This window comes from Spinacia oleracea, chromosome 1, assembly GCF_020520425.1.
Source record: "Spinacia oleracea cultivar Varoflay chromosome 1, BTI_SOV_V1, whole genome shotgun sequence".
NCBI lineage: Eukaryota > Viridiplantae > Streptophyta > Magnoliopsida > Caryophyllales > Amaranthaceae > Spinacia > Spinacia oleracea.
Window position 1 is genome coordinate 125,411,764 of NC_079487.1, and position 141,942 is coordinate 125,553,705.

The 141,942-nt window shown below is 35.4% G+C and overlaps 15 protein-coding genes and 1 long non-coding RNA gene across 29 annotated transcripts; 10 read left to right on the forward strand and 6 right to left on the reverse strand.

Annotated features, from left to right (window-relative positions):
* Positions 1-1,477: 1,477 nt before the first annotated feature.
* On the forward strand, positions 1,478-5,928 carry LOC130459219 (serine/threonine-protein phosphatase 7 long form homolog). Of its 2 annotated transcripts, none has more exons than XM_056826456.1 (5): positions 1,478-2,108; positions 2,792-3,707; positions 3,805-3,892; positions 4,733-5,164; positions 5,256-5,928. In XM_056826456.1, exons 2-5 carry the CDS (start codon positions 2,797-2,799, stop codon positions 5,793-5,795), a joined length of 1,971 nt encoding a protein of 656 aa, XP_056682434.1. In that variant the 5' UTR covers positions 1,478-2,108; positions 2,792-2,796; the 3' UTR covers positions 5,796-5,928. The 2 variants fall into 2 exon arrangements, with proteins under 2 accessions (XP_056682434.1, XP_056682429.1); XM_056826451.1 differs by lacking the exon at positions 1,478-2,108 and adding an exon at positions 2,159-2,681.
* Positions 5,929-7,446: 1,518 nt separating this feature from the next.
* Positions 7,447-15,597, reverse strand: LOC130459226 (uncharacterized). The gene is made up of 3 exons (XR_008918467.1): positions 14,785-15,597; positions 12,237-12,421; positions 7,447-8,746 (listed from the first exon to the last, which is right to left on the reverse strand). It is a non-coding gene; the product is annotated as an uncharacterized lncRNA (long non-coding RNA).
* On the forward strand, positions 7,531-10,643 carry LOC110789539 (formin-like protein 4). Its single transcript, XM_021994232.2, has 2 exons — positions 7,531-8,876; positions 8,974-10,643. The coding sequence occupies exons 1-2, from the start codon at positions 7,531-7,533 to the stop codon at positions 10,325-10,327; spliced, it is 2,700 nt and encodes an 899-aa protein (XP_021849924.2). The 3' UTR covers positions 10,328-10,643.
* Positions 15,598-19,170: 3,573 nt separating the features above from the next.
* LOC110789538 (RING-H2 finger protein ATL2-like) lies at positions 19,171-20,795 on the forward strand. Its single transcript, XM_021994231.2, has one exon. The coding sequence runs from the start codon at positions 19,417-19,419 to the stop codon at positions 20,383-20,385; it is 969 nt and encodes a 322-aa protein (XP_021849923.2). The 5' UTR covers positions 19,171-19,416; the 3' UTR covers positions 20,386-20,795.
* A 1,879-nt stretch (positions 20,796-22,674) lies between these two features.
* Positions 22,675-27,093, forward strand: LOC110789537 (uncharacterized protein At4g14342). 3 transcript variants are annotated; one of them, XR_002533612.2, is made up of 5 exons: positions 22,684-22,833; positions 25,690-25,775; positions 25,880-26,003; positions 26,376-26,594; positions 26,729-27,093. XR_002533612.2 is itself a non-coding variant. In XM_021994230.2 (4 exons), the coding sequence occupies exons 1-4, from the start codon at positions 22,828-22,830 to the stop codon at positions 26,125-26,127; spliced, it is 234 nt and encodes a 77-aa protein (XP_021849922.1). In that variant the 5' UTR covers positions 22,675-22,827; the 3' UTR covers positions 26,128-26,369. The 3 variants fall into 3 exon arrangements, 2 of the variants coding, with proteins under 2 accessions (XP_021849922.1, XP_021849921.1); XM_021994230.2 differs by lacking the exons at positions 26,376-26,594; positions 26,729-27,093 and adding an exon at positions 26,110-26,369 and having other exon boundaries at positions 22,675-22,833; XM_021994229.2 differs by lacking the exon at positions 26,729-27,093 and having other exon boundaries at positions 26,376-26,658.
* Positions 27,094-28,401: 1,308 nt separating this feature from the next.
* On the reverse strand, positions 28,402-35,751 carry LOC110789536 (sister chromatid cohesion protein PDS5 homolog C). 3 transcript variants are annotated; one of them, XM_021994228.2, is made up of 10 exons: positions 35,511-35,751; positions 34,900-34,970; positions 33,474-34,667; positions 32,915-33,376; positions 32,754-32,818; positions 32,494-32,568; positions 31,591-31,723; positions 31,401-31,472; positions 30,923-31,033; positions 28,402-28,711 (listed from the first exon to the last, which is right to left on the reverse strand). In XM_021994228.2, the coding sequence occupies exons 2-10, from the start codon at positions 34,939-34,941 to the stop codon at positions 28,694-28,696; spliced, it is 2,172 nt and encodes a 723-aa protein (XP_021849920.1). In that variant the 5' UTR covers positions 34,942-34,970; positions 35,511-35,751; the 3' UTR covers positions 28,402-28,693. The 3 variants fall into 3 exon arrangements, with proteins under 3 accessions (XP_021849920.1, XP_021849919.1, XP_056682445.1); XM_021994227.2 differs by lacking the exon at positions 35,511-35,751 and adding an exon at positions 35,172-35,479; XM_056826467.1 differs by lacking the exon at positions 35,511-35,751 and having other exon boundaries at positions 34,900-35,479.
* A 4,237-nt stretch (positions 35,752-39,988) lies between these two features.
* LOC110789507 (germin-like protein subfamily 1 member 1) lies at positions 39,989-40,789 on the forward strand. The gene has a single exon (XM_021994186.2). It carries the CDS (start codon positions 40,033-40,035, stop codon positions 40,693-40,695), a length of 663 nt encoding a protein of 220 aa, XP_021849878.1. The 5' UTR covers positions 39,989-40,032; the 3' UTR covers positions 40,696-40,789.
* A 719-nt stretch (positions 40,790-41,508) lies between these two features.
* On the forward strand, positions 41,509-43,247 carry LOC110789513 (UDP-glycosyltransferase 79B9-like). The gene has a single exon (XM_021994193.2). It carries the CDS (start codon positions 41,820-41,822, stop codon positions 43,197-43,199), a length of 1,380 nt encoding a protein of 459 aa, XP_021849885.2. The 5' UTR covers positions 41,509-41,819; the 3' UTR covers positions 43,200-43,247.
* A 2,764-nt stretch (positions 43,248-46,011) lies between these two features.
* On the forward strand, positions 46,012-47,631 carry LOC110789535 (UDP-glycosyltransferase 79B2-like). The gene has a single exon (XM_021994226.2). The coding sequence runs from the start codon at positions 46,073-46,075 to the stop codon at positions 47,453-47,455; it is 1,383 nt and encodes a 460-aa protein (XP_021849918.2). The 5' UTR covers positions 46,012-46,072; the 3' UTR covers positions 47,456-47,631.
* A 15,331-nt stretch (positions 47,632-62,962) lies between these two features.
* LOC110778720 (probable galacturonosyltransferase-like 9) lies at positions 62,963-64,738 on the reverse strand. Its single transcript, XM_021983277.2, has one exon. It carries the CDS (start codon positions 64,479-64,481, stop codon positions 63,309-63,311), a length of 1,173 nt encoding a protein of 390 aa, XP_021838969.1. The 5' UTR covers positions 64,482-64,738; the 3' UTR covers positions 62,963-63,308.
* A 14,843-nt stretch (positions 64,739-79,581) lies between these two features.
* On the reverse strand, positions 79,582-81,536 carry LOC110789506 (berberine bridge enzyme-like 8). Its single transcript, XM_021994185.2, has one exon. The coding sequence runs from the start codon at positions 81,426-81,428 to the stop codon at positions 79,809-79,811; it is 1,620 nt and encodes a 539-aa protein (XP_021849877.2). The 5' UTR covers positions 81,429-81,536; the 3' UTR covers positions 79,582-79,808.
* A 2,840-nt stretch (positions 81,537-84,376) lies between these two features.
* Positions 84,377-89,860, reverse strand: LOC110789533 (pyruvate dehydrogenase E1 component subunit alpha, mitochondrial). Its single transcript, XM_021994223.2, has 8 exons — positions 89,051-89,860; positions 88,354-88,433; positions 87,813-87,890; positions 87,581-87,676; positions 87,425-87,496; positions 87,173-87,226; positions 87,000-87,065; positions 84,377-84,722 (listed from the first exon to the last, which is right to left on the reverse strand). The coding sequence occupies exons 1-8, from the start codon at positions 89,748-89,750 to the stop codon at positions 84,678-84,680; spliced, it is 1,191 nt and encodes a 396-aa protein (XP_021849915.1). The 5' UTR covers positions 89,751-89,860; the 3' UTR covers positions 84,377-84,677.
* Positions 89,861-91,633: 1,773 nt separating this feature from the next.
* On the forward strand, positions 91,634-103,360 carry LOC110789532 (DExH-box ATP-dependent RNA helicase DExH15 chloroplastic). 2 transcript variants are annotated; one of them, XM_021994221.2, is made up of 18 exons: positions 91,634-92,172; positions 92,306-92,481; positions 92,603-92,716; positions 93,548-93,656; positions 93,761-93,847; positions 95,146-95,264; positions 95,683-95,869; positions 96,012-96,611; positions 96,689-96,967; positions 97,610-97,816; positions 98,552-98,917; positions 99,092-99,328; positions 99,811-100,031; positions 100,462-100,561; positions 101,071-101,217; positions 101,341-101,453; positions 101,702-101,779; positions 102,913-103,360. In XM_021994221.2, exons 1-16 carry the CDS (start codon positions 91,714-91,716, stop codon positions 101,437-101,439), a joined length of 3,507 nt encoding a protein of 1,168 aa, XP_021849913.1. In that variant the 5' UTR covers positions 91,634-91,713; the 3' UTR covers positions 101,440-101,453; positions 101,702-101,779; positions 102,913-103,360. The 2 variants fall into 2 exon arrangements, with proteins under 2 accessions (XP_021849913.1, XP_021849914.1); XM_021994222.2 differs by having other exon boundaries at positions 101,709-101,779.
* A 1,092-nt stretch (positions 103,361-104,452) lies between these two features.
* On the reverse strand, positions 104,453-113,970 carry LOC110789529 (paired amphipathic helix protein Sin3-like 4). 3 transcript variants are annotated; one of them, XM_056826520.1, is made up of 24 exons: positions 113,787-113,970; positions 113,248-113,417; positions 112,692-112,862; positions 112,410-112,596; positions 112,225-112,323; positions 111,736-111,903; positions 111,535-111,653; positions 111,369-111,457; positions 110,742-110,878; positions 110,400-110,475; positions 110,283-110,312; positions 109,825-110,111; positions 109,581-109,735; positions 109,243-109,370; positions 108,904-109,158; positions 107,865-108,467; positions 107,510-107,601; positions 106,566-107,186; positions 106,376-106,476; positions 106,140-106,278; positions 105,896-106,048; positions 105,630-105,793; positions 105,441-105,552; positions 104,453-104,994 (listed from the first exon to the last, which is right to left on the reverse strand). In XM_056826520.1, exons 2-24 carry the CDS (start codon positions 113,325-113,327, stop codon positions 104,971-104,973), a joined length of 3,990 nt encoding a protein of 1,329 aa, XP_056682498.1. In that variant the 5' UTR covers positions 113,328-113,417; positions 113,787-113,970; the 3' UTR covers positions 104,453-104,970. The 3 variants fall into 3 exon arrangements, with proteins under 3 accessions (XP_056682498.1, XP_056682489.1, XP_056682492.1); XM_056826511.1 differs by having other exon boundaries at positions 104,453-105,309; positions 105,441-105,555; positions 113,697-113,970; XM_056826514.1 differs by having other exon boundaries at positions 104,453-105,309; positions 113,787-113,969.
* A 2,054-nt stretch (positions 113,971-116,024) lies between these two features.
* On the forward strand, positions 116,025-127,127 carry LOC110789530 (uncharacterized). 2 transcript variants are annotated; one of them, XM_021994219.2, is made up of 21 exons: positions 116,027-116,476; positions 117,411-117,543; positions 119,066-119,202; positions 119,306-119,351; positions 122,053-122,265; positions 122,384-122,887; positions 122,960-123,094; positions 123,202-123,417; positions 123,494-123,583; positions 123,673-123,920; positions 124,025-124,113; positions 124,300-124,340; positions 124,704-124,734; positions 124,840-124,962; positions 125,059-125,276; positions 125,355-125,450; positions 125,623-125,735; positions 125,912-126,047; positions 126,145-126,249; positions 126,351-126,694; positions 126,819-127,127. In XM_021994219.2, the coding sequence occupies exons 1-20, from the start codon at positions 116,202-116,204 to the stop codon at positions 126,549-126,551; spliced, it is 3,150 nt and encodes a 1,049-aa protein (XP_021849911.1). In that variant the 5' UTR covers positions 116,027-116,201; the 3' UTR covers positions 126,552-126,694; positions 126,819-127,127. The 2 variants fall into 2 exon arrangements, with proteins under 2 accessions (XP_021849912.1, XP_021849911.1); XM_021994220.2 differs by lacking the exons at positions 126,145-126,249; positions 126,351-126,694; positions 126,819-127,127 and having other exon boundaries at positions 116,025-116,476; positions 125,355-125,424.
* Positions 127,128-129,168: 2,041 nt separating this feature from the next.
* On the forward strand, positions 129,169-136,570 carry LOC110789528 (vacuolar protein sorting 38-like). Of its 5 annotated transcripts, none has more exons than XR_008918548.1 (10): positions 129,169-129,377; positions 129,503-129,624; positions 131,332-131,499; positions 132,498-132,704; positions 133,327-133,507; positions 134,008-134,168; positions 134,462-134,689; positions 135,603-135,704; positions 135,812-136,085; positions 136,188-136,570. XR_008918548.1 is itself a non-coding variant. In XM_021994214.2 (8 exons), exons 3-8 carry the CDS (start codon positions 131,338-131,340, stop codon positions 135,197-135,199), a joined length of 1,059 nt encoding a protein of 352 aa, XP_021849906.1. In that variant the 5' UTR covers positions 129,169-129,377; positions 129,503-129,624; positions 131,332-131,337; the 3' UTR covers positions 135,200-135,382. The 5 variants fall into 5 exon arrangements, 1 of the variants encoding a protein (XP_021849906.1); XR_008918543.1 differs by having other exon boundaries at positions 136,204-136,570; XR_008918542.1 differs by having other exon boundaries at positions 136,265-136,570.
* The last annotated feature ends 5,372 nt before the right edge of the window (positions 136,571-141,942 follow it).

Sequence of the window (141,942 nt, forward strand, 5' to 3'; positions counted from 1 at the left end):
TAAATGACCAAATTGAAATATAACTTAAAATATCATCTAAATTACTGTACACTATGTATGTACATGTAGATTATTTCCTTTGGGTACTTTTAGTCTTTTCTCACGTATGCTTATAATCATACCGATTATTTAGATATCTTTTTCAAGGTCAAACAAACCAAAATTTCGACGACATAGGACTTTGAGAGGGGTTATTATTGGGAATAGTCAATTCATTTAAATTTGAATGATCTTATTCAAATAACAAAAGAATAAAATTTGTTACATTCAACACTTAATGAACACACAATCACTTCATGAAAGAAAATATTTACAATTAAAGTTTTTACTAATTAAACGTGGAACCTCCTTGGGTACATTACGCGTATAAATGTCTACTAGTAGTATTTGTTAAAAGAAAATACTAAATGAAGCGTATGTATACAAGTTTCGATTTAAAATACGTAACATATACTGTAGTAAAACTGAACGAATACGGAGTTGTATAATACAGAATTTTGTAGTACAACTTCATGGTCATTGTAGTGACCACTATTATACACCAGCCAATCTTTATAAGAACAATCATACATCCCATATTTTATAGAGTTAATATCCTTCTAGAATTTTTTATTAAAGAAATATAGAACAATCTTCTACTTCACACAGACATTTAAAAGTAATTTCCGAATAATTTAGAGAGTTTTTAGTGTTCTAAAGAGTGCGTTCTATTCACCCGATTTTCACTTATTTTTCATGAACTTATCTTATCTGAGGTTATCTGGACTTAACTGATCTTATGTGATTTTATTAGAACTTATCAAAACTTATTTTAGTTACGGAGTATAAATCATATTTGGCCAATCTTATTTTTCCTAAACTTATCTTATCTGAACTCAACTGAACTTATCGGAACTTATTTTTCCTGAAAAAAGTGGAAATAAGGTGATTCCTTCCCTTCTTAATTATTGTTTTCTTTCTTTTATTGAAAAGATAACTAGGTAGAACCTACGCAAGAAGCGCTGCCTTACTCCCTACGATCATCGACTTCTTGTTACTGTTCTTGGTTCTTACTTCTTGTGTACACGAAATGTTTTAAACCCCCAAAAAAAACGCGCATTGAGAAAGGCGGGTATTATTGAAAAGTAAAAAGAATGAGAAAGCCGCATAATTTAGGGAAGAAAAGAGGGGCCCAAAAGGGAAAGAATCGGATCATGCTTATAAATGGAATATGAACTCACTCATTAAAAGTCGGGTTGACAATGAGTTAAATAACCAAATAAATACAAAAAAGTTGATTCACAAATAAATTAATGACATAATCACTGTAGAAACTAGAAAGTTTAAAATGGCATACCAAAAAAAAATTACTACGTACATACGTGGTTCTTAAATTCAATTAGAAAGATTGAAAGAGTAATACATGGTACTCCCTCTGTCTCTTTTTGTTTTTTACGTTTTTCTTTTTGGATATTTCAAAGAGCGATTTCCGTCAATAATGCACAAAGATAAGTTAATTCCCAAAATACGTTACTTTTTTTGTTAATTCCCACCATACCGTCCACGTCAGCATAGTGAACCGGTCTTTTTTTTTTTAAATAAGCAGCGCAAAACCGCTATCTGAGATAGCGGTTTATGGGGGTTAACCGCTATCTGAGATAGCGGTTCCTGTTTAATGAACCGCCATCTCAGATAGCGGTTCCTGTTTAATGAACCGCCATCTCAGATAGCGGTTTACCACTTATCACTTACCTCCAGGAAGCAAATTCAAAAAATCAAAAGCACAAAAAAAAACCCCGCTTTGTTCTGCGTCTCTCTCTCTGTCTCCGTCGTCCTGCGGTTAACCCGCCGTCGTCCCTGTTTCTCTCTCCACCGGCCGGCTCGCCGTTAGCCGACCTCATTCCTCGCCCTACCTCCGGCCGTCGCGTCGAGCCTCCTCACCCACAACGGATTCTCGAGTCTCTTTCTCACCCTTCTCCATCGTTCCTCCGTTTCGAAATTGTTCCTCAGCCCTTGCCGGCTGTCGGACCTCTTCCTCACCACCACTAGCCGTCGAGCCTCCTCATCAGCCACCAAAGCCGTCGAGCTTCTTTCTCACCCACCACCGGTCGTCGGTGGTTCGAAATCAGGTAAGCCCTAATTTTTTTTTGAATTAATATATTTGAAGCTAATTATTAATTCAGTAATAATCGTTGCTATGTTTAGGTTTGTTTGATGATGTTATTAGGAAGATCATGCTTATGTTTGATTGATGAGTTTATGATATGATTACCCTGAATTAATTGTAATTTTTTTTATTGTTAACGTATATCTAACCGCTATTTGAGATAGCGATGTTATGAATTATATTATTTTAAAGTGATTATGCTGTGATTTTTATTTTTTTGAATTATTTCTGATCTTTGATTCGTTTTAAGCTCTTGAGTTTTTCAATTTGGAATTTTAGTCTTCAATTTTTCAAGTTCAATTGAATTGAAATCAGATTATGATGGCCCAAATTAGGGATTTCATATTATTAATCATATTATTTTTTGTTTAGAATATGGAGTTGCCAGACTATCCTATTTATTGTCATTGGGGAGGGGAAATGAGATGGATTCGAGTGCTCGACGCAGTGTCAATGTAAAATCATGTAGCATTTGTCGACGTCAAGGGCATAATAAGAAAACTTGTGCAGCTAGGGGTGGTGTTGGATCATCGGGGTAATAAACTCAGTTTATATTTCTCTTGATGTGTGATTCTAAGTTTAATTTTTGTGCATATATTTCTTTTGACGTGTGATTTTACGATTTCTAATAAACTTCTTTTTCAGGTCTCATGGAGCCGACGATCCATCCCGGCCCACGTGATACTTCGGTTTTGACGTTGCAGGCGGAGCATAGGAGTGAGGATGTTTGGGGAGGGGGTATGGACAGGCTTTTGACGTGTCGGGAGCACGTGCTTGGTTTAGGAGAGTGGGTGATACATGATCGAGTCTTGGAGTTTGTTAGATTAGCAGGGTTCTATGGTGTACATAGATTGGTTGGTGGTGGATTAGCCTTAGATAGGTCTTTGATCACAGCATTGATTGAGAGATGGAGACAGGAGACGCACACTTTTCATTTGGCTGTTGGTGAGGCTACTATTACTCTGCAGGATGTCGCTGTTTTGTTGGGGCTCAGAGTTCATGGGGCTCCTGTCACAGGGGATGGTACTGGGGTGTGGTCAGCTTTAGTCGAGGAGTTGTTAGGGATACGACCAGAGCCTGGTGATGATGGAAAACCTGTTCTCCAGGGTTCATCATTGAGGATGACTTGGTTGAGGCGACACTTCAGTCAGGGCCCCCCTGATGACGCTGCTGATATTGTTTATGAGAGGTTTAGCCGAGCATATATTCTTGCACTTATGGGGTCCATTTTGTTTGCTGATAAGAGCGGTGATGCCGTGCAGCTCGTCTACTTGCCATTGATACGCGACTTGCGTAGAGCTGGGACATACAGCTGGGGGAGTGCGACCCTTGCTTATTTGTATCGACAGATGTGTCGAGCCGCTCGTAGACGATCCCGTGACATTGGTGGTCCACTTATACTTCTGCAGTTATGGTCATGGGAGCATATTCACATTGGTCGTCCGAGGATTTCGAGAGTTCGCGATGCTCCACCTCCTGACCCAGAGCATCCTATTGAGGTCGACGATCCATCTATTCTTGGTACTCAGCATCAGCGTGGAGTGGACCCCTTAGCATGCAGGTAACTTATTTGTTTAACTACTCATTACTACTTCGATAAATCAAGTAATTTGTTAACACTTTACTTTACTAACACTTTACTTTACTTGTTTTGTTAGTTGGCTTAGGGTTCACTTTTCATGTGGCCATACAGCTAGTGGACTCTCTTTCTTTAGGGATGCACTTGACCATCAAAAGGAGACACAGGTATTTAATATCTCACCTTACTAATTACTCAAATGCTTCTTTTGTTTCAAGTTAGGTCAACTTTGGTCAATTTTTGTCAATGTAGGTGCATTAAAGTCAACTAGTTCAACTTTGGTCTAAATTGTCAATTTAAGTCAACTTTGGTCTAAATTGTCAATTTAAGTCAACTTTGGTCTAAATTGTGATTAATTCAAGTTAAAAGCATAAAATGACCTAAATTCAACTAAAATAGCATAAATTGACCTAAATTCAACTAAAATAGCCTAAATTCAATTAGTTAGGTCAACTTTGGTCAATTTAAGTCAACTTTGGTAAACTTGTGTTATTTTTGTCTTAAATAGCCTACATTCACCAAAAATTGTCTAAAAATTCCCTTAATTCACCAAAAATTGCCTAAAAAGGCTAAAATCGCATAAAATAGCTTCAATTCACCTTAATTAGCCTAAATCCACCAAACATAGCATAAAAAGGCCTAAACTAGCTTAAATTCACCTAACATAGTCTAGAATAGCTTGGATTCACCTAAAATAGGCTAAAATAGCTTAAATTCACCTAAAATGGCATATAATAGCTTAAATTCACCAAAGATTGCCTAAAAAGGCTTAAGTTCGCCTAAAATGGCCTAAAATCGCCTTAAATAGCTTCAATTCACCTTAATTAGCCTAAATCCACCAAAAATAGCCTAAATACACCTAAACACGCTTAAGTTCACCTAACATAGTCTATAATAGCTTAAAATCACACCTAAAGGCTTAAATTCACCTAGAATTGTCCAAAATAGCCTAAAATTGCTTAATTTCACCTAAAATTGCCTAAATACTCACTTTTTACTTATTGTAGATGACTTGGCAGCCATATTCAGAGACGGTACTTGGTTTACTACCCGAGATTTGTAGATGTGATAGAGATATATGGCGCTCAGTTGTACCGTTGATTTGCTTTGACATTGTTGAGTACCACTACCCAAATCGAGTGATGCGTCAGTTTGGATTGGAACAGTCAGTTCCCGTTGCGTGTGACACGAGTGTTGATCTTCATAATGTGGATCGACGGCATAAAAACAAGAAGTTTGAAGAGATGCATCGCAAATATGTGGAGGAGTGGCGTGATCGTGAGAGTCGGATTGTTCAAGGCACTCCTTTTGCCGGTCATCGTGAGAGGATGAAGGAGTATATGGATTGGTATTGTAGCATCACGAGACTCCTCATTACTCCTGTTACACGATCACCCCCCACCACTCATTATCAGCCGTCTTCCTCTGATATTATTTTGGTAAATTAATCCTTGTTCCATTTTCATGTATAATGTTTATATTCATAACTAATGTTGAATTCTAATTATTGTTTCACATTCTTTTTTGTAGTCACATGCATTGGCTGATCTTGCCTCAAGATGCACTCGAGCTGTGGATTCTGCGTTAGAGTTACCTCCCAGTTTGGCCCTTCCTCTCACTCTTGATACGTTACGCAATTTGAGTTCCTCTTGCATTGAGACCTTATCAAGAGTGGGGCAAGAACATATCCTCCAACAATATGATTTAGCCTCGTCTCAGTGTACACCCGACACCTCCACCTCACATGTTTCTCGAGGGCGTGGTTTTCGACCACCACGTGCACGCCCTCCACCACTTACTCCTCCTCTACGCCCTCTAGCACTTACTTCTCCACACCCTCCACCACCACCTTCTCCACGCCCTCCACCACCACCTTCTCCACGCCCTCCACCTCTTACTCCTCCTGCATCTCCGCCAGCATCACAAGTTATTTCATCTCCTCCTTTGCAGCTTCTCACTTACCGGCGACAAAAGGGTTGCTCTCCTAGTCAACGTCCCGAGCCAATTGCCGAGGAGGATGAGTCCTCATTTTCATCGTCCGAGCATTCAAAGAAACAACGTAGAACTTAGATTTGAGCTACATTAGAAATTTTGTGTAATCTTTTGTTCTTTTTGCTAGTATTGGAACTTTTAGAACTTTTAGAAACTCATGTGTCATTATTGGAACGATTGAACTTTTGGAAATTTTTTGTTTGCACTCTTCTATTTTGTTGCATAAGTGTTATGGTTTGGTTGGTTGGTATGATTTGTGGAGGTTATTGGAGTTGGATTACAAACGTTGGAGTTGGATTATAGACGTTGTTGGAGATCTTGGATTTGTTTACAGGTTGTTGGAGTTGGACTATTTGGCAGAAGATCTCAGCCCATTTTCAGGCTGAACACTGGAAACTGCAAGTTTGGAGCAGGGGGCATTATGAACCGCTATCTGAGATAGCGGTTTGGTTTTGAACTAAACCGCTATCTCAGAATGCGGCTAAGTAGTATAAACCGCATTCTGAGATAGCGGTTTAGTTCTAAATCAAACCGCTATCTCAGATAGCGGTTTAGTGTTGAACCGGAAAAAAAAAAATTAGTTTTCTCTCTCCCTTGCTGACGTGGACGGTATGGTGGGAATTAACAAAAAAAGTAACGTATTTTGGGAATTAACTTATCTTTGTGCAATATTGACGGAAATCGCTTACGTTTCCTTTTATATTACCACATAAATAACTTAATATTGTATCAAAATTTGTGTCCAATTATTATTTTAACCAATCAAATTCATTGGGTCATTTAATCTCTCACACTTTTCCATTGGGACATTAAATTTTTCTCATTTCCCAATATCATAATTTTGATAAAAGTGAAAACATTATAAATAAAAGTAATTTATCTCGTTTAAAGAAAAAAAATTGAGGGATTTCAATGCAAATTAATTATTCGTTAAAACGCGTGAAAAATAACAAACGTAAAAAACAAAAAGAGACGGAGGGAGTACGTTTTATTAACCTTATTTCTGTTTTTTTTTTATAGATAAAATGAGTTCGTAATATAAGGGTATACTCAAGAATGGAGTAATTTATATGAGTACTTCATAACTATAAGTCCTAATAGGTGAAAATAAGATGAATAAAACGTATCTTTAATTATAAATTTTTAACTTTATTTTGGTATTATAAAAAATAAAATAAAATTAGTTGGTTACATAGTCGGATTGAGTAGTTTCTACTCCATGTCAAATTTCTCTAACAATATCCTAATAGAGTAGGCCAAATTTTCATTCTAATGACAAAGATTGACACTAATTTCACAACCAGAAGATCCAGCCAACAGAAAAAATAAAAAAAATAACACCCAAAAAAATTAAATTAATTTATTATTATTAGTATTGTATGCAACAAGGTCATAAGAGCAATACAAATTACATATGAGGAACCGTAGATTCGAACCCATATAAGGAGTCACAAATCCTCAATTATAACCAATCACTAGGCCAAGAAATAGAATCAGTGAATCACACTACCTTATCTTAATCACTAGTACTTCGTACAAGAGATCATCGACAACTTAGTTAAATACTTCATACATTCCAATATTATTGCACCATTTTCATTTTAGGAAAAAAAAGAAGTTGCTTTCACCCTACAAATAACCAATAAATCATTGGTTGATTTATGTATTTTTGGTTTTTTTTTTTTTTTGACTCGCTATTATATGCGCAATAGTATTGGAACGGAGAAAGTATAAATAAATATAAATTACTCATAGTCAGCAACCTGCTTAGTTTGACAATGTCTGCAAAAGCTAGCAGGAAAAAAGACCCAACATGGGAACAGCTCAACACCATCTTAATACAACAAAACCAACCCCCCCAAAAATATTACTAGAACTAATCAACAAACTTATTAGTTCCCCCTCTATCTTTCCCTCTTTCTCTCTCCTCCCTTTTTTGTTGTACAGATCAAAGGGGATGGCATTTCTAACAAAATCACAACATTTGTTTCTTACCAACATTTCGTTCTTCATCATCTTTGTTTTTCTTAATTCCTTCATTAATGTTTCATTATGTCAATCTAATCCTCCTCAGAACATTGAAACTTTCTATCCTTCTTCACCACCACCACGACCACCACCACCTCCTGCTGTTCCCCCTGGAGTAGTAGTAGTCCCTCCTATTCCGTCATCCCCAACACCGCCCACGCCACTGCTGTCGCCGCCACAGGATACGACACAGCAGGATCAGCAATCATCACGAGGGGGGACGTCTCATAGGGCGATATATACAGCTGTTGGTGTGACAGCTGCGAGTACTTTGGTGGTGGCTGCAGCAGTTTTCTTCTTCTGTACGAAATATACCCAGCGAAAGAAGAAGGAAAATGGGGGACAGGTTTGTGTTATGCCAGCAGCCATTCCTGCTTCTGGTGGAGGTGGTGGTGGTGTTGGTGGTGGAGGAAGGTTGCAGGCGTTGCCGCAATCAGAGTTTACGAGGTTTGATGGGAATATTAAAGGGTTGATAGTTGATGAAGATGGTTTGGACGTGTTGTATTGGAGGAAGCTTGAAGGGAGCCAAAGGAAGAGTGGACCTTTTCATAAGGATGCCTTTAGCAAAGGGAGCAATGGTAGGAGGACATATTCTCGAGGGAAATCGTCGTCTTCGTATAATCAAATACATCCTAAGGAGGAGCAAACAGCTAGGCTTCTTGGTTCTAAACCACCACAAAATGAAGCCACTTTTCAGGCTGTTGGTAGAGGAGAAGAGGCGGCGGTGGCTGAAAAAGTGGTTGTTGCTAAGGAAGGAATCACTCCTACTCCGCCTTTACCGCCTTCTATGGCTGCTAAGTCAGAACCAGCACCAGCACCAGCACCAGCACCAGCACCGCCACCAATGGCAGTCAAGAAAGCACCAGCTCCACCACCACCAGCACCACCAATGGCAGCCAAGAAAGGTCCAGCACCACCACCTCCACCGCTCAAGATGGGCGGATCATTAAAACCACCAGCAGCACCGAGGCGTACACCAAGTGGAAATATTCAGGAATCATCTGCAATTGGGGAAGAGGCATCAGGGAGCAAGAATGATCAGGTGAAACTGAAGCCATTACATTGGGAAAAAGTCAACGTTAATACTAATCATTCCATGGTGTGGGACAAAATTGAGCGCGGTTCATTCCAGTAAGTATCAGCATTTAATTTTGATAATTACCAGCTTAATAAATCTAATAATCTTACTTGAATTGAAAGCTGATTAGTACTTTTTTGGGTGCAACAGATACAATGGTGACATGATGGAAGCTCTTTTCGGGTGTGTTGCAACGAACCGCAAATCACCAAAGGGGGACACTTCTACAGCTCAAGGCAATGTCAATGCAAATGCAGCAGCCAAGATTTTCATTTTAGATGCACGACGTTCTCAGAACATCGCCATCGTGATTCGCTCGTTGGGGATAACTCGCAACGAGTTGATCGAGGGTCTCCAAGAAGGAAAGGGATTGAATGTTGAAATACTTGAGAAATTGACTAGGATGACTCCTTCACGAGAAGAGAAAATCCAAATCCTTGCATTTGAGGGAGATGCTGGAAGGCTTGCTGATGCAGAATCCTTCCTTTATCACTTGCTCAAGGCTGTTCCCTCGGCTTTTACTCGGGTTAGCACCATGCTCTTTAGATTCAATTATGGGTCAGAAATCCATCAGTTGAAGGAATCACTTCAAACACTTGACTCTGCTTGTTCTGAGCTTCGAAATCGTGGAGTGTTCTTGAAGCTTCTAGAAGCAATCCTAAAAGCAGGGAATCGCCTTAATGCTGGGACTGCAAGAGGGGATGCAAAGGCTTTTAATCTTACAGCTTTAAGGAAGCTATCTGATTACAAAAGCAGTGATGGGAAGACAACTCTACTTCACTTTGTGGTTCATGAGGTTGTTAGGAATGAGGGGAGACGGTGTGTTATGAACCGGAACAACAGTTTAGCTAGAACTAACAGTCACAGAAATTCAACCTCAAACCCAAACCCAAACCCGGATGAATCCAAGTCAAAAGAGGAACAAGAAAAAGAGTTCTTACAGCTAGGGTTACCTGTTGTAGGGGGGTTAAGCTCTGAGTTCTCAAATGTTAAGAAAGCAGCCACCCTTGACTATGACACCATATTGAGTGTCGGCACATCAGTGGGAGCTCGTATAGCTGAAACCAGACAACTTGTCCTGCAGTGTGGTGCAGATGAAGAAGGACGAGACTTTGTTAAGGAGATGAAAGAGTTTTTGGCAGCAGCTGAAGGAGAGATTAAGGTGGTACAAGAAGAGCAGACTAGGGTCATGGAATTTGTAACCAAAACAGCACAGTATTATCAAGCAGGTGGTTTCAAAGACAAACAGCCATTACAGCTGTTTGTCATTGTAAAGGATTTCCTGAATACAGTTGATCAAGCTTGTATAGAAATTGCTCGGAGTTTGCAACATAAGAAACCACCAACTACTGCTGGCTCCTCCTCCTCATCGTTATCATCATCATCACCTCCTTCATCACCCCCGAGCCCTGATATCTTAAGGACCCGTGTGACATTCCCGCGGTTACCGAAACATTTCTTGTCAGACAGATCGAGTGGAAGTGATTCTGATGATGATAGCTGACAAATACAAGATCAATCTCAAGTCTGACAAGGTTGCAGACTTCCACGTGATGTAAATAGAAGACGAGGAAAGTTACACAAGGTCCTTTTTTTCACTCAATCTGAAAGGGAAAGAAACAAAAGATTGATGATATTGAGTGATTCAGGATTTTTTCATTTGATTTTTTGAACAGGAAATGAGTGATCATTGTATTGTAATGTGATTATATCCCCAACACAACCATCCCCCTCCCCTCTTCCCATGATACAGAATGAAGGAATCAGTCTTAGAATTCTCTAATTGCACAAAAGAAAAAGAAATATTTGATATTCTGTAACTATAGCCCAGCATTTTAGGATATGTATTCACTATGAGATCGAGTTTTAGGTATCAATAAAATTGTGCTAGTTCAGGGCACAGGAGATTGCAGTCGTTGAGAAAACATATTTCCTATATGTTACGGTACATACTTGCATATGTGAGCTAGCTGGGAACCTATGCTGTTTCATCACCAGAATTCTGGTTACATTTCGAACAGACTATGTCCTGATTCTGAAGATTCGAAGTCATAAGCACTTACACTGTTACACACTTACACCAACAAATATGGCTTATTCTTCGGTCTAGTCACTAACTCACTATATTCCCTTGTTTGAGTCTGCAGGCAGGTATGTTTGCCTTTGTTTAATTTTAGTTGGAAGAAAATTTTGTATATCGTTACTGATTTTTCTCAGACTACAAGTCTGTAACGCATGTACAGAAGATTGAGAACGTATTAGGAAGATGTAAGGAGAAGAGAAGGGAACGCAATTGTTAATTAGCGATAGTATATAAATTTTCGTAGTAAGATAGAAAAACATACTATCACTGAAACATTTGTATTGTTTTAATACAAGAAGATTGAAATTTAAAAGGAATACATATGTGAAAAACTCCCAAAACACCCCGAATTAGGTAATAAATCATCCTTCCATAAAGGAAAACCCTTGATAAACCCCAGCTACAACTCCAGTACCACCAAACTAACAACACCATGTTCCAAATTCAATCACTGAAACACAAAATCAGCCTCATATAGAGCTTTAAACTTGGTGGATTCCCAGATGTATGGACGGTGTCCATTTCTTAGAATGACGATTGGGAATGCATGGAGAGGGAAATCCAGGGCTTTTTCCGAATTTTAGTTTTTGTTAGTGTAGAAGTCATAATTTGAAGATAGGAAACGGGTTGGAAAAAGGTAAAGGATCCTATTCCTAATACATACATACAGTGCTGAACAAACTAGTGGCCAACTTATCCGAGGTAGGGTTTCCTGAAGATAATGGAAGTTGAATTATTTTTTCTTTATCCACATAGTAACAGATTCTGTGTGTTAGATTAATAAGGATAGGATTTTGACATAAAATGATCCAAAATCATCTATCTTAGCATAAAAACACCATTGTGAGACTTAAGCCCTTAGCATGGTGCCTTAAGATTTGTTACTAGGCACACAAATTTTTATGTTAGATTATCTAGGGATTGCTTGAGTAATGTAATTGATGCATTTTTTACTCCCATAGTAATATTTTCTTTTTCTTTTGAGGGGAAGAGAAGGGGAATTAAGTAAGAGGAATGTAGGGTTTCAAAAGTCCCTGTGCAGCTCAATAGCTTTGCATTACCAATTTGTTTATGTGTACTCTTTGTTTTATATCCAGAAAAAGGGTTCTGAAGGTAAGAATTAAAACTGGAGTGGCAATGAAGGGAGTGCCCATCTGCAGACTGTCATATTACCAGATTAATCCTACCACAGTTTTTGATAGTTATTGTCATCAAACCAATGGATGACTGATGCATAAATTTCTCTAAATATATCATCAATAGTTCCGCAGAATACAACATCAGTATTGAGAATAACTAATTGATTAGAAATAGTTGGCCGGGGTTTTACCTGCTAAAGCCTTAATCCCTATGCATCACCGGCATCCTCCTCCCTGCGCATGCATTATCCCGGCTCTGTTGTGTTTCGCCCATTGGAGGCTTGAATGGTAGGGCTCCGTGGTTTTGATGTGGCCTGCAAATGCTTTTTTCCAGTTCCCAGAGCCATCTCTGGCACTCTGCTAATAATAGCAAAACCTGCAAACATAAATTTATGACACTAATTAGCATTTACTGATACATAACTTATGCCAAGGTACTTAATTACAATTGAACATGTTATTCTTGTACAATTCTGTATCTATATGTTAGTACTTGGAAAGTTGTATTCATGCTAGCTACAAAAGCACAAGTGCTGAGAGGAGCTTTATCATCATGTTGTGCTCGCAAGATGTTCCGTGTTGGTTATTGAATCTTAAAAAGCTTAGTTAGCAATTTATCTATACCTGATCCTGACCCTATACAATGAATATAAGTAAACAGATTTGCATTTATTCGCCATAAGCTTCCTTTTCTTGTATTTGTTCAAATCGATTGCAGGGGGCATATAACTTGTTTTTATTTCCCATGATTATGAAACAAGTGTAGATCTCTCTTTGTCTTGGAAGGAAAGTCTTAAACTTGTTATTCAGCCCTCTTTCTACAATGTATAATCTAACCTACTATTCTTCATTCTCGAAAGATAGCTGGTATACTGTGTTCTTTAATCTTTATCTTCACACTAGACGACTTATGTTTAGGCGTTTAGCTGCATATTATAGGACTTTCCTTCCAGCTTCTCTTTAGCATTAGGTCTAAATCTTTCCCCTCCTCGTCCTCTCTTTAAAACTCTTACGTTCTGTCTCTGGACATGTGTGCATAAATCTCTCTTTTATCCCTTCCTTCATGTGCTCTTTTGGGCTTGCTCCTTCTAATACCAGCTCTTAAATGGTTTTGACAGAAATGAATCAAATAACTATCTCATGGGCGGTCATGGGCCTCACTCTTGACTGTATAATTTTCAATTTTGGTTTCTAAAAATTGAGACCTCGAACTTCCTAGTTATATAAGCAGGCGATTAATGATCATAAATCCTTCTAGAAGAGACCAAATCCATATTCCAACGGCTATTGATGAATCTCTCTGCCTACTATGGAGTCTGTGGCTGCTGAAAGTTTTTTACAGTATCCCAGGGTAGATTTGTAAAGGTAGTTGTTAACCCTCCGAGAACAGTATAGTAGCATATAAAGAATTAACGAATTTTGTCAAAAGGAAATCCAAGATAATAAAAACCCAAATCACCATTACTATCTGTCTCCCCTAAACCCCCTTCTCTTCTTCCTCTGTACTTAAGAAGAACTGACGAAGTGCTGCTCCATTCCTCTTGATTTTCGATATGGAATCACATGTAAAATCTTAAAACAAACAGGCTGCAAAATTGAGCTACTAAATCAAAAATATTCAGCTCAACAATACTTGCAGGGAACAGCCAAAACATGAGGTTGCTGCATGTAGTATACTGAACTAGGATCCGACACTTTCGAAGTTGCCATGACTTTTACAGCACCCTGGAGTGTGACATCGTTAGTCGAAGCACAAGTGTTTTGCATCTCAACATACTGCTGCATATTTTTTTCTCCAAGCCATTCTTCTGTTTTCAGCCAGCTTTTTTGGCAGCCTATTGAGATTCAATCAAGAATCAACAACATTACAGACATCATATTCACCAAAATTAATACTTCCTACTAAATTTACCAATTATGACCAGACAAATGACAATTCACATGCAATTTTAAACAGGTTTATCAGCAAACATTCACAGCTTTATTCAAAGCAAAAGGATTTATTTTGAAGATTCTCAACTACTTAGTCATCAACTTAAACATCTAACGAACCAATGAGGTTTTGACCTAGAGATTGACTTAGGGTCTGTCTATAACAGGTTTCAAGTTCGAATCACCCTTCCCTATTTTATAATTTATATTGTACTTGATCAGTATTTACCTAATTCTCTAATCACCCCACGAATCGCGAACCGAAAAAACGAATTATAACATAAAAATGGTACAATTTTGGTCTAATTTAGCAAATTAGGTAGCAAATTGCGTACCCGTACCCATTCTCGTACTAGCGAACCAGGTAACAGTGTACTTGACACTCATTGGCACCCAAAAAAAAAAACTTAAACATCTACTCATATTTGCAAATTAGTATACAACCCCATGAAGCCTATTTGATTAGAAAAATGGTATAGTGGCCCAAAGCACGGAGCATATTAAGCATTTAAGCTATTTATACGGTAATACCGGTGAAAGCCTGATTTTGTGGTGAATTGCTTAACTAAGTGCTTCATGTATTTACTTAACTAAGTGCTTCGAGGAGAGGAAATGCGGAGACTAAGAGAATTATATAAAATTGCAAAAAGTGCAGAACCCTTTAACATTTGGTAAAATTTTCGAATATTAAAACCCAGATTTAGTGCTATTACGAAAAGTCGAAAACCCTGATTTGGGAAAACTCAAACCCAATTAATTGATTAAGAGTACTACCAAAAAAAAAAAAAAAAGAGGAGAGAGACTAACGGGGGTGGTAGAATGGTAAGCAAGGACGGAAACGACGCCGTTGCCATGGAGGGAGGCAGCTCGGAAAATGGAGTGGGAATGGTGATCGTAATCGGAGGCCCGCGACTGATAAGAATAAAACCAAGAGCCTTCATCTTCAAATGTTGATCTGGTTGAAGTTGATAATCTCCGTAGTTTTTGATTTGGAGCTTAATCTGGCTATCCGCCATTGCCACATTGAGTATGAACCTCAAGTCCTCATCATTCTCTCACTTGATAATTGTTTGCTACGGCTACTTCTCCCTAAAACCGCAACCAAAACCTTTGGCACTTCCAAACTCTTTTTGGTTGTGTGACTAAACTATAGTCAAACAGGTTGCACGAGTACAATTTGAGTATGACCCGTCTCAATTTTTTGAAGGCGAACTGGCCACAACAACACCAATTGTGACTTGGATAGTTGGGTGTAAAAATTGTTGTATGTTAAGCCGGCCCGAGGCCCGCCCGGATCTGGCACGAAAAACTCGATCCGGCACAGACACGAAAAAAAGCACAGTTCGAGAAGAGCGTGGGCCAAAGTTGGAGCATAATTTTTTGGAAAAGTACGGCACGACAAAACACCAAAATTTAGTAAAATTAGGTTTAGGCACGACGATTCGTGGGCCTAGGCCCTATTTTAAAATTTTGGACCTGGCACGACCAGACTTGTTGAAGAGTAGGCTTTGTGTGGGCGGGCCCATGGGCTCGGCTCTAAGCCAGACCCGCCTCACAACCATCTTTAGTTGGGTGCATCCAACGACACGAGTGCACGACTTTTTTTTTCTTTTTCTTTTTTGCAGGGGGTGAACTATATTTTTATTCTAGTTTCTTTTTTAATAATCCGTATGAGTTATAAATTGTATGGTTAATCATTTGACTGAAGCTTTCTATTGCAAAATAAAAACAATATACGGAGTATATAGTAAGTTAATAATATAATAACAAAATTTAAGTGGTTCTAAATTTCCCCAATTTATTTTAACAGTTTTGAAATTTTATTTTGAAATAGTCAAAGATTATGTTTTTGTTATTTAAGTTTCCTTTATCAATTTTAGATTGACTTAAACACTTCACCTTTTAATTACAGAGGGTTTTCATAAGTTGTGAGTTTTTTTTTTTTTTTTTAATATATTGAATTTCCTTTTTAACCGGCATGAGAGGTGAGAATTGAGTATTTAGATGTCTCACGAGTCACATTCACCAACACTCTTTAATAATATAAACTATTGTGTGCCCGTGCTAATGCACTGGATATGTATAAACGTATAAAGTTGATAAAGAAATATAAACAATCACAATGTTTACTTATAGACATCAAATTGGACATGATCTGAATACCATGTGTTGGACTTGTAGTACATTTAGTACCCGAAATACGGACTAATCAGTAACATTAATATTCAATAAAAATCATGATGATCAACAAATGGATGTAGCAAAAATGACTGAATGTTTAAATCTGCAGATGTCTTGTTGCAAATAATAAGTAAAAATTTCATCTCTGACTTCTTTCTCCATTCTCTACATACATGGTTTAAGCAAACGGTCGACTTAATTAGACGCTAATTTAAATTTTACTTGAAATATATGTCGTGTCTAATTATGCATAAAATATAATTATTAGTTCGTTCTGTGATAACAACACCATCAAATTCATCTGTATACTATAAACATACATGTACATGTGATGCAAAGTCTTTAATATTTAACCAGAGATCGAGCCGATAGTTAATATTAACAACATGTCTGAATAGTAATAGAAATTGTAGCATTTTGGATATCCTCATTGGACTTTGTTAGGTTGGATAACTTCATTCGTGTGTTTGTTGATATTTGTTTCGATGTTCCAACCACAAAATTGTTATTCTCAAAGGCAAGTTCAACAATTAAGGGGAGTCATGGAAGAGCCTATTACCATTTCGTCTATAGATTTTTTCAGTTTGTTTTGTAATATGTATAATGGTCTATAAAGATCTAGTGTTTTTTTAGTTTACTTCGCAAAATGTAAACCTTTTTTTTTATGTAAATTTCAACCTCTAGCCCAAATTAGTTGTACACCTCAAGGATACAAATGTTGAACTACATTTTTTAATAACGGATAAATTCAGTCGCACCCTCTGAGTATGGAATAAATCAATGTTTGGGGGTAGATATGTGTATTAGCCAACACGTGTCAAAGACGCATGATGATGAAATATGAAACTATTTGAGAAAATTGAAAAATCTTCTAGCAGAAATTCTTACAGTAAGGAGTATAATTCTCTGCTATTTTGAGAGTTGAAACTACAATCTGAATCCCATTTGATTATGTATGTATATATATATGTTCCATTGTTTTTTTTCAATTGATTGCATTACATTCAGGTTGGATTTTTCAATCGTAGAATTTTAAAAAATAAAGTAATGAATGATGAAATATTTAGTTATTAGGCTCATCCTTGACATTCAACTAATGTTTAAACAACATTTGCTAGATGGACAGAGGTAAAATGACTGAACAAATTGCTCAAAAGAAGAGGGAAAAAGTTGTTGCAAGAAGAGGGAAGATGTTGCTGCAAAGAATAGAAAAAGAGCTGACGAAAATGAGAGGAAAGATGATAACAGACAGAAGCGAATCGCCGAGAAGAAGTATAAGAAGGAAGAATAATATGATATGCTGAATCGAGAGAGCAGAAGATAATCCGTCTGCTATGTTCAAGAGGAGTAATGTGATTCTTTTTTTAAAAAAAAAGTAATTTTGATTCAGCCTCGTCCAAAGTGACATCGACACTTCTGATTGATTTATATGTGTTTAATGTCTTCGAGTTTCCTGTAGAGAGGTTACATAGTGGGTAGATTTGTTTACGAAGTGTTATTAATTACTCGTAAATAATATTATAAATAAGAAATATTTTTAATGAACTAATATTTTGTTACGATGTAGTAAAATTTTGAATTTGTATAAAACACAATTAGTTCAAAGTGATTAATTAAATATATTAATAAAATTCATAAATTTCCTTTAAATATAAATAACTATACTTTAAAATATTTTAATAAACTTTATAAATTTACGTGGGATTACATGCCGTCCCTTAATAAACTTTATAAATTTACGTGGTTTTTGGTCTTTTTTCCTTTTTTTTTGGTTAGATTAATGTATTAATTATGTGATAATTTTAATCCATGTTCATAACTCCTTCTGTATGTACTACACTACTTAAAAAAAAATTAACAACTTAATTAACCGGGTATCCTGTGACCCGACCCGGAATTATCGGGTACCCGATAAGCGGGTTCCCGGTTTTCCCGGGTCGGGTCATGGGCCGATGTTTTCACTACCCGCAAATGCGGGTACCCGCTACTTCGGGTACCCGATAAGCCGGGTACCCGCTAATGAACACCCCTAATAGTGCAATGTATAATTTGTAATTTTTTCCATGTTAAGTGATTAATATCTTTCATATTAATATCAACATATTATTTTTTATTCTTGCCATAATAAATGAACTCGTAATATTTCTTGTAGTATACTCCGTATATTTTTCTATAGTATTGAAGGAAACAAATTAGAAAATATATAATAGTTTTTAAAGCTTATTTTAATGGAGTAGATAGTATAAAATAAAATAAAAAAGTCAAAGATACACCAAGAGATGATATGTGTCAATCCAGAAATTAAAAAAATCTGAGAAAATACAAAATAAAACCTACGCATTTGGCACTGATAAAAAAAAGTTATCAAAAATGATTTACCTAATAAAAATGATACTGTAAAAGTTTTGGTTTGCAATTATAAAATGATAATATTATTTTCTTACTCTCTAACTTCCTTGTGAAAAGCCAAAGAAAGATAAAGTAAACTGCTACTCATTTTATTAACACTTAATAAGATTTTCAACGAATTAGGGGTCCTTTCCAATTTGAGTTTATGTTCCGTGTCCCATTTTAGACCGGTGCAAAACCGGGCCTGTATACATTTTAACTTTATGTTAGAAATCCTGAAAAAAATATAAAAAATAGGGAGTATATATGAAAGATCAAAATAGTACTCCACTTATAAAATAGTAATCACTCACTATCACAATAGAGAAGTAGCTAACATTAATGGATGCACGTCTTGAAATTATAGAGCAAGTATTTGCCTATTTGGTCATGGAACTAAACTCTAAAGTCTAAAGCAAGTAAAACGAGCAATTTTAGCAAAATTGCAATGCCAAGTAATTTCCCAAACCCAAAAAGTCACAAATTCACATTGACAACTTCCATCTCTAAATTTCATACTCATCAACAACTCCTACCAACTTGGCTTCTTTTTTCTCCATTTTTTTTTTTTCATCATTGAATTTCTAAATTACTTTTTTTTACTAAAAACAAAACAAAATACGGAAGTAAAGAATTGTCAAATTAGGGTGTCTGCCGTCTCTTTTCCTTCCCTTCGTGGACTCCCAATACGCTCACATTTTCCCACTTTTACCCTTGACTCCATTTCCTACTTGCGAAACCTTCATGAACTTTCCTTCTTTTCTCCTCCCTCATTAAACTTTAAACCCCATTTCCCCTCCTTACACCCATAACAATTTACAACCACCATACCAACAACAAACAAATTCATTTGCCGATTAATAATAAAAAATGGATCATGTTGATAAACAGAGAGGTTCTCAGGATTATGTTCCCCATGAATCCAAGGGATACGCGCTTAGCGGCAGGATAATGTTGAGCGCCATCGTCATCCTCTTCGCCGTCGTTGTTATTATGGTGTGTCTCCATGTCTATGCGCGTTGGTATATTTTACGAGCTCGCCGCCGTCAGATCCGTCGTGCGCGCCGTCGTACTCACCTTGTTTTCTACATCGAGCCTGATAACCCCACTGAGAATGCTCCTAACAGAACGCGCGGCCTTGACGCGGCGGTGCTGAAATCTTTGCCGACTTTTACGTTTGGTAAGGCGGGGGCGGTGGATGGAGGAGAGGGAGATGAGGAGGTGCTGGAATGCGCTGTTTGCTTGTCTGAATTTGAGGAGAAAGAAAAGGGGCGTTTATTGCCTAAATGTAACCACTCTTTCCATGTCGAGTGCATTGACATGTGGTTCCATTCTCACTCCACGTGTCCCCTCTGCCGCTCCCCGGTAGACGCCGGCGATCTTCCACCGTTGGTGGAGGCTCCGGCGGGTGAAGGCGAGGTGGTCATCGAGTTGGGCGAGTTGACTCAGAGTCAACCCGAAGAAGTATCCGAATTAAGCCAGGATGTGAGGCCGAGTCAAGGTGAATCCGCTGTGGCAGCAGGCTTTACTGCTCCTTCCTTATCATCGTCGCTGTCTTTTGCGGGGAGGAGAAAAGGGCTGGATTTGGCTGGGGTGTCAATTGAGGTTCCGAAGAGAAGCCACAGTTTTTGTTTCCCCGGGTCTAACTCGGACGAGTCAGGATCGAGTCGTTCGCCGTTTAAATCGCCAACGAGTCGAATGTTATCATTGAAGAGAATATTAAGCAGGGACAAAAGATCCCCACTCCCCTCGCCCTCCCCCTCGGGTGGCGGGCCGAGTAGTTACGAGTTGGATATCGAGTCAGGACGAGTTGAATCGTCGAGTCAAGCCTTAACCTAACAACAAGGTGATTGATTAACCAAAGATGTGTATATTCAACGAAGTCAAAGATTTATTTGTTGACTTTTGGACCACTAAAATGTCCGTTTTACTTGCTTGTTGTGAAACGGGGTTGGTGATGGGCCTGATGGCCGCAAATCAGATCAAAGGTGAAATGTAAATACTGTATATCACAGGGGTAAAGATGTCTTTTTCCAGCCGCCTCTTACCCTAGGGAGCAGGGATGGGGTCTCTTTTTAGACATTGAGGATAATTTTGATGTTGATATTAGTTCACTCAATGTAAATGTTTCTGATTTTGCTTTTGAAACATTCTTAGAACTTGATGTTTGTAAACCAATAGTCAAACATATTTCCTTCATTTATTGGGGAGAACAGAAATACTAAAGGATAAAGAGATTTCCTTCATTATTTTTGGGAGTTGCAAGATGAAATTGAAGAAAAATTGCATATTTTCTCAAATAAAAGAAGCAATGCTCCAAGCTCTTGATCAAAACACCCAGCTTTCTGGGACGAAGCTGAAGTCAAACTTATTATTTGTATCTGTTATTAGTTTTAGTGTTTTGATGCCTGTGTACAGGTACTTAGAATGTAGTCAGGGGAGAGGAATTGTAAAGCGAGAAAAGAAGCTGAAATGTGATGTTATATTAATAAAATTTATCCACATGATCAGAAAAATGACAGGCAATTTTGTATTTCTTTTTATGTTTGTATTCTTGGGCATCAAATTCATGACCTTGTGTAATAAATCACTTTTCAAGTGATTTTGATTGATGGTGTTCATCTATCTCAATACCCATAAGAAGAGAAGTGGATCAAAGAATTGTGTCAAATGTATGGTTTGCAGTCCCTATTTTCTTCAATCATTATGATATTGATTTGAATATGCATGTATTTAACTTTCAGGTTATTAGGAGTGTGAGTCAATCGTCTGCTGGGACTAGCCGAACTGAACAAAGTATCCCACAACTCCACAAGGCTTATTGCAAAGCATTTCATCTACATTGAGGTAATCTTTTTATTTTGCCAATTATGTTTGACCAAAATTCTCTAACAATATGTTCATGCACGGTCCCTTACTTATTTCAAGCACGAGCCGCTAGTGTGATTTGTGGGCTGCACAACCTTATATGCGCCCGACTCTAATACTTAATTGAGAGGGTAGTAGTGTAGTACTAGGGGGGAGGAATTGAAATGATTTAGTGTGACATTATTTGCAATGAAGTTTAACAATCAACAACAAATTCAAAAAACAACAATAAAGAAATTGTTTGGGCTCACAATTGACATTCAATTGGGCCATTAAGTCCAAAGCCCAATGGTTCAAAACAGCAACATCAAACCTGCCACAAACCAACATGGCTATTCAGCCATCCACTAAGGCCCAAGGCCCAATAGCAATAAATGACCTATGGGCATTTATTATGCAAACACTATAAATAGGCCGTCAAGGCTCACACCTCAAGGTACGTCCAATTTATCGCCTTAAGACTACTCTTCTAGAGAACTTCTCTCTAGAATCCGAGCATCGTTCTTACTTAGGCATCGGAGGGGCTTTTCTCGGAAACACCCCCGAGGCTAGTGATTTTACTCTTGTGCAGGTGAATTCGGACTCGACTCATTCAAGCAAGCAAGATCTTCGACACACACGAAAGGGCCTTCATTCGAAGCCCATTGTTTCCACCTTTACAACACCGGAACAGAAATTAAAACAAAAGTGGAGACGATGTTATGGAAAAGCCGAAAACTAAGAGTAAAACTCACCCTATGCACTAATATGATGAATGAAGATTATAAGAGCATCCTACTTCTAACTGGTTGATTATGTGTATATCTCATAAAAATAGAGTACACCAACTCAACAAATACATATGTGATGTAGCTAAAGAGTTAATCTAACGCTCCACAATAAGCCATGTAACTAGCCTTGAAAAGTTGGCAGAGAAAATAGGCGGCAACCATCAACTGATTACTGATATATTTATATGAACAAAATTTCTTTCGCACTTCTTTGCTGCCTCTTTAATTAGCCAAATGAAAACCTAAGCTTCTCGAAGAACGTAACCAATCATCGGATCACAACAATAAGGGGAGTAATCAGTTTCTCATTAATAATGACAATTACTTGTACATGAGTGGGTCTACCCACAACAAAAGGGACTATCGTATTAAAAAATCAAATCAGACAAAGAGAACATAAACCTAGTCATTTAGACCGTTTTCAGTTGTTTAATCTGTTTTGGTTTGGGCAAATTTACAGGGGTCGAATGAAGCCCATTAAGATTTAAGACACACATGCCCCATATAGCTGAAAACCGACCCGTACCCTGTTACCCGAGTAATCGAGAGAAAAATTGATACGGAGGGAGTAGTACTTCATAAGGACTCAATTTTGAAAACAGTATGAAATTCAATAGCTGGGAAATTCGGCAAATTCCTCAAGATGCAGGTATCCCCCTCTCTCAATCTTTAATCTTGTTGATTATTTTGATTAACTTTCATTCTTTTGTGTGTTGATTATCTTCTCTACAAATCAATCGCTAAATTAGTCATCCCGATTGAAAGGAGAATTTCATGTTACAGTAACCCTAATTTTTACTTGTTTTGATGTTCATTATTAATTTAATAGCTTCATTTATTCCGTGTTCTCTTTTTAGTAATATTTTGAACTTTGTTTTTAATTTCTCGTACCGCCTTTTGTTGAACCTGGGATGTGTATGAATTTATGTTGTTGCTTTTTCTACATAGAGAATGAACACTGAATATGCACTTTTTTTGTGCATTGTTTGGATGTTGAGTTTGTATTCGTAAATGAATGTTGACATCAGTCGAAATTGGTAAGATAAACTATAGTCCACGGCTGTAGGGCTGGTGATTGTGAGGGTAAAGACGAAGACGACGGATTTTAGGGGTTTGACCATGACGATGATTGAGTGAATTGGGTTATATATGTTTTTTTATTTGCTAATAGTTTATGTAACACGCTCTTAAGTTTAACTTTTTTCATTTACGAGGTTGACGGTTTGAACATTGATAGGCTACCTTATAATCTTATGTAGAAAATAAGGAAATGGCAATTTTGTTCATCATGTTTCTATCTTATGTGGTATTCTTCTTGGAGGGTGAGTTTCCGATAGATACAAGGTTCAACGTCGCGGGTTGACATGAGAGCCAACTCCTTTTGATAAAATAGTTTAGATTTAGGGATGGGGTTGAAATGCCATGTATCTTTGAGCATCTACTTCAACTTCTCCATCAGTTTGTTAAGTGTACCAATAACCAACCCAATTAAACAAGTTCAAGCTCTTACCATCACTACTGGGTACCTTTACTTTGGCCACTGCCTACACTTCTAAATTGAAATGGAAGAGTGCACCTTTTGTTCTAGACATTTATAATTTATTAGTTGCTATCTCAATATTGGCCAACCATACAAGAATTTGTGCTATTAACTACTGTTGTCACGAATCCCAGCCTGACATTGTCACTTTCACTTCTCACATTAAAGCTGCTACTTCTCTCATCTTCCCGGGCTGCTTGTATATAGGCAAAGCCTTTCACTCTCATGTCGTGAAACATGGTGTTATGTTTGGTTCCGTCTTTTAAAGGCCTCATTCTTTATCTTTTTTGGTCAAAACGTCACCCTTTGTGAGGCCTAGACACCTTGTAGAACTTCAAGGAAATTTCTGAACCATGTGTTGCCTTATACAATGCAATGCTCAATCTTTTTGCTAAAAAAGGACATGGTATCAACTATATTACTATATGAGCAGATGCAAATTTTGACGTTTTTATTGGACTATTTTGTTTAATGGGTTTGGGAGCATGGATATTAAAGGATGCAATTAGATTTTTTTTGAGTAAGTGATGACATGCACAGATGTAATTAGTATTGTTATGAAGCCTAATAAAGTTACTCTTGTAGGCATCCTTTCCTCCTGTTTTAATTTAGATGCCGGAGGAGCTCTGTGTCTAGGCAAGCAATTGCATGGGTTCTCATCAACAATGAGATTGTGCTTACTGTTCCTATAGAAACTGCAGTACTGCACTAATCTCATGTTATTGAAAACTAGGTTGTTTGGCTAGTGAAATATAACTATATAAGTGTTTAGCTGAGAAGTGACCAAGCAAGTAAGCACCTGGGATGCTATAACTTTTTCGTTCTCTTTGAATGGCAAGGGCTGAGGAGCAGTCCAAGCAACTTTCTCTGAATATGTTGGAGAGGATGAAGTTAGAGAAATTTTGGCCAATTTAAGGGACTTATGTTGCTGTTCTTACAGCTTGTTCTTTTATAATGTTTGTGAATTTAGGATTGGAGTTATTTTGTTCCATGTCCCTATGTGAAATGTGATATAGATAGAAAGATAAGAGGGGAAAGGTGGTGGTGAGAAAAGCCATATGACAAAATCACCATATGCAACCACTCCATAATTATGATTTTCCATCATGGGGCGGTCCATGTCCCTATAGTATAACAGTTTCCCTTGAATTTTCCCTTTGAGCTTGATGGCACTGTTTGATGAGAACTTTTGGAGGCTTTAGATACATGGAGCGATTGTGGAGGATAATGAAGTAGGATGAACTCGGAAGATTGCTTGGCTTGCGTCCATGACGCTATGCCATTGTGAAACGTTAGTGCATCTGCAGAAAATTGGGACCCTGCTGCCAATTTTATAATGAAATATGTGCGTTAGTTTTGCAGTCTTGTAGAAAATCAATCTTTGAGCATTAGTTTTGTGGACATTTCATAGGCCTCAGCATATGTATGTTGGTTTACACAGCTGTAGGAGGAACTTAATAGGCAGGTGGTTACTTGGTTTGTGTAATTTTTCAAGTTGCTTATATTGTGCAACTGGAAGGCAAGTGTTATCAGCAATCTCCACCCCCCTTGCTTTTTCAATGGGAAGTGTTATCTGAGACATCATACGGAGGCAAAGCGCTATTCAAAATGGAATATTGGAGATACTAAGTCATGCGTTTTCTGTATATTTTCTGTTGAATGACACAGTAACCTTGGGTTTGTACTGCTGCAGTGTAGAACCTTATTGGTATTTTGCCAATATAATACCCAGACTAGAACCCTTTCTGCAGAGACGAGTGATTGACTTTTTTCTTTCATTTTTACTACGTATTAGTTTTAACTTTTAAGTGAGGGAAAAAAGGTGAAAAGAATCCAGCCCTCAAACTTGAGGTTCACTACTCCAAACATTTGTATGATGAGTTTTAGGTTAATGAAATCCTTAATGTTGGGTTCCTATTCTGCTAATTCGGTTCAAGTTTTGATATTTTTATTTTTTGTCTGTAGGCAAGTGATAGATTTAACATCAATTCCCAACTTGAGCATCTTCAAGCAAAGTATGTTGGGACTGGGCATGCAGATTTGAACAGATTGTAAGCTTTACTTCTGCTAGATCTGTTTGGATATTTTTTGAGCCGAATGTTGTCTGTTGGTTATTAGGTTCTAATTCTAATTTTGTTTCTATTGAACCAAACAGTGAATGGGCTGTTAACATCCAACGTGATAGTTATGCTTCCTACGTTGGGCATTACCCTATGCTTGCCTACTTTGCAGTTGCAGAAAATGAATCTATTGGAAGAGAGCGCTACAACTTCATGCAGGTTTGTGTGTCCAGGCCTCTCTTTTTGATCACTTATGTAAGCTTTATTTGTGCTGAATATCTTAAAAGGATTAAGTTGAACTTAATTGATTGTATATCTCTGACAGTACAAAGAAAAGGTCTAAGCAGTTTTCTCTATTGGGTGGGAACTGGGAAGTACCTAATAATGTAAGAGATTTTGAACAAAACCACTTGGAGACGGACATTGGTGGAAATTGCGAGTTTTGCTACAAGTTCCCTGCAAACGCTCAAGTTTTGTAGTTTACCCGAGGCTGATATTTTCATTTTGGCCATATTAGCCCCTTCCTCACTGCATCTCTCTTTCTTTATATGCTGCCATCTCAATCGTTGTTATATGTTGTTTTTCTTGCAGAAAATGCTGTTGCCTTGTGGCCTTCCTCCCGAAAGAGAAGATGATTGAGAGTTTCCAGTGGACAGAATAGTTAGAAAGTGGTGTTTACATCTTGCTTCTCTTTCATTTTTTCCAAAAATTGTGATGTGCTTCAGAGAAACCATGTTGATTTTGCTTGTCAGAGTGGACAAATGTTTTACACTTTAGATGGATGGAACAGAATCTAGTCTTGGAAGCAAGGTGATTAATGACTTAATGTTCTCTGTTGTAATCCCTCTTTAGTGAAACCGGAATTACACTTTCAGTCCAGACTTCATAACTTAGGCTTGCAGAATTTGATGCGCCATTTGCTACTTCTGCATGCTGTTTTACAGGTTTTATGCGAAACTTGAAGAACGTGTTGGCTTGATCTCTTTGCGGATCGTTAGTTTAGCAAGAGTTATCACCGTGTTTAATCTCCATTCTGCTTTAGTTCTTTGTTCCAGTTTTTTGGTGTCGTTTGCAGGGGTAAGCTCAAATTGTCAAATATTTCCTTTATTAGTTTTCTTTTTAGGGAAAGAAGGGTGACAGTGTGACACTATCTACAAGCTCAGATATAACGGGACTGATGATTCAGTAGTCTCAAGTTTTGATTTGCTTATATTTTTAGAGGTCGAAAGTCATTTTAACACTCTGACAAAAAAAAAACTAAAAGGAAGAAAATCTAGAATATTTTATATACGGAAATATTTTGTTTTCACTTGTTTGGTTTGTTAGTATAGAAATCTATTAATGCATTTTAATTTCCTTAGATTTTCTCTAATTTTACCGATATTTGCATATTAATGTAACTAACATGTACATGAAAATATATTACGTAGAATATTGTACGAGAACCACACGATGACACGAGTATATATTTAAGGAACGGAAATGGGAGTAGTATCTTTCACATTAAAAGTTTGGTTTTCCAACACATCGTACTCGTTTGGAGTATAAATTTAAAGAACATTAGCTTTGATAAAAAGTACATAGGCATTTGTGGTTGTACTTACCAACGCGTATCAGTAATCAGATCCAAGAAATGAAATGTAAGGTTGTACTTTCAAAACTCCAGACATTCAGTATCTGACTATCTGTAGATAATTATATACTCCCTCCGTTCCGGAATACTCGCAAGTCGCAACGGTTCGACTGGACACGCTTGTAAAACTTACTCCCTCCGTCCCGGAATACTCGATCCGGTTTGACCGGCACAAAGTTTAAGGGACGTGAATTGACTTATTTAATTTAATAGGTATTAGTTGATAATGGGGTATTATTTTAATGTAGTTAGTGGGAGGTGGGTTAAGAGGTGGGGTTGGGGGAGAGTAGGGGTTGAATTTTTAATTATTTTTTGTATGGAGTAGGGGGTAGGTGGGTTAATAGGGGTGGAGTGAGAAATAATATAATATTGTTAGAATATTTCCATTTTTAGAATCAGGTCAAGTATTAAGGGACGACCCGATAAGGAAAACATGTCAAGTATTCCGGGACGGAGTGAGTATATATTATAAAAACTTATAAAATATTAATATTTTGAAAATATATATTAAGATGAAGTCAACATTAATAATTTTCATATACTATAAATAAAATAAGGTCAAAGTGAATTATGTGAATAGTACAAAAAGTCAAACCGTTGCGAATATTCCGAAACGGAGGGAGTATCAAGGAAATACCGAGTATTGATCTCGTAAAATAATTTGATAAAGTAAATCCGATGTATGATTCGCCCATATTTTGATTCCGTGTTTGGCGATATTTATTCGATTAGTAGATTACATAACACCACAGTTAACAAGACTTGTAGATTACATTTTAACTACGTCCTAAGATAATTGGTATCCACTCGAATTTTCAAGAGTAGGTGGGTAAATTATAAGACGAGAAAGTTACATGCCTTCTCTTCCAAAATGTGACAGAGACTAACAACTTAAATATAAATCACAGGCCAACATCATACCTAATAAGTACTACTAACAAGAGTAGTGAAAACAATAAATGTAAATCTATCGATGGACCCAAATTAGAAAAAGGGACAATTCTATATTTATATTCTTGATGAAATTGAAATAATTCAGATTTACAACTTCTGCCCTCATATTTTCCAGGTTACATAAAACTAAAACTTATTACTATGCAACTGCTCCTTTATACATCTAAGCTTTCTCGATGATAAACCTATTTACTACGTACCAAAATGATGAACTTTTGTGTGATACCACCACTTTTGACTATTGAAAGATTGAAACTTGTCCTGAACCATGCTTACAAAAACTATCTGTTTTTAATTATCATAACTCCAATCAACCAGTAGCTTATATCTTGGCTTCTACCTGCATGAATTGTGATGGAAACATTACTATAACAGTATAATAATAACTTCTTAACCATATGATGAAAGATAATTATCAAAGGGCAAAAGAAAAATCACACGTTATAACAAACAATAAAAACTCGGTTGGTTAAGCTAGCTCTCAAGTATATGCTGATGGCTGACATTCATGTCGCATGTTCGAATCTTGTCTTATTTAAGCTTCTTTAACAAGCTAGTCTTGGTCTACTGACAGGAACGCGAGTTCCCGTTACATTACTATCCAAAACAAAACAAAAACGTAATAGCAGAAGACAACCTACTATGCTCTCCTGGTGTAAAGCTTAGACCTTGATCGGTCTTGATCAAGAAGCCAGGTATTGGGTTAACTGCCCGACCACCTTTTACTTCGGTCAATATAATCTAAATTAATGACAACAATACCCTGGTATGAAAAGCGATCAAAAGCACAGCAGTATGTTCTTCTCCTTACTTTCTCTTCTGTTGGAAGCTAAAAATATCTCATACAGGGTACTCTTTTCTGTCTACTCCTTAACTCTCAACCTTTTTCACCTTTTGGCTTCCCTTTTCCTGAGGAAAAGGAAGGGGGGTGGGAACTTGGGGTGGTGGGTAGGGACAAATATAATTAATGATCAACCCTAACTTTTGGGGAAAATCATGTTCATAATATCTCCACGAGGCCCTTTTGATTATTCTTTGAATAAAAGTGTACTAATAATTTGAATGAACTAAAGTTTAGAGAGGTTGCACGAGTCTTCCAAGTCAATATCTATTTCAAGTCCTCTCACAACCTCTCACACAAGAAAACTATTATAGTTTTGCAGGGCCGTCCCTGACTTTTTGATGGCCCTTGGGCGAAATAAAAAATTGAGGCCTATGCTTCTAAAGGTGCAGGGACAAAAAAGTTGTTCTTAGATATAATGTACTCCCTCCGTCCCGGAATACTCGACCCGGTTTGACCGGCACAGAGTTTAAAGGACTTGAATTGACTTATTTAATTTAATAGGTATTAGTTGATAGTGAGGTATTATTTTAATGTAGTTAGTGGGAAATGTGTAAAGAGGTGGGGTTGGGGGAGAGTAGGGGTTGAATTTTTAATTATTTTTTGTATGGAGTAGGGTGTAGGTGGGTTAATAGGGGTAGAGTGAGAAATAATATAATATTGTTAGAATATTTCCATTTTTAGAAACAGGTCAAGTATTAAGGGACGACCCAATAAGGAAAACAGGTCAAGTATTCCGGGACGGAGGGAGTACTTTTTATATTGAAAAATGAAGTAAATCATTCGCATTCACTTTTTAAAACTTAATACTACTCTCTATAACTAACTAAACTAGGCAAGAAAATTTTACTCTATTATAAAATAGGAAGGGATACTTAAATTTATAATTGAAACAACAATGATGTAGTAGCAGACCATCTAAGAGTTTTGGCAAGTCGGTTGAAATAAAATAAAAACTCAATATTTTTCTTCTAAATCATATTCCAAATTAAAACAAAAAAATGTGATTTACATTAACAAAAAAAATTAAAACATCAGGATTGTAAGGATTTTACATGGCTCTACTTTTGGTGATCATCTTGATTCAAATTGGGTAATATAATATAATTGCAGTAGTTAACAATGAAAAATAACAAAAACGGAAAAAAAATTCACGAGGTGGAAGAAGTATGAAACAAATAAATTAGAGAAAAAATTATAATATTGCTATATTGCTGGAAGTCGAACCAACGTTTAAGGCTTAGGCCTCTAATGTATTTCGTCGTTCTTGCGCAAAAAAGAAATAAAGTAAGAAATTGTTTAGAGAAAAATAAAATATTGGTCATTTGGTGAGATTCGAACCCGCGCTCCAATTTGGTGGGATTACTTAGTACGGGAACAAACCACTGAGCTATAATGTTGATCATGTACAATTGTGCATGGTATATTTATTTTGTAACTTAATTGGCTTAAGGGATATTTGGGCTTTTTCCATGGGGCCTAGGGCGACGGCCCCTTATGCCCTGCCCTAGGGCCGACCCTGTAGTTTTGCTATATGAATTATTATTATTATTGCAAAGAATCGTAAAGCGAGTCGTTTTTACTATATGGTCCACACTAGGTACGAGCAGGACGGGCTGATAGGACAAGAATGTTGTCTTGAGTGGTATGTGAATAGTTAGATTATCATGGATCCGACTAACTTCAATAAGAAAGATCTTATAAGCATACCTTACGAACAGAACCTCTCAAGAATCCATGTCCCTGATTACAGCTTGATGATAGATTGGGTTTAGAATTAATGCTTCGAGTTGGTTTTCCACTATCTGCTGCTTTCTCTGCCTGTATCAAGCATGGATTTTAAGTTCAGTATTCTATAAAATCAATTACAACCTCTTAAATCCTAGGTGAAACAATAAGAATAAATTGTAGAGAAAACTAAACCAAAAGCAATGACACATCATGAAAATGCAAGACCCACTAAACTAATGTAACCATTTTAGATGAATACCCACAATAAACAGAAATGCAATCACATAGCTTGAAGTACCGCATGTATAATTCTTGAAAGAACACCGAGAGAAAAAATTACAGCGATTACGCGTCAGCTAGTCCAAAATTAACCACTGTTTTATAGAAAATTTTCCCATTATGATGGTTAAGATTCTGGATGACGGAACATAATCTAACTAGCACTAAGGATACACACCTTTAATTTCGACTGAAGCTGGGTCTTCACAGAATCTTTAGTGTTGGTTTTTGGCTCTAGCTTCTTTGGAACCTTGACAAGAAATTGCATTAGAGCATGTGAGCTATCAGGGAATAAAGCAAGATAAGCATTCCAAACAAAAAGACTTGGTTTCTTTTTATCATTTTGATGGGTCTTCCAGAATACGTACCTCTCTCTGTAGCCTTCCTTGATCTAAGCTTCTCGAGCCAAACGAAGCAGGTACATATTTACCATTTCGTGAGCCAAAGGAAGCAGGTATAGCTTTACCATTTCTTTGATCCACACCAATGTTTTTCTTTAATCTATTTTGCAAACATACAAATATTTCAGATGTCTTGGAATTCAAAGGTTAAAGAAAAGAAAATAAGTTAGTAGTCAGTTTCTCAGATCAGATGGTAAATAAAGCCAAAACACCTAATCAGGACATGTTAATCTTTCTCCATCGTGATGCTCCACCCCTTCCCCTCAAGAAAGGCCTACCAGTCTACCACCTCCGTGGGGTGGCAAAAAGGGTAATACAGATTTAGAAAGAGAAAAAAGGAAAAGAGCGTCACAAATGGATATTACGTGTGCTGAGGCAAACCAGAAACCATATTCAGACAGCAATTTCACTAATTTGGAAAAACATTATGGGAAACATGGCCCACCAACTTCTTTTGATAAACATAGGTAAAAATAATCAATTTCACTCATTCAAGTTCCTAATTACCTTATCTGTAAAAACAAGGTACCATAATCTAGTTGAATTGCAATACATGAAAGTTCCCATCCATCCTATGTATCCATCTCGACAGACCTTGGTTATACACTACTTAAGTATCTTCAAGTTCATAAATGTTTTTCCATCAAAAGAAAGAATCTGTGATCCATCAATTTCTAATTTTCAACAGTTCAATTCTGTCATGTTGGCATATTGTATATTGTTTCTGGCACATCGTACATTAAAGCTAAGCTTCTGCATACTATCTTAGTTTCAAATTCTTAAACCACTTAATATGAGCATTATCTATTGAAATTGGCAAAATTAAGCACGCAAACAAAGAGCTGTTAGGTCAATCAGTAAATATCATACCCAGGTGATTGTGATAACTTTTTTGTTCCTTGTAGACCAGTTATTGGATTTGTTACCTTCCCTGCCCTGGAAATCCTGCCATTCATGAAAAGGGAAAGAAAGAGTAACTGTAAGTCTAAATATCAGCCAATCTTAGCAATCCACTTATTAAGAAACCATGTTAATACACATATACCGCAGCAATGACTGGGTAAGCACTTATTTAGCTATTAAGCGTAAATGCCATTGAGTTGTATGGTGGGCTAAATTTAAGACATTACCCTTCTTTTCTCTTTTGAAGGGCGTCAGGCGCAGTACCCTTCACTTCAATCCTTTTGTTTGTTGGCTGCAAAGATTCAACTTCCAAAAGTAAGCTTGGTGATAAAATATAAGAGATCAAAAACAATTTCAGTAAATGTAAAAAATAAAAAGAAATAATCACCTCATTTGTTGTAGTTGGTTTCACTAAACTAGTGGGGGAAAGTTGATTGACGTTTTGGAATGCCTTAAATGCTCTTTTTACAATATCTTTATCTCCCATACTCTCCATGATCGATGACTTTCTCATTGCTGTAAGTGATGCCGGATCTGAATTAACTGCCGCAGAATTAACTGGCTCAGAATTAGCCGGTCCAAAACTTAGAGACATGTGCAAGGATGTTGGCAGTACTCTCTTGTTTTCAGGTTTAGTTGTTTTCTTGCTTGTCAGTGGAGTGTTACCACTTTCCTTCCTGGTTGAGGGGCGTGAGGTAGACTTAACAGTTTTGGTCAACTCAGGCTTCAATGACTTGGGAGTAGATATTATCGGTGATTTTGCCATTGATGCAGCAGGTTTTTTGGCAATTGTTGATGCTGGTTTTTTCTTAGAATTTGGTGTATCGACTGTCCTCTTCGCCAAAGTTGTCTAACATTACAAGTTTTCAGGAACATGAGAAAATAGCTGGTAAGTGTCTAACATTTACTCAAAGAAAACACAAACTAGACTCGAATAACAACAATACCTTCTTTATCTTCACTGGATCAACCAATTTTATTGGGTTTTTTGTTTCTTTCTGAACTTTTTTCCTTTCTTCAACCTTTTCTTGAGGCAATACCTCCTTGTCTTGCCACACTCGTGCAGAAGCGGTATCTTCTTTCACCAAAACAGGTTTGTCGGGTTTCTCTACATGAGGGATCTCCATGTTTAGATGCAAATCTTCATCACCATCTTCTAGATGCGGCTGTATATCCTGGTTTTCTTCGCTCACATCAGTGCCACTATTTGACCCATCAATATGCTCTGGCAGAATATCCATCTTTTCTCCGGGCACATCAAAATGCTCCGGCTGTATACTCTTGTTTTCTTCCCTTATATCAGTGGTACTATTTGACTCATCAATATGCTCTAGCTGAATATTCATCTTCTCTTCGGCCACACCAGCCTCATCAAAATGCTCCGGTTGTATATCCTTGTTTTCTTTTATCAAATCAGTGCCATTGTTAAGCTCCTCAACATACACAGGTTGTATATCCTTGTTTTCTTTTATCAAATCAGCGCCATTGTTAAGCTCCTCAACATACACAGGTTGTATATCCTTGTTTTCTGTTATCAAATCAGCGGCACTGTTCAGCTCCTCAACATACACAGGTTGTATATCCTTGTTTTCTTCGGCCAGTTGATCAACATGTTCTCTTACTTCAACCGTGAGATCTACCACTTCATCAATGACATCAAAATCATCACTCAGTTCATCAATATGCTCAGTCACCTCAACCTCAGTTGTGAGATCCGAAACTCCATCTTCTTCTTCAATCATGATATCAGCATTATGGCCTAAAATATCAATATGCTTATCACTCATTTCACCACTGAATTCACCAACTTCATTTAGCACCTGAGTTCCATCAACATCAAACTCTTCCTCACTGGTGTTGCACATCGAACCCTGATCTTCTGAATCGACAGACTCGCCTTCCTCCCTCTTCATTTCCTGATCCAACAACTCCGCCTTCCGAGCAGCAATCCTCTTATAATGAGCTTCAAAATAAGCCTTCTTTTGCGCTACCGACCCTGGTGTAGAACACTTCTCAACTTCCTCCAAATACTTGTTTGTTGGGAAAGCAGACCATCTCTCCCAACAAAGAGAATCATGCTCAAATCTACCAAAAGACACCGATTCTTGAAGACACGGTACATGTGTAAATGACTCACCCATCTGTTTAAAAGCACAAAAGCAACAAAATCTCCCTACTCAAAACCCACTAATAAACAAAATTCCAATCACCACTTTCCCAATTCAACATCTAAAATCTCATACTTAATCAACATTAATGCCAAAAAAAAACCCAAATAATTAAACAGAATCCATAAAGCAAAACTCTAATAATTGCAAAACCATAAAATTAAAAAAACACAAAAAGGGTAATCATAAAATTAATGGGGTTTACCTTGTTATCAACTTTTGGAGCCTCAACTAATGATTCACCCATAGGTTTTGTAAGATCTTATCAAATAAAACCTAAAACGCACAAAAACACAATCAAAAAGGTTAAGCAACCAATAGCTGGAAGTAGGACTATCACTCCATTATTATTCAGGATTGGATCACACAGTACCAAGATCACATATATGAAGATAAACAGAAAATTAAAAAACAATAAAAACAGTAAAATTATTTAATTATGATATGATGAAGAACAAATCTAAGGCCACACCATACCCCATGTGATTATGTTTCTTTCTTGTGCAATGATTTCAACCTTTCTGAAAAATAATTTTGTTTTTCTTTTTAATGTCTGCTCTTTTTGGCAGTTCACTACTTCCAGAAGTTACTAAGCTGTAAGCCAAACCCCACATGTAATCATCACATGGGAAAGAAACCCAGATCAAATCAACACAACATCAGTGAAAAATCAAGCAAAAAAACACCCGAATTAAGTAAAAAATTAAGCAAATTAAGAACAAAATTGACAGAATGGTGAAAAGGGTGTAATTTTATCAATTAGCATGAATAAAGCAGTTAAATATTAGGATTAGAGCAAGAAAAGATGGAACCCACCAAAGTTGGCAAATAAAAATGACAGATAATTTGGAAAGAAGACCATGAGAATGACGACAACAAGTACTAGAAGTAGATAAGCATTTCTGCTAAATCAAGATAATTGACAACGAGAGAAAATTGAGCCCACTTTGGAAGATTAGTAGCGGAGAAAGAGGAGAGAGAAAATGGGGGGAACTGAGGAGGATTGAGGGAGGAGGGTGGTGGGAAAGATGCGCAAGAACGGTTAGCACGTGATAGGTCTCTGATTTTTCACTGTTTTGAATTTGTTTGCATTTATTTCTCAAAAGACAATTACGGAGTATTAATTAAGGTCTATAATTGATGGAGTAAAAGTTATGCTAATAAGTAATGAAATGTACTCAATCTAGCAATCTAGATCGATTTTGATACTTTTATTGGTAGGAAAGAGAAGATCGGTGTGGATTTGATTTGCTATGGTGAAATTGACGCTATTGTGGTGACTATGATTTGATATCTGTTGTCGATTGAGTTTTATATTTTGTATTATAGGAGTAGCTACGCAAAAAACAAAATGGTTTTACTAGAAAAGATAAATGAATGTAGTTGAACTAATGAGATATTATCCGTCTCAAACTTACAGGAGATATATTGTGGAGTTGTGATATAATGAAGATAGAGATGAATAGATGTGACTCATTTTCCTTCGCGCATTTAATAATTTATTAAAAATATATAAATCTTTAAATGGATTAATAAAAATTTAGATTTTGACAAATTAAAAAGATAAAGGTAAAAGAAAATGACGGATCAAGAAAGAATTATGGTTGACGTGATATAGAAAGACAAGTAATAAAACAGTTGTTTAAAGTGTTGTTTTGAACTTTAAAAAAAGTACTCTGTAATTAATTTTAAAGAAAATATAGGTAATAATTAACCTCCTACAAATATAGTTAAATAAAAATCACCAAACACAATGTAATCTCTTATGGAAAATAAACTCAAATTTCTCTCTCGTATAAAGGTGAATATAAGTTGTGGATACAAATTATGTCAGTTAATTAAGGTCTTTGAGCGCAATTTCGATGGTGCAGGCGTGTGCACGTAACTCTAGGTGCACCGAGATTAAAACGCGCGTTTTCATTAAATACCGAGAAAAAAAAAGAACAATTCCCTTGAATAAAAGAACAATCCCCTTGAACAAAATAACATTAAAGGCTCTGTTCTTTTCAGCTATGTTTTCGCGTTTTTATTTGATTCGCTGTTATTTTGCGATATATATTCTTCTGGGTTTTATGTTTTGAATTCAAACTGTGAAGAGCAGAGAGAAAATGTGAACTAGGTTTTCTTAAATGGTTTTTAGAGAGAGAAAGTAATGCAAATTCTCAAAAATCGTTGATTTTTCTCCTTCAACATCAAATTAAATTGATTCTTCTTCTTCAAATCTGAATGTTGCAGGTGATAATCAGATTTTGGGATGTAATTTTTCAATTTTGTAATAATAAATTGTATGTTTTGATGATTTTGATTTTGTAATAATCGTATTTTTGATGAATTTGACTATTTTGATGATTTTGATTTTGTAATGGTTGTGTTTTGATGAATTTGATGATTTTAATGAATCAAATTATGTAATAACACGCTGATTTCGTTGAAATTGTTGCTTTTGAAGATTTTGATTATGTAATTACGATTTTTTTTCCCCAGAAAAGAACAGTTTAACGTATTTAAAGAACATATGCTCGTATTAAAAGAACACTTTCATTATAGTAGAAAAATAGACCATTCGACTTGTTCTTTTAGTCTCTATATTTGTTCTTTTAGTCTTTTCATTTGTTCTTTTTATAATACGCTATTAAAAATAACAATTTTTTTCCTTATGCACTCTTTAACAAAAATAACAAAATAACACGTGCACAGTTCTCATTATGCACTCTTTAAGAATTTTTTCTTTCTCCTTCTCTTTTCTTCTTTGATTCTACTTCCTATTGTTTCATTTTCTATTTTTCAGCAACTATATATATAATAATTATACTTATGAATCATAACCATTAGTCATGCTAAAATTTTAGAAATACATTTTAGAGAGAGAAAGAGGAGAGGATTCATATTCTCTCAACATAAGAGAGATTTTTTGAGAGAGGAAGAGTGAGATGGTGAGGAAAGAGTAAAAAATACATTTTCTCCTTATTCTCTTTTTAAAATTCTTTCTAAATGTTTGTCGTTTGTTGAAAATGAGTGAATTAAGAAAAACACTAGTTCAATTTGGCTAGTTTTCGAAGCAATAGATATTTTTCGAGTATTGAGATCAGTTTTTGAAGATTTATTAAAAGATATTGATGCTCTTGATAAATGTTGATCAAGTGTTTAAGGTACGTTTCCTTGTTCTTTCCTCTAATGTTCTTTTCAAATTGTAATGTTTTTTTCACAACTTTACTTTTACTGTGTCATCAACATAGTTTGTTCTTTTATATCAACGTACATAGATTGTTAAAAAAGAACATCTGAACTTAACTGAACTTATCTGAACTTATTTTTCCTGAAATAAGTGAAAATAAGGTGAACAGAACATGGCCTGACTCCTAATAAAATACGGCCGGAAATGATAGTTGTGAATCATAATAAAATACGAAGGGAGTAGTAAATAACAATAATATTTCCATAAAAGTACGTAGTTAATATAGAAAGAAGTGGAAATAAGGTGAACAGAGTCTGGCAGGTACCTTGGGAAATTAGTGGCCTCATTGAGGATACATCGGCGGACCTAGCCAAGGTCGAATGTTTTAGGATCAACCATTGTTACCGGGAATCTAATCAAGCGGCGTATTTTATGGCGGCAAAAGGAACTTCTTGTAATTCTATGTCGTTGTGGTTTTCGTCTTTTGACCATTCCCTTTCCCTCATCATCCGTAAGGATGCTTTAGGTTGGCCCATTCAAAAGGTTTAACCTGGTTTTTCTTTCCTTATAAAATATATATATATATATATATATATATATATAGAAATCATGTATTTTTTAAGATAGTTAATAAAAAAAAGTGGTATAAATACCAAAATTTCCAATTTTTAGCTCGAAATTTGAAAATGACCACTTGTTAATCGAACTCCAGTGTGATATCATTCAACCTATTTCTCTTACCTTTTTAATGACCATGACTAACACTCTTTGTTTCGTAATTTCAGAGCCACTAACTCACTAAGTACTTACTTACCTCGGAGATGCAAAAAACCATTGCATCATCAAGGCCTCTGCCAAGCACGCCCTGAGATCCATAGATCAATTAAAATGTATTAACTTATTCTTTAACATAGTTACTTTTTTTTGTTTGATAGATGAGAAAAAAATATATTAAGAGACCTTACACGCGAGAAGAATTCCTAAGTAACCCACATTTACAATTGAAAGTAAGTGATTATTATTACAAGAATGAATATACATAGATTTTGTAATTAAATGTCCTACATTAGCTATCAAATCTGCATCTCTGTTTGCTTCATTGTAGTCATGCTGGATATGAACCGTAGTGAAATGACGAAGTGGAAACTTAATGTCATTGATATTCAGTCTTCCATGAACCGCAGTGAAATTATAGAGTGGAACTTCCATGGAATGTTCCAGATACCTTTAAGTGCATTGATAACCAAAAGATTGTTGCCTTCAATATGATATTATTGATCTTGAGTCAAATCACCTCTTGAAGTCCTTTATGAAGAGCCATTGCTTCTGTCATAAAAATTTGAGTGGTGTCGAGGTTGAAAGTGATTGCTAAATAGGTTTTGTTCGTACTATCTCTAATGATAATGCATGTTGCCACGACGGTTAACTTGTATGAACAGTCGAACTTGAATTCAAAGGCGCTCGGTGGAGGCAGAAACCACCTCACCATTATAGGTGGGGAGGTGGTTGGTGGAGAAGGATGAGGATGGTGGTGAGAATTGATGCTACCTCTTAGTTGTTGGTTGTCGAGAAGGAGACGAAACACCTTTCCACACACAGTTACGTAAGATTGAATTTTTGTATTAATTATACGGTTCTTATACATTTCCTTATTAATAAATGTAAAATTGCATCTCAAAGACTCAAACTTTGTACTATATGCTTATTATATTTTATCGAATGGAGAATCAATAAGTATCACATTGATATAATAACAATAAATACAACTTGATCTACTACCTTATACGGAATATAAACTCCAAGATTACATGTACACTCAAATAAATACGAGCATGTGTAGACTATTTTATTAATGAATTAGTTTTACCTTCAAATAAAAGAAAGTCTAAGTACGAGAATAAATCTATGATTTGTACAAGGATGTTTACTTCGATTACAAACTTCCCTTTCTACTATGTTTTGCCTTCCAAGTCTCTCTACTCTTTTTAATTGCTCCTTAAGCTACTCAATTTCCCTCTAATTTCTTCTTACGTCTTTTTATATTATTATTTTTAAAACATCTTCACATAACTCTCTCACTCTATATTCTAGCTTCTTATAAATATGATGTTCTCCAAAACTCAGAACAAAATAACCTCTTTCCAATTCCAAACACCTTAAACCATGAATTACAATCTTAACCTTAAACTCATTTTAATCATTCCTTTGTTATTAGGCTTGGTCCGACCCGATCCGGAACCACTTCAAGATTATTGCATTGCCGACACAACGGCCCAACACTCTCTCTTCATGAATGGGCAACCTTGCTTGAATCCGGAACTAGCAAGCCCAACCCACTTTTCAACCTCGGCTTTATCAAAACCCGGTAACACAAGCGGGAACGCCTATGGATTTAGTGTGATCCTTACCACTAACCAAAACCTCCCGGGTCACCGTACCCAAGGCCTATCCATGGCCCGAGTTGATATCGCCCCTGATGGGCTGGTCCCACCGCACGCCCACCCACGGGCGTCGGAGGTGACCACTTGCATCAAGGGGGATATCTTAGTGGGCTTTGTCGACACTACGAATACGATGTATACACAACGATTGAGGCCCGGTGAGTCATTTGTTTTCCCAAAGGGGCTGATCCATTTTCTTTACAATGTGGATCAAAGAAGCCCAGCATTGGCTATTTCTGGGCTTAGTAGTGAAAACCCAGGAACCCAAGTGGTTCCAATTGCTACGTTTACTTCTAAGCCAACTATGCCAGATATAGTGTTGGAAAAGGCTTTTAAAATTGATGGACAAGAAGTGGCTCGAATCAGAAATCACCTCAAAGGTTAATCACAATTCGTGTAATTAATTTGTATAATTAATTATCTCATGTAATTAATTACTCAATTAAATATATTTTGAGAGGTTTGATTTTTCCTTTGCTCTTAATCGTTTTTCAAAAGTAAAGAATGACTAATTTACGAATTAATGACATGTATTGTCGTGGCCCTATCTTCCTTGCATTTTGTTATACTCCATATGTCATAGGAAGACATGAATAAGGTGTAACCTCACCGTAAACAAGCTCATATATTCAATTATTCATGTGGATATAGCATTTGAGTGGAGAATATGAGGTGCACCAAGTGCATAATCAACAAAACCCTACTATTTATACTCTGTTTCATATGAATGTTGAAACCAATCACCGTTGTACGTTGACCTTTCTTAACCAAACTTAACTCTTTTTTTTTTGGTTCATTTTTAATCAACAAAACCTTATTATTTATCAAATTTGGATTCATTTTCTGCAATTTATCGTTATCGGAAAGCAAATCAAGTTGTGGATTTTCTGGCAGCTAAATGAAGCTCCTATTATGTCGTTATGGTTTTCGTCATCTGATCATTACTTCTTCTCGCTCATCATCTAAAAGAATGAGTTATGTTTTCACTCTTAAATGAGTTAACCTTGTTTTTTCCTTATATATAAAAAACAACTGAGTATGTTAGTACAACATAAGGATCCATAATGAGAAATCGCCAATACTTTTAAAACACCAAAAATCTCACAACAATTGTATGAATGAGGTGTTGGCCTAATAATTAATATTGATTGTGTATGTATGAGATCCCAAGTTCAAATCTTCCTCTTCCCATTTGCAATTTATAATATCCATGCATGTGTCTCATATGCAAATATGCAGCAAAACAACAACAACAAGAACAACAATAAAAACAAAAAAAAACAATTTGAAAAAAAAGGGTGACAAATGGATGGAGCATGCATTCATACATCTTAATTACTGCCTCCTAATTTAATTTCCAACATGCAAATAAAAGACATGCAAACCAGTAGGCCACAATACAAGCATCACAAAATACAGATACGATAATATATATACATCGATCAAGTATGTAATTAATTAACATGAACCGAAACAGATTGAGCTCTTACAGTACATTAAGCCAAAAATATGAGTGAAAGACAGTTAAAAGTATTGATGTACCCATGGTTAGCCATGGGCCATATAACTCCATATTTTCATCTTGCTAACAAACTTGCCCAAAGAGGCCATATGGTCACAATCTTGATCCCTAACAAAGCCAAGTTTTTGGTTCAATCTTCAAACCACCATCCATCAAATATAACCCTCCATACAATCACCATCCCTCATGTTCATCCACTCCCTCCGGGGACGGAAACCGCCTCGGACATTCCCTTCCACCTTCAAACCCACCTCGCCACCGCTCAAGATCTCACCCGTCCTCAATTTGAGTCTATCCTTGATACATTCCAACCTCACCTTGTCTTTTATGACTTCACCTACTGGGTCCCGGAGGCAGTATCTGCCTCCGGGTCTCAGGCCAAATGTGTGGCTTACTATATAGTCTCTGCCGCGGCCTTAGCCTTTAGGATGGTCCCATTTCGGGACCCACCAAAGGGTAAGGCCGCGGTCAATGATGATGACCCGTGCGTAGCTTGTGCTCCGCCTGGGTATCCATCGACCACGATTATCCTCAAGCCAAAGAGAATGCTAGGTTTGTACGTACCATTCGGCGAAGGGGTTACATTCTACCAACGGATCACCACCTCGCTCAAGTGTAGCGACGCCATTGCTATGAAGACATGCCGAGAGATAGAAGGCAAGTATTGTGACTACTTGTCAAGCCAGTATAATAAGCCCGTCCTACTCTCGGGCCTAGACCTTCCCAAGCCCGATGAGTTGGAGCTGAAGGCCTGTTGGGCCGAGTGGCTGAACAAATTTCACCCTGGGTCGGTTATATTCTGCGCCTTCGGGAGTCAAGTCATGCTTGACTTGTCTCAATTCCAAGAGCTATTACTCGGGTTTGAAATGACAAAACTACCCTTCTTAGTCGCATTCAAGCCCCCCACGGGGTGCGCAACCGTAGAGGAAGCGTTCCCCGAGGGGTTTGTGGATAGAGTCAGGGAGTTCGGGTTAGTGACGGGTGAGTGGGTTCAACAACCTCAAATACTCGCGCACCCGTCGGTCGGGTGCTTCGTGAGCCATTGTGGATCCGGTAGTATATGGGAGTCTATGTTGAGTAAAAACCAGATGGTGTTGATACCACAGTTGCAAGATCAAGTTTTGTTTACTAAAATATTTACAAAGGAGTTGAAAGTGGCTGTTGAGGTACAAAGAGGAGAGGATGAGTTGTGGGTGTCAAAGGAGAGTTTGTGTAAAGCTGTCAAATCTGTGATGGATGATAATTCTGAAATTGGTGGTTTGGTCAAGAAGAATCATGAATTTTGGAGGCACAAATTAGTCCAACCTCAGTTTATGAGTGGTTATATTGATCATTTCATCAAGGATTTGCATGCACTTGTTAATTAAGAGGAATTTTGAGATGTTATATATACTGGCTCGGTCTAGCTAGGCCCAATATGAGGTTTAATTTGACATTTTTATTATGTCACAAAGTCATCTTCTTATTAAGGCTATAATGGCAACGGGTAGGATCTGGAGCGGATCCTCTAGGATTAAGATCCAGATCCGTATCCGTTTTTTAGGCAAGGATTCAGATCCTATCCGGATCCGCTGGGTAATGAAATTGAGGATCCAGATCCTATAGATCCTAACTTATTTTTTTATCAAACGACCCTAATTTTCATTTTAACCTTAAAACATAATCTAATAACTTCAATAACAACGCTATTTGTCCATACAAGCATTCACTAAAATTAAATTTTACAAATCAAACATAAATAATATTAAAAGTTCAACAAACTTCAATAATGCTACAATTCTTAAGTCTTTATTTTTATATTTTAATTTTTTTTTTATAAAAACGGGTAAACGGGTCCGGATCCGTGTAATGACTTAGGACCCGATCCAGATCCGTTTTTAAAACCAAGGATCCAAATCCTACCCGGATCCATCGGGTCCAAAAATTGAGGATCCAGATCCATTGAAAACGGATTGGGATCCACGGATCCGGGTCGGGTCCATTACCCACTGCCATCCCTAGCTATCACTGATTCACTAGTGTATGGCTGTTTCTTAGCTTGTAATGTAATAAATGACGGGAAAATTAAACTTTGTGTAATTTGACTAGGAGAGTAACATAACAATGTCCATAGCTAAGCAATCTAAGATTCTAATCCCAAACATGTACATCTAATCCCCACGCATGGTGTTACTAAGGCCAGATTATTTCTTTTTAAGTAAAAGGCCCTATTGGGCCAAAACCAATCCTAGGCTATCCTGGCATGGATATAGCAACTAGACATTTTGAGAGCAAGGGAAGATAATGAATTCTCCTCCCCCTGATAGTGGGAATTGAACCTCCAACTAAGAAAGGTGAATATCTTTTTATTAGGTCAAATTTTACTTGATAAATCATTTTTCAAAATAGGTTCAGTTGTGAAAGAACTAAAACATGATTTGTCCAGATTAAGTATTAGACTTATGTTAAGGCAGGATCTGACTTGAGTATCATCCCCAATACTTTAGCCACTTAAAATTGTTGTCTTTCATAATATTAACTTATTTAATGACTAATAAGTTAGGATAAGTGATAGTAATCCGTATTAATATGTTCATAATAGTATAATATAGTTAAATTTAGGAAAAATAAGAACACGTCTATACATAGTATTTAGAAAAGGATAATCATAGATAGTTAGATGACACGTGTCACACCCATTTTTCTCCCATAAATTTATTTTTTGTTTTTTAATTTTTCTTTTTGTTGTTTGTTATACGAAGCACTCCGTATTTTACATCTTCAACACTACTTTATCTTCCTCATTCAACACTAATTTTAACATCATTTAATTCATATATTCATTCAACATCTTCTAATCCATCTCTCTCTTTAACGCTCAATTTTAATTCACCATCTAATTTATATATTTTTCTTAACTTTCAAATTAATTTCATCTATATATAATAAAATCATATATTCCCACTAAAATCACAAACCATCAATAGAATTAGCAGTTTAAAAGACGGATTAACAACACTATATAATTAACCCGTTCATTAAACGGGTCAAAAGCTAGTAAATATCAAAACCCACGTCGGATATATAGTTAAAATCCATAAAAACAAAAGTAAATTAGCAATGGTGACATCTTAGCTTGCATTACATTGCGTGGCAAGGAGAGAGCCATAGAAGTTCGATCATGACCCGCAATATGCACATTAATTTAGTCGCCCCACCTCTAAATACTTTGAGCAAAATTATTAATCGGAACAAATATTACATACTAAGTTAAAAAAAATGGTTAACTGACTTAAGTTGTATTCTATTCACCTGATTTTAATTAACTTAGTTTTCTAAATTCATATTACTCCATATTTAAAGTTATGATATTTATTCTTCTTAAAAAAGTAAAAATAAAGCGAATAGAACAAAGTCTTAACTAGCTATGTTCGACATAAGGAAAAGGAAAACATCTTAATTATTTTACCACAAATTCTTATTTACAAGGGGTGTACAATAAATATTGTACACCATTGTAAAAGTTAACCCAAAATGTTTAAAAGTTAAGCTTATATATGTAAAAGTTATCTATTTTTTAGTAATAAATTTTTTCGTTTTAGTAAAAGTTATTTCTTCAAAATAACTAATAACGTATAATATTAATCATTTAACCCTTTAAAATGCTTATCTATCAACTTTTTATTTACTAATATAAAAGTTATTCAAAATTAGGTTAAAGTTACAAAAAAAATGGGTAAAAATTATATTGGTGTACAATAAATTTATTGTACACCTTGTGCGCGCAAGACCTTTTGTTATTTTACTGGTTAAGGCCTTTGGGGGCTCAAATGTTCACTTCATTAGTTAATTACTCCAATCCTTTCGGCCAGATTCTAGTTTGTCCTTTAACACCTCATAATTAAACATATACTTCGTATACGACACAATTTGTAACATGAGATACATATTAATAGGAAGTCTTCAACAGCAAAATAAAACCATATTAATAGGAGTATTAGTACGTACGTTAATTAATCCCTCCATTCACAGATCGTTTTATCTTGAAAAGAGGTTTTTGTTTACCTATTCACAAGAGGTTAGTTGTAGATTGTAATTGATGGTCCTACACTCCAAATGAATTCATAATTCTTACCAAGAAAAGTACAGTTACTGCTACTACTTATTACAGAGTGGTAGGTAGGAGGTATATATGTAATATGGATCGAGTACCATGGATTGAAACAGAGGCATTTCTTTCATTTTTTAAAAAAAATTAAAAATGAGTGAGAAACAGTTAAGAGTAGTGATGTATCCATGGTTTGCCATAGGGCATGCAACACCATTTCTTCACCTTGCTAACAAACTTGCTGAAAAAGGCCACATTGTCACTCTTTTACTCCCTAACAAAGCCAAGCTTTTGTTACAATCTTCAAATCTCTATCCAACCCTTTTAAACGTTCAAACCATCGTCGTCCCCCACGTCGATCCACTCCCACCGGGCACGGAAACTCTTTCCGATATCCCCTCCAACCTCGAAACTCACCTCGCCACCGCTTTAGACCTTTTTCGTCCTGATTTTGAGTCTATCCTTAATAAACTCCAACCTAACCTCGTGATCTACGACTTTGCCTATTGGGTCCCAGAGGCCGTGTTGGCCTCTGGGTCCAAGGCCAAATGTGTGGTCTATTGTGTAACCTATGCCTCAATCCTGGCCTTAGAAATGGTCCCATTTCGGGACCCACCTAAGGACAGGCCCGTGGTCGCAGAGGATCCATGTGTTGCATGTAGTACTCCCCCCGGCTACCCTTCGAACATGGTCATGCCGTTTGAGGACAAGAATAGGATCTTCTTGCACTCACCATATGGAGAGGGGGTCACCTTTCACCACCGTGTCTCCACCGCAATCAAGTGTTCCGACGCTATTGCGATCAAGACATCTAGAGAGATAGAAGGCAAGTATTGCGACTACTTATCTAGCCAGTACAACAACAAGCCCGTCCTTACGGTCCTAGACATGCCCGAACCTAAGGAAGTAGCCCTAGAAGCCCGTTGGGCCGAGTGGTTGGACAAGTTCACAAAAGCGTCGGTCATATTTTGTGCCTTCGGGAGTCAAGTCATTCTTGAGGTGGCCCAATTTCAAGAAATCCTCCTCGGGTTTGAAATGACAAATTTACCCTTCTTAGTCGCGTTCAAGCCCCCCACAGGGTGCGCAACCGTAGAGGAAGCGTTTCCCAAGGGGTTTGTTAATAGAGTTGGGGAGCGAGGGGTGGTGACTGGTGAGTGGGTTCAACAACCTCAAATACTGGCGCACCCGTCGGTCGGGTGCTTCGTGAGCCATTGTGGGTCCGGTAGTATATGGGAGTCAATGTTGAGTAAGAATCAGATAGTGTTGATCCCACAATTACCGGATCAAAAGTTATTTAGTAAAATAATAGCTGAGGAAGTACAAGTTGGTGTACAAGTGGAAAGAGGTGAAGATGGATCGTGGGTTTCAAAAGAGAGTTTGTGTAATGCCGTTAAATCTGTTATGGATGAGGAAAGTGTGGTTGGTAAATTGGTCAAGAAAAACCATCAAATTTGGAGGCAGAAATTAGTAGATCCGGGATATATGCGTGATAATATTGATGGTTTCATCAAGAATTTGCAAGCCCTTGTCGGTTGAATTTTATTTTAATTTTTAATTGTTAGCTCTCATTAATAGAATTCAGCAATCTATATCTTTAAGGATAATCTTGTTTTTTTTTTCTTTTTTTTCTTTTATGAGAATAAGGGATAATACTGTTAATTGTACCTTATTATGGCTATTTTAAGTTGATGAATAAAAACAAGATTTGTTTATTAGCAATTCCTAAATACTACAACGTACTCCCTCCGTCCCGGAATACTCGATCCGGTTTGACCGGCACAGAGTTTAAGGGACTTGAATTGAATTATTTAATTTAATAGGTAGTAGTTGATAGTGGGGTATTATTTTAATGTAGTTAGTGATGTGTAAAGGGGTTGGGTTGGGGGAGAGTAGGGGTTGAATTTTTAATTATTTTTTGTATGGAGTAGGGGGTAGGTGGTTTAATAGGGGTGGAGTGAGAAATAATATAATATTGTTAGAATATTTCCATTTTTAGAAACAGGTCAAGTATTAAGGGACGGCCCGATAAGGAAAACAGGTCAAGTATTCCGGGACGGAGGAAGTAGTGCACAACAGGGGCGGACCCGGAAATTTATATATGAGGGTCCAAAAAAAATTGTATTGGTTTTTTCCTTTTAGTGAGTTAAAGTTGAAAGGTAAATAATAAATATTATAAACGTCGTAATAAAATACGTGAATAATTTAATAACTTTAATTTTGGATTTTCATAACAATAGTCCAAATTATAACAATAACTTGGCGCGATTCAATTTAAAACGGAAAACCAACTTTTCATACGGAAAACCAGTACTTTATTACAATAGTTGTTTCTGAACAAATAGCACATACAAACACTAATAAAAAGAAAAAGGAACATCATTTTCAACGCTTGTGGGGCATTATAGATCTATACACGAAGTAATTATATTAAATAGATCTCTAAAAACATCAGGGTAACATGCAACTATATGTCTATAAAAATGAATTATAAATATTCATTACTAGAATTAATATTTTATGGAAATTATAAAATATGTTTGAAGAAAAAATAAACTACACTTTTTTGTGTTTTTGTAAATCAAATTTAGTTATGGATCGTTTTAGAAATAAAAAATAAAAAGTGATAAGAAAAGATGACTTACAGAGGGAAAAGGAAAAAAACAAAAAATACATGAAGAATTTAGAGGAACAACAAACGACAAGTAAAAAATAAAATAAAATTTTTAAAAAACCTTATAATGTCTCTTACAAGAATTCGAACCTAAGTGGCCTAGGTAAAAATTTAGACTAACAACCATCATGCCAAAGGTGTTTCATTAAGATTATTGTAAGTTAATTATATATATTTTAATTAATTTAGGTGCAATTAATTACTTCAAAATCAGTTTAGCAACTTTTTTTTGAAAATAATGGGGGTCCCTTTGGAACCCTCCAGGGCTTAATAGGTCCGCCCATGGTACGTAGTATCGTAAGATAATCTCTATTACATAAGGGAAGAAGGAAGGGGGAAGGGGCATTTCGGTAATCCCACTTTTGATGTCCCCCATGTAAAAGACTAACATGTCTCTATTAACCATAAATTATATTAACAATAAGTATTAACTACAATAAAAAGAAAAAGAAAAAGAAAATCAATCTATAGCCACAATAAATAACGTCATAAAGGAAAAAGTCAGAAATAAATAAGGAAAACTACAAAAAAATAAAAATAAAAATAATCACAGTAATGATTACGTAGGCCCAATCACAAATTACTCTACTAATGAAACAACAAGTAACAACTGGTAAAAAGTCAAAATTTAAAAGAGAATTTTTTTGTACCAAATACTTAAATATAACTAACTTAACCCACCAAAATCGGGGCCATAAATTGAAAAGGAATTTTATTTTACCAAATAATTAATTACAACCAACTAACCCACCAACACAGAAATTTTAAAAGAAACAAAAATAAAAAGTCAAAAAGTCAATCAAGAACCCCTTAATTTTCTCCTCCATAATGTATGTTTGTTAATGTTAAACTAGTTTTTGGCCCGTTCGACGAACGGGCTGGTTATATGTTGGTCGGGTAATGGAATTTAGAAGTTATGTTGTTCTTAAGTAGGTGTTAGAAGATGTTTAAACCAAATGACAATAATTAAAACTTTAACATATCAAGTCTTGTCTTTTTAATCATTACATTTTTTTTGCTTATGTTCATCTTCCCCGAAAAAATAGATCCGCTTTAAATCACTTATTACCACCAATAACATATCATTTGTACAAAGACCAAACAAATTTGCAACTGCTACAGTTTACGACTATACTCATGTAATCCAATTAAGGGAAAGACTTAACAAAGTCTAACTATTGAACTATACAGACAAAACTTTTCTTATAAAAGAACTAAAACTAATTGTAAGTTCCCCTAACAACAAAAATATACATATAAAACCCACCTAAAAGTCTCAAAATGTCAATGACGATTTACCCACCTTTAATCATTTGCATGGAAACCATACATTATGAGATTATCCTTCTCTGCAAAATGAATTGCAACTAATTAAGCACGAAAAATAAACAACATACTTCCAATGTGCTTAAGAAAAATCAAGAACAACGTGCTTAGAGAGAAGATAGGGGGAGGGGGGGAGGTGGTATTACGGCTTGAATTGCATGCATGAAAATAAACAATAGAAATGTTGAATTAAAGCACCCTATAATCTCCTACCGTTTCAAAATGGATCAGTCAAAAAGTCTATTAGTGAGGTTAAATTTTGAATTAATGCTACAGGAGAAGGGGAGAAGATTCGGGGATTGAATTAAATTGACATTGAAAATAATTAAGCTTGGAGAGTTAATGGGAAGGTGAAGAATGGGGAAGATGAAGTAGGGGACAATAGTTTAGGCATCAAGTTGAGTATCGATCCTAATTTTTGGTAGTCCCTCCGTCCCGTTTTTGTAGTCCTGATTCTATTGTAAGCGTCCCAAAATTATAATCATGTTTCTATTTCGGCCATTGAGTTTTCCACTTTCTCGTGTACTATATTAATTAAAAATGCACTGAAAACCCAACACAACTTCTCCATGTACTATATTCCTTTATCCATGTATTATATTTCACTTTCTCATAAAAATCAATTATCAATGTACTATATTCTAAATTTCCGTGTACTATATTACACATCTCTTAAAACCCGTGTTTTTAGTCAAGTAATATTATAAATATGGGATGGATGCAGTACAATTCTAGTAAATTAAAGAGACGGGGATTAGTAGTATACTATATAATAACTAATGACGGTAAAGTAGAATAATGAATGACCATTATTTTTTTTATAACAAAAAGTAAATAGAAAGATTAATAAGATTGAGACATGTGTCATCAAAATAGTATTGCTTATGTGTCATTGAAATGGTGATGGTTATGCTATTTAAATACTAGGTATTGATTGTTAATAACTTGGGAAAAGATGACAAAATCATTTATTTCTCTCCATTTTAATTCATAACCCCTTAATTCTCTCCATTTTAATTCATAAAAAAAAAAAAAAAAAAAAAAAAAACAACTACTATGATGCAGTCCAAATGGTGGAATGACGCTCAATGCTGCAGTTTAAATAATCCACTCAACGGCAATCTTTCCCTGCTCGCTATCAAAACTTAATTTCCGAAATCATTTTTTTCAATTTCTCTAAGAAAAAATTCAATCAATTTTCGAAATCATTTTATCCACTTTCTCTAAGACACACACTATTTATATGTTAAATTTTCTTTACTTTAGTACTACAACTTAGATTTGTCGTCGTATAATATGTGTATTACATTGTTTAACTATGTAAATGCTAGAGACTACTCTCTTTGTCCCTTAATACTCGCACCGTTTTGACTTTTCGTACTATTCACATAATTCACTTTGACCCTACGTTATTTCTAATATATGAAAACAAATGTTAGTATATAATATATTGTTGGCTTCATCTTAATATATATTTTCAAAATATTAATATTTTTACAAGTTTTTATAATATGTAGTTAAAGATATTGGTGGTCAAAGTTGTGCATTGGCAAGCGTGTCAAGTAGAAACGGTGCGAGTATTAAGGGACGGAGGGAGTATATCTATTTTTTCTTCATATGAACTTTTTGAACAGTTTTTCTAGCATTAGTTGCCATAACGCGATTTTTAGTTTTTATATAACCTCGCACGCATAGCGTGCATATAAGACTAGTTCCTAAATACTACATAAGATATGTACGGAAAAAATATATCACATTGTTATATTTTCTATACATTTAATATATCCTTTTATATATATATATATATATATATATATATATATATATATATATATATATATATATATATATATATATATATATATATATATATATATATATATATATATATATATATATATATATATATATATATATATATAACATACATTTAATATATCCTTAATCAACGCTCAGATTGTGCAGGGGTGTGCATGGTGCTCTTGGTGCACCTGTTCCAAAACGCACATAAATAACAATAAAACGCAACAAAAATAAAAACCGCAAAAAAAAAGAACATTAACAAAAGAACATTAACAAAAAGAACATTAACAAAAAGAACACTAACAAAAAGAACACTAATATTGACAAATCAGACAAAAAGTACAAATATAAAAGGCAGTTATATTTTTTCTTGTTCTTTTAAGTTCTAAAAATGTTCTTTTCCAACCAATTTACAGTATGTTCTAATTAAAAAATAAAACGACGAACCTTTGATGAACTTTAAAACCAGATTTATAATTTTTCTTGTTCTTTTAAGTTCTGGAAATTTTCTTTTCCAACCAATGTATGTTCTAATTAAAAAATAAAACGACGAACCTTTGATGAACTTTAAAACCAGATCTATATTTTTTCTTGTTCTTTTAAGTTCTGGAAATGTTCTTTTTCAACCAATTTATGTTCTAATTCCGTTATTTTATTTATCAAAAGATATCTGAAAACAACACTGTAAATATGTAAAAAGAACAATTGCTGATTCTAAAAAAGAACACACTGTTTTGATGCCACAAAAATAGAAAGTTATAAGAAAAGAACATTAAAATTTAAAAAGAACATAGAATTAAGAACGAGAAAATTTACCTTAATCACCCGATGCACCTTCATCAACAGCATAAACCTCTTTGAATGAATAAAAAAAATTCAAAAAATAGCGAAATTGAAATAGTGTTTCGCTTAATAAACTAGTTTTTTGTAAACGTAATTCAATTAAAATCACATTTCAGAGAAAGAAGGAGGAGAAAATTTGTTTTGAACTTTCTCTCTCATAAAATCTCTCTTTTGTTGGGAGAAACTAAAAGCTCTCCTCTTTCTCTCTCAAGAATGTGTTTCTAAAATGAGAAGTTATGAATCCAATAGGAGAAATATTATATATATAGAAAATGAAAAATAAAATAAAAAACAAAAACAAAAGAGGGGGAAGGAGAAGAAATACAAGCCATGTTCATGATAAGAACGGTGCACTTGTTTTTTTTTTTTTTTTTGGGTTTTGTTGTTCTGTTCTTTTATGTTTATTAGATATAAATCTTAATGTTCTTTTATTTTTGTTCTTTTTTCAAAAAGTACAGTATTGAAGAGCAAAGGAAGCTTTTACTTGACCAGCAACAAATGATGTTAAATCTTCAAAAACAGCTGAAAGAACAAGAAGAGAGGCTGAATAAACAGAGCAATTCCTCAAAAGAACAAAAAGAGGATGAACCTAAAAGAACATTATAAATAAAGAAAAAGAATATTATAAATACAGAAAAGAACATATCATGTAGAACACTTATTTTAACCATGTAAAACAACATTACCAATAAAAAAACGAACAACAATAGAGCATAAAAGAACATAATAAAGTAAAGAAAAAGAACATTAAAAATAGCAGAAAAGAACATATCACGTAGAACACTTATTTTAACCATGTGAAAAAAGAACAACAAAAAAGATAAAAGAACAACAAAAATGGTAAAAGAACAATTTGATCTGAAGTGTGTAATATCAAAAGAACAACAAGCTAAAGCAAAAAAGAACATGTTCAATAATTATTTTCCGTATTATTACAATCTCTTAATACATATATGAGAACCAATATATAAAAGAACAAAAGATAAGACTAAAAGAACATATAAAATCGAAAAAAGAACAGAAATCAAAATCATCAGAAATATATAATCAAGATACATTAATCATCAAAATTATCAAAATATAGAATCAAAATACATTAATCAAGGTTATTGAGAAATGCAGAAATCGAAATGATCCAAAAAATCAAAATAAATTGAAATTATGAAAATAATGAACATGGAAATCAAAATCATCATAAATAAGTAATTCGTTTTAAAAAATTGAAAAATTACCTTCACAAATCGGATTATCAGCAGAGGAATTCAAATTTGAAGAAGAAGAATCAATAGAATTTGATATTGAAGTAGAAAAATCAACCAAAATCTGAGAATTTTCTATTACTTTCTCTCTCCTCTTCACAGTTTCTCTCTCCTTTCCATAATTTTTCTCTCTCCTCTTCACAAATTCTGATTCGAAAATTATAAAAAAGAAGGTATATATACCAGAAAAATGGAGTGAAAAACAAAAGAACGAAAAAAAAGGGACAGAGCAGTCATTGTTCTTTTTTTAACAAAAGAACAACGTTTATTCTTTTTCTTATCAAAAAAACAACGTTTGTTCTTTTTTTCTCCGGATTCAACAAGATATCCGCGTTTTATATTTATTGCATGTCGTTTGGACACCAGTGCACCAAGAGCACTGTGCACACCCCTGCACCATCATATTTGCTATCCTTAATACCTACCTTGTTAACTTGTGCAAGCAGTATTACTTCCGTCATCTTTTATTTGATCCATGTCATATGCATATGATTTTAGGAGAGTGAGAAAAAGTTCAAGTGTCGAACCGATGCGCTAAAACATTATTATATGGTTGTTCTGGGCCTTTTGGTGGAGAATTAAGTTGCAATAATATAATTTCGGCCCGAACTTTCCAAGAAAAATTACCTAGCCTTTTTGTCCAATAGAGATTCGAAACAGCCATATGTCATTGTCACCCACCTTATAAATATTTCGTATGGTATGATTGTTAAGTAAATGTCATAATAATCTCATATGGAGTACTAGACTAATATTGATAATGGATTATACGGAGTATGTAATATGGGCTTGGCTTATCATAATAAGGATACTCTTCATTAGAATAAAGAATGTTCGGATACCCAATTAGAAAATAGTGTTTCCTGCCATTGGTTCAAAAGCGAACATCCCAAGGCCCAACTTAGGATTGGCCAGTGGGCCATGTCCAAGCTTATCCGGCACCCACAATAGATTATGGAGCATGGGTCATACGTGGACATCATTTTTGGGAATGGTATGAAAGTTATCACTCGGCCCGCATGCTATACCCACTCAAATTTATGAAAATATTAGATTAGATCTTGTACACGCACAGATTTCTAAAATTATTATTTGACCATCCTTTTATAAATACTGATATATTTTTCCTCATACCAATTGACTGTTGGTTCAGTTGTGATTGAGGCTGAACTTGGTAGGGAGGACCTGTGTTCGATCCCCCGCAACAACAATTGGGAGGGGAATGGAACCTATCCACTCAGAACTCGCCCCGAATCCGGATTAGCTCTAAGGGTGAACCGGATGGTACACCAAAAAAAATATATTTTTCCTCATAAATCAAATACATAATTAATAAATCTCGAACATACTCATTTAATCATTTAATATGCGAAATTTCTCTTACTACGTATTACTACTACATATTTTATACGTTTTATACGTTAGTTTGACCAAAATATCAAGTGCATAAATTCTCCATTTAATATACCTATTTGACTAAAATATTAGCAAATTCATTTTAAGCAAATTATTATTACGTGGTATCTATTAATTGTCATATTCAATATTTTTTATATATTTTTTTCATGCATAAACCATTTATAAAAAATGATAGAAAATAAAAAAATAAAGTAGATAAACTTTTAGGAAAACGTTTTGGGCGGGAAAATTTTGCACCAGAAAGGGACATGTGTCATTCCTGTTGTCTGTTTTTTTAGTGTAATAGATCCAAAAACCATTGTCGCAACTTGAAACAGCGCAATAAGGTTTACTCTTGTAATCGATCGTATAATTCGATTTTAGAAAATAGAATTATACTCCATAATAAGGTTTATTATCGTAATAATTCAATGTAGCATAACTATCATCTCTATCGTCTCCCACCCCTTAATTTAAATAGAAAGGAATACTGTTTTCAATAGAAAGGAAAAAAATCTTTTTCACAAAAAAGAAATGTCATGTTTTTTTTTATGTGCTCGCATATATTTGTTTTTCTCTCCTCCAGCTATCATCTCCTTGCACTTTATTTCCTTTAATTTTGTCCACTAATTGTTCTTGTAAGGAAATACAGCAAACAATTAAAAATTCTCTTAAAACATACTCCCTCCGTCCCGAAATACTCGCTACGGTTTGACTTTTTACACTATTCACATAATTCACTTTGACCCCATTTTATTTATAGTATATGAAAACAAGAGTTAGCATATAATATATTGTTGGCTTCATCTTAATATATATTTTCAAAATATTAATATTTTATAAGTTTTTATGATATATAGTAAAAGATATTAATAGTCAAAGTTGTGCATTGGCAAACGTGTACAGTCAAAACGTTGCGAGTATTCCGGACAGAGGGAGTACTTCTTTCCATAAAAAATACGAAGTACATCATTTTCTGTCGAAACAAATGGAGTCTTGGCAAAGTTCGCTAGGCTAGCTAGTGAATACGTAAGAATGGATACTTACTACAATTTGAAGAACAATGTGGCATGTGACTATACGCAAAGCAAGGAATTAAATACTTTGGTACATTTCTTGGAAAAAATTGAACATAGTGACTTTGGATAAAGAGCAATGTGGCACATACTTTGAACTTTCTTGATAAAGACATTACACATGATGCACTACCCACGATATGATTCATCGATTATATACGAAACCAAATTAGGAATCATTGATTTCTGATATAGTGCCCTTTCTTGTACCATATATGGACCATTACTTAGTGCCTTTTTTTATGATTTGTGCATGTTTTACAAGTTTATTGGTGACTTAATTAGGCTTCCCCTCCATCTTTTTATATAGGAACTTTTAGTTGAACATAAAACTTTTAGATGATTAAATGATTAATTAAGTATTAGCTTGATGATAGTATGACACTATTTGATCGTCATAACTCATAAGAACTTGGGTAAAGCTTTGTTTGATGAAAGATTAAAGATTATCAGACAAAAACTATGTTCTCCTCACCTTGTTTTCACTTATTTTTGATATGATATGATTTGATTATACGAAATTTGGAATAATTATTATTTTGATATACATAGTAGTTGGGTTATTTAATAGACCGTGCAAGGAGCAAAAATTACTGTCGTTTTTTTATATGTTTTGTGCATTTTTTGTAAGGATATTGGTGACACCTTTACTCTCTCCGTTCCAAAATAATTGTCGTTTTAACTAACTTTTTCTGTTTTTAAAGGCTTTATGAGTATCAATATAACTTCCTTTTTGATGATTTACATTATTGCAAGAAAATATTGGCCGGTCATCGTTATAGATGGACTTGAGTTAGATATTTAATGTTCACTCGATGCCTTAGCGGGAAAAAACCACTTACACTTCAAAAAATTGGTTAATTTGGTTTAGATATGTACTGACCTTAATTACAAGGTAAGGACATTGAGAGGAAGAGATTGATCATATAGCTTGTCTTAAACATTAATAAATAAGTTACAGTAGTATTATTGTTTTCCATGAATCATATTAGCCTATTTTTCAATGTGTAATATCATCATCGACATAAAAGTGTTGGGTTATACGCAAGTTTGCAGGCTACTACTTCAATGCCACGAGTATTTGCTTAATTTTTTCACGTAAGCTAAGTACGAAGTACTCTGTATGACAAATCAACAATATTTTATGTATACATACGACTATATGAGTTTTTTTTTTTTTTTTTTGAAGGTAAGATGAATGATCCTACTGCACTGGTATTTTCAGCCGGCTTTGCGGAATTGCAGGTCAGACACACTTAAATCCGTGAAAATGGGTAACGTAACATGAATATATATAAGATCTAGCAAGCATGTTTGGTTTAAGTAGATCAACAATTTGGAGGATGGTAAAGAGAGGGATGATAAAACCACACAGAAATCCATTTCACCCCGAGCTGAGTGAGACAAATAAAATTAAGAGGTTTGAATGGGTGCTTCATTTTCTTGAGGGTAAAACACCCATAACAAAACACACATTACTATTCAATGTTTGATTTTGTGCATTTGGGTGAGAAGTGGTTTTATCTGACTAAAAAGTCACAGATGTGAGACTTAGCAGAGAGTGGAACCAAAATATAGAAAAGCACCAACAAGCAAAGATGTGCCAAAAGTGATGTTCACAACAGTTATAACGAGCCCGGTTTACAACAATGAAGGGGAACACATATTCGATGGAAAAATAGTACACATTTACACTAAAAGAGTAATACCAAACAGCGAGTAAACAAAAACTTTTGTTTTAACACCGCCTGGAAGACTAAATGGACATGGAGGTAAATCCGTCCGGTATCCCAATATGCATTGTTCTTAGCAAACCGAATCACTTATTCGAGATATACGAGACATCTAAGTCATACAAGGAAAGAGTTGTTCCAACCATTGCCGCTTTTGTACAGTAATTTTATTGGGGGTTGGGTTGGGGGGGGGGGGGGGGGGGAGATTGTTTTTGTTGTCTTACGACTAGAATTACTGGTTAAAGCTAGATATCAGTTCTCATGCATCGTAATTGTATAGAAATATTGGTAGTCCATAATTTATCTTGAAAATATTCTAAATTTTCCTTCTTTTTTATGCGTGTATGTTTAATAATTCCCGCATAATTTCACAATGACCAATATTTTGTGCAATTATTTAATGTATACATGTGAAAGTTACTTTAATGTTCTTAAAAGAGAGAGTTATACATATATGAAGAAAATTAGGTAAAAAGACAATCGTTTAGTAACGAATAGGGTATATAAGTTCGTTATGATCGTCTATACATCCCATATTCTCATATGTTTGTTCGCCCTTGAAGACCTTGGAGGAAGTATTTTTGCATATGTTTGCAAATGAATATCATAGCAAAAGACAATAAAATTAAATTAAATGGTACTTTTTAAAAAGTAATTTTTACAATTTTTACAGATGATAATTTTTTTAACATGAATAATACTTGTTTTAACATGAATAATACTTCATTTTTTTCATATTTTGTCGTTTTGTTGACTGATATCACATATCAGATATATAGCCGTCTCGGCAACCCTCGAAGACCAAGTGTGTCCTCTAGATTCTCCCAAGCCCAAGGATGTGGTAGCACATACGCATGATGTCACACATACAAATTTAGCAACTACTCCGTAGTTATTTATAGGAAGTTCAACACTTTTACAAGAAGTTTCATCTTCAACCAAATTTAACTTTTCTCATTTTTTCATTTTTTGTCATTTACTCCGTATCAAAATAGGCATAAATTTAGTTGACCTGAACTTTCATTACTTGGATAATATTAATTTAAATAGATTCAGATTATAACTTATCTGAACTTATTATATCTGATTAAGAAAAGTCGATACGACCTAAATATCCAAATGCCCTATGGCCCATTGGCCCCTATTAGCCAAAACAAAAACCAAAAGAAAAGATTAAAAAGAAAATAAAAGATTGTAAAGCCCAAAAAAATGTGGAAACCCAAAAGAATAAAAAATTTAAAAGAAGAATACAAAAAAAGAAATGAGATGCCCTGACATGTTGCACAAAAGAAAATGACAGCATTCACACAGCTCATAGCCAACCCAGTCCTTGTTGGCCCATTCAACAAAATAAATGAGTTTAGAAAAAAAAAAAAAAAAAAAAAAAATTGTTAAATCTTTTTAATTGTAGTTGACAAAAATAAAATGAATATGGCTGCTCATAAAATCATAATATTGCCTTATAATAAATTAATAATAATAATAATTCACAATTTAACTTTCTTCCTTTCCTATGCGTTGGAGCATGGACCCCGTTATGTTCACATGGCCAATTTGGTTAGTGCACATGTGCTAATCCTCTATTTTTAGATTGTCAATTCTTCTTTAAGGCCATCATTTAGTCCAAATTGCCACTTAAATAATATTTCCTCGGTTCAAACATATTCCACATTAGAAAAAATGGCGGATCTTAAGTAAAAAATGTATACTTAAGTGTTTGATCCTTCAAAATATGAGTGCTTAGACAACTATTGTATCATAATTTTACTATGTGCGTATATTAAACAATATATTCAGTTCATAACTAAAATATTTGGGATCGGGCCTCGACTCCGACAAGCCCCTTAGATGATCTGTCCCTTGTAAAAAAATCGTATTACAAAGTAGCTTTTGATGAAAATGGTAAAAGGTGAACGGGAGATTGCAAAACCGATTTGTGATTTATTTATAAACCCAAATACGAAGGTTATAAGTTTTCAATTAGGGTATATGAGAAATTGCATTGTGATTGGAGAAATGGAGAAATTGCATCGTGATAGAAAAAGTTATACTCCGTATTTCCTTTTAAAAAAAATGTGGCAATATTGGTGTCATTTTAAGACGAAATCATTGCATATTTACTAGAACATATTGCATTCTTCCGGGTGCACCTTGCACCGTGTACCCTATCACATTTTTCCTTACTAACGATGAGAAAATGTGATAGAAACCACCAATAGTCATAAAAATACCGTTTGATATACATTGTACCCGAGTATACTTAATAATTATAACATATTTAGGTATTTAATGAAAAGAGTAAGTGGAAATTAACAAAAAGAAAAAAGTTTCAAAAGGTCTTGTGCGCACAAGGTGTACAATAAATTTATTGTACACCAAGATAACTTTAACCATTTTTTTTGTAACTTTAACTTAGTTTTGATTAACTTTTATATTAATAAAAAAAATTGATAGATAAATATTTTAAAGGGTTAAATTATTAATTTTATACATTATTAGTGATTTTGAAGAAATAAGTTCTATTAAAATGAAAAAAATTATCATTTAAAAATAGATAACTTTTACATATATATGCTTAACTTTTAAGCGTTTTGAGTTAACTTTTATTCCGATGTACAATATTTATTGTACACCCATTGTAAATAAGAATTTGTGAAAAAGTTTTGAGGGGAAAAATTTTGTAAAGTTAAGAGGGACAAGAAGGTGTCGAAGCCAAGTAAGGCATTTGTTGAATTGTTTTGGTGTGCTGTCAATGGGGCCCATGAAAGTGACTGACTGAAAACAATGCTTTGCTTAACTCTAGCATTGGCGTGTCAGCCACGAACAAGTTTAATCAAACCCTTTACTAAATTACTCGTACTTTGTACTATACTTGTGAATTTATGACCCATTGACTCAATTTCAAAATGATAATTAGCAACATTGTTAGGCTTCAAATTTCATTTGTATCTTGATAATTCGCCTCCGTAACCTTAATTAGTGACAATTACCCACTATTTTATTTATCATTTTTATCGATTTTAAAGTTATACACAAAATAAAATAGATAGTGTAACCGAAAGTCAAACATTACATATCAGGTTAACTTATGTAAATAGAACATTTCCGGTGATTTTTGACGTATCCACTTTATATATATATACTTATTTTTATTTTACTTCACAAATAATATTCGACCTAAGCTATTAATAATCAATTTATATATTGTTCAAAAGAATTGTTCCTTTTGACCATTAGAATATATAGAGAGAAGATTGAGCTCAAATTTTCTACACCATTCTTAGTATTTTCTAATTTCTCTACTACGTACTTATCTTCCTCGAGAAGCAATGTGTTCTAAAAAAATATGTTCAATGGAACATCCAAGCAACTAAGCATAATTCTTTGGTGGTTAGTGCGTTAAAGTGATTAATTAGTTACTACCAAATACTTGAATTGAAAGATACATCCACAATACGACACTTTAAGGTCTATTTGATTTAACTTATTTTGACTTAATTATTTCAGCAAACACAAGTTTAAATAAGTCAGTTAGATATAAATGAGTAAATTTCGTGTAAATTCAGATGAGGCAATAGAGTCTTAAGGGTGTTTGGTTATGAGAGTTTTGGGACAAAAAGAGTTTGGAGTGAATTAGATTTTTGACCTTTAGAAAAAAGCTAGTTTGATGTGTTTTGGTTAGGAGAGGTTTAGAAGTGAGTTTTCAGTTGAAAATGCTCATTATAAGATCTTTTGCAATTAGGTTTGAGAAAGTGAATGAAAATGATTATTGCCTATAATTACAAACACTACCAATCTTGGTACCTTGCATTATTCACACTTCCTTCTTCATCTCACTCTATTTGTTTTATGTTTATGTTGTATAAATTTTTACTCGTTCTTTGAAACAATTGAAAGATATTGCAATCATGCTTTTAATATCATTAGTAATATTTCTCCATCTGAAAATAATGTACTATTTTAAATTAAAAATTAAATTTTCAAAATAAATAATTTTGTTTTATTATTCAATGTTTATTCAAAAAGTAAAGAGAAAATAATTAACATAATAAATTATTTGCATGATATTAATGAGAAACAAAGTACATTAATGCCTTTAATGGTCATTTTACATATTAAACGGCTATCATCTAACCACTAATTTAAAAAACACTTTTACACAAACAACTAATTCAACTAGTTAGTCAAACCCACTACTCTGTACGTAGTAATACAAAAAGCTTCTCCACTAACAACTAATCAAACCAACTAACATCTCCTAATCAAACAGAACCTTTAATCATTTCTCCAATCAGAAATTAACAACATAAATGAAATACAATACAAACAAATGGCAAATTCAAAAGTTTCATGAAAAAAATCAAACAGAAAATGCCATCTGTTTACAGTAGTGGAGGACCTCAATTATTGTCTTCCAAAAAAACACAAAGTAATCAAAAATGAAACGTCAATTGTTATTTTCTTTTGAGTTTTGACAAATTCTTCCCCAATGAACCGTTTCCTTTTGGATTTTTCTTTTTTAGCCAAAATACCACATGCACTCTAAACAACACTTACACATATCAAATCAACCGGTCGATATTCTGGTAAAAGATGTTCCGGTGGTCCGATCACATATCATGTTACATTGTTACTCAAGTGACATACAAAGTAGTGACATCTTGACCGTCACTCATAGCCGTAGACGCGTAGAGTTGGGCAATATTCCGTATATGGGTAGCGGGGATTCGAACCTAAGACCTATTGTACACCATTAGGCCAAGACGCGTAGAGTTTAGGAGACTTGCTACTCTATTACTCGTACTTAAATACTCTGTACTTAATTAAACACGGTAATGACGGCCATTCGTGTCATTAGTTAGTTAGACTAAAAAGTAAAAACATTAAAAGTTACACACAAAACGTATCATCAAAGATAGTACGGAGAAAGAAGATGAATCCGAAAAAAATCGACTGTCTTTTTTTTTTTCCTCATATTTTTTTCAGTATACAGAAAAGTTACCTTCAAAATTTGGTTCCTAAGAACAGGAACCCAGAAATTATACAGTGACAAAAATAGTTAAATAAAAATCCATGTACGAATTAAATGCCAATTGAATGCATCTTCATCTTCCCAATCTCTGAGACTGTACATCCTCATCATCTACCATCCTAACCAAAGAATTCAAATCCAATCTGCCTAAAATTCAATAATCCACCCAATTTAATAATTTCCCCTTTTCTTTTCCCTTTCCGAAAAATGAATAAAATTGAAATCAAATAATGAAGAAATTACAAAACTTACAACCATCCAATTAAAGAAGAAGCACCACCAACAAACCCACCAAACTGCTGTTGTTGACGTTGAATCTCTCTCTCTCTCCTCCCTTTAAACAAATCATAGGGTTCCCAGAGATGATCCAACGGACACGCTTTCTTCCCATCGAGCCTCACCCATGGCTTCCCTTTTCCACTCCAATGTAACAAGCTCACTGGGCCCGGGTGCAAAGATCTACAAGAACCGCGCACATTGTCACCCCCTAACCCGTGTTGATTCCATCTGTGTTCAATTGGTTCGATTCTACCTCCGAATGCAAGCAAAAATGGCGGTAATGAACCCAGCTCGTAAATCCGGGTTTTCTTTTGGATTTCCATCCACCCTTCGATTTTACTCCTGTAATTTTCAGCCCTCCATTTTTGTAAATCCATTACCATCACGCCCGTGTTGAAGTAGCACGGTTTTCGGGTTAATGACCCGAAAGCCACGGATTTGTAACTCGGGTTGGACCAGAATGTGGGTGTGAAGTATGTGGTGAAGTTGGCGTGGCAGTATTCCGGGGCTCCGATTATGTGATTGGGAGATAATGTTGTGTTCCAGAGTTTATAGATGTCGTCGACCAAGATAAGGTCCGAATCAAGGTAGATGACCCGGTTGACACACGGGTCAAGTATGTCACCCAGGTAGTTCCGGGCATAGTTTAACGGGTTTTCGAGTGCGACCCGGATAGACGACGAGATTAGGTTGATGACGGTATCTTCCCGGAAGATGTAGACCTTGAAGTTAAGCGACGGGAAGGTGGACCGAACGAGTTGACTCAGAACTCGGGGAGACAGCGCGTCAAACTCGGCGGCGATGAAGTGGAAGAAGATGTTCTCCGGACAGGAAGAGTGTTTAAGGACGGAATGAACGGCGGCGATTGAGCCACGTAAGTACTCAAAGTCGAGAGTCATGGCGACGTGGACCAATGAAGGGTCACAGTGAGTGAAGGGAGAGTGAGTTGAGGAACAGCCTACGCCGTTACGGTAGTCCGGCGCTTCAGAGAAGCGCAAGAGGTGGTGAAATTCCAGTCCTGCCCCTCCTCTTGAAAGGGATCGGATTCCAAGACATGGAGGAGAGAGAAAACAGAGGATAATGAAGAAAGTGGAGAGTAAGAGTAAAACGACGGCGTTCCACCGGTGATGATGGACCGCCATTACTCTTTTCTTGAATAACAGCTTCTTGCTCTTCTGAAATGCTATGATGGATGAATTTCTTTAAATCCCTGGGTTTTTTAATTTCTGGGAAATGATAAAAAATGCAATTTGATTTGATTTTAAAATTTGATAATATTTAATAAATCTGGATTAAAAGGAAAGAAAAGATATGGAGGAGAAAGAGAGAAAGGAAAGGAAGAAGACGAGGCTTAAAAAAGAGAGAGAGAAAGAGAAGGGTGGGTGTATTTATATGGTAAATAGTGCAAAACAGAGTGGAAAAGTAAGGAATAATAAATGGAGTCAAATTTATTTTTATTTAAACATAATTTTAAAATGAGGTTGTCGACCTTGTCGTATTTGTAAATTTTACTCGGGTACTTACTTAATGTAGTAACTCGTAATGATGGTGGTAATACGACGCGGTTTTGAATTACGAATACGTAAGTAGAATTTGATTACGGATTTTACTTGAGGATAACACGCGTGCACCACCGTACCTTATTCTTATTCCCGAATGTATATAAGAAATTTCATTATGACGAGGTTATACCCGAATGTATATAAGAAATTTCATTATGAAGAGGCTACGAGGATAGTTAGAGGGATTTATAAAATGATGTGATTTTACTCGGTCTAACGAACTTTTAAAAAAACGTATATATTAATTTAGAGTCGAACGAATCTAAACTAAACTAATATGGATGAATAGACATCTTACTCTTACAAGTTTTAACACAAAAATTAGTATTTAGGGCTAGACGATATCAGAAAAAAAAAAAAAATTGTAATATTGGTCCAAATGAGATATACTTCCCCATTACTTAGTAGAAAAATCGTGTCATCTAGAAAAGAACGGAGGAAGTATATCTCATTTGGACCAATATTACAAATTTATTTTCTTCTTTTTCACCTAAGGATGAATTTATCCTTAGTTCGAAGGGGGTCTGAAAGGAAGTAATCGAGTATAGAGACAGACTTTTGGGATAATGTGTTAAGATACTATAATTAGTTTGGAGGTGGCCGGTTTTGAAAATTCAAGACTCACTTAAGACTCCGTTTTTTCCCTCTAATCAAATCACATCACACCCCATCATTACACTTTATGATACTTAATATATACTTCCTCCGTCTTTTAATACTCGCAACACGTTTGGATTTTTGCCACTATTCATATAATCTACATTGACTATTCTTAGTGCTTTTTATATAAGATAAAACATAGTCATGTCATGTGTGATCTCGTTAGATTCGTCTCAATGTGTATTTTCAAAATATCAACTTTTTATAATTTTTGCATAAAGAGAATTTAAGATATAAATGATCAAAGTTGTGCATTGGCATGCGTGAAACTAATAAACGTTGCGAGTATTAAAAGACGGAGGAAGTATGTTTTTAAGGAGTTTAGGTGAGTTTGATGTGAGTTTTAGGATAATACGGTGAAAATAAGAATCATTTGTGAGTTTGAATAATGGAAAATTGGGTAAATTTTGTGAAAACTGATGGGACAACATAGAGATCTGTGATTGTGTGACGTAATCAAGATATTTATGTAAATAATACGGAGTAAGCGATTTTTATTTCTTTTTTAAAATATATTTTTTGACATTGGATCGATTATTAGTTATTACTCCGTACGGTAATACTCTGTAGGAAATATTTAGCCGAAATTCTTCTTCAATTTTAAAAGGGTTTTGTTTTATTTTGTGGTCGTAAAGGCTAATGGCCCTGTTCGATCTCTTTCCTTAATTTAAACTATTATACGAATTTCTTATTAAAACTGATTTTTACCAAGTTAAACTTGTAATTCAAATCATTTATACGGGAAAAGTGTTTATAGACTTTCAATTAGTTTACTACTCCGTACTAGTTGTGCGTATTATATTTTTCAATTATACGTTTATGACAAAATGTTAGTTTAAGAAATGGTTTAACATTATTTCATTTGTTTGTTAGACAGATAATCTAGCTGCAGGGAATCGCAGTAGGTGAATGAATATTAGCATCTTCGAAAAAATAAATGGCCAATTGCTTCTGCAACTACATTAGGAAATTTCGTTTTTATGTAATAGAAACAAATATGCACCTCAATCATACAGAGTTGTCCACCTTAAAATACTTACTGATTTAATTTCTAGAATTCTAGACTTTGGCAGATATTCATTTACAAAAAAAATCCCAAGTTTTCCCTAAAAATTTAAAATTAGACAGTTGTCCACCTTAGAATAATATTTAGATGAAAACTGATCTTGTGTGCTAATTTTCCACTAATCAAAGATTGTTATAAATCCTTGACAAATAATGTGGTCAAATATAACTAATCCCGATTCATTTATGAGCCGATTACATGTAATGACTAATGAGATGTATCACCACTTCATTGCCAAAATTGTTAAAAAAAAAATAGATGCACGCGAGTGTACCGTGCACCTAAAATATTTTTATGCTGATTAGTGATCCTCCTCAAATTATCTCCTTACATGTAAAGGAAAAATGTTAAAAAATATCTTAAACAAATAAAAAGCCAAACCACCAACCAAAAAAAGCCGATCAAACCAGCTAAGTGAACCAATCGATTGATAACCAATAGACAATAGCCAAACGAGATCCGTCTTTACCATTAAAAAGAACTATTGAAATCCAACCATATGTTTACCCCTGTTAAGCCCTCTCTTTTTTCCACTTCAAGGGGCACAACTAGAAGTCTAAACTCTGAACTCCCAATAGTAGCTCACTTTCATTAGCTTATTTTCTTGCGACTCTTATGTGACCGAATCAAATGGATATTTAAGTGAAAACTTCAACATGAAGTATATATCAATATTGATACGTAATTACGGAGTATTAAAATTTTGGTATATTGACAAACCAAAATTAAAAAGATTGCTAGAAACATTAGAGTTGACAGTCTCTGACATGGCATAATGAAACGACCGAAACTGACATGACATGAGCACAGAGTTGACAAGGACACGCCATGTAACCATCCCAAATATTAGATTAATTTGTCACATTATGTAATTATCATACTTTGATAAATTTGTAAATAACACGAAATTCAACTAGACCAAACACGAACATGACCCGACACGACACCTTTGCCGACATGACTTGATCATCGATCATTCAAAGAAGTTGTAATAATAATATTTGATTGAAGCTAGGCTGCGTGTTGAAGAAGCGTGTTCGTTGATTGCATGTTTGCAAGTTTGCAACCAAATAATAAAACGAAGAAAAATGGCATAAAACATCCCCTCATCTTTGACAATTTCAAGAATATTCGGGAAGTTGCAAAATATTATTGCATGCGATTTTATGAATACGACTTTCCATTTGTCACATTATACTTGTATTTCTGCCTTTCTATGAACGCTCCACATATTCGAATGATTTTCTCGTTAAAATCTTTCTATTTCGTATCATTAAAATTTTCCAATTTTATAAGGGTACGTCTAAGTTTTTTGACTTTTTATTGTCCCTTATTGTTTACGTGTTGAATTTGTTTTACAAAAAAAAAAGGAAGTTCATCTATTTCTAAAAGATCATTTTTTATTACCTAAATCCCTTTTATAAACTGTATTGGCTTATTCACAAAAATAAAAGAACAAAAATAATATTCATCAAATTTTTTTTAATAGGGACAAACAATATCATTAATAGTTAGTCATACGTACGACATCTACAATGATAAAATAGGTCTGCGTACCACAAATTTAGAGAAAATACATACCGGTTACAATCATATAAAAGTTACTATTCTGAATTCTAAGGCAAAAAGTACTCCAATGCTCTACCTTGACGCGAGCAGTGATTCTTTTTTTCTTCAAATCATTTTAGAATGTACGTAATTTTTCTTCAAATCATTTTAGAATGTACGTAATTATTATTATTATTATTATTGATGGAAATTAAGAGTGTACTTATATTTTTTAACGGTGTACTTAATTAGATATATGTAGTAATGTAAGTAGCACTCCTTTTCTTACGAATATCCCACTCTTTTGTGTGAATTAAATCAAGTTTTTTTTTTTTTTTTAATAATTAATATGTTGATGACCATCCAAAACAATTAAAACTGGCATATCAATTTCAATTTATAATCCGGCCAAGTTAAGCCAGCTCAAATATGTCATAATCAAAGGTTTAAAACAAACTAATTAATACAGCCAGTTGTGGCACCATTGTGACACTTTCACCACTTTGTTGGAGAATGAAGTTCATTAGAAGTTGGCCGGTTTGTCTCCAAATTTGCTTTCATATCAATTTTTAAAAAATATTTCTAATCTACACTCCAAAAATACAGATTTTACAAGTACAATTAGGGATGGCAATGGGTAGGGTCTAGTAATATTCGGACCCGGACCTTAACTTTTTGACATATACCCATACCCTACCTTTACCCTATAGGGTCTAAAATTATAAGACCCTTATCAGGACCCTATGGGTCCGACAGGGTATGGGTAGGGTCTAGGGTCTTATGCGGGTCCGCGTTAAACTATAACTTTTATTTCTTTTCTTGTATGCAATTATATGTAATATGCAAAAATAACACAAGAACAACGATTAATAAGGCATTCTAAAACAAATAAATAGCTAGTCTTCAAAAATTATCCTTGTCTTTCCTTAAACACAATACATTTTAAAGTACGAAGCTCATAAGTTATAAAATCCCACATTCTTAACTACACAACATTAATGTTAATAAATAGGCATCCAATCAGTATTTTAGTAGTAGTTATCGTCCATATCATCATCAACTTCATCATCAAGATCCTACAAAAAAAGTGAAGTACATAAAAATAACAAAATTTAAGCGGTCTAAATATAGGGTATGGGTAGGGTATGGGTCTTAAGGGTCCGCGGGTAGGGTATGGGTAGGGTACGGGTCTGAAAAATTAAGACCCTTACCCTACCCTAAAAAAAACAGCATATGCTCATATCCTACCCTTACCCTATAGGGTCTAAAAAATAAAGACCCATACACTAATTTTAGGGTAGGGTCCGACAGGGTTCGGGTAGACAGGGTCCGGGTAGGGTCCTGGACCCGCTGCCATCCCTATGTACAATATATATTTTACAAGGAGTATTTGTTTGTGGAGATATATTACTCCATCCGTCCCTTAATACTCGCACCGTTTTCACTGGACACGTTTGCCAATATACAACTTTGACCATCAATATCTCTAACTACATATTATAAAAACTTATAAATATATTAATATTTTGAAAATATATATTAAGATGAAGCCAACAATATATTATATACTAACATTTGTTTTCATATACTATAAATAATATAGGGTCAAAGTGAATTATGTGAATAGTGTAAAAAGTCAAAACGATGCGGGTATTAAGGGATAGAGGGAGTATCTTGAATGCCAAACCACAAAATTTGAAGTGCTCCTTATGTCCTATAATATTTTTTCCGTTTATTTTTATGGTGTTTAATTTTTTTTTTTTTTACATTAATGTTTTATTACTAAAACACCCTTATAAATTTCTTTTTATGACACATTTGTTCTAAATTTTATACGGAGTACTTTGTAGAAAATTGTGACAACATTGAATAAAATATACATGGAGAAGTGTTTTTATTTTTTTTAAATTGAAGGATGACTGGATGAGTTGAAACAACTAAATATTAATTACTATATCTCCTTCCAACATTGAATTGTGTACTTTTTCTATAAAAATACAAAGCTATAATAATAATAATTGCAAATCATATAATGTTCTAAATTCCTTAATTACCGTAAAAAATTGAATGGAAAATGGACGGAGGGAGTAGTAAATGTTTTGACTTCATCTCAGAGATTCTAAGAATAAGCACCAACTAACTATGGAATATCATGGTATTCAATTGATCATGAAACATACAGTATAGAAGACGCATTTCTGTAGCCTTATACTTGGTGTAAGGCTACTGCCTTTTTCACCTTAATGTTATTAACCTAATTACGACCAAAACATATCAAAATAAGAAATTTTCAGATCAGATAAGATCAGACTGTACCAGAAAAAATCAGACCAAATTAAACTAGAAGAAGTAAAAGTCTAAATAAAAATCATTCAGATGAACCAACATGCAAGAAAATTCAAACTAAACCAGACAAGAAAATTCAGGCTAGACCCAATGAATAGAACATAGACTAAGCCTAATCCTATCCCACTTATAAGGTCATCTGGTTAGCTACAATTAAATCGTGCAACCAACCAAGAATGTCCAACAATAGTGGTCAAAAGGGCCATATAGGAGGCAAGGGACCAAGCTTATTCCGAGCTAGGGACAACCCACATTCTTCTTAAACCCCAATCTTTAATTCTTTAATTGATTCTATCTAATACCTAGTTATACATATTCTTGCCTTTACATGTGGTCTATTTTGTAATATACTAATTAATTTATGTGACAAATCATTAGAATAATGCATGCCCCACCCCAGAAAAAAGCAAACAAATCTATACTATATTGTGTTGTAGATTAGTAGACTAATAGTAGAAAAAGTAAAGGAAGGTTCAAGAATATCACTTTGGAACTAATAACTCGTATATAAATCTTCAATCATGCAGCTATAGGTTCATGAATGAGGAAGCAACCCATTTTTTTTAATGATGTTTCGTTGCTGTATCGCCATTGATCACCAACTCCCCCTTTTGGCTTTTCTTACGCCAAATATATTAGACCTTGTGATCGAACTCTACCTTCCACCTTACAATTTACAAGTATATATAAAACAATTACATCCGCGTATTAGCTAGTCGTCAACCAGTCTTTTTTGTTTTTCTATGTATTATTTTAGAGAAAAATAAATATCATACGGAGGGGTGATGATAAAGGTCGCAAGTTGCGACAACATTTAGTTGTCGCAATCTTACGTGCAGTGTCACGGATTAATTGGTACATATAGGCACTATGTAGGCTATGCGTCATCAGAATATTTTTACTATGAAAATAGGTAAATATGGTAGTCGATATGAAAAAGGAAACAAATTATAACATTAAGATTTTCCTATCTTTTTTGTAATATGTATAATAGGTTATATAAGTTAAATATTTCAGTTTTCAATTTAAATCATAACACATAAGCATGCTAGGTATTCTTCATTCTTGTGACACGGCTTAAAGGTCGTCGCATGTTGCGACTTTTATCATTTTCGCATACGGAGTAATATGACATGCGATCTTTATCATTTTCGCATACTGAGTAATATGTTATACCAAATACGAAGTATCTTTTAATCAATAATGTTTTATTGATGCTAAACTTTGAGTAAGGGTTAAGTATTACGACCAGTTCGATCATTACGTGCATGATGATGTGTATATGATGCACTCCTTCACAAATGTGCTTAAAAGTTCTTTCTATAGTTTATTAATCACTTTGAAGTTGGTGTATAAGGAGGTACACAATTCGTACAAATAGTATATAGGTGTAAATGAAATTCCATCTATATCTAACATCTAAGTTAACAACACCTGTTATCAAAAAAAAGAAAAAGAAAAAAGGTAACAACACCGGCTTATTTAGCATTTAAACATCATGTACGTAGTTGTGCTTAAGATGTCAATTTAATCATTGGTCTTCTGATCGATATTGCACAAGTGCATAATGTTCATTTTTTATTTTAATGATCAATCGATAGTGGAGAAGTTTCTTTGATTGAAGTTTGACTATTCAAAACTTCTAACGCGAGTGTTTTGTTTTTCTTTTTTTCCTTTGGAGTTGAAATAGCTACCCATCTTTTGTAGGTGGGTCGCGAGTGTTTTGTGGGGAGAGGGATTGAAAATAAAGTTTGAACTCAAAATGCTAATTCAAAAAAAAGTTAGTTGTATTAATAGAATTAAATTAACTACGTCATTGTCTTGTGTTCCTTTACCAAGGAATCTCTAATATTCACTCATCAATAATATTATATATTACTCCATCTGTTCCTAACTATTTTTTCCATTTCCCTTTGACACACATATCAATGCACAATTTATATCGTTAATATCTCTAGTTTCGTGTTATAAAAAATTATAAATCTTCATATTGTTACAGTACTCATTGAGACGAATCAAACAAACTCTACATGACAATGTTTTTTTTCTTATATATTGAACATAATTCATAAGATTTCCTTCCATTGTGAATAGTGTCAAGATTCTAAATGAAAAACATTTAGATTCGGAGGGAGTACTCGTATTGAAGTATCCTTATTAATCAATGGGATAAAACAAAAGCTACAGTAACAACTACTGTTGGGGTGTTAAAATGGGCACACCATTTTAGCCCAAAAGCCAATAAAACTCATTCAAGCCCAATATCACTTATAAGGCCTCAAAAGCCCATCAAAGCACTATATATACCCCTTAAAGGGCAAGGTAAAAGAGACCATTCTTTAACCCTAGAGAAGCTACCATACTCTCTTTTCCACCAAAATACTCTCAATTTATACATTACGGACTTGAGCGTCGGAGGCTCCGCCTCGGGGATCCCCCTTGGCCCGGAGTTCATCTTGCAGGCACTGTACGTGACCGGATCTCAATACACCAAGGACGTTCATACCATCGTTTCAACCCTGAAACAACTACCATGTACATGTACAGAGTAATATGTAAAATAATCCTTAATAATCGACAAACAAAGCGAATGCAGTACTAAATTACTATTGATATCAAGTTATCAACTGATCACCCAGGAGTGGTGATCAGCTAGGAGCTAGGGTACTGAAATTAGATGAATGCCTTAACTGGAATATACAGTAATATTAAGACTGTAGTACAGTTGGCATATATATAGGCAAATAGTTGAGGTTATTAAATAAGGTACGGAGTAACATTAACATATGCTGTCTGTTTTTTGTTGGGTTAATTGGGAGTGGGGACTCAGCTACAGCCTACAGGGGAGGGTGAGGGAACTAGATCAGGGAAATATTAAGTAAGTCCGTATTTATTAAAAGTGCGCAACTTGGCAAAACCATAAAAAACAAAAGCTATGTCTTCACGTCCCACACCAGCCTGTATGTATTAGACCGCAGCCTGTTACAAGTAATAAGTTGGTATAGACTATAAATTAAACTAAAGAAGGATGTGGGCCGACTATCGGGCCAGTCCCACACAAAGCCCACAGGCCATGAGCCTATCTGGGCTTGGCCTACGTCAATCCCACTTGTTACATTTTGGATCAGGCCCAGTCGGAAATTTCAAATTATACAAGTTCGTGTTCGTGTTGGGCCGTGCTTTTTTCGTGTCTCCGTCCAACACCATCTAACTATAAAGTATTATATTTCCTCCATCCCCAAATGTTTGCCCCATTGCTTTTTTATGGTCAAGGGTAACTATGAATTCTCACTAACATCTAAAAAATAATATAGTTATATGAGATCTTGTTAGTCTCGATTTACTATATAACTTTAGAATATCTTTTTTTAAAATAATTTTACGTATATTGAATTGAAAATATTTACATCTGAATTAAGTCGTGTTTTAGAGACTGTAAAATCAAATGGGACAAACATTCTAGGGACAAAGGGAGTATTGCCAAATGGCTAAGCCTATTACACACATATACCGAGAATCAATCCATCATATTTAGAGTAGCCGTAGATCTAACATTTAATTAGAAAAGAATATAAGATCGAGCCAAGCTGGTTTTAATCTAGACATCTAGTAGATTTTGTGACTTGGAGATCACGATTGATTTCAACTTCCTCCAACTTCTTGATTATATGGGCACTTTGATGGTAAGTTCCTCTACACATCTACAAATTAAAAGTTGTTTGGATTTTCAATTGGTTCACAATTATACTCGTAATCTAAAAGCCCACTAGGCTAATAAATACATGACATACTCACTCAAAGATCTCAAATCCTCTTAAAGACTCAAGACCCATCATAATAAAGTCCATCGGCATTTATTATGGAATACTATAAATAAATCGCCTCATGACACATCTCAAATTGTCAAGGATTACTCATTTATGCCTTTACACACACTTTAACCTAGAAAATTCTCCCTGCAATTCAAACCTACTCTTACTTCCTCAAGTCTTATAAGAGACAAGCCACACCATCAACTTGATGGTGTGACATGTTCACACTTATAAATAAACCTAACACGTTTAAAGGCATAAAACAAAGTAACATCGGCATAGAAAATAAAGTAACATCAGTATAGAAAACAAAGTAACATCAACATAGAAAATAAAGTAACATCAGTATATACAAAGAAACTCTAACATGAAATTGAAGAAAACGCAATAAAACAAAAAAAGTAACCGCGAATACAAGGTATAAGTAACATCAGCATAGAAATTCAAGTAACACCAATTTATACAAGGAACCTCTAACATGAAATTGGAGAAAATACAATAACTAAAAGTAACATCAGCATAAAAGGTCAATTAACACCGGTCTATGCAAGGAACCTCGAACATGAAATTCAAGAAAATGTAGTAAACACAAGAAAATAACAGCGAATACAACGTACAAGTAACATCATCATAGAAACTCAAGTAACACCAGTCTATACAAGGAACCTCTTACATGAAACTGCAATAAAACAAAAAAGTAACCGCGAATACAAGGTATAAGTAACATCAGCATAGAAATTCAAGTAACACCGATTTATACAAGGAACCTCTAACATGAAATTGGAGAAAATGCAATAACTAAAAGTAACATCAGCATAAAAGGTCAATTAACACCAGTCTATACAAGGAACCTCGAACATGAAATTCAAGAAAATGTAGTAAACACAAGAAAATAACAGCGAATACAACGTACAAGTAACATCATCATAGAAACTCAAGTAACACTAGTCTATACAAGGAACCTCTTACATGAAACTGCAATAAAACAAAAAAGTAACCGCGAATACAAGGTATAAGTAACATCAGCATAAAGTATCATGTAACACTCGTCTATACAAGCAACCTCTAACATGAAATTCAAGAAACTGCAGTAAAACAAAAAAAAAGTAACGGCGAATACAATGTATAAGTTACACCAGCATAGAAGTCAAGTAACACTCGTCTATAACTTTCTCCATATTAGTTGCGCGCGTCACACCATCAAGTTGATGGTGTGACTGGTCACACATGAGACGCACTGCTCTTACTTAGACATTGGAGTAGCTTTTCTCGGAACATTTTCAATGCCAGTTAATCTCACTTGCAAGTGTACATTCAAGCTCAATCCATACAAATACAAGCAAAGTCTTCTCCCATCAACGAATAGGCTTCATTCGAAGCGACTTGTTTGATACTCTGGCATAAAAGTATCCTAAGATATCGCGGATTGACCATCGCATATAGTAGCTTAATTAGAGCCTTAAACGAGTTGATAACACAACTTTACGAGTAATTGTTCATTTATCTTGTGAAAATCTCACTACCATTTCTACAATAAAAAACACGTGACAAAAAATAATCACATAAAAGCAGAATTAAAAATGGGGGCATGGGATTGGGCATGGCCGGTGGGGAAGATGACAAAGTAGGTAATTATGGTGGTCTTGTGGGTGCTTCCCTTCTTAGGATACTCTGCAGCAACATGGAAGTGTTAATAAAAGTTAAAAGTACCACCCCATTTTATTCATATTTATTCTTACTGTAAAACTATGAATATATAAATAATTAAATTAAATTAAATTAAAAATTTACAGAACAGTACTTTAGTACAATTTTATTGCACGGGTGCACCTAAGTACTCTAGATTTTGCTAAGCAATTTCGCATTAGTGCACGGGTAAACTTAATTATGTCAGACATCTTTTTGTTTTTTTGTCTTTACAAAAAATTATACTCCATTAGTTTACTTATTAGTTTATCTGTTTAGAGAAAAACAATGGTATTAAGAAATGAAAAGACTGGGTAAGGAAATAAATAATATAATTTAGAGTGTTTATAACAGAGAAGGGGATAAAGTAGGTGTTATTATTAGGGGTGTTCATAGTTCAAACTTGGACTGGACTGGACCAACCCGAATCGGATCGAAATTTTAATATTCAAGACCCGAATACTGGACAGATTATGCTTGGATTGGATCGAAAATATCGGTCCAAAACCCGAACCGGACCGTTTTGGATCGATTGTAGACCTATTTCTATATATTTTTTATTTTTTCTACAAATTATGGTAAAAAAGAAAAAATATATATATAAAAACCAATTGTTTAAGGCCTTTTTGTAAGATAAAAGTAAAATATATCACAATGTAATAATATTTACAACATAGTAAAGGAGAGAATTAAAATTTTGAATAGTTTATACTCCCTCCGTTCCTAAATATGTGTCCAGTTCCCATTTATGGCGTTCTCTTTTATGTGTCCACTTTTCGTTTTTGGACATACACCTTTCCCACTTTTCTATACACTTTTCCCACTTTTCCATACACTTTTCCCACTTTTCTATACATCATTATTACCCTTTCTTACACATTCTACACTTTTCCCACTTTTCAATCACCACCTCCACTTTTATTTATACTTTATCAATAAACAATTATCTACTTTTTCCTTTCCAAAAAAAAAAACATTCTTAATCATTACCTCTTACACACCATTCAATTTTATTAATTACCGTGTACATGTCCAAAGTGGACACGTATTTAGGAACGGAGGGAGTATTATATTTTATTAAGAAAATATCGGTCCGGTCTAAAACCGGGTTTTGGACCGGACCGAAGACCGAAATTTGATATTTCTCGACCCGAAGACCGGACCGATTGTCTTTGGTCCGGTCCAGTCCAGTCTGGGTCGGTCCGGTCCATTTTTTCGGTCTGGACCAATTTTTGCATACCCCTAGTCATCATTATTCACATCTCTCCACAAGGATCTCTCACCATGTTAGTATACTTCAAAAATGATAAAGGTCGCAACATGCGACATTTAAGCCGTGTTACAATGATGACATGACATGATTATGTATAATAATTTAAATCGGAAAGTAAAATATGTAACTTATATAACCTATTATACATGTTTCAAAAAAAGGTAAGAAAATCTTAATATTTTAATTTATTTCCTTCTTTATATCAACTTCCCTATTTACATATTTCCATAGTAAAAATATTGCATTGATAGTAAAAATATTCCAATGACACATAGCCTACGTGGCGATTATATGTACCAATTTAACCTCGACCCGTTGTACAATCATAGCAGACTGCACTTGACCATTTTCTTGACCACTTCCCTCGTCAACGTCATTAGATTGCACTTGCCCACTACCCCCACTAACATTAGTAGATTGGACTTGCTCAAGTCGTTCATGAAATTGCTCTATGCTAATAACCTAAGCTACTGGTTGGATAGGTTCTAGTGGTTGGGAAGATCCTAGTAGTATTCTCCTGGCAGCAATACTCTTGGGCATTTTATGCAAAATAAGGGTTGAGTTAAGTGAAAGATTTGAACTAGATGGAGCAGTGATCTCTTGTTCAATCAGATTTTCCATATCGGGCAACCCTATAAATAGGAGGAGAGTTAGTCCACTTATAAACCTAATTCCACAAGCTTATTAGGTGTTATTTTCTCCCATTTTTCTCCAACGTGGGACAACTCACATATGAACAACATGGTGTTTCAACAAAAATATATACTTATCAGTGATCATAATCAATTTCAAATAACAATCAACAATTATATTAATTCATCAATATATATATAACAAAACATAGGAATATATTTTAACCTACTTAAAATTTGAGGGAATGCTAATTAAGAAACATATATAACTAACCTTGATTTTCTGCTTAAATTTACTGAACCATTCAGGATATCCATGGATCTTAAAACATTGATCCTTGTATGGCCTATCATATATATTACAATGATGGCATATTTTTTCCATTTTTTCTTCCCCTTCGTTTTTAGGGCGCTAATTAACTTCATTGTAATTATCAAGCACACTACTAATCTCTTTCTGATTCTGAACTTGCAACCCTATGTGATGAGCCTTGTTGACATAAGGAAGTGGTTTCATACTTATGAGTTAATTATGATATTTTGCTTCAAATTATCACAAGCAGTGTTCAATCTCATAAGGAAGAAGTCTATCACTTTGTTCCTTTCTTCTCTTTCTGCTAGTTTTTTCATCAAAACACGAGTACATTTACCTACGCTCACATTTTGTGCTAACACCGTGGACTGCTTGCCATTGTAGGAACAAGGTTGTGTTTGAAAGCTCGGGTACGTAAGGTGGATGCAGTGGCACACTACAAGAATCTATATCTTTAATGACAACCTAATAACGACGGGTCAAAAATTTCGTCACAAAAGTCTTTTGCGACGGGGATAACAACCAAATAAAGACGGGAACAACCGTCGCAAATGTCTTTTCCGACAGGATTTTCCATTAATGACGGCCCCCTGTTATGACGGGTCCATGACAGAAAATCTCATCGTTAATCAATGATTATTGGCCTTTAACGACGGATTTAATGGTACAATTTCTTATAGTGGCAGTAACAGTAGCAGTAGCAGTAGCAGCAGCAGCGAGTTTTACAAGGTTTATTGACCTCGTCCCCCAAAGATTACAAACTTTGGCGGAATTAGATTTAACTTAATATATTGGTTGCTTCTTTCTCTCATAAAACAAAATAAAAAATCACTCGTACACTAATTAAGCATGTTATTTTGGCCCTACAATTCCAATGCCTTGTTGAGGTAGTCACATAGTAACTCTGTTCTTTTTTAGTTGCATCGTTTTGACTTTTACACTATTTATATATTTTTCTTTGATCGACTTAATTTGATGATTATTTATACATAAAGAACATAGTCATGTGAAATCTTATTAGATTTAACTAGGGGTGGATTTTAGTTATGTTAGGGGTGGGCCTGGCCCCTTCGACCGAAAAATTTTATAGTGTATTTTTAGTTACGACCCGCCTCCAAAATCTGTGTATAAGTGTATAATTTCGTAGTATATTGCTTATTTTTTTTTTCAACTGATCCCCCTGTAAAATTGTTCAAAATCCGCCACTTGAATTAACTATGTTTATATTTCACAATATCATTTGATTCAACCTTAAATAATTAAATACTGAGTACTCAAAAGTTAGGAGTACTATTTTTGTTTTTTTCAGGGAACTTAGGAGTACTAAGATGCACTTACTTTTTAAGTAACAATAGTCGCTTTCATTATATACGTACAAAGTATTATACAATTTAATTAACACGGCAACAAGCTAAGACAACAAGTAAACAATCAACATACAACTAAATATTTAACATGACATATTACATGCAAGATTAAAACATAATCAACCCTATGTTACAAACAAATCAATATAAGCAAATGCTTCATAAACTTTAAAATACAAATCTATTCATAATTTAAGTGTTTAATTAATGTGGAAGAATCGGAATACTTTGCTCATTCCTGAAGAAGTTATTTGGATCAACCATAGTCTTAACTTTCACCAACCTATCAAAGTTATCCTTAAAATACATCATCCCATATCTTTTACCTTCAACGTAGCTTTTAGGACCTTGATGATTAATTCCCAAGTCAATATCCCTATAATTAAGGAATGCTTCCCTAGGGTTCTTTGAAACAAAAGGAGTCATATATGCATGCAACTTTCTTGTCAAATCTATATAATAGTTCGATCTTTCATTCTCTCCTTCGTTCCAATTAGTCGCATATTGGAGCTTGAACATGTTTCCGGCCCGGTGTGGAAACGGTGTCGTGTCGGCCCGTATTTCGGCCATTCGGCCTCCGTACGGGTTGAACGTAAGTTGAGGAGTTCGTAATTCAACCATTATTTTCCATAGCACTTCTAACCCGTTTCTTGGAATCGGGTTCTTCAAATAGTCCGACTTTCTTTTAAGGGAAGTCAAACTTGAAGGTTGCCTATTTAATAAAGTCTCAAGTGGAGTTCCATTAGCAAAGTCAGAATAGAAAAGTACGGATTCTAACCAACTCATCTCATGACAATCTGACTTTTGTAGACCTAACAAGGGAAAATTCTCATGCACTAAGGAAACAAGGGTTTGTGTGTCACCTAAAAATAAGCATCTAAACGTTGCTTGGTTTGTCAAGAGGCCGGTTTTTGTCGAGTTTGTAACACCTAGGGTTAGCCTAATGAACGCGTTGTGATCCAAATTCGGAGCAACACGTTGATATTGTTCAACAACGTCAGTTAGGTTCTGGTCCAACGTTCTTAAAACCCTAAAAACGGTTACCTTTTCAGGAACCTTAACCAATTTTATTTTATAAGAAAGAATGACACAATAACTCGAGGCACCCCCACCTCGAATAGCCCAAAAGAGATCCTCTCCCATACTTGCACGATCAAGCACCCTACCTTGTACATCCACAACTTTAGCATCCACAAGATTATCACTTGTAAGTCCATATTTTCTCATCAAATTACCATAACCACCTCCGGTGATATGGCCGCCGGCGCCGACTGTCGGACAAACTCCGGCAGGATAAGCATGAGTACTACTCTTGTTAGCAATTCCATAGAATACTTCACCAAGGATTGCACCGGCGTCCACCCAAGCCGTCTCCTCCTCGATATTGACGTCGACTGACCGGAAATTGAACATATCAACCACGAAAAACGGGACTATAGAGATATAAGAGAGACCCTCATAGTCATGACCACCACTTCGGACTTTCATCTCAATACCATGTTCCTTGGCACACAAGATTGCTCCTTGGATGTGGGAGACATGAGTAGCCGTTATAATAAGTAAGGGTTTACTAGTTGTGGTGGTGTTGAACCGGAGATTTCTTATGTAGGATTGTAACACGGTTGAGAAGGCGGTGTTTTCCGGTGCATAAATGAGGGGTGATATTGGATAAGAATCATTTGAATGGTTTGTAAGACATTTTATTAATCTATTTTGAATGGAATTTTGGTTTGGAACTATAGTTGTTGCTTCATTTGGAGTGATAAGAATTGGCAACAAAAATAAGGCTAAAATGGAAAATATTGCAAACTTTTGGAACTTCATGTTTGTGTTTTTGGTATGGACCTAGCTTATAGAGATTTTGATAGTGGTTTAAGATTATCCAAGGTTTAATTTTTATATATTTATAGGAAGGAAAACTAGCTAATAATTGTATGAACATGGATAATTAGTAACGTATTCCATGAAGTTTTCTTGAATTTAATTGTTAAGAATTTGGTTTTGATTACATCCCTTTTCAATTTAATTGACTAATACAAAAAAATACAAATTTTTTGAAGACCAGTTTGTTGAACTTCAAATTGTAAGTATGAAATCTTGAGGTGCCATGGTTGATTTTTCTTGTTTTGAATAATATAAGATGGGATTGGATTAATTAGGTGGCCGGAAAATGACTGCATGATTTTGATTAATATACACTAAGTATGTAGTACTACATATGTACGCAAGCCAGTGGCGGATCTTGGGGTAAAAAAATTGTAAGGGTCAAGGTGTGGTCCTTATTTTATATGAAAAAAACTGATTTTGTCTGGAAATAGAAACTTATTTGTGGTTAAATATATTTGAAAAAAAAACTTATTTTTGCTGAATTTATATTATCTGAAATGATCAGAACTTAACTAAATTTATCTGAACTTATTTTGTTTGAAATAAGTCAAATACGTTGAACAGAACATCATCTTAAACATTTCAAGACATAAGTATATACGGAGTATTTAATTAACTATTAATTATGCCATAATATTTTATGTGTGTAGATTACTAAAAGATCTATTGATTACACAAGAAATGTGTGCTTATATATTTTTCTTTTTTAAAAAAGAAACTGGTTTTACACGAACGTAAACACAAACTTTATTTTAACATTCAATCTTAAGTACAAGTACTACCGATATTTTATGTGGATATTAAGGAGCTCTATAGTTTTTTTTTGTTTTTTTTTAATAAATTATGAGTAATAAGACGAAATTATATCCAGGTCTTAGAGGTCGATCAATAGTTGATTTATGCAGAAGAGATTCTTCGGGATGCAAAGGAAATAAACACATGAAATAAATAAATCAATTGTGCACATGCATGATTAAAGTCAATGTCCATTCTTTCTAAATTTTAAAGGGAGTACGCAAATGCTCCGTATGCATCACTATACCAGTCAAAGCATTTGCATTAATCATTTTCAATTTTAATTTGATGGCTGCTGATTATTTTTATTATTTTCGTTTAGTGAAATAATCAGTTTTCAACCTCCTTTTGTTTTTCTTTTTTTTAAAAAAAAAAAAAATGTTTAGATACTCCATAAGTTCATAGTTATATATCTTTCAATTGTATTTTCTTTATCACGAAGTGAAATAGAAGTATATTCTATTTGGTTGGAATTAGGAGTGTGTTTTATTTACACCATAAGAAATTGTACCATTTACGATGGGAAATCCCGTTGCTAAAGGCCAATAATCATTAGAGCATATTACATGTATGTACCCGGGTGCACGGTGCACCCTCTTATATTTTCTCCTTACATATGAGGAGAAAATATAGTAGGGACCATTAACGGGCATAAAAATACCCTTGAGTGCACGGTGCACCCGGGTGTACCTAATAATTTTCAAATAATCGTTGATTAATGACGGGATTTCCTGTCGCGAACCCGTCATAAAAGGCGGTTGTCGTTAATGTAAAATTTCGTCGTTAATCCGTCATAAAAGACATTTGCGACGGTTGTTCCCGTCTTTGTTTGGTTGTTAGCTCCGTCGCAGAAGGCTTTTGCGACGGATTTTGACCCGTCGTAAATAGGTTATCGTTAAAGATACAAATTCTTGTAGTGTTACATGATTTTAACTTATTTTACCAGAACTTAGTTGAACTTATTTCTACTTATTACAGAATAGCAATTCGTATAACTCATCAAAACTTGTTCAGTTATAAATTAACCTTTATTTTTCCTAAACCTATTTTATCTGAAATTATTATAATATTTAAACTTATTTTCCTGAAATAAAAATAAGGTGAACAAAACAAAACATAATTCAAATTAATTTCAGTCAAAGTTGTTATTTGTTAAAACAACCAATACAAACATATTCTAAACTATAATTAGTATCTCACTTTACCACCAAATGATCTATTGTGTTATATTTTTAAATCAAAAAATTATTAAGCTAGAACTTATGTCATATTGACCCCAGCCAGTTTAATAAAAACTCTTTTAACTTGACTAATCCTATTAGGTTGTCCTTTCCAGTTACTGTAGACAGGAGTATAAGCTTAATAAGCTTTCTAAAAGCAACAAAATAGTAATTTAATCACCTGCTAGGTTACGTAGCAAATTTTAACATTCAAAGTCTAGCATCACTTAATTACGTATAATTGTAATTAAAGAATGATTGGCAGAAAAATAATAAAGTAATATATAAATCTTCTCATCTTTGTTACTAATTATAAGTTCCTTAATTTATACTTCATTAATATTTAATAGTCTACCATAATAGTATAAAAAATAATAACAATCTATGGAGTACAATATACAGTAAGAGTATTTTTTTTTTTTTTTTTTTTTTTTAAAGTTAAGATGAAGGACCCTACTGCACTGGTACCTCACACAGGTATTTCCAGCCAGCTTTACAGGTCAGACTCATTGGAAGTGAGGGGGGATTATAGGGAAAATCCTCACTCCCAAAAAGCCCCTAGTAGGGTTTGATTCCATAACCTTGAGGTTATGAGGCCAAACCTTTACCACTAGGCCAAGCCTTGCTTGGTTACAGTAAGAGTACATAATTGGAAAATTCTATGGAAATAATTGATCAGAGAGTCTAATCCTACGTATGGTTCAAATCTTCATGCTTACGCAAAAATGTCGTATGGATTTGCTCATTATATACGTATATTGTTAAGAAATCATTACAGAACGAAGAAAGTACAATACTTTAAATGAAAATCAAGTATACTTTCTACTCCGTAAATTTTCAAACATTATTACGGTTGAAGGAGTACTCGTATTAGTTCACTACTTTCAATTATCAATTTCAAATAGTGTAACTCTGTACACAAAACGTTTGATGTCAACCGTGCAGTTTTTAGCATTCGACCTCTTCTGGCTACGAATTTCAACACACCATACAATTACCAAATGATTAAAAAAAATTGAACCAATACAATCATGCCATTTGTGCAACATGATATCCTCGAAACATGAAATGAGGATAAATCGGTTCACCCGTGCACTAAATGATAAATCGGGTCAAAACTTTTATTTGAAGTTTCCATCTCAAATGACTCACATCAGAACATCACTTTGGCTCATGGCAGAGCAGTTCTAAGCACTTTCCTGTCTGCGCCGAATGACTGCAAAGATAACAAATTAACATGCCGATCAAACACAAATTTAGTATATAACTAAACATCACACAGTATCATTATTAGCACACATTGTAGCAGTTATACAGTCACTTAAAATCCATAAATAATTCCGCCCATATACTAAGAATGTAAATTTGGTCATACAATGCCAATAATTTGTTGAGGCAGTCCTTCATCCATGAAAAAACAGCAGTAACCTAACACTGAAGTCAAGAATGATGAGACAATTAACTACTCTCAATTTCTCATGACCATATAAGTTCACAGCTTGTTAAAAGGGCGTTCACCTAGATATCTGGTCAAAGGCCGTTGATGAATGAGATGATTTTTCAAAGGTCAAAAATATTTCAATACTAATTTCGGGGTTGGGATGAGATCAAAAGAGCAATTTTTAATGTCGATTTTCATTCAGCTCCTGGTATTGATGGTAATGGCAGCTGCTTTTATAAAGCTTCATGGGAAGTGGTTGGTAAGTATGTCACTGAAGCAATGAGGGAATTGTTCTCTAATGAGAAGCTGCTAAAGGAACTAAATGCCAAAAATTATTAATTTGATCCCAAAGGTAAAATGCTCTCTATCTGTGACCGACTACAGACTAATATCTTGCTGCAATGTCATTTATGGCATGTTTTGTGCTTTCAACCCAAAGAGAGGGGGAGGGGTGAGACAAGGGGATCCCTTCTCCCCTGAATTTCAGTTTCAGCCTATACGCAAAGCCGTGAAGTTGAACCATCTACGTTTTGCTGATGATCTTTTGATCGCAAGGGTGAGTTCTAATGTGTACACCTAATGCTTCAGGGCTTACTGTTGTTCTCGGCCATCACGGGTCTACAAGCAATTTTTTCTAAATCTGCCGTCTACTGCAGTGGTATGGAGGAAACTGACGTCAAGAGAATCACAGAAGCCTCTGGCTTCCAGCTTGGTTGTCTCCCTTTTAGGTACCTTGGGGTTCCCATCAATGCAACCAGGCTTAAAGTGGCTGACTGTGAGCAGCTACTTGACAAGATGACTGCTATAATCAGGATTTGGAGCAGCAGGCACATCTCTTTTACCGGGAGACTTCAGTTAGTAAATTCTATCCTAATGACTTTACATGTATATTGGGGTCAACTCTTTTTGTTGCCAAAAGACATATACCAGGATATGTAGCTTGGGATCAGGTTTATACTCAAAGAAAATCTGGTGGCTCGGCATCAGGAACACCATGCTCTGTAACCACGCTGCAGTTGGGAAATTGGTGTGGGGTATTGCTAAAGAAAAGACTCTTTATGGATGAGATGTGTTCATGCTATGTATATCTGCAAAGTAACTGGTGGGATTATGAGGCTCCTGCAACCGCCAGCTCTGCGTGGAAGAGTATATTCAAGGTGAACAAGGATCTCATGGCTCGGGTAGAAATCCATAACTATTCCCCTAATCTGAAGTACAGAATTCACAGTCTACAAAGACTGTAGACTTACAGGGAGATCACACTACCCGAGACTGGAGTTACAGTGTGTGGAACAAACTTACAATTCCGAAACATTGGTTCATTCTTGGCTAGCTAGCCTGGGAGGATTGCAAACTAGAGCAAAACTCTTCAAAATTGGATTCTGTGACAACCAGGAACGAATTATTTGTGGCTTGCAGCCAGAAAAAGACAAGCATTTGCTAGGGGATTGCACTTATAGTAAGCAGTGTATTGACAATATCTTGGGTTGGTTGGGAATTCAATCCAGGAAAGGAACTTGACAAATGACAACTGTTCAATTGCTTTTGTGGTGCAGACAGAATTTCAAGGTATATCAATTGCTTTTGTGGTGCAGTCAGAAATTTAAGGGATCTCAATTCAGGAAAACGGTTCTTGCTTTTGCTCTAGCTGCGGTTCTTTTTCGGGTTTAGGGAGTTCTTCCAAGCCCTCCTCTGGAGAATTTACGATGTGAATGATTTTTGGTGTGAATACAATTTTTTCTTACCAAGAAAAAAAAATGGAGTTGGGAAAGCTATGTTTACACCATGACACTAATTTCCCAGGTCAAATCTCGTGTTAATCACCACAGAAGCTCACAACTCAATTTTGGATCACAATTAATAATTAACTTATCACTTGTATACATTGTGAAACCATTCTAAGCATGCACTCTTATCTTAGAGTCTATGAGATTCTGTGTAAACTGAAAAAACCAACCAAACCCATTTCTTCTATTGGGAAAGTTCCAAAACAACATGAGAAAACACATGAAAAAAAAAAGAGTTGGTTCAAGGAAATGTGTGGACACTTACCTCTGCCCCATAACCTTTCACGTAGATATTTGTAAAAAGATCAGAATTCTCAGGCATGGGACTCTCCTGGGATCACAAATTAGCAGCAACTCAGAAAACAATAGATCTTGAGACCAAAAAAAAAAACAAATAGATAACGAATACGTAAATAGAACATAGAAAGAAAGTTTTACCTTGGCCTTAGCAATAGCTTCATCTACTTCTTTCCTAACCTCCTTTTCAATATCCTGCATCAAGGCATGAAAAGAAAACAGATTAGATAACAAAATTTCAATTCAATGTAGTCTTATTATAATTTGACGTGGCCGGGTAATAGTCAGACGTCATACTCATAGAGTCATAGAAACTTCACACGAAACTGTACTACAAAAATAAAGCCCGAGAACAAAATCAACAATGCAGCTCCTTCAAACAAACAGCATTACCTTTAGGTCCTTTTCTACAGCAATATCATGGGCCAATATCAGCTTCCTGACCCTCTCAATGGGATCACGTTCCTGTGAAGAAATGCATCAAAATGTTGTATAAAATCTCCAACTGAAAAAATTAGTTCCATTGAAATTCACAAACTAACTTTATACCTGTCTAATGCCTGATATCTCATCACGTGTCCGGTAGGTGCTTCCAGGATCAGACATTGAGTGTCCATGATACCTGTAAGTGTCCATCTCAAGTATCTAAAGACAGACACAGAAGCAAAAATGATAAATAAGGACAGAAATGCATCCCATGTGACATCAAAATCTCAGAAAAACAAGTCGCAAGAACCTTTTAGAAAAGAAAAAACAAATGGATAGCGTGACATATACTTACAATTGGCCCATTCTTCAAAACATACTCCTTCGCAAATTGGCAAGCTTGTTTCACTGCCAATACATCCATACCATCAACCTGAACAGAGAAGTTCACCAAGAATATTATGAGACGATAACATCACCAAAGTGCATACCTTTAACTACCTACTCGGTTTTTTTTACAAACTAAGCAGTTGACTCTACCCAACATTTGTTATTATCTATATGGTTGCACTACTGGTAGATCACCAAATGCTACTAGTAGGCTCTTAACATTTCACTAGATGAACAAAAACTCTTTGAGATATACTACAATTCTACGAAATAGAGTTGCTTATGAAAACAAATAAAGACATTCAACAACTTTTTAAAAACCAATCAATAAATACTACCATTTAGCATCCTTGAGCTCCATGTTCTACAACAGCAAAAACATAAGCCCTAAAAGTTCCTAAATTTGGAAAATTGGCTAGCACCTTTGGACCATTATCAGCGTAAATGATTATAATGAGTATTCAAAATACCAATAAACCAAAAACGAAAACCAAAATATATCAAACCTTTAATCCGGGAACATAATCTCCACGTTTGTAATAGGCCGGACTCTTTGCAGCCCTCCATTCTGCAGTTCCCATACCATCTAAAACAAATGCAAATCATGAATCAATTACAGCCACTAACATCAGTCACTAGGCATAACATTAAAAGCCCAATGTACCTAACATTTCTAGATTCCACCACAAATACAAATCCAATAAGAACTAGAACAACAATGATAATTTTCACCGAGATTTTGATTATTGGGCCGTGTGTCAACTCCATACAAATACAGAAAGAAAATAAAATGCTAATCAGTTCAACAATGGCACCAAATTCTTTTATCTTTCCTTTATTATTCCTATAAATATCAGTGTCCCAATGTACACTTGTCGAGTTCTGATTATGTTTAGTGAAGTATATTTTAATTAACTCCTCTGCAAACGAGGTTTTCTTAATTGGCATACTATAGTGTTACGAGCAAACATATTCTCATGCTTAAATTATCCGAAAAATTAACCCAATTCCCAAATTCAGCTCTTTACCATTAAAACTCACCAAACAAAAACTTCAAATCAACTCCTTTGTTTGGGGGGATATAATTGATTAACTAAGATCACAGCAATTCATCCAAATCCAATTACAAGTAAACAAACCAAAAAAATTACCAATAACAAAATTATAATTGTTCTCACAAATAAAAGTCAAATAATCACTTACAGTGATTGTTCTCGCAAACGAGGATAGCAGGCAGATCCCAAAGAGCAGCCATATTCAAAGCCTCAAACAATTGGCCTTGATTAGCAGCACCATCTCCGTACAACGCAAAACTCACAGTATCTTCCTTCTTATACTTCTGAGCAAAAGCCAGACCTACACCCAATGGAACCTGCGCTCCAACAATTCCGTGACCGCCGAAGAAACCTGAATCCTTCTTGTAGAAATGCATCGATCCACCTTTACCCTTAGAGCAACCATCCCGTCTGCCCATCAATTCGGCGAAAGCGCTGACAAGCGATCCCCCGCGGGCGAGATAGATGCAATGGTCACGGTAGGCTGTAATTATATTATCCTTTTTGGTAATCGCCGCTTCCATCCCGACGGCGACGGCTTCTTGGCCGTCATAAAGATGGCAAAATCCTCGAATTAGCTTGGCCTTGTAAAGAGAATCGGAGGCGATCTCCATACGGCGCATGAGGGCCATGGTGCGGAAGTAGTCCATGAGTTCCGCCGGGGTTGTTTCGACGGAGCGGGATGGGGGTTCGATGATGTGGGATTTGTAAGGGATGCTGGTTTCGATGGTTAGGGTTTTAGAGGAATCGGTGGAGAAGGGGCGGTGGAGGTGGTTGTGTGCGGTGGTGAGGGGGCGGAGGAGGGAGGAGAGAGATTTCGCTCGGTTGACTCGGTGGAGGAGCGCCATGGTTGAGAGAGAGAGAGAGAATGAAATGGGGATCGAAATGAGGTAAAAGAGGATTACGGGAATATGGACTTGGTGGACCGATGCTATATGAAGGGGAAAGTATCAAAGTAGCCGCAAGACAATTGGTGTTGGCAACAACTTTTTAATTTTGGAATTTTAGGTATTTTGGTCTTGGTATAATTGGTAAATTCAACAACAATTTGGACCTGATTGTTGTGTTAGTGACAAGTGTGACTTCAAATTTATTTTAACTAGAAATTAAGCTTGTCAACGATACTCTAATACTTCGCAAAACATTACGAATAATATATATCTAATTTTGAATAGTGATATCTGAATCATTTGTAGTTTTATGTTATGAGTGACTTTACAATTGACTAACAAGTCCGCGACTATATTATCTTCCTTATAGACCAATTAAAGAGAGCAACTTCTCACTTTTATAGTAATGTAAGACAATCAAACAATGATTGACAATGTGGACACTCTCTCCTCCGTCCACTAATACTTCGTAAAGCATTACGAAAAATATATGTCTAATTTTGAATAGTGATATCATAATTATTTGTTTTTTTTTTGTGTAAATGAGCCCACAAGGGTGGGGATCCCAAGATCACCCGAAACCGGGATGGAAGCTCTAACCAACTGAGCTATTCATCACTCTCATATCATAATTATTTGTAGTTTTACGTGTTAAGTGACTTCACAATTGATTACCAAGTCTGCGACTATATTATTTTTCTTATAGACCAGTTAAAGAGAGCAACTTCTCACTTTTATATTAGTGAAAGCAAACAAACAATGATAGGCATTATGAACACTCTCTCCTCCATCCATTCGCCTTTGAACTTTGAAAATGCTTGACTCCATTTAAGTCTTTAGTTTTCCTTTTCCCCATTATTTTTGCTACTCATCAAGACCAATCTTTATTGCTTTTATTTTTGCCTTAAAGGACAACCAAAAACCACGGTTTATGTTTGATGCGGATAATGTAGTATCAGATAAAATGGTGGAAATTCTGCTTGTTTTAAACCATTTTGTTATCACCTAATTGTTAATGAGAGAACATTTTACAGTTTTCCATGAATTTTGGCACCGGGGCTAGTCACTATGTCCACCACTAGCGAAATACACCCTTCATTGTGGCCACCGTCTTTAGAACGGTTACCTCACCAAAGTCGACCCTCATTATCATTACCACTATTCCTCAAGGTAGGTTTTTGCGTCAATGTTTTTGGGGGATCTTGCCTCATATTAATTCATCGCCTTCGAATCACTCTTTAATTTATACAGGTATTATCATTGCTGTTGGTGTTGGCGATTGGTCTTTCGAGATTTGTGTATGAAGCAGAGGACAAACAATATACTGGATGCATGTGGTGAGTTTGTGAGGTCAATGAATATGGTTGACAAAGTGAGAGTACCTTGAAGGTGAAATAATCACACCTTTTGAGTGTTACAAATGGACAAGAACATTAAACAAACCAATTTTCTAACTATACAAATTGTCTCTAATTATTATCTTGACTTATCAGATTATAAAATTGGACCATGTTTAATGTGACATGCCCTGCGTTAAAGCTATTATACATCCATAAACAAAAATAGAACACAATTTTTTTATATATTTGACATTTTTTTCTGTTACATTTACGGATTTACCCCATTTATACAAGTAATCGTTTGAAAGTTTCGTGTTACTCGTGGAACACAAAGTATAGTCTACATTAGTACTCGTGTTACTTGTGCCACATCATGAAATAACGTCGTCAGCAAAATATCTACTCAATAGACTACTTATTTCATCAAGATCGAAACGACGTCACTTTCTCAAAATATTTTCTGAAAAAATAAGAAAAAAAGAACATGATAATAATAATTTGTAAAATTCGAGATTGAATTTGAGCGGCGTGTTTGAGAAGTGAAGGAGAGAGCAAGAGAGCTAAGCAACAGCTCTCCCGCCATGAACACACTCCTCCAAATTCTTCCTACCTTCTCTCCTCTCTCTCTATCCTCCTTCACGCTTCTCCCTTCTTTTCATTCACACTCAACAATCCAATTCCCCAAATTAGGGTTTTGTTCCCCCAAATTACTTCGCACCTCTCAATTTCGCCCTAATTCTCTCTCCTCCGTCGAAAACCAGCTCTCCGACGCTGAGGAAGATGATTATGACGATGAGGACGACGAGGCTGCCGATGAGTATGACGATGTTTCCGGTGATACGGAAGTTTCAGGTGAGTTGGAGGATGACGACGAAGTTGAGGCTCAAGACGACGAGTTAAACTCGTCGGTTTGGAGTAGTAATGATTCTAAGCTAGAGAGAGTTCAGAAGTTGTGCGATGAAGTCAGAGAATTTGGTTCTGAAATTATTGACGCCAATGAACTCGCCTCCATTTATGATTTCCGTATTGACAAATTTCAGGTTTTAAATTTTATTACTTTTATTTCACTTTCTCTAAATTAATTGAGGATTTTGTGCTGCTTTTTAGTGTTCAACAAATTCCAGCTGCTCTAATCTGTTAACAATGTGACTATTTTTAAACAAAAAAATTTAGAGGTTGGCGATAAAGGCATTTTTGAGAGGCTCGTCGGTGGTGGTTTCGGCGCCGACAAGCAGTGGCAAGACATTGATAGCAGAGGCCGCGGCGGTGGCGACCGTAGCTAAAGGAAAGCGGCTGTTCTATACTACTCCACTCAAAGCATTGTCAAATCAAAAGTTCCGCGAGTTTCGGTATTACTCCTATACATGATAATTTGTTAAATTTTGGTCTTGAGAGTTAAATCAATTGGATAGGTCAAGTTTGATGATGGATAATATATTTATACGTTATTTTTGGTGCTTTTATTTATAGGGATACATTTGGAGATAGTAATGTTGGCCTTTTGACCGGGGATTCTGCTATTAATAAAGATGCTCCAGTTTTGATTATGACAACAGAAATTTTGCGGAACATGTTGTATCAGAGGTACATTTCTTTTATTTCTACTCAAACTTCACACTTAATGGCAAAACTCACTAGATTTTTCAAATTTTGATATTTGTATTTATTTATCTGTTTTTGTAATTCATTTTGCATTACTGTATTAATGAACATACATAACTTACATTTAGAAAGGATTCGATTATGCCAACTTGCGTGCTGAAGCTAGTCATTTCAGAATGTGTGCGAAGCTCCTTTGAAAACAATGCCTCATGTTACCTCGAGATTTGGTCTATACTCACTTCATTATTAGTTTTCGGGTCTTTAATGATCCGACATCATCAAACTTGCCTAAGGGAATGCATTCATGGAATCAGGACTCCAGATGTATGTAAATTACGGCTCTAATTTGAAGCGTCAAGTGTCTTGTAATAACCCCGCTCTACCAACATTTGGAATGGAGACTTACAAGTAATATAGCTGCCTTGTGATTCTATGTATGAGACTTTGTGAACCACATTTGCACACATCACCATCAATATTCCGTTATTTTGTCGGCTGATAAAGGATGTGAATTACTGAATTCACATAAAGCTTTAAACTTAACCTGCAATGACTTTTTGAGCATGTTTCTACTAGTCATGTACTCATGTATATTTATGATGCAAGTTCTTTTTTCGTGTGTATAGCTGGACAAAAAAATACAGTAAGGGGACAGATTCTAAGTACTTTGGATGAAATTTGATTTATTTCTGCTGGCCTGGATTTAGTCTTGGTGTTATAGATTTAATAATTCATTGAAGTTTACAACTTTATGTATCTTTTATAATGCTTTTAAGCAATTGAGCCTCTAACTTTTTTTGATGTATCATGCAGTGTTGGAGTGGTTTCTTCTGGGAGTGGGCTATTTGATGTTGATGTAATTGTTTTGGATGAAGTACATTATCTAAGTGATACATCTCGTGGTACTGTTTGGGAGGAAACTGTATGTTGTTTTTTTCTTCTCCTTTCTCCCCTTGTGGCTTTCCTTGCAATTGTTTCTTTAGTATTTCCTAGCACCCACTTATTTTTTTACTTTGGGATCATTAGGTCATTTATTGCCCGAAAGAAGTGCAGCTTATTTGTCTATCCGCAACTGTTGCAAATCCAGATGAGTTAGCTGGTTGGATTGGACAGGTACTCTTTAATCTTGATGCATGATAAATCATTGAGGAAATTTATAGGGTGGTCGCAGTATTTTAAATGCTTCTGCTGAGGTTGACATCCTATTCCTACACAAGTCGTATGGCTTCGCTTTGCAGAGGTTTGAAGAATATGCTTGAAAATGGTACTTTGCTTTGCAGAGGATTAAATGCTCCCTCCGTTCCTTTTTAAATGCATCACTTTGACTTTGGCACTATTCATACACTAACTTTGACTTGATTTTTTTTTACTAATTTATAAAAGTCAAATGTTATTATGTAAAATGTTGTTTGATTGGTCACAATAAATATTTTCATAATATCAACTACTAATGGAAAATGAAGCATTGGCAAGTATGCAATGTGATGCATTTAAAAAAGAACAGAGGGAGTATTATCTTGGATGAGCTTGAGCAAGTCTTATGAGTTCTTTCTTTTGTGGAACCAATAAAATTATATGCACAACAGCACAACAGATAATAATTAAAGGACAGCTTACATGTATTAGTATGATACTCATTTTACCGAAGTCACATAACTATGCTACTGATATGATTAAACTAAAAGTTGTAAGAGCTGTGCTTCTTGTGGAAAGTTGTTTGGTGAACAAAATGAAGAACACCATCATTGGAAGTTATACTTCCTGCAAATTGGGGGAAGATGTTTACCAAGGAATCCCTAGGAAGTTCTACTTAATGTAGCATTTTGAACACTTACAAAGCAATGCAAATTTTTAGAAATTATGGTTTACAATCTTCAAGGGAGTATAGCTCCTTGTATCCACTAAGCAGGGAAGCAACTACAAAGAAACAATATACCCAAATCATTAAATGAACCATCAAGACATGGATGGCTTGTTTAGTTTCATTATCACCGAAACTTAGTTCATTGAAGTAAATTTAACTTCCCTTAGAATAAATAAAAAGTAAATCTGACTTGATTTTTCTGCAACAAAGATAAGCTATGAACAAAGAGTAAAAATAACTAACCTCACAAAGAACAGAAAGATTTTTATTGTTTATAACTTTATATTGATGTAGTAGATTCTCATTGTCCTCTATCCTTGGGTTCAGGTTAATATAGGAGTATTACTTTGTGAACTGCGATTACGTAGAAATTTGATTAAAGTCACATTTTACTAATTGTTGGATTAGAAAGTCAGATGAAGTCATGAAGGGCATCAATTGCATAGACTGTCAAACACATGGGTTATGGCACAGATTTTCTTAGCAAATGCATTCAATTTTAGCACGAATACATGGTTTAATCTGATATCCTTTTGTTTCTTTTTAGATTCATGGCAAAACAGAATTGGTTACATCATCAAAACGTCCTGTACCATTGACATGGCTTTTTTCTACGAAAACCTCTTTGCTTCCACTTCTTGATGAGAGTGGAACGAGTATGAACAGGTAAGTCGGTCATTTTACATTGTGAGCAGGTAGTCTGTTTTATTCAGGAGTTCGAAGAGTGTAGTCTTATTCATATCGCTAATAAAGAAGCTAATATTTGTTTAAAGCTTAAAAACCTACAGCCAATGTGCAATTGTTTAAAACTTTAAAGAAGCTAGGCCCCTCAATGAAAGGGGTGAATATGTGAAGAATAAGAGCTAACCAACATGCTTTATTTGATTGCTGGACATGGTGTGTAACACGTTGTTTTGAGCATCTGAAGATTATATGAGCCAAAATTTTTAATTCAATTTCTCTCAGTACTTGTTTAAAGAGTTCTTTTTACATGCAATTATCTTGACTCTTTCTGTACATGCAATTGGATCTGGCAACTGGATGTGACTCTAACTGTCTCCTACTGCACGGTGCCTTTAAACAGGAGGCTTTCAGTCAACTATCTTCGCCTTTATGCTTCAGGGGAGAAATCTCAGAAAGATGAGGGATCTAGACGTAGAAATTCTAGAAGACGTAAAGATGACAGTGATCTGGTCTATGAGGAGTATGGTAGCTCGTCTAGACAGTCTTCTCTGTCAAGAAATGACATAAACATGATCCGACGTTCACTAGTATGCCCCTGTAATCATCATTCTTTTCCGTGTGACTGACTTCTTCAATGCTCTTTTTGCAACTTGATTGCTTTTCTTTTCCTTCTACGACTGTTTGATTCAATATTTGATAAGATAACTTGAGAAGTTATTCATCTTTTAGGTTCCTCAAGTTGAAGATACACTGGAACATCTTAAAGGAAAGGATATGTTGCCTGCAATTTGGTTTATTTTTAGCAGAAAAGGTTGTGATGCAGCTGTTCAGTACCTTGAGGGTTCCAAGCTTCTGGATGAGTGTGAGAAGGTTGAAGTGGAACTGGCCCTGAAACGATTTCGTATTCAGTACCCTGATGCTGTCAGAGAGCCTGCTGTAAAGGGCCTCCGACGGGGCATTGCTGCACATCATGCTGGTTGTCTTCCCCTGTGGAAATCATTCATAGAAGAGCTTTTTCAGAGGGGCCTCATTAAGGTTGTTTTTGCCACGGAAACTCTTGCTGCAGGAATAAATATGCCTGCTAGGACAGCTGTTATTGCTTCACTCAGCAAAAGGACTGAAGCTGGACGTATCCAGCTAAGATCCAATGAGCTGTTTCAGATGGCAGGCCGTGCTGGACGTCGAGGTATAGATGAAAAAGGTCATGTAGTGCTTATCCAGAGTCCCTTTGAAGGTGCTGAAGAAAGCTGCGCGCTTCTATTTTCTGGCATGGAGCCTCTTGTTTCACAGTTTACTGCTTCATATGGAATGGTTTTGAACCTTCTTGGGGTATGCTCCTACTATAATCTCTTAGACTCTGGCTACCTCTTTTTTCTGGTTGATAATAATCATTGAGTCTTTCTTAGGGTGCAAAAGTTACCCGGCGATCAAATGAAGCAGATGGCATCAAGATTTCTCAAACAGGACGAACTTTGGAAGAAGCAAGGAAGTTAGTTGAGCAAAGTTTTGGAAACTACCTTGGGAGCAATGTAATGCTTGCTTCAAAAGAGGAACTTGGCAGAGTTCAGAAAGAAATAGAATTATTAACTGCAGAAGTCAGTGATGATGCTTTTGATAGGAAAATCAGGAAGTTGTTGTCAGAATCAGCATACCAAGAGATTACTGGTTTGCAGGAAGAGTTAAGGGTAGGGTGCTCCTCCATGTCTCTTTCCTGGTAGTTAAACTACTGGAATTTGGTTATAATATTTCTTGAGACTTATCCATAGAACATTAAGGGACCCCCTGTCTTTTTTCAGCGGGTGGGAACCGGTATCTGCTTATTTGCGTTATAGCTTCTTCTTGCATCCGTTATTGCACCCCGAGATATTAGTTGTGAAAAGGTGAACCTTATATTGTGGATGTCAAGTATATCAATCACAAAACTACCTGACCGAGTATGAAAAGAACAATGCATGGAGTATCCAGGATATACTTTATTTCAATAAGACAATGACAAACAGGAGAACTTCCACAAACCATGGAGGCTTTACTTTCATCTGATAACAATGCTATTCTGGCTCTGTCTAGGACTTTTGCTTTTAATTACTTAAAGGAAAATTCTGAATGTTGGAATGACTTATTTAGCATGAAATAAAGCTTACAAAGTTGTTTGCTTAATTGTTGTAAACTTGTAATGTTAGCATATAAATTCTCATAGCAGATACAGATATAAGGATTTTCTTCATCAGTGTTCTCTTCATGAGAAAAAAAAATGTTGTAGTGTCTGATATTTACATTCATTTTGATGTACAGTAAGAAGCTCTAAAAATCCCCCATGTTTCTCTCAGGAAGAAAAGCGTCTTCGAGTTGAATTTCGACGGAGGATGGAACTGGAGAGGATGGCTTCTATGAAACCTTTATTGAAGGAGCTAGGAGATGGTAACTTACCTTTTTTGTGCCTGGAATACAAGGATACGGATGGCGTTGAGCACTCAATTATGGCAGTATACTTGGCAGAGGTTCATTCACTCGACGGATCAAAATTAAAGAACCTTGTAAGTGTGCAGTTCTTGTGGACTTGTGGTCACTATAGAAACTTTCTTTATTTTATTTTTCTATTTTCTTGTTGTTTTCTATTTAAATATTTATACACTCATACAGTATTTTTGTAGTGGGTTGCCATGCTCCAAAATATTGCTGGCCTTCCTGTAGAAGGCCGGAGGCCACGAGAAAAATGTTGTGTTTACTTAAAAAAGCACCAAGATAGGGATTAGGGAGGCATGCCATCTTTTTTCATATCCATATGTCACAGTATCACTTCCCAAAGGTTTCTTCTTTGGAAAAACTTGCATATCAAGTTTTCTTTATGAAGCTGATACTTACCTTCTCATCCATATCAAGTTTAGAGTTTACTATCAATTAATTTATTGTGTTGTTTGAGCTTTACATCCAGTCTAAAACCCTTTGCAGTGTACCTTGCTTCTTTAAACCATATGGATGAAGGGAACCCCATGTCTTAATGCGCCTTCATGGGATTGTACTGTTAAAGATCCCGTATTCATGACTCAGATGTTATACCTGAACTTTGAGTTTAATGTTAAAAGGAAGGTTTAGCTGGCTTTCCTTGTTAACATCTTATGACTTTGATGGTGAAAATCAATGTTGTGTATTACAGAGAACTTACAAATAAGAAATTGACTGGGCATGCGATTCTTGAACTAGCACTTCTTTGTGTCTGTTGCTCTGCTTTATACTGGATTGTATAAATTTTCGTGTTTTTTTGCTAACAGGTGCAGAATGATGGTTCTTTTAACCTGAACATAGTGGAAACAGAGCTAAGTAGTGATGCTGCTGGAAGGCTGCCATGTTTTCAGCCTTCTTATCATGTGGCTCTTGGTTCAGATAATTCTTGGTATCTTTTCACTGAAAAATGTATCAAAGCAGTATACAGAACAGGCTTCCCAAACATGGCTTTGACTGAAGGGGATGCTTTACCACGGGAAATTTTGACCAAGCTTGTTGATAAGGAAGGAATGGAGTGGGCAAGGCTGGTTGATAATGAATTTGGCAGTTTATGGCATATGGAAGGATCCCTGGAGACATGGTCTTGGAGTTTAAATGTTCCTATGTTGAGTAGCCTATCTGAAGAAGATAAGGTAATGACTTATTTTGCTTTGCCTTTTCAGAAAAAATAAAATGTCCCTTGATGTTCACAATTATTTATCATTGTGGCATCCTGCTTCTTGTATGTCATACTTAAAATTGCTGTACTTGTTTTTTGAGCTTCAATGTTCCCAAGATAAGGATATTGTCCGTGTCTTCTGTCTTAGGCATCTCACATGTCACCGACACAACTTGAGGCGGTAGAATGCTACAGAAAACAAAGAAATAAAGTTTCACATTTGAAGAAAAGAATTACTCGTACTTCAGGCTTTAGAGAATACAAGAAGGTTCTTGACATAGCAAAATTAACCGTGGGAAAAATAAGGCGCCTGAAGATCAGAGAAAAACGCTTGACTGATCGGATTGAGCGGATTGAACCCTCGGGGTGGAAAGAGTTTTTGCAGGTACTGCCTCTATGATTGATAGTGGATACCTGAACATTTTTCTGGTTCTTACTTTCTCAACATATTTAGAAGCTGTCATATTCTAGTAATTACATCTTACCCCTGTAACAAAATGAAAAACAAAAATTCCTTACCCAAATTATGTAAAGTTTCAATGCTACATAATAATTCTTTTTAAGCGGCAACTTCAGATTTTTTTTCCCTTAAATTGGCTGGTTGGTTCCCTCTAGACATTTTCAGGCACCCTTGAAAGTTAGCTCTTTTTTTGTTTATTATGTTTTTGTATGGGACTGTAAAACTTCGTAATTTCCCTGTCTGTACATCTATTATTGTGACAAATTTCAACTCCAGTTTTACTTGTGGATTGTTCTCGGACCTTTTTTGGCAGTGTCTTCACTAGATAGGGTCATTTTAGGGTTTTATTCAATACTCCAACAATGCAGAATGTATTTTGACTCTGTCTTTCTGTTCTTGATCAACAGATTAGCAGTGTTATTCATGAAACTAGGGCATTAGATATCAATACCAATGTGATATTTCCGCTGGGAGAAACTGCATCTGCGTTGCGAGGAGAAAATGAACTCTGGCTTGCTATGGTTCTTCGAGATAGAGTGCTGCTGGACCTACAACCGACGCAACTAGCTGCTGTCTGTGGGAGCCTAGTTTGTGAAGGGATAAAACTTCGACCATGGAAGAATAACAGGTGTGTTACCTTGTTGATTTTCTGGAATATTTATCTTTATTTTGCTTTGGCAGAGATGGAAAGTTGTAGTGCTATAGTTCCCCTTTGTTTTTCCCTTGTATAACTTAAACCTTTAAGCTCCTGGGAAGATTATTTATTAGCTAATAGGCTAATAATTTAATTTAACGCCTGATTTTTATGGGGTGTTGCATGCCAAGTTTAGCTAAGAAGATAGCATTCCTTTTCTTATGATGATAAACTCTCCTTTGGAAACCACATTGCCTTTGTTTTTCAAATTCAACAATTTTTCTTTGAGCCAAAAAGACACCAGTGTCAAGTGCAATATATGTTGCATATTCATGTGTAGCATAAACGTCTAATCTGAACCAAATATTTTTGATTATTTGAGATACTTCGTTTATTCACCACTTCCTTTTTTTACTGGCTGCAGCTTTATTTACGAGCCTTCTTCCACTGTGCTCAACATTATAAATTATTTGGAGGAGCCAAGGAATTATCTTTTGCATATTCAAGAGAGACATGATGTACAGGTGCTGACTAATATCTCAGCAATTTGTTCATTGGGGGGGAATTATACTCCCTGTACTTATAATCACTCAGCTCGTTATTGAACAATTCCCCTTATGTTTATTAGTCATTAACTCATTACAATTAGGAAATTTAATGTTAAATGGTTTTGTCAACTCGATAAATGATATTCCCCGTTGTACCAGATTAGTTGACACTTAGACTTGGTTTTTGGTGATAGTTGGTTGGTTATCCATTATTATTTTATTGAAACGGCAGATGTAATAAAAGGTAGTGGTCCTAGTGTGGTCGTGTTATATTGAAAAAATTATATAAAATAGGAGGCATTGGCTATTTTTTAATTGAACGTGAGAGAATGAGTGACCCTAAAATAGTTGTGGGAAAAGAGATTTAAAATAAAAGTGGGTCCTTCTTGAAATAGAAGTGCAAAAACTAATTTGAACATAGAGAGTAATAAAGTAGAGATGATCCCTGAATGTTTTGCCTTAATCAACACATTTTGTAACTGCAGATATCTTGCTGCTTGGATAGCCAATTTTCTGGTATGATAGAAGCCTGGGCCTCTGGTTTGACTTGGCGGGAAATAATGATGGATTGCGCAATGGATGAGGGTGATCTAGCTCGACTCCTACGACGGACGATTGATTTATTAGCTCAAGTATGTGTGCATCTTGTATATTTCAGAAACTTACTGCATCATTGTAGGATTTGTAGGCACATCTAACGAGCGAATTTTACAAGATATAAGACCTTACAAGGGTAGTGATTATACTGATTGCAGATTCCCAAGTTGCCAGATATTGACCCTGTCCTGCAAAGCAATGCAAAGATAGCATCCGGTGTCATGGACCGTTCACCAATTAGTGAGCTAGCGGGATAATCTTTTCTATACAGGTGTGCCATGCCTTCATCTATCCCAATTAACACACATGATATCAGTTAGATTGCAATAAAGCTCTGGATTTCAATAAAGATCTTGATTTTGTTTGCCCTCCTAATCCAAATTGAAAGTTAGTAATTTGGGTTACCTTACCACTTTGTTAGTTCGTTGTATGTCTAATTTTCTAACTGTTTTCCCTCCAAGAGTCTCACACTCAGCTAGAAATGTATTTGCTTGTTTTGACTTTTGTCGTATGATTTAGAAATTAGGTTTTCCAGAGACGGGCATGAATACGGGTATGGAAAAACGAAACAAGATCTTAAAATTAAAGGACATGCAGGTACGTCAATAATAATACTTCCTCCTTTCTTTATTAATTACATCATTTGCACTTTCATACTATTCATATTTTGTCCTCCTCTATATTTTGTGATTTTTAAAAGGAAGGAAAAATATAATAATGAGTGATCTTGTCAGAGATGTCTTTTGATATATACTTTCAAAATATCAACTTTTATATTTTTTAGTAAAACATAACAATAGATATTAATTGTTAAACTTGTGCATTGATAAGCGCGGAACTCCAGCTGATGCAATTAATAAAGAACAAATGAAGTGTATAAGACTAAAAAGTTCTGTTCCGCGAATTTCTTTTCGCTTTCCTTTTCAAGCCATTACCTGAAGCTTTTCCCACTTCTATTTTATTCCATTTTTGGCAAATCATTTTCCTATATTACTCTCAAAACCAAACCAAAAACAAAATAACTACTCCCTCCATCCCTAAAAGATTGCCCCATATAGCAAAGTTCCCTTTATTAATTTTTGGGTGTAAAAAGCGCATGTGTTGGTGAGGTTGGTCCTTGAGGAGAGAGATAGAGAGAGAGAGCAAGTGGGAAAAGTTACTAAATAAGGTATGGGGCAAACAAATAGGGACATCCAAAAAAGGAATACGGAACAATCTTTTAGGGACGGAGGGAGTAGCAAGTATAACATGAAATGTAGTTAAAAGTGATGGTGATATGGACCATAAGATCAAGCGGCGGCTGCGGCGCACATAATCGTCATAATGGTACATCTTTGTAGGACAAAAGATTTAGACTCGAGAAGGCACTAGAGTTGAGTAGCTAGATGTGAAAGGTGGTGGATTGTAGGCTGCGAAAGGAAAGATTCCGAACAAAAAGAAACATCACAATAAGGAAAACAAGAAGATAAAAAAGGAAAGGGAGGGAGTTTGATTTTATTTCAATCTCAATTTCTTTCATCAAGTAAATAGCAATGATAATGTTTTACAAAAGCTAATAGAACACATATTCTCATTCCCAAACAAAGTACATGTCTTTATACATCTGCTCATTATCTTTATATCGCCATTAATATATTCCTTTTATTCACTCCAAATTATTACTGATAGAATTGTGAAACATAATTAATAATTTTTCAATTTCTCCTACTTTCCCCTTTTCCTTGCTGCAGGCGTATTTAACTTCAGAGGCTATGAGTGAGTAGAAGAAGTAAAATTAAGCATATCTCATGAAGCAAGTCTTGGATGCTAGTCTGCTAGAGTGCTAGGTATACTCTTTGGTTCAGTGTACTCCGTATATTGCATTTTCAACATATCCGAATTCATGTGCCTCAAGCTAGAAGGACTGACTTATAGGAATACGCAACAGAGTTTGAATATTTTTAGAGCCAAATAGTTGTAGTTTGGCTGTAAATACACGAGGGCTACAAGTTGCTGCTCTCGGTTAATGTATAGTCTATTTGTACCGTTGTCTGGTTCAGACATGAGGGCTTTGTTGTAACTTAGGTGTATGGTTCGAATGTAGAATTACTTGTAAGGAATGATGTAGCAAATCCAGTTTGTAATCAAATCACAAGATTCTATATCAATAATAAATATAAGTGAAGAACCATTCATATACCTCAAGGCTCTTGTGGTTGAACTGTAGTTAAAAAAAATTAGGGGTATAATCGTCCTTTCAAGTTTTGTATAAAGAAAATATAATCTGCATTTAGAAACTATGTTTTATTAATGAATTGATTTTACATTAACAAAAAAAAAAACTCTATCCATTATGAAGGCCATGGTTTCGGAGATGGAATGGAGGATAGTTAGGGGTTGTTTGGTTGGAGTAATCAAAAAAGGGAAAGGCAATTTAAAACTTCCATTCATTTCGTAGTTGTTTAGTAAGCCCCACAAGGCCACAACCGACTGACCGAGACATGAACAATAGCATTCTACCGACGAATCGACTTAGTCAATCGTTCTTACTCTACCGCCTCTACAAACATCAAAGTACAAAATATTGCAAAGGAAAAGCAGATTCCTAAAACACAATGGAAGTTCACAAGAAACACAAAAACTTCTTTTGTTTTGTAGAATCCCCTCTCTTGATTCCTTTCCTTTCCCTCCATCTCTTGATTCCTTTCCCTCCCTCTTTCCAAACAGCCCTTTAAAGAGATCCCTACAATTCTAATACCAATGTAGTTCTTGTTAGTCAGAGCTACTTTAATTGGCTTTGTTAATATCCTGTTGAATAATTAATGTCTACTAGTACAAAATAAACCACCACCAACTATCCGTGAAAAAGGGATATTGCCATTAGACCTGGTTATTAAACAAGGTAGCCCAACGGGTATAAAATTTGGGTTATATCGGGTTTTTATAGATATGGCTCTAATTGGATAGGGCCTTTATTGGACAGGGTTAATATAGTGCGAAACTTATAACTCAATAATTTTGAAAATTAAAATAGTTATGATTTAAAAAATTAAATGGATAGCTTCGTTTTCCCTTGTATCCGCATACGACTCACTTTTTTTTCATTTTTCCTTACCCCCACTATCAACCCACGACCTGCTTTGACCGCCCATTATTGACCCGCTAAAATTGACTCTTTCATTAACCGGCCCACTTTGACCCCAACCCGACCCGCCCAATAACCAAGTCTAGTTGCCATCCACACAACTTTCCAGGACGCAGAAAGACCACGCATGCAAAACTTAAACAAGGTTTGAAAGAACGAAAACTCTGAACTTTAATCAAAAGGCAGCGTGGCTGCAAATATAGATAATATCCATATGAAATTACATCATTTGATCATTGCAAAAAGAAGAGGGGAAAAAGGGCTATTAGGGTAAAACAAAAATGATCCCTGATCAGTAATGTAAATGAATGAAATGATATTAGCTATATTTACACAATTGTGGCAACAATTGCCACAAAACTTACATTATACTACACTTGACTTGACCCATAATCGCTCCCTTTATTAGGTTGGAAGGAAGGAATTAGAGGATGCTTCAACACCAAATTAACAACCCTTTCTTTTGCTATTTTCCTGCTCTGTATGGAAGTGTGTATTCCGTTGCCTTTTTTCACGCCAAAATAGCATAATATCTACTGCAGGCTTGTCGAATATATTATAGTTGTTTATCCAAAGCGCAAACATTAGTAGTAATTTCCCATTGAGCAGGAAAAGTACCTTGTGATCTTCCAAAACACGCAATTCTTTCCTTCTGTCAGCGACCTCAAATAGCCTTTGCTTCAGCAACCTCCAGAGCACAGCAAAAGTAGAGTAGAGTAAGCAACTCATGCATGCATCTGAATATCTGATAGTGAGTGTTACAATAATGCTTCAAGTGATATTTCTCATAGATTGCAAAACAAGCTTCCAGTGGTATTCATTCGCTATGGGTCATCATCAATCATGAGCTTGCAAGCAATCTGCTAAATGGATCTAATCTGCGAGAAGAGCCATTTTGATTTTGTGACTTCGCCTGGTCATTGCAAGCACTGCTCACACGCAAAGTTCTCCTATTTCTTATCTTCCGGTATAAGAAATCTTCCGTGTCTAATACATATGACACCTACGACACATGACAAATTACCATGTGCAATATAAAAATAAAATAAAAAGTGATTTCCACACACTTAAACTCTGTAAAAGCATGCATTCAACCTTTCTCAAAATGTCAATCTCTTCCAATGATCAAAATACCTTGGACGAATTGCAAGCTATCTTGCACTCTAATCCATTGACAACTTGGACTCCTTCCATAGCCTTGGAACCACTAGAGGGTTCATCTCCGCTCATTTGTTGGTATTTATTCCTGCTACACCAAGTATCTTAGCTTCAGTGAAGCTTGAGGCTTTAATCAATAATTTACAACTTAAAAACATTGCATACCTCTTTAAAAATATCCCAGGCTTCTCTTTCTTATCTGGGACAACTGAGAGGAATTCATTCTGAAGATAGGCTGAAAAATTAGGTTCCATTGAAACAGCTGTTACTTCAGGTTTTTCAAGCCCTTTCTCCATTAATTGAATGGACAATTGAGTTGGTGAAGATGACTGCAACAGAAACCAAAATGCAAACTCAGGTGAGACAACTGAACATGAAATTGTGCAATAAAAACCAAAAAAATAAAAGGCAGAAAAAGATATATGACATACGCATTCAATTCGGTATATGTTCTCGTCATGGAGAAGTACGCGAGCATTTTCATGATAAACGACATCTAAGAATCTGTCAGATTTTCTAGAACTTTCATATGCATATAACTGAAGAAGCTTGTTGTCCAGTTCCTCAGTGGCCAATATTTGAAGCTGAGATCCAAACACAAAAGCAACCGGAAAACAGTTTAGTTTTATTACAAATACAAAGTAATTAAATAAAAGTGCATGGGATTTGATAGACCTGCTTGACAAGTTTGTATATAAGCTTGTCTAAAGTGAACAGAAGATATGATTGGGTGCCAACAATGGCTCGACAATCATCCTCAAATTTGGTGTTGTCAGATGTACCATCAACCAAACTATATAGTGCATTCATGAATCTGTACCAAGAAAACTAACTCAGATTAGAATGCATAAACCAAGTCAGAAGTTCAAAAAGTAGAAAAATGAAGCAATGAAGCTTTATGACTGGGCAACCTTGAATACAGGTCAGACGGGACTGTTTCATGGGAAGATTTCCATTTGCGGTCCGCTGTGGTTGAGTTAATCTTTGCAGATTGTATTCTTTCATACAAAGTCTGGCCAAAAAGAGAAACAAGTTAGGTCACACAGGAATAATAATTAACAAAAAATAATTTGACATGAATATAATTGAGCTCTTCCTTACCTGATGTAGTCTGAATAAAACATAGAACGAGTCGTTTCCATAAAAGATGCGGGAACTTTTTCTAATTTCATTTAATGATGCAGGAACATATTTTGCAAGAGGCTTTACTGTTTGCAGATAACGTTCTGAAAGAGGCAATGATATTCCATCTCCATCTTGTGCATCTGCCATTCCTTCAGCCTCACCCTCACTCTCAACCTTATTATCATTCTCATCATGTTCCCCGTCTTCTTCGTTTTCAGGAGAGCAATCCTCTCCCTCACCGGACTCACTATGAGAAACATCCCCGTTTTCTGAAGCATTCTCGCTGTCCTCTGATGACCTGTGAGCACTCTCCTCACCTTCATCATCAGCATCTACATCATTTTCTCTTCTAGCACCTCTCGGACCACTTCGGTGTGGGGCACTTGATGCCCCATCATTTGGCTTATTTGCAGGCTCTGTGGATGCATCCCCAAAAACAGCAAAATTATCCTCCTCAAAATCTCCATTCGGAGACAACTCGCCCTCTTCTCTTTCAACTTTGGCATGTCCATTAGACTCTTCGCAGTATCTGATTTCTTTGGTGGCAGCTGTTATCACTCCATTTGATGCTGCAACTGGTCTTGTAGAATCAACAGCCTGCAAAATAAAAAGATGATCATTTAGATAAGAAAAAGGGAAGTTCATCACGACATAATTTAGAACACCAAAGTATCTCTGAAGTTGGTTCATTTGTATGCCTAGTCAAATATTAAAGATGCATCGACTTCTCGAGGAGTTCACTGTCCAAGTAAATCAGAAGGAAAGAAGAAGTGGCATAATCACCAACACCACATGACAGTTAAAGTAGGGACTGAATGCATACAAAAACCAATTGGAAGGGGGAGAAATCTTCCCTTAACTTAATAACTTGTTCATATTTTTTTATAAGAATAACTAAACCTTGTCAATTAAAGAAATACCTCCAGCGATGGTATATTTCCACCATTTGATCTCAACTCGATCCCACTGTTATCTGCTGCATTCCCAACTCTCAACTGTGTGGTATTATGACCTAATATAGTGTCAAAAATGCAACAAGCATGTCAACAAGTGAAAACAAACAAACAATAGCAGTCACATTTGAAGTCAAATTAAAGACTGTCCTTGTTGAAAGCTCTTGATATTTATAATTGAAACATTCACAATAACACTAACTATTTCAGGGCAGAAAGAGCACAAGTAGGAAACTGGAAAGCCTAGGATGAGCGGAGTTTATATTTAGTCCGCTAGTGTTGCTATGATACCATCACAGTTATGGAAGACCAGAAAACAAACCTGACGGGTTTTCAATATTTCTTCCATGAAATTGCTCAACTCCGGAGGGAAGAGACGGATTAGAAGCAGTCAATCGCTCGTTAGAAGTGGTTTGTTTTCCGAGACCGAATTCATCGATGACATTACTTTGTGATCGAACTTGATGCAGGCCACTGCTACTGGCATCAGGATATCCCTCATCTTTAGCATGATTGCCAGAACTGGATTGTTCTGGTGGACTACTTTCATGTTTGCGAGTAGCAGCACCGCCACTAGGACTTCTATCACTTTCACCAGTAGCAGGACCATCTGTTTTGGAAGCCTCATTCTTGGCTCTTATGGCATCTTCAGAGTCCTCAGCACCTTGAGCCCGAGCAGGCACACCAAGTACTGGTTCCAGGAAAGCTGTCCAGATTTTCATCACTTTCTCCAACTGTTCAGCTGTACAAACTTCACCGCAGGAATATTTCATGAGTTGATATAAATCTTCATGTAACTCTGTATCAGGATACTCAAATTCCATATGGGGAATAATAGGTCGTCTATTTCCAGCAGCAACAGCAAGAAGCACATCATCCTCTTTGCATTTCTGCTCACTGATCTCTTTAACCTCTGCCAATAAAGCTGTAAAGAGAAGAAAGAGGATCTGATTAGCAAATACTTACGGACTTTTGCCATATCACACCTAATCCTAGCATTAACAGCAAATCAATCTGCCAAAACTTAACAGTAGCAAAGCCAACAACAACCCCCTCTCCAAAATAAAAAGACGCGAGCGGGAGTTGGGGAAGAGGAGTCGAGGAGAAAACAAGAACCTTTAGACAAAATCATGTTCTTTCACACACAAGCCAGAGCTTCAGGCTGATGGTTTTACTCATTTACTGAACCACATGCATGTTTGAGATTATATTTTAAAAAAGAAAAAAAAGATGATGATTGCATCAACACATGGTCAATGAAGTCATGAACAGAGCAGCACGAAAGATTACAACCTCCATCTAATTTGTTGCTAAACTGGAATAACAGTTTTATATACAGATTGTAAAAAAGAATCAAATACCTTTTGTACTCAAGCTCTTAGTGTCTTGCTGTTTGAAGTAGAAACTACGATGATCGAGCGATTTGTGATAATTCTTGGAATATATTTCAGCCCACACCTTGTTGAAATCAGCACGGCATCTGGCCCACTCTTCTTGCTTTTGTTTCAAGCGAGTCAATATAACAGGCAAAGAAAGAATTGCATTCTTTCTCAATACATCCATGACATCAAGACCATGGTCCCCGTATAATCGCTCAATGCATCTTAAATTTATAGCTGAAGAAAAGGAAAGCAATGTCAGACACAATATGACTCTTAATTCTGTGAACATACAGTCTAGTGTATTGAATAGGAATGTACGTGTAAAGTGGTCCTCTATCCGGATAGGATTTTCTGTTTTTATCATGTTAGAGTTGATTTTGTCCAAAAGATCTTCCACGCGCTTAATTGTAACATTCACGGACTCTAACAGCATGTCCAGCTCAAACCTGACAATGGAACATGGCATAGTTAGATAATGACCGTGATAGGGTATGACATAATAACAGACAGGAAGCTTAATATATTTCTGAAGTAAAACACCAAGGCATATAAATTCATACAAGGAAACGTAGATATGCAAGCTGAATTCACAGACATTTGAGGCAATACAAGTAATCAAGACATGGACTATAAAGAACAACATATAGAAATAATACCTGTCATCTTCACATCGAAAGAGGCTCTCCTCGTACTGATTTTTCCGCATGTGTTTAAATGAGTAATCCTCACTTCCAGAGGTGACGGAGACCCAATGATCATTCAATACTCCAGCTCCAAGCTCCGTCCTGTGGCTCGCCAAAGGTATGGGATACTGCATCATTTGCACAGATATGAGGTTACTGAAACAGATCAAACAGACATTTTTTTTCATAAACAACAAATAAAAGAGTCTCAGCCTACATTCTTCGGAAGCAATCGATAACTAGGTGTGCAACGTTCACAGTTGGAGAGGTCAAGCTCTTGTATAGGTTTTCCTATATATTTATCCTTGTTTGAATTTGAAGACAACCTGAGATTTGCAACTTCTTTGTTCCCATAAATAACACCTCTGTCAGTGCGGTCCCTTTCCCTACTTTCACGATCTCTATCCCTGTCGTCTCTCACCATATCCCGATCTCGCTCCCTATCCTCGGTTTTCACTGATTTTGATTGACCATCGCTGCACAAAAATTCTGGCCACAAGGATTCTGGACAGAATGACCACTAAATTATTTATTGAACCCATTTACTTCTGTCTTCACTCAAACAAAAGTAGCTGGAAGTGTTCAAAACTTGTGACACCTAGCAAATTAAATAAACGGCTAATGTAGAATAAGTAACCCATGCACATTTAGAAAGAGGGTGTTCATCGCACATACTTTTACTCATAACATTGCTAAGAAATCCATCTGCAAAACATCAATTTCATTCACATCAGAGATATGGCTTGGATCTGAACTGGTGATAATAGAAAACAAAATTGTCTCATATAGTACCAGGTCTCTCACAACGTGCCAAAAACTCATCAAACCCGTCCACGAGATCTTGGTAATTTGCAAGTATATCACGCACCTACGACGAAATAAAGAAGTGTTCAATCTTTTTACTGATACGCTCATTATTAAATAAGAAAGTTAACAAGAACTTCCACAAATTTAAAAAACTCTTATTAAATAATTTAACTTGATTTACAATAATGTTCATCACTGCCAGTCTCTAGGTTTTAAAAGTGTAACATATAATTTTTTTTTAAAAAGAGAAGGAAAAAAATAGTAATAGAGTAATAGTAAAAACAAACGTAGTGAAAGCAAAAAAGTTATCACTGTCAAAAGTCATACCAAAGCTTGCAACTCTTGTCTTGTGATTATCTCCCTGCAGTATATGTGAATGCATTTTAAAAATTCCTGATAATCATCAAGATTATCCAATCCCTCTTTGACTTTTTCACAGAATGCAAGTTCTTGACTGTACATACCTGCAATAATATCGCCAGTCTAAGGACTTTAAACAGAATAAGTGAACATACAAAATGTTGACTGTGGGTCTGCCTTATAAAGCCTCGAAGAAGATGGGACCAATAATTTGGTCAAATGAAGCACATTCTTCTCATGTCTATAGGAAATAAGCTTTCTGGTGTCCCAAACAAAATGTCAGACTAGGATGAAAATCCCACAGAACATAACCAGACATCCTTCAAAAGGAAACAGCGAGTTTGAGCAACAAGAAGACATTGTCTTATGTATAAGACTTTAACAATTATATACCAGGTCAACTAACAATGAACTATGAGTGTGGGTGTGGGTGTGGGTGTGGGTGTGGGTGCATAAAGACACAAGCAAGCTGCACTACACTTAGATTCCGTTCCATACAATTTACACTTTCAAACCTTTAATAACACCAGAAGCAAATAGCCAAAAGATTATTGAAAAAAAAATCACATTAACACTCGAAGTTTTAAAGCTCACTTTTTAGACCACTCTTATCATCATAAGACCCAGAGACAGCACGCGGACCATAGTTCTCAGCACCGTGATCAGTAATAGAATCTTCAACCCTGAAAGCAACTTTCACTTTGTTAGAAAGATCCAGGTCAGTGTATCCCAAACATTATCATTTGTTGTCCCTCCTGACCTGTTAATGCCATCTTTTCTGTCTCTTTCTTTATCAAGTCGCCTCCTCTGATCCCGCTCTGCTTTCCCCAATTTATCATTGTCGGCATCAGAACCATCAAGATTGAACTCATGATCCTTCTGCGTATAGCGAATAGGGACAAGCATTAGCAGCAAGATCAATACACAAGAAAATAGCACTGCCGGAGAATAACAAAAATACCCTGTCAACGTGCAGCAGCCTTGTTGAAGGCATGCCTGAATTCCTGTCTCTTAATATAGAATTTTTCCCAGATGGACCATTTTGACCTGGTGTTGCTGCTGATGTGTCAGGAAGGAAATGTGTGAATTCCTCAAGAAGGTCCCGGTGGTCTCGGAAGAGTGCAGCTACCTGCACGTAGCGAACATGATAAATATGTCAGCTGAGATCATCATAACTAAAACCTTTTGAGAACCTTTGTCCGATATTGATGCATTGTGTCCCATCATATACCCCAACTCCCAAAAGTTCCTTTTTTGTCAGATCACCTACTTAATGCGTCATTTACCATAAACTAAAAATAATTTGTTTCGAGTCAGTGAGGTGCCAGATCAAAAGAGTGGGATAAGAAGCAACACAAAATAATCTGCAAATGATTTCTCCACCGTACAACCACCCCCTCCCCTCCACATACACACACACACAAAGATAAAAAATGATAGACAGGCGTACCTCCTGGTAGACCTCACTTATGGTTTTGTTTTCTTTTCTATACATATTCAAAATATCGAGAAATGACTTGTAAACACGCTCATCGCCATGAAACCGCAACTGCAATATAAACCAAGTACTATTTAAGCAAAGTTATTTGAAACAGATGATAATCACTAATTACATCCAACAGCCATATTTTTCACCTTTATTTTATTAACAAAACTGATTGCTTCTTCAAATTCAACTGGCTTCTTCGCAGGAGGATTGTCATCCTCAGGAGGAAGGGTAATTTCATATCCCTTGGGCAAAAAGGTATTAAATCCCAATATTAAGTTGCGATGCCCTTTGAACAAATCTTTAACCCTTGCTATTACACCCGTGGTATCAATTCTACAATACACCATACAAAATGTAATCAGCAAACAAAATTCCAGAACAATGGTACCAAGATAAAGATCACTCAACAAGCTCAATAACAAACAGACCTTTGAGCTTTAAAATCCTTCATAACTTCTAAAAATTCATCATATTTCTCCTTCTTATCCTGGAACATGTCCTTTACTGCCTTCAGGTAAGCTAGTGCATCGTTAGTCGTTAATCTCTGTGGTGTAGGTGCACCAACCCCGCCTCCTCCAACCATTTGAGGCTGCCCAGAGCTTCAATTTACAAAATCCACAATTTCATGAGTCAGAGAGTCTCACTGACAAAATACAAGCATTCATCAAAATTTTCATTAAAAGCTAACAGGATGAAACGGGGAAAAAAAAGGCCAAGACACCAAAGACCAATACAAACTTATAGTTGATCTACTAAACTCGAACACACAAACGAAATACTTAAAGATCAAATCTTTACCTTTAAACATACTAGAAAATACCAATTCGAGATTACAATTACTAATCAATAATCACAACTATTAATCAAACATAAATTAAACAATTCAACAGACATATGACTCATCAACAAACCAATATACACAATTAATTAAATTAAATTAATTCAGAATTAAAACCTAGGAAAAGTGAGGAGAGAGAAAATTACCTCTCTCCGCGATAAGAATTAGCAGGTTGCGGCCGTTTAACTTGAGGCCCTGTGAACACATCATCTCTAGACCTTTTCATCCCTAAAAATAAAAACAACTTCTCCTTCTTCAAGGAATCATAGCAGCTCTATTTTCACACACTTAAACACCGAAAATTAATCAAAAGTTCCTGAAAAAGATGTGGAAAAAAAGAACGCTCGTTCAGCATTTGAAAAACACAAAAACAGATCTAATTAAAAAACAAACAAAATCTAAAATTCTAACAACCTAATTTGTTCTACCAGATCACAAAAACAAAATGAAAATTAATCGCATTTACTTGAAAATTAAGCAACGGCAATCATAATTAACAACTTAATTAACACAAAATTAGAACAACAAATCAGAAGAATCAAGCAAAGTAGAACAAACGATAACAAAAAAAATGAAAGGATCGCTGAAAACTTACCACAAAAATCTACAATCTGGTATTCGAACACAGCAAAAATTAACCAAAAATTAAACCAAACAAAAAAAACGAAGGTGATTAAGAAGAAACCTTAGTTTGAAGCTTCGATTATGATTATTACTATGTTTGTGATGATGAAATTAGGTTTTGAAAAATCGGAAATAATTAAGATTGGAGAAAATAAGAAGAACAGTTTTTGGAAGCGAGAAAAAAAGAGAGAGAAATGGAGGAGGGATTTTTGAGCTTTGTGTTTGTTTGTGTGAGAAGGGTGATAATAAGTTTGTATGTTATGAGAAGGCCCGATGGATAAAAAAAAATTAAAAAAAAAAGTTGGATTTAAATTAATTAAATTTGCTACACTCGAAAATTGTAAACGGGAGAGAAATGCCCGGTTTTGAGTTGAACACACTTGTGTGCTTCAAGAGTCTTCACTACGAATGGGTTTTGGACTTTTGGAGTTTGGACATCTGTACTACATTACTACTCCGTACTACGTATGGGTTTTGGACTTTTGAGTTTTGGATCAACATTCAAGGCCTTTTTCTCTCTCCAACTTTGTAAGTTGTAACGATTTTGCCCTATATGTGCACTTTTGGAATTTGGATGAACTACTACCAAGTAGTGAGAAATTCCGAGTTAATCTCACTGATTGGAAAAAATTTCCAATCAAATGGCATTTTCGTAAATATTTTGCTTGAAAATTGTAGGTAGTATAATGTTAGGTGTGGACTGTATATTTGAAGTTATTGATTGCATATTACTCAGTATTGATTGTATACCACTTGCTGTTGACTGTATATTTTATGGTTGCTGATGAATTACTAAAATGCAATATTGTTCATTGGTAAGTGACTGACTGTATATTTATAGTGGTAGATTGTTTATTAATAGAAGTTTATTGTATATTGTTAGCTGTTGACTGTATATTACATAGTTGTTGATGTACTATGAAAATACAGTAATGACCGTACATGTGGCCCACATTTGATGATATGTCATCGTACTTTAACCCAAAATTAATGGCATTTTCGTAATAAAATCATCAATTATTTACGAAAATGCTATTTGATTGGGAAAATCACTGAGATTAACTCGAAAGGGCTCCCAAGTAGTAGCAATAATCTTGTACTTTCTCTTTCTATGTTTTCTCTTGTTTATTTATGCTTATGCAAAGTTATGGGTCGGTTTGACATGTGATTTTATAACTCTATGGAGGTTTTGGACTCAATTGTAGCCCTAGGGAGAGGGTTGGGCTTTACAGGCCAAGATCAACATGAGTTAGGTACTTTCCCCAAGTTTGTATGTGAACTTGTCAATAAATTGTGGTTAAACCAAAATATTATGACGCATGAGACATTATATGTTATTCTTCGTGGAATTTTCTAGCACAATCCGGCATTAGGAGTTAAGGATGCACGTTTTGAAACCGAAAAATGAAATTTTGAAATGATTTGTAAGTAGTTGTGACATGTCATGGATAATGGTGTTCATCGGTCTAAACCCGGACCGGATCGAGGACCGAAATTTTGATTATTCAAGACCTGAAAACCGGACCGATTATGCTTGGACCAAACCCGGACCAGATCGGTTTGGACCGGTTGTCGACCTATTTCTATATATTTTTTATTTTATAGAACTTATGGTAAAAAAAACAAAAAATATACATAAAAAACAAAAATTTTAAGTCCTCATTTGGAAGCTAAAATAAAATACATCACAATATAGTAATATTTACAACATATTAGAGGAGAGAATTAAATTTTTAAATAGTTTATATTATATTTTATTAAGGAAAAATCGGTCCCGTCCAAAACCATGTTTTGGACCGGACCAGACCGATGATCGGAAATTGATATTTCTCGACCTAGAGACCGGACCGATTGCCTTCGGTCTGATCCGGCCCGTTCCATGTTTTCGGTCCGGACCAATTTTTGCACACCCCTAGTCATAAATTCATTTTTCATTTGGTACGAGACTGGTTTCCTATGGCCAATACTTAGGAAGTCACATAATGACTCTATCCTTTTTCACTTACAAGTTCATGTATTTTATGTCAAAATATTATGTTTGTTCATGAACTTGAATGAATGAACATACAAAGTACATTTTTCATGTTAAAGCTTGGCTAATTTATTAAATAAACGAACATGAACGAGTTTAAACCGCGCCTGAACTTAAGTACTACGGAGTATAGTTTATTGAAAGTCTTGTCATATTTGCACTCCTACGTACACGATACTGTATTACAAAAATGTGACTTTAAAAAATTAAATACTCTTATTCTTAAACTGTTTTTTTTAAATACTCCTAATTATTTTTCTCACAAAAATCTTAAACAGTTAAAAGTGTTAAACCTCAATTCCTCCCAATTAGGTTGCAAACCCCATTTCCCCCAATCCCCAACCAATCCCCAAACTTGCGCCGCCACCCACCCCACATCACCACCACGCAGCCGCCGCTATCACCTTCGTCTTCACAGACGCCGCCACATACACAAACTCAACGATGTCACAGTCACTAGAGCTGTTACTGATACAATTCTTGATGCCCGACAACGATGCTCGTCTGCAAGCTGAAGATCAGATAAAGCGTTTAGCAAAAGACCCGGAAGTAGTTCCCGCGTTAGTTCATCATCTTCGTACTGCTAAAACTCCCGGTGTTCGTCAACTTGCTGCTGTTTTGCTACGTAAGAAGATTACTGGTCATTGGGCTAAGCTTAATCCTCAGCTTCGTCAAACTGTTAAGCAATCTCTCATTGATAGTATTACTATGGAGATCAGGTTAATGCATTCCCTTATTTTTTTTTGTTTAATTTTAATTATGCATTGTGTTTTTTGTTGAATAATGGATAATTGAGAACCAACTTGATAATGTGTTATGGAGGAACCAGCTTGATATAGCTTTTTCTAAAAGTCAAACCTCTAATTCACCCCAAAAAGCTCTTTTTCCCTCAAACCTCTCCTAACCAAACACCCCCAATGTCTAATTAAGGAACCAACTTGATAATAGGTTGGGGAGTCGGCTTGGTCATGGGTGATTGAGGAATTTATTTGATCATGGGTAATTGAGGCACAAACTTGATCACATTGGTAATTGAGGGACCGATTTGTTGATGGGCGGTAATCAAGGAATCAACTCGAAAATGGGTAATTGAAGAGCTTTGATAATGTGTAATCAAGGGACCAATTTGATGATGGAAATCGAGGAACCAATTTGATGATGGAAAATTGAGGAGCCAATTTGATGATGAAAATTGAGTAACCAATTTGATGATGAAAATTGAGTAACCAATTTGATGATGGAAAATCGAGGAACCAATTTGATGAAGGAATATAGAGGAACCGATTTGATGATGGAAAATGGAGGAATTATTGGTAATAGAGTAGCCAGTTGAGGAACCAATTGAGGAATATAGTTTTTAGTTTTTACTTGTATATATTGAGCGACAAATGGAAACCTATTTGGTAATGGCAGCAGTGGCTTAGATTTTGAACAAAGTTCTTTGATTATATAGCAGCAGTGGCTTAGATTTTGAAATTTTATGAAAAACACAACGTTTTCAAGAAACGCGAGGTGTTTGATACAGTAGAAAGATGGCAGCTTGTTCAAATTGACTTTAGATTTGATTTGCTGTGGACCTTAGTTGCCGCCTTTTCGACTATGGAGACTAATGTCTTGAATCAGAGGATTCTTACAGCTCTATGTTTTTTGCAGTCCACCAGTGCGACGAGCAAGTGCAAATGTCGTCAGTGTTGTTGCAAAGTATGCTGTTCCTGCTGGAGAGTGGCCTGACTTGTTACCATTTCTTTTTCAATGCAGTCAAAGTGCACAAGAGGATCACAGAGAGGTATGCTTGACAGCTGCTGCTCTTACTGACAGTTCATAGTTATTTGACATAAGACTTAACTTTAAACTTTAGTTTCACATTCTCTTTACTGGCTGGAATGGTCGAATTGGCTTTTGCATCCAACTGTTTTTCATCTTGCTTCATTACTGTTGATGCTTTTATGTCGACTGATTGGTCCTCAAGTCCCTCTCTTATCTCTTCAGCTATGTGCGCACATTGTGTGAGATACATACATTCGTTTGTATATTGTTGTAATGGGTTCTATCCTGAGAAGAATGTCTAGACTCTCAACCATCGAAGCATATCGGCTAATTGAAAGTCCATATGTTACAGGATCATGGGCCATCATTTGACCTTAATTGTTTTTGTTGCAAACTTTGTGTTCTTATCTCCCTACCTTTAGTGAGCTTTACCCATCAACAGATTTCATACAACCTTCATTTTTTTAGGCTGGGAAGCACTTCATTCTGGTGGCTAAATTGCTGAAATGCCTCATGAACGGAGGAACGTAAGTAGTTTCGTTCATTGGGCTTTAAAGGCGTTTGCTATTGCTGTAATAGGTGAATCCTAGAAGTGTACTTTAGCGTGTCATGGATTAAGACTAAAGGGTTACAGTTGACATGGCAATTCATATCTGTTGTTAGCCTTAATGGCTTTTGGGGCTAACTACTTCGTAGTTTATAAGAGCATGTTTAGCAAATACCAAGAGTTTGGACTTCAACCTAATAAAATATAATATTTTATCTTTTTTCTCTCCCCAACACCAAACCCAAACCCAACAACATTTGAGCGGTTTAGCAAATACCAAAATTTTACAAGTATGCATCACTTTTCTACCATCTCTTTTGCAATTATAAAAAAAACTATATTGTTTGGTCCCCATGTGCCACATGTCAAGCATTCCTTGCATCAAATTGGTTTTCCATTTGGTGTTCACGAACACCAAATGTGGCATGGTTTCACTCTCTCTCTTCCTTTCTCTCTTATCTCTCTACCTATTTTGTAGTTTTTTTATTTCATTCTCTCTCTTGAACACCAATTTTTGGTGTTTGCTAAACGGGCTCTTAATGTCCTCATACCAATATTTGTCTTTGTATTTGCCTTATACAGAATCTACAGTGTATGGAATGATTTTTTTAAAGTTTGTCATTATTATTGAAAAGTAAATCAGAGCAGAAAGCGCTCACAGATTTTGACAGAACCAGAAATAAAACATGGATAGTGACAATGTTACATTATGTTGACCATAAAATTTGCAACATTCCCCACGCAAATACCCAGTTTGGGGATCCTAATTCATTACAACCTGTAATTTTTTTCAAACTTCCTTGTTCAAGAGGTCTTTTAATAGGATATTCAGCAGTCACCCATGTGTTTATTTTGCATGTTTATGTGAATTTTCTTAGTGTGGTTGTTGTACCTGAATCTTTTGTTGTGTGTTGCATTCATTAATGTCCCTCCTATTAGAGACCTAGGAGGATTTCATAAGCTAATAGACTACACTTTGGGTTTTATGTGCCAGGTTTCATTGATTCTTTTCAGCTCATTGACTGAAACAATAGGGGATACATTTCGACCACATTTTGCGGACCTTCAAAGTCTTTTGCTACGATGTTTGCAGGATGAGACAAGCAGCCGAGTTAGAGTTGCAGCACTCAAGTAATCAGAAGCCTTGTTTTTAACTTGGTCTTGTACTTCTCCTTGTTTGAGAGTTGCTTTCTTGTTGGTTTATGGTCATAATACATTTTTTTTCCTTTTCCAGGGCTGTGGGGTCTTTTCTAGAGTTTACACATGATACATCTGAGGTGGTGAGTTTTTATTTTCATCATGCAATTTGTTGCCTGTGTTTCCCCCATTATTAGAAAAGGGGACTCCCGGGGATTTCTTTTTGTTGCATAACCAAATAGAAAAAAGATAAAAAGAACAAACTTCTTCTGCAACAAAAAGGTTAATTGATTACCAAAACTTTCCAAAAGTAAGGAAAATAGTAGCTGGTGAGTGTTAGAACAAGGATTCCTGCTTAATTTTGAGTTCTCTTGTAGACATCTAATATTTTGATTCAAAATTTTGAGGGAAACCTAGAATTGAGTGGAAATACATTGAAGATTGGATACATTGAACTCTTAAGGCATCCATCAATGTCTTTAATCTTCACACTGGGTTTCGCTGTATCCCGTTACATAGTTTGGAAAAGAGTTATCTATTTAGTACTCGAGTCCAAGTACCCGTGTCCCTTTTCACCCTCTTTTTCTGTAATTTTTATTCACCTTCTCAATAATCTCCCCCCGCCCCCCACACACACACACAAAAAAAAAACAACTTCTATAGTTTCTTCAACTTCTAAAATTTTTGAGAGCTAAGTTTCTTCAACTTTTGATGTCTACATTAGTTATGATTTTTTTTTGGTTTATGCGGGTAGAGGAATGACATTAGTTAGAGCTCAATAGGTTATTAATTTTTGGCAGAGAAATAATTAATGCATGTATGAACAAGACTTATTGTAGAACAATTCGATGTTTTCTTGGGGGAAGGGGAAGAAGTTTTATAATTACTATTTGACAAAATCATAGAAGATGATAAATTAGTCAATACAACACCAACTAAGAGATGGAGTAAGGTGGAATGAATAAATTAAAAATGGCGTTTTTGATATTGAAGAGATTGTTTTTTTTTGTTGATTAATAGATTAATACTACATCCGTCCCTTTTTGTTCTTTACGTTTGGTATCATGCACACAATTTAACGACTATTTAATTTGGATTGAGATTCCTTCTATTTTTTATTTAAACAAATGCAAATTACGTTTATTTATAATGTTTCCACTTTTACCTAAAATCTAACATTGGGAAAATGTGAAGATTTAATGCTTCAATGGAAAAGTGGAAGAGATTAAATGACCCAGTGAATTTAATTGGTTCAAATAATCATTTGGCACAACTTTTGACAGATTATTAAGGCATTTATGTGATAGTATAAAAGGAAAGATTCTCAATGTAAAGAACAAAATGAGACACCATAAACGGAATACGTAAAGAACAAAAGGGCCCTCAATATGGGATATAAAATTATGAAGGAGGGTGAGCGAGGAAATAAATAAGACTTTATTAGTTTAGAATTAAAATAATCAATCTATTTTGTATAATTTGTCAAGATTCCTCATAAGCAAATAGTTACGATAAAATTTGTTTTATTAACATGTGCTCATGGGCACACGTTCGAAAAACGGTATCTTATTTAATCTCAATAAAAGAAAATAAGTTCTATTTTTATATGTTGGTCAATATTGGAATTTTTTCTCTCGAGGAAACTCCAGCTCCCTTTCCCCATTGTTATTCTGGGTGTTTATGTCAGAGGTACTTGAATAGGGAGGTTGGAGATTTGGTGGCCTTCTCCTTCGCTTAAGGGAGATGGTGAACAAACATACTCTGCATGAAAGAAACATTTCAATACAATGGATTTACAGATTTACTACAGTACCTATATAACACAGACTCAAATGCTAATGTAGACTGTATCAATAATGTTACCTAATTCGCTAATCACCCCACGTACCACAAACCGAAAAAGAGGAATTATAACAGAAAGTATGGACAGTATTCAAGAAGAGTTACAATTAGATCTATAAGACCAAGTCTCAGTTTGGGGGACCCATATATGCATACAAACTTTATGCTTTATGACTGATGATAGTATGATACAGAGTAATGGCTCTCTGCTTTATCATACTTTGTTCAGTTTTATCTTTCTTTCTACTTATATTTCTTCTGCATTTGTTGTTTAAAACCATGAAGTTATCTTTTAGAGGATTCTGAATACCCAAAATTGACCAATATTAATAGACTGTTTCATTGTTCAAGTTAGATATTGTTGAAATTTGGGAGGGTTTTGTGTGTGGTTATAACAAGATAATTATGTTAATCGCGCAAAGGAAAGATGAATATACTGTTTAAGATGTGTAGGAAGATGTCATCTAAGAAAAAGTTTGAGAAAAAGAAGTGCCAATAAATCTGCATGTAAGATTAGGCAACCTGGGGAAAACTTTAAATAGAAATAATAAAAAAACTTGCTCTTAGCTGATGAAGAAATATGTTTGAGTCTTTGAGATACAGTACTCTAGGTGTCCTGTGATTTCTTTCTAACCATAATGCCCATATGTAACCATAAAGTTGAGGTAACCTGGGGAATACCCCTTGGCATTTTCCATCTCTTGTGCGATTTGCTTGCCATAGCTGACATATAGCTTGCAAGTACACCAGCTAGATGGCAGAGAAAATAAATTCTTAGAACATCTAAAGGTTTGTCTACAAGACTACAATGTAAAAGTTGCCACTTCCATGGTGTTTGACAACCATTTAAAGTTACCTGCATTTCATACGTACTATGCGTCAAAGAGGTCGAACCGGATTGTTCTTTTAATAAAAAATAATTACCAGCTTGGTTGATGACTGTAGAAAAGCAGTCATTTCTTCAACAATTACTGATGCAATTTAGGTTCTTTTGTTATTTAGGTCAGGTTCAGGGATTTTATACCTGGAATATTGCATGCAGCTAGACAGTGTCTTGCTTCCGGTGAAGAAGATGTGGCTGTGATTGCCTTCGAAATATTTGATGAGCTGATTGAGTCACCTGCACCGCTTCTTGGAGATTCTGTTAAATCCATAGTGCAGTTCTCTCTTGAGGTCTGCTCTAATCAGACTTTGGACGATAGCACCCGTCATCAGGTTAGACAATATGTTTTGGCATCTTAAGAAGGATCCTTCACAAACTCATTGTGCTAGTTTAAAGGAGTTTGCACTTTGTAGTGATGCTTATCTTTCCATGTGTTTTTTTCTTTGTCAGGCTATTCAAATAATCTCCTGGCTGGCAAAATACAAGTATAATTCTCTTAAGAAACACAAGTTGGTTTTGCCAGTCTTGCATGTCATCTGCCCTTTGCTTGCAGAGTCAAGTAACAGGAATGATGATGAGGACCTTGCCCCAGATCGAGCTGCTGCAGAAGTTATTGACACAATGGCTTTGAACCTCCCTAAACAAGTTTTCGCACCAGTATTAGAGTTTGCATCCATAAGCTGTCAAAATGTTGACCCAAAGTTTAGGGAAGCTGCTGTCACAGCCTTGGGAGTTGTATCCGAGGGCTGCTTGGATTTGATGAAAAATAATCTGAAGCCTGTGCTTCATATAGTTTTGGGGTCTTTAAGGGACCCAGAGCAGATGGTGAGAGGTGCTGCTTCATTTGCATTAGGTCAGTTTGCTGAGCACCTGCAGCCTGAGATCATGTTACACTATGAGAGTGTGCTTCCTTGTATATTAAATGCTCTGGAGGATTCATCTAATGAAGTAAAGGTAATTTTTACTTTTAATAAACAATTTACTTGTATCTTACTTGTTCATGATGGCTTTGAATTTCCTCTTCAGGAAAAGTCATACTATGCTTTGGCTGCCTTTTGTGAGAATATGGGTGAGGAAATCCTTCCGTTTATTGATCCTTTGATGGGAAAGCTGCTGGCTGCTCTTGAAATCAGCCCCCGAAATCTACAAGAGACTTGCATGGTCGGATTTTTTTTTCTTTCGTTCCTTGCTTGTTGTGTCCCTGTGGCAGATTGATGCATCTTGTTTTGAGTTAACCTCCGGATTAAGATCTCCATTTTTTTCTCCAGTCTGCAATTGGTTCTGTTGCATCTGCAGCAGAGCAATCTTTCTTACCATATGCTGAAAGGGTTCTTGAGCTGATGAAGAGCTTTTTGGTTTTGACAAATGACGAAGACCTCCGTTCACGAGCGAGGGCGACCGAGTTAGTAGGAATAGTAGCAATGTCTGTTGGGAGAGCAAGGATGGAGCCTATATTGCCTTCTTATATTGAAGCAGCAATTGCTGTAAGATTTCTAAATATTCTGACGTGGTTGGATGACTGTCTTTTGTTTCTGAGTTTATGTCTTTCTGCCAATTCAGGGTTTTAGGTTGGAATTTAGTGAGCTGCGCGAATATACCCATGGATTCTTTAGCAACGTGGCTGAAATTCTGGAAGATGGATTTGTGATGGTAAAGATGGTCAATTTTTTTTAGTTACATGCAAGTATTCTATGTTCTGATGTTTATATAAATGGATAACTTTTTGATTTTAATAACAGTACCTTCCGCATGTTGTGCCATTGGCATTTTCCTCTTGCAATCTTGACGATGGTTCAGCAATTGATATTGATGAATCTGATGGCGATGAAAATGTTAATGGATTCGGTGGAGTCTCATCAGATGATGAAGTTCATGATGAGCCAAGAGTTAGGAATATCAGCATAAGAACGGGAGTGTTAGATGAAAAGGCAGCCGCAACTCAGGCCCTAGGATTATTCGCTCTTCATACACGAGGCTTTTATGCACCGTATCCTTTTCCTGGTCAACTGTGCTTCATTTCTGTTTATCTTCTTGATTTTTGTACTTCCCTTAGTAATATCTGTGTTCGGGATCCTTGATTGACCTTTAAAGATACTTGGAGGAGACAATAAAAATCTTGGTACGCCATTCTGGGTATTTTCACGAGGATGTAAGGCTTCAGGCCATTATTTCTTTGAAAAGTGAGTAGCTATATCGGCTGGTGAATTTATCAGCGATTTCCTATTATACATGTATATAGTGCGATTTGTGCATATGTTGTTTCTTAAAGAAACGAGGGACACTTTGCATTGAAGAGAGATACCATGTGTAGATGCTAAAATGCATTTATTAGGATTTTTTTTTAATTGGGTATGCTCTGCCTGCAGATGTTCTTATAGCCGCTCATGCAGTCTTTCAAGGTCATGCGGTAAGTGTACTTCTGAACATATTTTGCATTTTATAGCTTCACTTTTTCTTAATTCGTATTTGATGTATCTGATCATTACGGGGGTTTAGGGGCTAGTAATGATCAACACTTGGCTCTTGTGCAAATTCTGTAGTATGGATTGGGGTTCACATTGTCGGAAACATTTTTTCTCTTAATCTGACACTTGTCTTGGCATTGACATGGTGTTTGAGGAAGTGTCTTCTTTAGTGCCAATATCAGGATGTCCAAGGAAATAACCAAACAGTTTAATAACCAAGGTCTTCAAAATACAGTAATTTTTGAAGCCCTGATTTAGAGGCAAAGGCATCCTCTAACTATGTTTCCTTTGTCATTTACTTGCAGGACGGTTCAACAAAGGCAAAAGAAGTACTTGGTAATGATTGTTTTGTTGGCGACTTTGATTTTTTTGTTTCAGCTTTTGCATGGCTAGCTCTGAACCCTCTGATGACTATTTTCTGATTCTACCCCCCTTTGTCAGACACTGTCCTGAACATATTTATTAAGATTATGACGGAGGATGATGACAAGGAAGTTGCAGCTCAAGCTTGTATCGGCATAGCAGATACCATCAAAGATATTGGATATACGGCTATTGAGGCTTGTTAGTATTAATATTCAAATGTACTTCTACAATGGTTTGACTTTTCCCCCTGATACAAACATGTCTCTGGCTTGGTTTATTTTTCAAAAATTTCAGATATGCCGAGGTTAGTTGACGCAACACTAGTGCTGCTTAATGAGCAGTCAATCTGTCAGCAGATAGAGTCAGACAGTGACATTGATGAAGATGACACTGAGCATGATGAGGTCTTAATGGATGCAGTTTCTGATCTGCTCCCTGCATTTTCCAAGTCTATGGGCCCTCATTTTGCACCCATATTAGACAAATTATTCAGTCCCCTGATGAAATTTGCGGTAGATTATCTTTTAAACTATATGATTGCTCGTCTCGTACACTTGTATCTTTTTCATCTGAGTCTATTGATTCTGCAGAAAGCCTCACGTCCACTACAAGATCGGACCATGGTAGTTGCAACCCTTGCAGAAGTGGCACAGAACATGGGTCCGTCTATCGCAGGCTATGTTGATGTAATGTAACTGATTGATTGCAAGCCTTAGATTTGGTTGTGTAAAGTGTTTTCTTCTTAAAATTTTAATAATAAATCCCCTCACTTTCGCAACCAAAAGTCCTAGGGTTATTTCATCTTGTTTTAAAGTATTTGGTGAGTGTTATGACTTATGAGACACACTTATATTTCAGGCGGTGATGCCATTGGCTTTGAAAGAATTAGCATCTTCTGATGCAACAAATCGGAGGAATGCTGCCTTTTGTGTCGGCGAGTTCTGCAGAAATGGCGGTCAAGTGGCTTTAAAGTATCCTCTGTGTGTCTTAGTTTCACTCAAGCCTGGTTCTTGTGTTATAGGGTCATCTTGTTTTATTACATGAATAAATGAATAGATCTGCATGTACTCAAATAAGTCTACATATTGTTATGTGACCATCGTCTTGAATTTTCTTGTTAGCTTGTTTTCCTTAACTTTGGTAATAGATATTACGGTGACATCTTGAAGGGACTCCATCCACTTTTTGGTGAATCTGAACCAGATAATGCCGTAAGGGATAATGCAGCAGGTGCTGTGGCAAGGATGATTATGGTACACCCTGAGGCTATTCCATTAAATCAGGTGAGAGTAACTAGGCTTTCTAGGGATCTTTCTTAATAAGATTCTGATTCGTGAATAGCTACCCTGAGACTATTATCTTTACTCATTCTTGTTTCAGGTGCTACCTGTTTTCCTGAAAGCTCTTCCTTTGAAAGAAGATCACGAAGAGTCTACTGCTGTTTATAGCTGTGTTTGTAATCTCGTTTTGGCATCGCACCCTCAGGTATTAATTATTCTTCTGTGCGAACTAGTTTATGCTATTATTCTTCAATCAATCACTTGCTTGGTTAAATTCTTAATTTGTCTTGAATACATTTATTACAGATCATGCCATTGGTTCCAGACTTGGTGAATGTTTTTGCTCAAGTGGCATTGTCACCTATTGAGACAGGCGAAGTTAAAACCCTAATCGGAAGGTCTTTTTCACATCTCATCTCAATGTATGGAAATCAAATGCAACCGATATTGAATTCTCTCTCTCCTGCACATGCTAATGCTCTTGCTTCGCTGGCTCCAATGAGTTGATTCCTACCGCGTCATTGAGCTGCTTTCTTTTATAGATTCTGAAAATACCTATAATTTCTGAAGAATGATACGTTCTAGTCTGTCTGAGCATGACAATAGGCAAGACCTGGATATCTTTCAGTCTTTCACTCACCCCCTATCAGGTATTCACGTTGTGCCAGTTCTCTGTTTGCCAAATCAATCTTTAGCCATTTCAACTTCACAGTTTGTACTTGGTTTATTATATATAGATGCTGATGTCTCTGAAATAATATTGCTGATGTGCAGGCTTAGATCATCTTCAGTCCATGCCTGCTTCTTTTCTTGATGAGTAAAGTGCTGCCTTTGCGCTTTGACTTCAATATTTTGTTCACAGGTTTTGGGTTCTTTGGAAGTAAAATTTTGTATTCTTTTGATTCTTTATTTATTTTGATTTTGATTTTGATTTTGATTTTGGCTTTGATATGTATATTGGGGTCCTACCCGGATCCGCTTGTATTGGACAATCAAATATGTATTGCAACATTCTCCTTATGAGGATGTTCAATTATTTTTGCTCGATGATTATTACATGTGTGAAATATGTAAGCTTTTGCATTTGAGAGTGTGATCTATAAAAAAAAGTATGGATTTTGGTGTGTTGTTTATATCTTTTGCTTAGCAATGGCTTGACAATGTACAACAATGTACAACCCCTCGAAATAGCAAAACAAGGCGGTGTTCTGTCCACATGACTTTACTAAATTGTAAATTTTCTTATAGCTGATCGCATAACTTCACAAGTTCACAGCAAATGCAAGCTCATCAAATAGCAATACTATGTGGTTTATGTACTCAGTTGCAAAATGCTATTTGTGCACTTACATTTTGTTCAAAAATCAAAGCAAGTATTGTTTAAATTTAAAGATCATATTCCCAAAATCAAAGAAAGTAGAGTTTAAATCCACTTAACATAGTAAATATCCCACTTGTGCCTATATTGATATCCTTTTCCATGTTCATCAATTGCACATTGCATATTTATTGGGGGTATAATTCAAATTGCGACCGATCAACACTGTGACGATGCTTGTTTCGGCTTCAACTTCTATGGGTGCTTTTTTTTTTTGGGTGGTGGGGGGAGGGGTTGGGACTTTATGCTTTATTGATGCTGACAAATCCCATAATAACAAATAGTACCAATAAATCACTAACATTCATTTTAGACGCAAGTAGAGATGATCAGTGGGTTGCGTATGACACACCCCGTAGTGGATGACGTGCGATCAATCCACTTATAATCCATGATACAACCTATCCAACCTGAATATTTCATTACTTCTCTTTTCCCACTTCTAAAAGTTATGGCCCATATCATCTCACATACATTCAAGTAAAAAAATTCTTCCAATATCTCTCATTATGCCTACTTTCCTACTTATTAAACTACACTCCCTCAATTCCATGTTAGATTTCCTGTTTTTGAGTTTTTCTTCGGGTGTTACCCAATACTTTTTCCGTTTCTCTTTTTTTGGACGTAAACTTTTCCCCATTTTCTATAAATCATGATTAATTTTTCTTACACAAATTTGTCTTTCTCACTTAATCATCTCCATATCCACTTTATTTGTTATTTATCAATAAACAATTATTTACTTTATCCTTTTCCATAAATAAAAACAATCTCAATTATTGTTTTCTTATATAATCTTCTCATTTCTTAATATCTATGTTTTCTCCAAACGGGAAAATTAATAAGAAATAGAGAGAGTAAAAAGTAGGGCTATAATAACTTATAATATGAATACGGTAAAAAGTTTATTCTTCTATAACTATTAAATTGGGATAAATAGTGTAATCCGGTATCCCCCGACAAGGGCGATCACCGATTCACCATCAATAGTGTAATTCGGTGGAGTTGGTGGGAACTTACCTTGTGACTTGTAGGTCACAGGGTCGAGCCCCATCAACTGCAAATAGAATAACTCAAGTGAAGAACTTACCTTGTGACTTGTAGGTGCTAGTTCAGTAGGATCTCTTCTTCTTACCTGTTAAAAAAATAAAAATAAAATCAATAGTTTAGAGCATCAACACTCATGGGGAACCCATGAGTTTCTCTCCCCTCTTCTCATTGGTCCACATCACTTTCCACTAACTTTATCACATAACCTTCCCATTTCACAATTTCATACCTACATTCATTAACCTCCTCATTTACCTTCTCTCTCCTACTTTTCCATACCCCACTACCTTTTCTCCCTCCTACTCTCCATACTCCACCAATATTAATAAAAATTATTTGATTCAACACATTAAAATTAGATAATATTAATTAAATCAAAATTTGGTAATTATAATTAAATAATTACCATTTAATTAATCGGATTAAATCATTAAATGTAGTACGTTAAAAAAAGCGTTATTTACACTAATTTAATCGTTAATTGCTATTTACACTAATTTAATCGTTAACTAATATTTACACTAATCCAACGGTAATTTTTTTTAAAAAAAATAAAAATAAAGTTGGATTGTTTGAAGGGAAGAAACACACGTGGGGGAGTAATCTCCCATCAACTTGGGACCACTTTTGGGACCACTTTGTGGGAAGCTTTCCTTTTTATTAACCTCCTCTTTTGTTTTATGATTATGAGAAACATTCCATAATGGTGAAAACTCTCCCTTTTCCATTTTTTCTCAAATAGGAAGGTGAAATACCATGAATGTTGATGCTCTTAACAACATTTTATGAACCCCAAAAAGGCATAAACCGTTAAACGGATCCACTCTTCCGGTCTTTCCAACTCCAAAACCCCATTCTTATTCATTATTCCCAAGATTCTCTCATCTACGGCATTTCTCTCGCAGGTTCCCCCTTTCCTACATTTCTTAATTTGCTTACTATTTTTGGTAAATCTTAGCATTATTTTCTTGTTGAATTTTACTTAATTTATCTAATTATATGATTTGGGATGTTTATTTTTTCTAAAAAGGTAATTAAATCAAAATCGATGATGTGAAAAACAGCCGGGCGGACTGAACTTGCGTAGCTCATTCTCTTGATATGCCGTGTTCATGATTGTCTGCGTAGCTCGTCCGCTAAATTTTTAAATCTGTAAGTTTCTTTTTCGCAATCTTAGATGATTTTTTCGGAGTTTAAATCGTTCTTTGTAGTGCTCAGATGATTTGATAATTAATAGGATTTTGACAATTTGAAAATTGCAGTTTTTTAAAATTTTGTTTAATCAAGAACATTTCTGCATTAGTTTGTGTTTTTTGGGCTTTGTTGAAGGAATGGGAGGAAAGGGAGAGAAAGGAAAAGAAAAATATGGTTTTCTGGGTTTGGATTATACTAAAAATATGGGAGTATGTGACTATTATTTCCGGAACGAGGTGTATTACTAAAAATAATGGAATTATTTTACACTGAATTTCTTTCAAAAAATTATGTCAACTTCAATGTTAATGGTTATTATGACCATTGTTATTGCTTACACCCCGACTAACTTTTATGGCGGAACTCATTTTATTTAATAATTGATAAACTCCCCAACTTGTCTTGATTAATGATATGATAGACTGTAACTAGAATTAATCAATCAAAGTAGGACTCTTGTCAGTTGTAATCGCAAATTTGTATTTCGTAGGAAATGAAAGACATTTGCAAACTTTCATTACTGATCATTCTCAAATAATCAAATACTACATCAAAGCCTTTACTAGACTCGTAAAGCACACTACTAACCAACAAGTCAATAGGTATTGGAATCCAAATACCATCAACAAAATGCAAAAGTTAATCATTATCTTAAAATAAAGAGCAAGGACAACTAATGTTGAGCATTACTTTCAACTTCTATTGTCATAAAATTTGTTGCATATACACTTGTACATCTAAATTTGTTTTGAAATCATTTACCAAGACGTTGTTGTGAATATAACAACCACAATAAAACCACCTTTATAACACACTAACACATAATAACCCTTCAATACATAAATCGGGTACTCAATACAACACCAACAACAAAGCCTAGTCCCAAAATGATTTGGGGTCGGCTAACACGAACCTTCATAAGCAACCGTCCATGAAACATGAAACAAGAAAAGTAAAAGGTGAGGGTAATGAGACATAGAAAATAGGAAACAAGAAAACAAGGTCGGTTTAAAAAAGAAACAAAGATGTTAAGAAAAAATAAGGAGAAAAGTTTGCAAAGGAAAATAATAAAACAACTTCGCATATGAGTGACTGTCAGCTAGTCCCAAGCCTGGATAAAGGAGGGGGGTTGCGGCAGGTTTGTTGCGGCTAGCGTAAAACTTAGCCACATCTTATGGACATGAACCGAACAAATGGGGCACTCAATGATTTCAGAAACTGTTGAAATTAATTAAAATCACAATAGTATGAACCATATTATTCTAAATGAATAATGTACATAAAGAGAATTAATTTCTTACTATTACACACACAAGAAAATAATGAGAAGATGGGTATTAGTTGGTTTGTTTAAAAAGTAACTAAAGAAAAAATACTAACATGGTATATATTTGTTAGTCGAGATTGGAGTAGTCTTCTGTGCGCATCCATCTCGGTTGGGGTGATTGGAAGAGCCAAACGTAATTAAAAAAGAAATATAAAATTCCCGGAGGAAATCCTCAGTTTTCAAATGAGATTGATAGTCACAGAGTTTTTAAGTCCGAAACAGTCTGGGATATTTGTTATGGACGATAATAAATTTCTTATATCTTTAACTTCCTCTAATAATCAGTTCCTAATTTATCTCAATTTACACTATCCGTTTTCATTTTGATTGTAATTTAGAAATTGATGGACCTTGGAAGCTTAAGTTCTAAAGATCCCCACCTGAAAGTGATTCAATGGGAAGATTTTGAACAAGAACTTGCTACGCTATCTAGTCTTTCTTCGGCCCTCCAACAAGCTCAACTCCAGAAACTCGCTATCCAACGTCAGCTTCAAACACTAATTCAGGTATCTGGGTTGTTCAATTTCAGGATCTTTTATCAACAATTTAGAGTTGTCACTGTCTTGGAGTCTTGTCGATTATCTTCAATGATAACTCATCTTTGATAACATATCATTGTATTTTGTCTTCCTTGGCTGAACTTTTGGTTTTACTAAGGTTTGAACTAATTTCCTGGGCGCTTTAATTACTCACTCATATTAGAGATTTAAGTCACATTTACGGAATACAAGGTTTTGCATTTTCTAAAATAATAGTACGTTGTAGTATAAGTTTCTGATTGAACTTCACAAGATGCCCTGCTTTAATTGAGTGATTCTAGTTATATTCTATCAAGTTTGGATAGTTTGCAAATTCTTAGTCTTTTTCAAATAATATGTGTGTTGTCATAACAAGCAGACAATGTAAGAGGGACATAGACATTCCAGCAATTACAATGGTCATAAGAACGGTTAATGTTTCTGTTCCATTAATTTTGCGAAAGGATTAGCAGTGTAAATTTCCATTTTTTTAAAAATATACCTCCTCCCAGAAATTATAGTCAGATATGCTAATTTAGGATGCCCATAAATATTTGTCACATTCTTTATAACTAGTAATGCATCTTGATTATGAGAGGTTTTGTGAAGGCTTGGGAGTTGGGGCACTGTGGCTATTAATTTTGAACGACGGTCTCTCTCTTTAGAAATTCCTTATCCATGTATAAAAAAGCTCAAGGCGATTTGGAGTTCCCTGCCTCAGTGCGCCTCATAAGGAACAGTAAAAAAAAATTGTTGAAAAAATGTTGTGCGCCTCAGGGTACGCCGGGGCGCTCCTCTTTGAAATCGCTTCGCCTAGACCATAAAAGGCGCATAGTTGCATACCCCTAATGCTTGTGAGTTGAGCCTGAGTGTCTGGGGCATACTTTTTAAAACATTGTTCCATATAGTCATGTTTACCGAACATATCTTGATATACGAGGCTTTAATCAAATTGCTTGCTCCGCGGGATTGGATATCGTTTCCAGGTACAATCTGACTCTTTGAGCAGGAAGAATGAACTTGATGAGATTTCTGAAAGAGTGGAAGATAAGAAGCTGGTTATGGGAAACATGTTAATGCAAGCAAAGGTGGTAGAAGAACATGCTAAAACAAAAGAGGAGCACTTAGGCACTGAAATCAAGTCTCTACTTATTTCAGGGACATCTCTATCTGTTGCGCGGAAAAGAATTTGGGTAATCTGCAATTATAACTGCTTTATTGGTTATTTCTTCATCTATTTAGAAAGTTGTGATTAAATTAACCTCGTCATAATCAAGAACTTCCCCTATTTGATTGTTTTGTGTAGACAATATGATTAGCAAAACATTAGATGTGTAATTAGCTAAAGAAAAGAAGATATTAGATGTGTTACTTCTGTGCATGTATTTGCTTGAAGGGGTAATGCCGATAAAGTTAATTGATGTCAAAATTAACATATATTGTGTTCACGCGTTAACTTTTAAATATGAGATTAATCTGCTCAATGATGTACGATTTCTATTTTTGCTTGTATTTATGAGGCAATGTTAAAAAGTAGTTTTATTTAATATAAAACTATATTATTAGAAAATTATGAAAATTGATATCATGAAAATTCATGTTGAAATGAATCTAAGAAGATCCCACATGATATGTTTTTCTCATATACTCCCTATAAGTTACTTAAGCCAGTCAAAGTTTTCTAAATTTGACCACATAAATAGTAAAGGGTAAGAACTTCATGAAACGAAGGTAGTAGTAAGTAAAAGCTTCAGTTTTGTTATTATTTTCAGTTGTGTTTTTACTTTAGTTTTAATTAATTATAAATCATTGCAGGAATCCTGTAGGTTACTTGCTGGAGATAAGGGTCTTGCTCAACTAAGTGGTCTCCAGAAGATGCTTAGTGTGAGACAACAGCACATGGTTTCTCAAGTTGCGTATCTTTATCCCGTAAAGACCTTGATTGGTGCAACTCAGGAGCTTGAACTAGATTCATTTCCGAGTGGGAGCAGACCAGGTACGAGTTCTTTTGTTCCACATTAGAATCTCTCTGATTAATTGTGCTTGAAGCAAGATTATGTCTTCTTCTGGATAAGAAATGTAGTCGCAACTATCAAACTACGATTTGATGTGTGTGTGCTTGTGTTTGTGTGTGTGTTTTGGGTGGAGGTGGAAGTGGGGTTGATGTTTAGCTAATTGAAGGAGGATACTTGAGTTCCATTGTTTTCTTTTATTTAGAATTGGGTTTGGCACCATAAGAAAAAGGGGGCTGTAAAGTTCTTCATCTATAATAACTCTTTATATAAAAGAATAAAAAGCTAATACCAGATCATCAAATTAGCTTTTGCGTGTTTTTATTTCCTTTGTCATTTTATTCTTATACTCCGTAGCTTTCTTGTGATTGGATACCATCATTTTTTATGTTTGCACCCCAAATCTGCACTATGAAACTTCGTTATTCCTCATTTTAATACGTAGATATCTTTCACCCCTCTGCTTAATTGATGTTATCTGCAGGGACTCCTGGTGATACTCTAGATGAGAACAAATCAAGGAACCAAGGAACATTATCTATCTCAAGCGTGGAGTTGAATATGCTTCCTTTTACGCAAATTACTTTCTTCACTGATAAGAAGCAGATTCAGAGGTCGACAACTGCTTTGGGATATGTTGCCCATGTATGTTCGTTCTCTCCCTTTGAGTAAAATAATTTGAATCTTCATAACATGATACTCGGGCTATTCCCTTTTGCTCATACATAGATCTTTGTCCTTGTAATTTGCTAAGATCTTTCATGCACTTTCATGTGGCTGGTCACTAATAATCTATAGCTGACTTGCAAGGATTTTCACATGAGCAACGCTACCTCCCTCTTAGTGTCTCACTCTCTTCCCAGTCCTCCTCCCTGTCACAAAAAATGAGCGGCAACAGTAATTGGATGATATTAATTTATTGAGTGTGTCCGTTGCAGGTTATCTCACTCACAGCTTCATACCTACATGTCCCTTTGCGTTATCCTTTGCGTTTGGGTGGTTCTCATTCATATATTAAAGATTGTGCACCGTATATTGATCAAGTATCATCAGTACCCTCCTCAACTGCCCTTGCCTCTGCAACTAAGAAGTGTTTGGAATTTCCACTATTTTTAGACGGGAAAGATGCAACCAGAGCAGCATATGCTATCTTTTTATTAAACAAGGTTTGCTAATTACTCAAATATTATTATGTCATAGATTGGGAAGTATGAGGACTTCTAGTATTTGGTGAACCTTTTTAATAAATGCGTGCTGCTTCTTTATTGCCTGCCATTTATGTATGTGTTGGGATCATAGTAGATTTTTGAGTTTAAGCAGTATACATGTATGTTTAATTGTTTACAGTTGGTTTTCTTGCTTTAAGTTGCCTATTATACAGGAAGATATAATTTGTCACTCTTTGCCTGTCATTTGATGTTCCTTTATAGGAGTATTCATTCATCCCTAGTGTTTGATGAGATATTGGACTGACTTGAATGAAATTCTCTAAGCATCCAGCTAAACTTTCTTACTTAATCAACTTATCTTTCTTAGCATTCCTTTGCATATTGCAGGATATAGAACAACTGTTGAATTACATTGGCATTAAAAGCTTAGGGCCTCGACATGTATTGGCTAATCTGAAGGAGCTGTTTAGAATCATTCTATCGCCAGAGTTTATAGAAAGTGAATGATATCAGACCTTGTAAGCTAAGTATAATTTTTGTAAATGTTTATTTTATTTTATTCACATAATGGGTACAGATTTTTTTTTTTTTTTTTTACGTGAGCACCTGATCAAAATTCAAACATCGACATGAAGATGTGTATTCTTTGTGAAGCTAGCATAGGATTGACTCTGTGACATGTGTCAATAACTAAAATTTGCAATTATTTTTATATGCAAAAATAGTTTGTTAGAGGTTAAACTTAAGGACGACAAGGTGTCAAGGTGTCCTTAGAATGAAACTTAATATAAATTACCTGTTAATATCCCATTAAATCAGGTAAGTAACCGGGCTTTCTAGAGATTTTCTTAAGCTTTATGATTCCGAATCATGAATGGCCCGACTGTTATCTTTATCATTCTTATTTCAGGTACTACCTGTTTTCCTGATAGCTCTTCCTTTGAAAGAAGATCACCAGTGCACTGCTGTTTATAGGCGTGTTTGTAATCTTGTTTTGTCATCCCATCCTCAGGTATTATTCTTCGTGCAAACTAGTTATATGCTATATAGTCTGTTTGAGGATTCTTTAATTAATGACTAGCTTGGTTGATTCTTAATTTGTTTTGAATATACATGCAGATTCTTGTCACTGGTACCAGACTCGTGAATCTTTTTGCTCAAGTGGCATTGTCACCCCATGGAGACTAGTGAAGTTGAAACCTAATCAGTAGGTCTTTTTCACATCTCAAATCTATATGACCATAAAGTGCATACAAAAAACTGATTCCTACCGCGTCATTGAGCTGGGTTTCTTCATAGATTCTGAAAATGCCGACAAAAGAGAAGAAAGTTTGTCTAGGCCTATAGTTACTGAAAGTAATGATATATGATCTTTCACTCAGCTGCCTACCAGGTATTCTAATGTGCCAGTTTTCTGTTGCCATATTAATTTTCAGCCATTCAACTTCCAGTTTGCACTTGATTCATTATATAACGATACTGATCTCTGTAATAGTGTTACTGATATGCAGGTTAGGGTCGATGTTCACTCAATGTCTGCCTTTGTGTTTGACTTTGAGTTTTTGTGTACAGGTTCTGGGTCCTTTGGGGGGATCCGGGTATTGTATTGGACCACGGTTACCTGGTTCGCTAGTATGAGATTGGGTACGGGTTCACAATTTGCTACCTAATTTGCTAAATTAGACCAAAATTATACTATTTTGATGTTATAATTCGCTTTTTCGGTTCGCGGTTGTGGGCTGATTGGAGGATTAGGTAACACTGTGTTGGACAATCAAACACCTCGCAACACTCTCCTTAAAATTTTTGCTTGTTTATCAGTTTATGTGTAAGCTTTTGGATTTGATAGTGTGATATATAGAAAGAAGGATTGAAGGATGTTGTTTCCAGTCTTTTCCAAATTCAATTTACATGCCTTTGCTGGGTTGCTGCTGGCAAATTAACGTGGTGTTTTCTTTAAACTACTTTTACTAATAATTTTTCGTCGATTCATATCTGTTTGTTTTAGCATGCTATTAGATTTTACTCCATGCTAATTAGCATTGATTTAAATTAATCATTCACAAGGCTGCTGCCCAGTTTCATGGTGCCACTTATGTAAACTCAGTGCAGAGGCCAGAGCCCACAAACTCCGCTGTTCATCTCGGGCCTCTCCGCAGCTGGCCCAAGACCCAGGCCCATAACTGAACAGGTTTCCTCCCACAAATCCGATTCACATCACGATTAATGACTGCATCGGAGATGTAAGCAACTACTGTACTCCTTAAGAAGGATCTAATTACATACTTCATTTACTAACACTAACACTCCGTAGATAATATCATTGAAAACTATGGACTAGTTTCCAACCTAAAAATTGGGGGTTAAGGTCCTGCTCTGTTGGATTTTATTTCAGCTTCATTCAGGTCAGTTTATCTCCATAGTTCCATTCTCTTTAGCTCCAAGAGTCTAATGTTTCGTTCAATTTAGTTCAGCTTCATTCATTTCATGACATTTCAGTTCAGTTTAGCCAAATAAATTCAGAAAAACACGACCTAACCCCACTCAGGCCACTCGGAGCATTTGGAAGAGAGTTTCCTTTTATCCTTCCCCCTCTCAAAGTGTGTACCCCGCTAACTAGGCTGGATTAAACTAAAAGGGGGTTGGGGGGTACTTCGTATTAATTAATGAAACTGAGCCATTCTTCAAGATTTAACCGACCCTGCTTATATAAAAATATGACGATGCAGCCATATCTGTATTTTTGTAACAAGATTATGAAAGTTCCATAATTAGGTAACCTTTTCCTAATCAGGATATTGTTTGATTCTATGATCTGCTTTTTATTTATTTTTTATATAACAAATACGCATATATACACATTAACTAGTCAACTACTCAACCGAGGTGACGGGAGTACTGTATAATCGTATGTAGCCAATATAGGTGATATCTTTGGCTGGATAAGTTAAAACGACAAATATACATTAAGCTAAGATAAGCTAATAAAACAATGATATTTAATTTCTAATTTCATATAATCATGATATGAAGTTGATTACTCCGTATAATATTTAATGTTGGATTCAACAGATAATAATGCATTTGTGTAATTGTATTGTGATGTTTTTTGTTGCTACTACAATTGAATAATTCTGGTCTTCAACTTACTCTTATGCCATATTATTAGCACAAAAACTTTAGCTGGCTCCTGCTTGCAAATTATTTAAATGAACAACAAGACAATAATAGTAATGATTGTCATAATAAAATACGATCGAGTAAGCTATAGACTAAATCTCGTACATGCTCGGATATTTTACACAATTTTTATTTGAATTTTTTATTTTATAATATATTTGACTGAAATATTCCCCCAAAAGTTTTGTATAATTAAAATTATTGAACATTTAATCGTCTAAGATGCAATTCATGTCCGACCACATATTACATATTTTATAGGCGTAATATGACCAAAATATTGAGTAATATGTTTTCCATTATCAACTTACATATTTGAGTATTTGACTAATATGTTACAAAAAATATTTTAATAAAATTATTATTACGTGGTACGGAGTACGTTGCATCTATTATTTACATAATATATAAACGAATATTAATTTTTATGTAAATAAAAGGATGGGAATATGAAATAAAAAGTTAAAGATTGTTTCTTAGGAAAGGGAATATTTGTTATTTGGCAGAAAAAACTTACACTAAGAAGTGTCATATATCATTTTTGGTGTATGTTTAGTAGAAAGTTATAAATTATAGATTAGTCACTAAATGATTCTCCGTCGTTGGTTTTTTTAACTGTTTTTCCAATTGGTTATAAATCTTCTTTCCCAAAAATCTACAATTTGTGTCACAATTGAATTTATGTTTGACGGTATGATTCATCAATTTTCCAATTAGGTATTGATGGCCTGATGGGTTTGATAAACTTTCAATTTTCCAATTAGGTATTGATGGGTTTGATAAACTTTCATTCGTAAAATCGAATATTATTAGTTAAACAAAAAACAGAGTAGTTAAAGGTAAAAAAGCAAGAGATCTAGTAAAAACTATTTTTCCACCCTCTCTAACATAAGACCTACAAAGTGTTTTGACACTATTTTCATCAGTAATTAATAACTTATACCACGAGAGGAAGATTTCCTAATACTTTCTTCATAACCTTAATAAATTTACAAAAATACGTACTCGTAGTCTCGTATAGAAGTTTTACTCGATCAAGAAGCTTAGAGTGGCCAATTGTGATGCTGTTCATGCTGCCAACTTTGAACTACAAACAAAATTTATGATATATTAACTCCGTTTCATAAAGTTCTTTACACTTTGAGAAATGTGCCCAAAAATTAAAATTTTGACCATAAATTCTCACTATTATATCTATAAAAATTATCATGAGATATCTTGTTAGATTCGTCTCAAAATGTATTTTATAAATATCAAATTTTATAATTTTTTTGCTATACAGAATTTGATATATTAACGATCAAACATTGCACCGGAGTCTGTGCAAATAATAAGTGTAAAGATCTTTTTAAAACGAATGTAGTATAGCTTAATTAAATGAATATATCTGTCTACTATTTAGCTGTCTGTTATTTAGAAGACGTCCAAAATTGTAGTAGTAGCAGATTAAATATATTGGAATATCCAACTTTACGTTTATTCTTACAAGTATTATTATTTGGTCAACCAATCATAAACCATTTCCTGCCAGATTGCTTAGCTTTCTTAGATCTAACATAAAATGATGCACCAACTAACAAATCAAATTTAACTACTTTTTTATTCTGCAAACATAATATAATATTGTAACATTATATTTTCATAGATGAGGTCAATAAACAAGTCCATGATTGTTTGTTCTGCTGCTTGCATGTGGAACCTCTACACTGAGATGGTTTTCTCAAAAGTACATTAAATTAAATTAATGTACGTGATCGATCTAGGGTTAAAAGTTTGACATTATGAGTTTTATGATCTTTATGAATTATGATTTATGACTTCAATGTTGTGAAAAAATAAAAAATGAAACTTTTGAAGTGAATTGAAGATTCACTTATTCTTCTCCCCTACTCTTACAAGTATGGCTTGCAAGGCTGTTATATATAGGTGACCAAGATTAATTAGGATATTAAAGAATTAAATAATACAAGTAATTCAATACTTTTTACCGGTTATCAAGATTAATTAGGATATTTTTAGACTAATACGCGAAAGATTTATAATTTTATATTGTAGTGTGTTGCGTAAGTAAGCTGAGATAGCCGGAAAAGAAAAGTGTTGTAATTAGAAATTAAAAGAATTCAATTACTTAGCGGCATATGGTAAATATACGTACTTCATGTATACACTTAACGATAGTAGATTAGTAGTTCAAAATATATCAAGTTTCATAAAAAGACTATTGATTTTAATTCCTGTAAGAAAATTGTTGTGACTAATTAATATGATACTTAAATTCATTATCCTAGTGATAATGGCTAGTGTTGTAATAGTAGTAGTTGTTACGAACAACTTAATAATTGATGTTATTGTTCTTTATCAACGATAGGATGAGCTACACAAATGTTGCATGATTAGTGACAAACTTCTTATTTACCCCCTTAAAAAAAGGCAACTAGTTTGGATATTCCAAAGAAGTACAAAATCCAACATAATTAATAATTTACTATGTACTACCTGATATATACTGGTATTATTCAATTTCGATTTAGAAGTTTAGTTAACAATTTAGAGAAAGTGGTAAAATATATGGTGTGACAAGTCACATAAAATTTTATACTTAGTGGTATATTTTGGATGTGAGATCAAACCCGGCCTATTAGGAGGCACTTGGCCAAAATAAAATCACATAAGACTTTGGGAAAAGTCTCACATATAGAGAGAAGGATGAGATATCCCACTTAACAAGTTCTAAGGTGGTTCCATACTTCCATCCTTAAATCACATGGTAATAAGAGGGTAGCTCCTTAAGCTTATTAAATGATTAATTCTCTCATCTTGGATCATTGTGGGACACTCAAATGTGTTATCTGAAAAAAGCTATGTTTCAACGCATAAACTCAACCTATTCCTTAAATATAATCAAAGGAGTTTGTATTACCATCAAATATACCACCGTTGATAGCAACCCGGAGAATCCAATATTAGAAGATATGTTGTCTTGTCAAGGGGCTTAAATTACCATTATTTAGCCAATCGTTAGCAATTTACCGCTCTAGTACTAGTAGTCAAATAATAATCATGGTTACACACTTACACCAGTATATAGGCACATTATTGATACACATTAAATTTCTCATTTAAGTATTTAATTATAATTAATTCTAATAATTGCTCATAAATACTCCGTAGGAGTATACGGAGTACTACGCATATCCATGGTATTAATACTAGAATATGCGGAGTACGAAGTATGTAGTATGATATGTTCGTATGTAGCACAGCCACACAGGAGATGTCAAGATCCAATTTTGTTGGATAGGATGGCAAGTGACGGGTGACAAAGGGCAACAATAATGTATGAAGTTAAAGTATATAGAGAATGTTCTTGCAAAAACCCTTTCTATTGGTAGATATAAAGATGGTCGTGGGCCGGACCAAGTCGGGCTTCGGGAAGAGCCCATGGGCCGTGTGTCTAAACGGGTCGGGTTCGAGTCAGGCCCACTTTGTATCGTGTCGGGCTGGACCAAGTCGGAAAGTTCAAAACTGGGCTCAGGGACGGGTCGGGTCGTTGTGCCTAAGCCTAATTTTACTAAATTTAGCGTGTTTTGTCGAGTCGTGTCGTGCCTTGTCGTGATTTTTCCAAAAAAAATCGGCTTAGGCCCGTCTCACGGCCCACGACTTTGTGCTCGTGTTGGGTCGTGCTTGTTTTGTGTCCTCGTCGGATCGGGCCGGCCCACAACCGTCTTTAGGTAGATAGGAAATCCCCCTCCCCTCCCCCCCCCAAAACAACTTTTTTTCATTTTTCTTTTTTGACAAAGAGGTTAGACCAAAATTAATATTTGCTGGGGAACAAATAAGTGGTGATCAAAAGTAGGGTTAGGTTTTATACAAAAACTCATATCCTAAACCCGCACATTTTTTCGATCCATTAAATCAGACCTTTACGTTCGAACCATTGTTGATCAGCTCTACTACAAATCAATAATTTTCCTATGATTATTTAAAAATGTATAAAAGACATGTGGGTGTGTCTCCAATGTAGTAAAACATGCACACATTGACACATGATAAGACATTTGGTAGGCACA

Coding starts and splice junctions, on each gene's coding strand:
- LOC110789537 (XM_021994229.2), top strand. Junction 25,776..25,879: donor CATGCAGATTTGAACAGATT/GTAAGCTTTACT, acceptor TGAACCAAACAG/TGAATGGGCTGTTAACATCC. Junction 26,004..26,375: donor AGCGCTACAACTTCATGCAG/GTTTGTGTGTCC, acceptor TTTTTCTTGCAG/AAAATGCTGTTGCCTTGTGG.
- LOC110789506 (XM_021994185.2), bottom strand. CDS start 81,428: ATGAAGTTCCAAAAGTTTGCAATATTTTCCATTTTAGCCTTATTTTTG.
- LOC110789535 (XM_021994226.2), top strand. CDS start 46,073: ATGAGTGAGAAACAGTTAAGAGTAGTGATGTATCCATGGTTTGCCATA.
- LOC110789539 (XM_021994232.2), top strand. CDS start 7,531: ATGGGAACAGCTCAACACCATCTTAATACAACAAAACCAACCCCCCCA. Junction 8,877..8,973: donor ATTGAGCGCGGTTCATTCCA/GTAAGTATCAGC, acceptor TGGGTGCAACAG/ATACAATGGTGACATGATGG.
- LOC110789530 (XM_021994219.2), top strand. CDS start 116,202: ATGTCACAGTCACTAGAGCTGTTACTGATACAATTCTTGATGCCCGAC. Junction 124,963..125,058: donor ATATACGGCTATTGAGGCTT/GTTAGTATTAAT, acceptor CAAAAATTTCAG/ATATGCCGAGGTTAGTTGAC. Junction 125,736..125,911: donor GGCGGTCAAGTGGCTTTAAA/GTATCCTCTGTG, acceptor CTTTGGTAATAG/ATATTACGGTGACATCTTGA.
- LOC110789528 (XM_021994214.2), top strand. CDS start 131,338: ATGGACCTTGGAAGCTTAAGTTCTAAAGATCCCCACCTGAAAGTGATT. Junction 134,169..134,461: donor CTTTGGGATATGTTGCCCAT/GTATGTTCGTTC, acceptor TGTCCGTTGCAG/GTTATCTCACTCACAGCTTC. Junction 134,690..135,079: donor CTATCTTTTTATTAAACAAG/GTTTGCTAATTA, acceptor TGCATATTGCAG/GATATAGAACAACTGTTGAA.
- LOC110789533 (XM_021994223.2), bottom strand. CDS start 89,750: ATGGCGCTCCTCCACCGAGTCAACCGAGCGAAATCTCTCTCCTCCCTC. Junction 88,434..89,050: donor CGTTTGCGAGAACAATCACT/GTAAGTGATTAT, acceptor CATTTGTTTTAG/ATGGTATGGGAACTGCAGAA. Junction 87,497..87,580: donor AGATATCAGGCATTAGACAG/GTATAAAGTTAG, acceptor ATTTCTTCACAG/GAACGTGATCCCATTGAGAG.
- LOC110789536 (XM_021994228.2), bottom strand. CDS start 34,941: ATGGGTGAATCATTAGTTGAGGCTCCAAAAGTTGATAACAAG. Junction 34,668..34,899: donor CTCCAAAAGTTGATAACAAG/GTAAACCCCATT, acceptor GCTTTTAAACAG/ATGGGTGAGTCATTTACACA. Junction 31,724..32,493: donor AAGTTATCACAATCACCTGG/GTATGATATTTA, acceptor TTTGCAAAATAG/ATTAAAGAAAAACATTGGTG.
- LOC110789529 (XM_056826511.1), bottom strand. CDS start 113,327: ATGAAAAGGTCTAGAGATGATGTGTTCACAGGGCCTCAAGTTAAACGG. Junction 112,863..113,247: donor AATTCTTATCGCGGAGAGAG/GTAATTTTCTCT, acceptor TGTAAATTGAAG/CTCTGGGCAGCCTCAAATGG. Junction 107,602..107,864: donor AAATATTGAAAACCCGTCAG/GTTTGTTTTCTG, acceptor ACACTATATTAG/GTCATAATACCACACAGTTG.
- LOC110789538 (XM_021994231.2), top strand. CDS start 19,417: ATGGATCATGTTGATAAACAGAGAGGTTCTCAGGATTATGTTCCCCAT.
- LOC110789513 (XM_021994193.2), top strand. CDS start 41,820: ATGAGTGAAAGACAGTTAAAAGTATTGATGTACCCATGGTTAGCCATG.
- LOC110789532 (XM_021994221.2), top strand. CDS start 91,714: ATGAACACACTCCTCCAAATTCTTCCTACCTTCTCTCCTCTCTCTCTA. Junction 95,870..96,011: donor ACATGATCCGACGTTCACTA/GTATGCCCCTGT, acceptor TTCATCTTTTAG/GTTCCTCAAGTTGAAGATAC. Junction 100,562..101,070: donor AAGAGAGACATGATGTACAG/GTGCTGACTAAT, acceptor TTGTAACTGCAG/ATATCTTGCTGCTTGGATAG.
- LOC130459219 (XM_056826456.1), top strand. CDS start 2,797: ATGGAGCCGACGATCCATCCCGGCCCACGTGATACTTCGGTTTTGACG. Junction 3,893..4,732: donor ACCATCAAAAGGAGACACAG/GTATTTAATATC, acceptor TACTTATTGTAG/ATGACTTGGCAGCCATATTC. Junction 5,165..5,255: donor CTTCCTCTGATATTATTTTG/GTAAATTAATCC, acceptor TCTTTTTTGTAG/TCACATGCATTGGCTGATCT.
- LOC110789507 (XM_021994186.2), top strand. CDS start 40,033: ATGAATTACAATCTTAACCTTAAACTCATTTTAATCATTCCTTTGTTA.
- LOC110778720 (XM_021983277.2), bottom strand. CDS start 64,481: ATGGCGGTCCATCATCACCGGTGGAACGCCGTCGTTTTACTCTTACTC.